Below are 115,997 nucleotides of genomic sequence, written 5' to 3'. Positions count from 1 at the left end.
ACAATGGCAGGGAATCAAATCCCGCAGTGCCAGACGTGTTCCGCTGCTGAAGCCAGTGCATGTCCAGGCCCGTCTGAAGTTTGCCAGAGAGCACATGGATGATACAGCAGAGGATTGGGAGAATGTCATGTGGTCAGATGAAACCAAAGTAGAACTTCTTGGTATAAACTCAACTCGTCGTGTTTGGAGGAAGAAGAATACTGAGTTGCATCCCAAGAACACCATACCTACTGTGAAGCATGGGGGTGGAAACATCATGCTATGGGGCTGTTTTTCTGCCAAGGGGACAGGACGACAGATCCGTGTTAAGGACAGAATGAATGGGGCCATGTATCGTGAGATTTTGAGCCAAAACCTCCTTCCATCAGTGAGAACTTTGAAGATGAAACGAGGCTGGGTCTTCCAACATGACAATGATCCAAAACACACCGCCCGGGCAACAAAGGAGTGGCTCTGTAAGAAGCATTTGAAAGTCCTGGAGTGGCCTAGCCAGTCTCCAAATTTTCAAAATTCAAATTTTATTTGTCACGTACACAGTCATACACAGTACGATATGTAGTGAAATGCTTGGACAACTGCTCGTGACCTAAAGAAAACAAAAAAAGGAAAAGGCTATGAATAAGATAGGAAATAAATATGAAAAATTAAAAAGGGTAAATTTAACTAGGAAGGAATAAAGTATAAATTAAGGTTAAAAATGAAATAACTGTACAACACAAATTAGAATGAAGGGTAAATTTAACTGGGAGAATAAGATAAAATATATAAATTAAAGTTGAAAATAAAATAACTGTACAACAAAATACACAATATAGAACTATATAAGAATGTATGAAGAAATATAAATAAATATATACACAATAACAGCAGCGTGATTTAAGTAATGAAGTGAAACAATGTCCAGAATGTCCAGTGTGTGTAAGAACTGTATGTGTGGGTCAGTACTGTGTGGTGGTGTGATTGAGAGACCGTATCGCCTGCGGGAAGAAGCTCCTCCTCAGTCTCTCTGTGTTGGTCTTCAGGGAGCGGAATCGCTTTCCTGACCTCAACAGAGAGAACAGTCTGTTGTTGGGATGGCTGAGGTCCTTCACGATCTTCCTAGCCTTGGTCCAGCACCGCCTGCTGTAGATTGAGTGCAGGTCAGGGAGCTCGGAGCGGATGGTGCGCTCAGCTGACCGCACAACCCTCTGTAGAGCTCGTCTGTCCTGCATGGTGCTGTTCCCGAACCAGGTTAAGATGTTTCCCGTCAGGATGCTCTCTATGGTGCAGGAGTAAAAGTTCCTGAGCACCTTGGAGGGCAGTTGGAAGTCTCTCAAGCGTCTGAGGTGGTAGAGACGCTGACGGGCCTTTTTCACCACGGTGTTGATGTGACAGGACCATGACAGGTCCTGTGTGATGTGAACTCCGAGGTATTTGAAGCTGTCCACTCTCTCCACTGGGCACTCGTTGATGACAGGGGTCTGGTAGTTCCTCTCCTGCTTAGTGCTGAAGTCCACTATCAGCTCCTTTGTCTTACTGACGTTTAGAAGGAGGTTGTTCCTCTGGCACCAGTTCTCCAGATTCCTAATCTCCTTCAGGTAGGCCGTCTCGTTGTTATCAGAGATCAGGCCCACCACGACGGTGTCGTCAGCAAACTTGATGATGGTGGTGGATCTGGTAGTGGCCACACAGTCATATGTGTACAAAGAGTACAGCAGGGGGCTCAGAACACACCCCTGGGGGGCTCCAGTGCTGAGAGTGGTGGAGGCTGAGACATGTCCGCCCATCCTTACTGCCTGTGGTCTGCCAGTTAGGAAGTTGGAGATCCACAGACACATAGATGAGCTGAGTTCCAGAAGCTCCAGCTTGGTGGTGAGTGTGGAGGGAATTATGGTGTTAAATGCAGAGCTGTAGTCTATGAAGAGCATTTTAACATAATTCCCCCTTCTAGTGTCCAAGTGAGTAAGTGATGTGTGGAGGAGATGAGAGATGGCATCGCCTGTGGAACGATTTGGACGGTAAGCGAACTGTAGTCGGTCCAGTGTGTCTGGTAGTGAAATGATGAAGTCTCTGACCAGGCGTTCAAAGCACTTCATCACTACTGAGGTGAGGGCTACAGGGCGATAGTCATTGAGAGAAGCAGGGTGGGGTTTCTTCGGGACAGGAACAATGATGGACTCTTTGAAGCATGTGGGGATCACCGACTGAGATAGAGAGATGTTGAATATCTCAGTGAACACAGGAGCTAGCTGGTATGCGCAGTCTCTTAGGATACGACCTGGGATGCCGTCTGGTCCTGCTGCTTTCCTGGTGTTCACTCTCTTGAAGGCTTTCCTTACTTCATGCTCGGAGATGACGAGCACGTTTCCGGTGCTGGCAGTATCTTCCTGTCTGCAGCCGTTAGCGCCGCTAACACTAGCATTGTTGGAGTCCTTAGCTGCAGCCTCGAAGCGAGCATAGAAAGTGTTCAGCTCATCTGCCAGAGTCACGGCCGCGTTCGTCATACCGGTTGTTGGTGCTTTATAGTCCGTTATTGTCCTTAGTCCCCGCCACAGGCTCCTAGAGTCACTCTGTTGGAGTTGTGACTCTAGTTTCCTCCCGTAGCGCTGCTTCGCCTCTTTCACCGCCCTCCGCACGTTATATGACGCGGCTTTGTACGGGTCCATGTCCCCCGTCGTGAGTCCCGTGTTGTAGGCAGCGGTGCGGGATCTCAGAGCGTCGCGGATGGTTTTATCCACCCACGGCTTCTGGTTGGGAAACGTTGTGATAGTCTTTGTCTCCGTGGTATCATCCGCTAGTTTCCCGATGAATCCCACAACCGCTTCCGTAAACACGTTGACATCATCATCGGAGCTGTTTCTGAACATGCCCCAGTCTGCGTCATCGAGTGCGTCCTGTAACGCGGCCACTGATTGATCCGTCCAGCGCGCGACCTTCCTCTGAACCGGAACTTCCTGTTTCAGCCTTTGTTTGTATTTTGGGATGAGGAAGATGGCGGCGTGATCAGATTTGCCAAAAGGAGGGCGGGATTGTGCCTTGTAGCCGTCCTTGACCGTAGTGTAGCAGTGGTCCAGTGTCCTTTCACCTCTGGTGGGGCAGGAGATGTGTTGATAAAAGTTCGGCGCTGCGCGTTTGAGGTTGGCGCTATTAAAGTCCCCCGTCACAATAAGCGCAGCGTCCCGGTGTTGTGTCTGGTGCTGTGTGAGTGCCTCATGCAGCTCGCATAAGGCTTGTGGTGGAATATAAACGGCACTTATAATGACCGATGTAAATTCCCGAGGTAGATAAAAAGGACGACACATGATGGACAGTAGTTCCAGATTTGGTGTGCAGGAGCGTGTGAGAGGAACAACGTTCGCACTGTTGCACCAGTTGTTGTTCACCATTAAACACACGCCGCCTCCCCTTGACTTCCCCGAGTCCCGTGTCCTGTCCATGCGGTGAACCGAGAAGAACTTGGCCGGCTGGATGGCGTGGTCCGGCACCGCTGGGTTCAGCCATGTCTCGGTGAAGCAGAGGAGATTGCAGTCCCGAATGTCTCTCTGGAACTTTATCCTGGCCCTGAGGTCGTCAAGCTTGTTCTCCAGTGACTGGACGTTGGCGAGCAGGATGCTAGGCAGAGGTGTGCACGAGCTCTCAGCCTGTTCCTGACGCCGGCTCGCTTCCCTCTAGGCCGCCGCCGCTTCCCTTTGTTCTCCCTCAAGATCTCACTCGGCCAGCTCGGATCCGGAGTTAAAAACTTCGAATTGTGAGTACATTGTAAACCAATAGAAACAAGAGTGTCACTGTCATACCTAATGTACCCAATGGTGGTGATTTTGCCGATTTAGAAACGCTGAAAACTAACTTAAAAAACAAAGACAAAGAAAAAGTGGTCGGAGCAGTCGTGACGGCAGCCGACCTCACCGGCGCCATCTTTAAATCCAGACCTCAACCCCATAGAAAATCTGTGGCGGGAGTTGAAAGTCCGTGTTGCTCGGCGACAGCCCCAAAACATCACTGCTCTCGAGAAGATCTGCATGGAGGAATGGGCCAAAATACCAGCTACTGTGTGTGCAAACCTGGTAAAGACCTATAGTAAACGTTTGACCTCTGTTATTGCCAACAAAGGTTATGTTACAAAGTATTGAGTTGTATTTTTGTTATTGACCAAATACTTATTTTCCACCCTGATTTACGAATAAATTCTTTACAAATCCTACCATGTGGATTCATGGATTTTTTTTTTTCACATTCTGTCTCTCACAGTTGAAGTGTACCTCTGGTGCAAATTACTGACCTCTGTCATCATTTTAGGTGGGGGAACTTGCACAATCGGTGGCTGACTAAATACTTTTTTGCCCCACTGTATGTGTACTTGCGGTTCAGTCACAGGTACTTTTACTGTGAAGAGTATTTATGTAAACAGAAATGTGCTGACGAAACATGAAGAAGCGAACTTTGTCCCCTGACTCTGTCCTGAAGGCAGAGTGTTTCACCTCTACTGTCCACAGTTTCTGTCACCCACTGACCTTGTTTTGTTATAAACACCTGAATAAAGTTTGAAACGGAGCCAGAGGAAGTGACAGGAAGGAAATGGTCACATGACTCAGAATCTCACCTGAGATCTCTGAGGCTGTGTCCCAATTCAGGGTCTGCACGCTTGAAGTACGCATTTTGAGTGCGATTACGTCACCGCCACCGTCCCAATTCGAAGTGTACTTCAAATGCATACTCCAAATGCGCCGGCGATTTCCCCAAATATCAAGCGTGGTCCAGTGCATGCCATATATCCCACAATTCATAGCGCAGCGGTGGGTGTGGATAATTTTGCCGCAAAATACGGCAGAAGGGAGGAAAGTTTAACATAACTAATTGTCTGTCCTGAATCATTCTTATTAGGTAATGTTCAAATAATTTTATCATCCCAGTGTTTTCAGTGTGGGAGAAAGTACTCAGGGCCTTCAAGTTACACACTATGAAAGGCAGCAACAAGTTTAATGTTCAGAAACCTAAAGTATGTATCAGGAGCAGAATGGAGCTAAAAATAAATGTTTGTTTCAGTTCTATGAAGCTTTGAGTATTTTGGATTAGTAGCACTGCTGTGTTTGTTGCATCATATTGCTGTGATTGTTTATATGCTTTATATATTCTGAGGTAAGTTGATCTACAGGGAGTGCAGAATTATTAGGCAAGTTGTATTTTTGAGGAATAATTTTATTATTGAACAACAACCATGTTCTCAATGAACCCAAAAAACTCATTAATATCAAAGCTGAATGTTTTTGGAAGTAGTTTTTAGTTTGTTTTTAGTTTTAGCTATTTTAGGGGGATATCTGTGTGTGCACGTGACTATTACTGTGGATAATTATTAGGCAACTTAACAAAAAACAAATATATACCCATTTCAATTATTTATTTTCACCTGTGAAACCAATGTAACATCTCCACATTCACAAATATACATTTCTGACATTCAAAAACAAAACAAAAACAAATCAGCGACCAATATAGCCACCTTTCTTTGCAAGGACACTCAAAAGCCTGCCATCCATGGATTCTGTCAGTGTTTTGATCTGTTCACCATCAACATTGCGTGCAGCAGCAACCACAGCCTCCCAGACACTGTTCAGAGAGGTGTACTGTTTTCCCTCCTCATAAATCTCACATTTGATGATCAACCACAGGTTCTCAATGGGGTTCAGATCATGTGAACAAGGTGGCCATGTCATTAGTTTTTCTTCTTTTATACCCTTTCTTGCCAGCCACGCTGTGGAGTACTTGGACGCGTGTGATGGAGCATTGTCCTGCATGAAAATCATGTTTTTCTTGAAGGATGCAGACTTCTTCCTTTCTTTTTTTTTTTTTTTTTTTTTTTGTGTCCCGTTTGGATCTTTAGCCATCAGAATTGTTGTCTTAAGGCCAAGAAAGATGCCAAGCGGATTTATTTTACCAAGTGGATCATCATGGCCTTGCCATATTGGTCCATTTGATTGATCTTTATTATAATTATGAATTTATTTTATTTTCAGTTCCTACAAACGGGACAGACATGACTGGGGGATAGGACAGGGAGAAAGAATGAAAGAAAGAGAGGGAGAGAAAGAAAACCAAAGGGGAGAAGAGACGGTGAGAAGGGGGGAAGAAAGAAAAAACAACAAAAAAAACAAAAAAAACACCTGGGTCACCTGTATGGAGAAAAAAAACAGAAGAGAAAGCAAACAACAAAGAGCAACATAATAAAAAAAAAAAACGGCACCATCACAATAAACTAGCTAGCAGTAAATATCAGTAGATACTAAGTAATAAACGATATTGTGCAGCACGCAAGATAGACAGCGCACAATGTGCTATGAGGCAGCAGCCAAGAAAGCTGTAGTCCGCGTCTGTGAATACCCGTGTGTACACCTGTGTGGATCAGCATGCTTGCATTCCAAAGGTTTCTCCATGTAACGATCTGCTAGGGAGTGTGGGGAGCCACAGCCCCGTCCTCCAGGGTATGAAGCAGGTATGGAGGAGATCAAAACTCCAGACATCCAGAGGCCCCCAGAACACAAGAGACCAAGGAAGACCAACAGAGGGGCAGCCGCGCCACTGTCCCAGAAAGAGCTGAGGAGAGTCCCAGCTGAGGGCTCACTCAGCAGCTGCGGAGCAGAAGCCAGGGGGAGTTGCAGTGACGCGCCCGTGAGCTCCGCCGGCAGCCAGCTGTGCCTGAGTGACCGAGCCCCAGGCCGAGAGGCCGGGGGCACCCCACCTCCGAAGTGGCCCGAGCGAGCCCCAGGCTCCAGGCCCTGATAAGCGGCCGCCAAGGAGTGAGCCGGTGTGTACCCGGACGCCCATCCCCAGACACAAATAACCACCAACGCACCGACACCTGAGGGAGTCCGCCACTGGCAGGGGAAGTGGTGGTGGGGGAGATAGGCCTCCAAACCTTGGAGGGCCTGAGATGTCCACAGAGTGGTGGCGTCTGATACCCAACCTGACATATAGACACAGACATACAGGCACACACAGACACAAACATCCATTCCCACCCTCATGCTCTCATATGCACTTACTCCACACTCAACCAACGTGGAGACAGACATAAAGAGACACTGTGCACACGATCACACTCCCCAAGCGTACTCTACGAACCGGGTCTAGGTACCCTTGCCCCTGGAGGGGGGAACTGCACCCAGACCCAGTTGGTGTTACCCTTTTCCCTGCGGTGGGGAGAGGCAGACCGCCCCAACTCCGCAGCAGCAGGGAGGCCCCACACTCCAGACCACAGTCGGACGGCCAACTCCTCCTAGCCCCCCCGCTCCAGCAGGCCGCAGAGAATGGGGGTGAGAGAAGACTCCAATGCAGACTTTTTCCTGTACCACTGCTTGAAGGTGTCTTCCAGAAACTGGCAGTAGGACTGGGAGTTGAGCTTGACTCCATTCTCAACCTGAAAAGGCCCCACAAGCTCATCTTTGATGATACCAGCCCAAACCAGTACTCCACCTCCACCTTGCTGGCGTCTGAGTCGGGCTGGAGCTCTCTGCCCTTTACCAATCCAGCCATGGGCCCATCCATCTGGCCCATCAAGACTCACTCTCATTTCATCAGTCCATAAAACCTTAGAAAAACCAGTCTTGAGATATTTCTTGGCCCAGTCTTGACGTTTCAGCTTGTGTGTCTTGTTCAGTGGTGGTCGTCTTTCAGCCTTTCTTACCTTGGCCATGTCTCTGAGTATTGCACACCTTGTGCTTTTGGGCACTCCAGTGATGTTGCAGCTCTGAAATGTGGCCAAACTGGTGGCAAGTGGCATCTTGGCAGCTGCACGCTTGACTTTTCTCAGTTCGTGGGCAGTTATTTTGCGCCTTGGTTTTTCCACACGCTTCTTGCGTCCCTGTTGACTATTTTGAATGAAACGCTTGATTGTTCGATGATCACGCTTCAGAAGCTTTGCAATTTTGAGACTGCTGCATCCCTCTGCAAGATATCTCACTATTTTTGACTTTTCTGAGCCCGTCAAGTCCTTCTTTTGACCCATTTTGCCAAACGAGAGGACGCTGCCTAATAATTATGCACACCTGATATAGGGTGTTGATGTCATTAGACCACACCCCTTCTCATTACAGAGATGCACATCACCTAATATGCTTAATTGGTAGTAGGCTTTCGAGCCTATACAGCTTGGAGTAAGACAACATGCATGAAGAGGATGATGTGGACAAAATACTCATTTGCCTAATAATTCTGCACTCCCTGTATAGTGTTACATCATATTCTGTAAGGATGCTATGTGTTTGTAGACTTTGTATATATATATATATATATTTACACACACATATATATATATATATATATATATATATATATATATATATATATATATATACACACACACACACACACACACATATATATATACACACACACACACACATATATATATATATATATATAGATATATACCGTCCCATTTCACAAGCCTCTCACTTCCGCACTTCTCGTACTTATAGTACGCACCGTACATAGTACGCGTAGTGTGCGTACTTCAAGCGTGCAGACCCTGAATTGGGACACAGCCTCAGTCACCTGTTAATGGGAAGGCTCCTGATCTGACCCCCGTATCACTGCATCTCTCTAATGCTTAATTCAGATGGATCCAGGTGTGTTAAGTAGCTGTGAGCACACTCAGGTGTGTTACCTGCCGTCACATGATGGATGTTGTTGCTTTGTCCTCGTCACTGATCCACAGCAGGAATGTCAGCTATGCTAACTCCCTGGCTCCTCTGTGGTATGCTGCTAGCTTACACACACACACACACACACACACACACACACACACACACACACACACACACACACACACCTGTGGTCACATGACTGTCCTGAGACACCTGATTCTCATCTGAACGTGCTCTCTCTGACTGTTCTGTTTTATTTTGAAAGATTTAATCAGTACGAGTTCGGGCTTTTATTTTGAAGTCTTTGCTTTGTAGGCTTTCATACCTCTGTAGTAGGGCTGGGTATCGTCACTGATTTCTAGAATCGATTCGATTCCGATTCCATTTGAATTGGGGTAATTTTACCTTACTCAGAAATATTATAATTCTGATCACGTATCAGTGCTAGAGATGGCACGATACCACTTTTTTTATGTCCGATACCGATATCATAAATTTGGATATCTGCCAATACCGATATGAATCCGATATAGTGTATTTTAATCAATAAAACTGTTTTTTTCAATATCTTGCTGCATTTTGTATAAGTTCATACTCAAGTTTAAAAAGACAAAAAAAAACAAAGCAAAAAACACTAAAGCTATTCTGTTATACCTGTATGCAAAAAACTACACTGCAGCCAAAATATTTCATAGTTCAGCAATAGTTTAATAGTTTAATAGTTTAATTATTTATATAGCACATTTAATTACAACAGGGGTGTTGACCAAAGTGCTGTACAAGAATACAACATACATAATAAAATAACTGTGCGAGAATACAACATACTCTAAGTTATTTTATTAGGTATTGATAGCAAACACCAAATATTAATTAACAAATAACTCTCATGCTGTATTAAAAGCCAGTAAATAAAAATGCGTTTTAAGATTAGATTTAAAAAGATTGACAGCAGGAGCCTGTCTGATGTGTAGGGGTAAATTATTACACAGCCTAGGCGCTACGACTGCAAATGCTCGATCGCCTCTATGAACCAGCCTCAACCTTGGTAGCTAAAAGCAAAAGATCACTTGATCTAAGAGGGGTATAAGTCTGCAAGAGGTCAGACAAATACCCGGGAGCCTGTCCATTCAGGGGTTTGTAAGTCAACAATAAAATTTTAAAATTAATTCTGAAGCGGACAGGGAGCCAATGAAGAGAGGCAATCACCGAGGAAATGTGTTCACATCTTTTAGTACGTGTCAGAAGACGAGCTGCAGCCTTGCCGGGCAGGTCTGGCTAACTCCAGCATATAAGGAGTTACAATAGTCCAGCTGGGATATAATAAAAGCATGAATCCCCTGTTCAACGTTTTTAAAAGATAAAAATGATCTCACCTTAGATAAAAGACAATACTGAGCTAATAAACTTAAACCTGCACCATCCTTCCTATTCTGGTATTTTAAAGGTCACTTAGCAGAAATATTAAACAACCTAACTAATAGGGTTGCCAACTCCCAGCAAAAATATTAGAGAACCACCCCCCACCCTTCGCCTCGTGATGCCTAATTAACGTAATCAACTTTAATTTAATGCAGGTGCAAAAAAAAAAATGCACAGAAATTAACAATTTTTCTACAATAATTAAATAGATTCAACTTCTTTCTCAACCCGTTCTCACTCCCAAAGCGTAACATTTTACGCTAGGTGACAAATCGTCACCATATTACGTTTTCGGCTACCCACCACGTTCCTAAATGACGACCTCGGAAAAAGAGGAAATATGAGAACCGTCTGGACTGAACCTACACATGTTCGCTCTTTTTCTTCAAATCGCTTAGAAACACGCTATTTAACATCATTAAAGTCCTGGTTAAGGTCAGGAATAAGGTTATGGTCAGGGCTAGGGATAAGGTTAGGTTTAGGGCTGAAATACAGGGCTGGAACGTCTACTACCGCGGGAGCGTCATTGCACTGGATTCCAGCAATAACCCGCCGCGTACCATAAGAACGCCGAAGGTCTCCTTTCGCGTTCCTCAGGAACGCCGCGGGACGTGACAAAACGTCGACATGTTACGCCTCGGGAGTGAGAACGCTCTGTCTTTCTTCAATAGAACTGCAGACTGCACAGATGGTACCTTCCCAAAGTAAAGTACTATAGCTTACTAAGGTATATATTAGAGTTAATAGTTAATATATACAGTAATGGACTTCTATACATTTTACATCAGAAACTTTGGATGTAAGAGTCAGATAATTATTTATTAAAAGCTAGACATTTTTAAATGAGAATAAGAAAGAAAAGTATGTCTTTGTGCCCCCCTTTCCCTGTTAATGCCCTACCTGCCCGCCTTTCCGAGACTTTATCAAAGGTGTGAGCATCACAGCAGAGGCCTTTGTGTCAAAGTAACTGAAGATAAAACACAGAAAAACATGAAGGTGACTTTCCTGGCCTGAATTTTAACAGATGACCTTAAAAATATTCTGCAGTAGATCAAAAACGAAAGAAAACCATGAATCAACACATGAACATTACCTGATGCTGCTGAAGTGAAGCAGAGCAAAGTTACAGAGGTTTTATTAGCGACACCGCGTTTCGCAATTTTGCATAATTTTAAAAAGTTTAAATTTGTTCAGTATTGAACAGCAGAAATGAGGTTCTCTTTTCGGAAGTAAGTAAAAGGAAAAAAAATAGCAGCCGACAAGCATAACAAGTAAGTGAATAATGCAGAAAACAGATTTTTAGACGGGAAACTGTTCTTGAAGTACAGAGAGAGAGAGAGCTGTGCAAGAAGTGTGATTTTATCGTGGTGGAAGCAAAACAGCAAAAGTCAGAGTGAATTCATGACAATGTCTATGTGAAGCGAGATGTGAAGCGTAGTTTGGATCTTCTTTTGCTGCTGGTTCAGTCAATATTGTTTGGAGAGAGATAAAAACCTGCAGCTTCTGAATCAGCGCAAAAAGGATGCAAACACAAAGCGAGGACCCGCCGAAACATCAGAATCAGCGAGCTGTCGGCTTTCAGCCCCGACCGTGTCCGTGCCGTCGGGTGAGAAAAGCGACATCTCACTGATTCTGATGCGTCGGCGGGTCCTCGCTTTGTGTTTGAGTCTTTGTGCAGAATCCGTGTTCCTGCTCTCATTTACTGTTTTAGGATTTTAATGAATCGATTTTACGTTATCCAAGCTAGAATTGATTTTAATTGATAAATCGATAATCAAAACCTACCCCTACTCTGTAGTGTCCACCAAACCATTGTTGGAGCTTTCTGTTAGAGCTAAACATCCCCAGACCTTTCATGTTCTTCTTGTATTTCTTATCCAGTGTGTAACATGTCATCTGTAAGTTTATTTATGTATTTATGTACCAACCACCAGCAGCCTAGCCTCCAAGCTGAGCCATCAGAGGCTCAGCCACTAGGCCAAGCCCAGACCTCCACCTCTAACTAGCTAGGCTAGGCATTGGGAACATAATGGGACCAAAGAATGGAAACACTTTCATGGAAGACAAACTGGAAGACATAAAGAGATAACTTAACTTGATTTTACAGGAAATCTCGACAGCCTCCAAGGACCAACGGAAAATAATACAGGGAGTGCAGAATTATTAGGCAAATGAGTATTTTGTCCACATCATCCTCTTCATGCATGTTGTCTTACTCCAAGCTGTATAGGCTCGAAAGCCTACTACCAATTAAGCATATTAGGTGATGTGCATCTCTGTAATGAGAAGGGGTGTGGTCTAATGACATCAACACCCTATATCAGGTGTGCATAATTATTAGGCAACGTCCTTTCCTTTGGCAAAATGGGTCAAAAGAAGGACTTGACAGGCTCAGAAAAGTCAAAAATAGTGAGATATCTTGCAGAGGGATGCAGCAGTCTCAAAATTGCAAAGCTTCTGAAGCGTGATCATCAAACAATCAAGCGTTTCATTCAAAATAGTCAACAGGGTCGCAAGAAGCGTGTGGAAAAACCAAGGCGCAAAATAACTGCCCACGAACTGAGAAAAGTCAAGCGTGCAGCTGCCAAGATGCCACTTGCCACCAGTTTGGCCACATTTCAGAGCTGCAACATCACTGGAGTGCCCAAAAGCACAAGGTGTGCAATACTCAGAGACATGGCCAAGGTAAGAAAGGCTGAAAGACGACCACCACTGAACAAGACACACAAGCTGAAACGTCAAGACTGGGCCAAGAAATATCTCAAGACTGGTTTTTCTAAGGTTTTATGGACTGATGAAATGAGAGTGAGTCTTGATGGGCCAGATGGATGGGCCCGTGGCTGGATTGGTAAAGGGCAGAGAGCTCCAGTCCGACTCAGACGCCAGCAAGGTGGAGGTGGAGTACTGGTTTGGGCTGGTATCATCAAAGATGAGCTTGTGGGGCCTTTTCGGGTTGAGGATGGAGTCAAGCTCAACTCCCAGTCCTACTGCCAGTTTCTGGAAGACACCTTCAAGCAGTGGTACAGGAAGAAGTCTGCATCCTTCAAGAAAAACATTATTTTCATGCAGGACAATGCTCCATCACACGCGTCCAAGTACTCCACAGCGTGGCTGACAAGAAAGGGTATAAAAGAAGAAAAACTAATGACATGGCCACCTTGTTCACCTGATCTGAACCCCATTGAGAACCTGTGGTCGATCATCAAATGTGAGATTTATGAGGAGGGAAAACAGTACACCTCTCTGAACAGTGTCTGGGAGGCTGTGGTTGCTGCTGCACGCAATGTTGATGGTGAACAGATCAAAACACTGACAGAATCCATGGATGGCAGGCTTTTGAGTGTCCTTGCAAAGAAAGGTGGCTATATTGGTCGCTGATTTGTTTTTGTTTTGTTTTTGAATGTCAGAAATGTATATTTGTGAATGTGGAGATGTTATATTGGTTTCACTGGTAAAAAGAAATAATTGAAATGGGTATATATTTGTTTTTTGTTAAGTTGCCTAATAATTATGCACAGTAATAGTCACCTGCACACACAGATATCCCCCTAAAGTAGCTAAAACTAAAAACAAACTAAAAACTACTTCCAAAAACATTCAGCTTTGATATTAATGAGTTTTTTGGGTTCATTGAGAACATGGTTGTTGTTCAATAATAAAATTATTCCTCAAAAATACAACTTGCCTAATAATTCTGCACTCCCTGTAGAATAGAACAGAATTCAACTTTATTGTCATTGCACATGCACAGGTACAAGGCAACGAAATGCAGTTTGCATCCATCCAGAAGTGCTTTAGTGATATAGATATATTACAATATATATTAGCAATAATATAGATATGTGAGTATATTACAGAAATGGGTCTATTATGTTATAATGTACACGGTATGAAGTATGTTGTGAATATTCTATAACTATAAGTATGTACAGGCTGTAGTGAGTACAAGCTATGTACAGGCTATGAACAGGATATAAATATGAAAAACTATACAGAATATGAAATAAATAACTTTACAGAATCTGAGATATACAGCTATACAGAAATGGGAACTATGCAAGTTGTAAACAGTTGTAGGATTAAAAATTATCAAATGTACAGAATGATTATTTACACAGAGCTATACAGTAGTTCAGTTAAGATAAGTGAGATATAATTCCTACAGAGGCTATATAAAGTGCTAGTGGTTGTGAGTGGTGGTTCAGTCCATGTTATTATTGTGTGTTTGAGGGTACAGTTGTCCATTGTGAGTGTGTGTATGTTCAGTCCATGTGTTAACGTGGGTCAGATGTCAGGAGGCAGAGTTCAGGAGTCTGACAGCTGTGGGGAAGAAGCTGTTCCGGTACCTGGTGGTCTGAGTCCGGAGGCTCCTGTAGCGCCTCCCAGAGGGCAGGAGGGTGAAGAGTCCATGTGATGGGTGACTGGGGTCTTTGATGATTTTCCCAGCCCTTTTCAGACACCGCTTCCTGTAGATGTCCTTTATGGCAGGAAGTGGTGCTCCGGCGATGCGCTGGGCAGTTTTCATGACCCTCTGCAACGCCTTCCGGTCCGAGGCAGAGCAGTTCCCGTACCAGACGGTTATACAGTTGGTCAGGATGCTCTCGATGGTGCAACGATAGAAGTTCACCAGGATGTCTGAGGACAGGTGGCCACTCGGGTAGCCAACATGGGACAATACTCCAGGATAAATGATGTAATAATTACTGGTTTGGACATCAACACATATGACAGAGCAGTGGCTTCAGTGGGGGAGCCCACAGAGTCGGAGTCAGACTCCACTGAAGGGATTATAGAGCTAAATAGGCCACCCTCTAACCCATGAAGAAAAACAAAGCCTGAGGGTTTTTGAACAGAAAGCAGAAAATGCTGTACTAAAGCAAGGGAGAAAACTGAACGAGACTAACATACTCATCAACGCCCATCTTACAAAAAAAAAAGCTGACATCACAAGAAAAACAAACAAGAACAGGATCCAAGCAGCATGAACATAAAACTGTAAGATATAGATCAAATAAATGGATACCAGAAGAAGATGAACATGAACTGGACAGGTCCCAGTAAAAGTACAACTCAATATGAATAATTTCATGTGCGTTCACTGACATACTTCAGGATTCAGCTCTAATTATCCTCTCTCATTAATAGTGAAGACATGAAAACAAATGCATTATGAGAACTGGAAATTTTTTGGACCCATTGTCAGTGACCACAAGATGTTCTGGGTGATATCTATCGAGACTTTTTCAATCATATCAACAACAGCTGTATTTATTACTAGGAAAAGCAGCTAAATGAAATTACAAATACAGATCAGATGCTGTCAAAAAGTAAAAGTCTTTATGCCAACTTTGATCATATTAAAGATTTTTAAGACCCTGTTTAGGATTATAGCCATCTCAGAAACCTGGATTAATGACATGAGACACATGAGATGTAAATCCAGAACAGTAATGAAAACAAAACATTGTGGTGGTGGTTGGGGGGGGGGGGGGGGGGGGGGGGGGGGGGCACTCTATGTTTAACAACTAAAATTATAATGGACAAAAGACAGAATATGATTCTGAGTTGCATTTATGGAGCACCTGGATATGAACATTTTCAAAGATTCAATTCAATTCAATTTTATTTATATAGCGCCAAATCACAACATAGGTTGCCTCAAGGCGCTTCATAGATACAGAGAAAAACCCAACAATCACATGACCCCCTATGAGCAAGCACTTTGGAGACAGTGGGAAGGAAAAACTCCCTTTTAACAGGAAGAAACCTCCGGCAGAACCAGGCTCAGGGAGGGGCGACCATCTGCTGTGATTGGTTGGGGTGAGAGAAGGAAGACAGGATAAAGACATGCTGTGAAAGAGAGACAGAGGTTAATAACAGATATGATTCAATGCAGAGAGGTCTGTTAATACATAGTGAGCGAGAAAGGTGACTGGAAAGGAAAAACTCAATGCATCATGGGAATCCCCCGGCAGCCTACATCTATTGCAGCATAACTAAGGGAGGATTCAGGGTCACCTGGTCCAGCCCTAACTATATGCTTTAGCAAAAAGGAAAGTTTTAAGCCTAATCTTGAAAGCAGAGATAGTGTCTGTCTCCTGAATCCAAACTGGAAGCTGGTTCCACAGAAGAGGGGCCTGAAAACTGAAGGCTCTGCCTCCCATTCTACTTTTAAATACTCTAGGAACAACAAGTAGGCCTGCAGAGCGAGAGCGAAGTGCTCTAATAGGGTGATATGGTACTACAAGGTTATTAAGATAAGATGGGGCCTGATTATTTAAGACCTTATATGTGAGGAGCAGGATTTTGAATTCAATTCTGGACTTAACAGGAAGCCAATGATGGGAAGACAAAACAGGAGAAATATGCTCTCTCTTTCTAGTCCCTGTCAGTACTCTTGCTGCAGCATTTTGGATTAACTGAAGGCTTTTCAGTGAGTTTTTTGGACATCCTGATAATAATGAATTACAGTCGTCCAGCCTGGAAGTAATAAATGCATGAACTAGTTTTTCTTTTTTTTTTTTTCTTTTTTTTTTTGGAAGTGACATCAGAAACAGCAGCATGTGACATCACGTGATGGCGGAGCTTCAGTTCATCCTTTGTCATCCTTTTTTTTTTTTTTTAATAGGACAGGGGGAAAGAATGAAAGAAAGAGGGGGAGAGGAAGAAAGAAAACCAAAGGGGAGAAGAGACGGTGAGAAGGGGGGGAAAAGAGAGAAAAAAAAAAAAAAAAAAAAAAACTCCTGGGTCACCTGTATGGAGAGAAAGAAAAACAAAAAAAACAGGGGAGACAGCAAACAACAAAGAGCAACATAATAATAATAAATTAAAAAAAAGCACCATCACAATAAACTAGCTAGTCATAGATATCAATAGTTACTAAGTAATAAACGATATTGTGCAGCACGCAAGATAGACAGCGCACAGTGTGCTTTGAGGCAGCAGCCAAGAAAGCTGTAGTCCGCATCTGTGAATACCCATGTGTACACCTGTGTGCATACCTGTGTGGATCAGCATGCTTGCATTCCAAAGGTTTCTCCATGTAATAATCTGCTAGAGAGTGTGGGGAGCCACAGCCCTGTCCTCTATGGTATCAAGCAGGTATGGAGGAGATCAAAACTCCAGACATCCAGAGGCCCCCAGAACACAAGAGACCAAGGAAGACCCACAGAGGGGCAGCCGCGCCACTGTCCCAGTAAGAGCTAAGGAGAGTCCCAGATGAGAGCTCATTCAGCAGCCGCGGAGCAGAAGCCAGGGGGAGTTGCAGTGACGCGCCCGTGAGCTCCGCCGGCAGCCAGCTGTGCCTGAGTGACCGAGCCCCAGGCCGAGAGGCCGGGGGCACCCCACCTCCAAAGTGGCCCGAGCGAGCCCCAATAAGCGGCCGCCAAGGAGTGAGCCGGTGTGTACCCGGACGCCCACCCCCAGATACAAAGAACCACCAACGCACCGATACCTGAGGGAGTCCGCCACCGGCAGGGGAAGTGGTGGTGGGTGGAGATAGGCCTCCAAACCGTGGAGGGCCCGAGATGTCCCCAGAGAGGTGGCGTCTGATACCCAACCTGACATATAGACACAGACATACAGACACACACAGACACAAACATCCATTCCCACCCTCATGCTCTCATATGTACTTCACACTCAACCGACGTGGAGACAGACATAAAGGGACGCTGTATACACGATCACACTCCCCAAGCGTACTCTACTAACCGGGTCTAGGTACCCTTGCCCCTGGAGGGGGGAACTGCACCCAGACCCAGGTGGTGTTACCCTTTTCCCTGCGGTGGGGAGAGGCAGACCGCCCCGACTCCGCAGCAGCAGGGAGGCCCCAGACCGCAGTCGGACGGCCCACTCCTCCTAGCCCCCCCGCTCCAGTAGGCCGCAGAGAATGGGGGTGAGAGAAGACTCCAAGCCTCCCTCCACCCGCTCATTGTAGTGTTGATGCATGTGTGTTCTAAGGTGCAATTAAAACCCAGGAGGGCATAGAGCTACCTGCCAGAGAGCAGCAGGTAAGCGCATAGTCCCTCCTGAACTAGTTTTTCAGCGTCACTCTGAGACAGGATATTTCTAATTTTAGAGATGTCGCGCAAATGGAAGAAAGCAGTCTTACATATTTGTTTAATATATGCGTTGAAGGACATGTCCTGGTCAAAAATGACTCCAAGGTTCCTCACAGCGTTACTGGAGGCCAAGGTAATGCCATCCAGAGTATGAATCTGGTTAGATACCATATTTCTAAGATTTTGAGGGCCGAGTACAATAACCTCAGTTTGATCTGAATTAAGAAGCAGAAAGTTAGCGGCCATCCAGGTCTTTATGTCTTTAAGACATTCCTGCAGTTTAACTCATTGGTGTGTGTTATCTGGCTTCATGGACAGATAGAGCTGGGTGTCATCTGCATAGCAGTGTAAATGTATGCTATGTCTTCTAATGATGCTGCCTAAGGGAAGCATGTATAATGTAAACAGAATTGGTCCTAGCACTGAACCCTGTGGAACTCCATAATTAACCTCAGTGTGTGAAGAGGACTCTCCATTTACATGCACAAATTGGAGTCTATTAGATAGATATGATACAAACCACTGCAGCGCAGTACCTGTAATACCTACAGCATGTTCTAATCGCTGTAATAGGATATTATGGTCAACAGTATCGAATGCTGCACTAAGGTCTAGCAGGACAAGCACAGAGATGAGTCCACTGTCAGAGGCCATAAGAAGATCATTTGTAACCTTCACTAAAGCTGTTTCTGTGCTGTGATGAGCTCTGAAACCCGACTGAAACTCTTCAAATAAACCATTCCTCTGCAGATGATCTGTTAGCTGTTTGACAACTACTCTTTCAAGGATTTTTGATATGAAAGGAAGGTTGGAGATTGGCCTATAATTAGCTAAGACTGCTGGGTCTAGAGATGGCTTTTTGATTAAAGGTTTAACTACAGCCAGCTTGAAGGCCTGTGGTACATAGCCGATCATTAGAGATAGGTTGATCATATTTAAGATTGAAGAATTAATTAATGGCAGGACTTCTTTGAACAGTTTTGTAGGAATGGGGTCTAAAAGACACGTTGATGGTTTGGAGGAAGTAAGTATTGACGTTAACTCAGAAAGATCAATTAGAGAAAAAGAGTCTAACTTAACATCAATGGTACTAAGAGTAGCTGTAGATAATATTACATCTGTGGGATGATTATTGGTAATTTTTTCTCTAATGATAAAAAATTTATTTGTGAAGAAGTTCATGAAGTCATTACTAGTTACTGCAACTCAACACCTCAAAGACTAAGGAACTGGTTGTGGACTTCGGGAGGTCTAGAGCAGGTCCACTGCCGGTTCAGATAGAGGGAGAGGAGGTGGAGGTGGTTAACAAGTACAAGTACCTCGGGCTGTGGGTGGACAATAAACTGGACTGGTCATGCAACACAGAGCACCTGTATAAAAAAGCCCAAAGCCGACTGTACTTCCTCAGGAGGCTGAGGTCTTTTAACATCTGCAGGAAGCTCCTGAGGATGTTTTACCAGTCGGTGGTTGCTGGAGTACTTTTCTATGCTGTGGTGTGCTGGGGGAGCAGCACAGCAAAGAAGGACTCATCCAGGCTGGAGAAACTGATCAGGAAGGCTGGCTCTGTGGTCGGCATGAAGCTGGACACTCTGGTGACAGTGGCAGAGAAAAGGACATTAAAGAAACTGATGGACATTATGGACAATGCCAGGCATCCTCTGCACACGGCCATTAACAACCAGAAGAGTCTGTTCAGTGACAGGTTGCTTCTCCCAAAGACAAGAACTAACAGACTTAAAAACTCCTTTGTCCCACACGCCATCAGACTGTTTAACTCCTCTCTGGAGGGGAGAGGGAGGGGAAACAGGAGGACAAAGAAGGGGGGAACAACTAAGCTGTAGTGCCTCTTCACCTCACTGTGCAATACCTTTTGTGCAATACTTTTGTAAATAGTCAACAGTGCAATAGACCTCAATACTTGAAATGTGCAATTCACTTGTATTTTTATTTTTTATTCCTATTTATTCTATTTATCCCCTTGGTATATTTTATTTATATTGTCTCTGTATTTATATATATATGTGTGTGTGTGTGTGTGTGAATATATATATATATATATATATATATATATATATATATATATATATAATATTCTGTAACTCTGTAACTTCTGTCGGTGCTGTGCTTTTTTGGAAATCGAATTTCCCAGAGGAACCCATCCGAGGGATTAATAAAGTTCTATCTAATTTAATCTAATCTAATCTAGTTAACGTTAAAGGGATGGTTGGCTCAAAAGAGCTCTGACTTTTTGTCAGCCTGGCTACAGTGCTGAAGAGAAACCTGGGGTTGTTCTTATTTACTTCAATCAGTGACGAATAGTAAGATGTTCTTGCTCTGCGGAGGGCTTTCTTATAAAGCAGCAAACTATTTCTCCAGGCTAAATGATGATCCTCTAGATTTGTGACACGCCATTTCCTCTCCAGATTACGAGTCATCTGCTTTAGGCTACGTGTTTGAGAATTATACCACGGAGTCAGGTACTTCTGATTTGAGGCCTTAGTTTTCACAGGAGCTACAGTATCCAGAGTCGTACGTAGTGAGGAGGTGAAATTATTAACAAGATAATCGACCTCTGTTGGAGCAGCGTTCAGATAGCTGCTCTGCTCTATGTTGGTACAGGGCATTGAAGATGATAACAGTGGGTGGATTATATTCTTAAACTTAGTTACAGCACTTTCAGAAAGACATCTACTTTGATAAAGTCTACTCTTCACCGCTGTGTAATCAATTATTGTAAAAGTAAATGTTATCAGGAAATGATCAGACAGGAGAGGGTTTTCAGGAAACACTGTTAAATGTTCAGTTTCTATGCCATATGTTAAAACAAGATCTAGAGTGTGATTAAAGTGGTGGGTGGGTTCTTTTACATTTTGAGAGAAACCAATTGAGTCTAATAACAGATTAAATGCCATGTTGAGGCTGTCATTTTTAGCATCTACATGGATGTTAAAATCACCCACAATAATTATTTTATCTGAGCTGAGAACTAAATCAGATATAAAGTCTGAGTTCTTATGTTTCAGGTACATGGGCCAGACGTGGCCGTCAAAAAGGCCAGGTGGGTCTGGTACCAGGGGAACACAAACCAACCCAAGGTTTTCAAACACGATCTTTAGTTTAATCTTATTTCCAAAAAACCCATGAGAATAATTTCATACTGTGCAACTTTAATAGACAACATCTTTACAAATGTCATTAGACACAGTTCAGTAGTGCTATACTAATAAATTATATTAATTGTTTCAGTGGAGGCGTAGGCATGAAACTAATGAGGCCAAAATGTATACAAGCTCTTTATAAACAAGCAGAAGGAACAATTACAGCATCATGAGACAATTTAATACTTTCAGACTAGGACGAGGTCTATAGAGAGACAGACGTGAATAGAGCCTACAATAAATTTATAGAGCTATTTAAATTATTACACAATAAAAATGACCTAGTTCAAATGATTAATACAAATAATAAATATAAAAATGGTCCATATTTAATCAAAGGGCTACAAGCTGTGTGAGAAAAGAAAAGCAATCTTTATGGAAATGTTATCAAATTAAAAAACTAAAATTCTACTAAAACAGTTGAACTGTCACGGCTGCAGATGTGTGGAGGGTGTGAGAGAGGACCCAGATGCTGGCACCCCAACCGGTCGCAGCAGATGGCCCCGCCCCTCCCTGAGCCTGGTTCTGCCGGAGGTTTCTTCACTGTTAAAAGGGAGCTTTTCCTTCCCACTGTCGCCAAAGTGCTTGCTCATAGGGGGTCATATAATTGTTGGATTTTTCTCTGTATCTATGAAGCGCCTTGAGGCGACTTTTGTTGTGATTTGGCACTATATAAATAAAATTGAATTGAATTGAATTGACACTGGCTTGGACGGGAGCTTTATTTGCACACCGGCGGCACAAACAGAAACACAGCGAGCAAAAACAAAACTTACAGGTGACCTAAACTGGGAATGACTAACAAAACGAACCTGAACAGGTGACTCTAGGAGAAAACACAGGGAAGAAACACAGATGGACTATAGCGACGAACATGAGTGAACACACACTATAAATACACAGAAGGGAACGAGGAAACTACACACAGGAGGGAGGCAAGGCTGATTGTGATCGACAAGACGAGACAGGGGAAACGCAAACTGAACACATAAGACACAGGCTTTCACAATAAAACAGGAAACTCAAAACACACGCGAAGACACAGACCCAGAGACGTGGGCTTTACACAGAGACATGACTACACTAGAGGGGATACACAGGCAGGGATGACACAGAACCGAGGGAGCGCAGAATTAACACTGGGAGGTCAAATAACAAAACTGAAATAGTAAAGGAGATTAAACTCTCCTTTACTAAAAAGACTGATACTTGACAATAAAATCAGACATGTGCAATACAAAGTGTCCAAAAGTATCTCAGTCATGAACAAAATTCACTCTATGCTCTTTATTGTTCTCTAAATCTTCCATATCTTGCACTGAAATAATTATAAAAATACACTAAATTCACTTTTCATACTACAAAAGGTGCAGTTCTCATTTTTACAGTTAAATTAAAACTTCATGACCTGGTTAATTACAGTAAAGCACAGATACTGTTTAGAGCTCAAAGTAATCTATTGCCAGTCTAAATCTTTTCATCCACAGAGATGGGGGCTACAGTATGAAGGGGACTGAAAATTTTAAAGTGCACGTGGTAAGGACTACTAGGAAAGGTTTGTGTGTGTCTACGTGTGGGGTTATATTGTTGAGTGGGTTAGGGGCTCAGCACAAGCATCGTCCAAATATCCACAAATTTAAATCAGTGTATAAGCTTGTGTTTTCATGCAGTACAGGGATGAGAGCAGTATTAAGCTACATTATTGTTCTTAAACAGTGTTTTAAATAGTCAGGAAGGAGCAGCACAACCACATGACTGAGCTTTAAACATATGAATGGGGTGGGACTACATGTCCCACTCCTTTTTGACCACCGTGCTCTGTTTTGTATATATGTACACAAATCCTCGAAATAAACCATCAATCAATCAGTCAGTATTTTTATTGTTATTACCTGTTTGATTTTCGTGTTTAGGTTCATTAATGTTTGTTCATTTTTATTCTCCCTTGTCTCCCCTGAAACACTCATGAAAATATGATCCGTTTGTGTGGTATGAAACTGTCCCACATTTACAGTCCGAATGTAGAATTGAATGAATTCCAACAGGAAGGGCGTTTCATGTGACACGTGTTGGAGACATTACCTGCTCTGTTTCTAACATAAATAGGTATTTTTCATACTTAGAAAATATTATTCTAACAGGTTTCCCGCGTCAATGTGGTTTGAGCACAGTCACCTGACCAGGTGAAGTTGTTGGAGCGTTTGAAGTCGTCCTGATCAGATAATCAACTGTGTGATCAGCTGGCTGTTAGTAAACAACACAGAGGATAGATGGAGGCGAGACGGCAACATGGGTACAACCAAACCTGCAAGACCTACAGACGAAGACAGAGAACGCAGTTAAAAACACAGAAAAGACATGAAAGACATACCAGGAAGGGATAGTGAAAGAAATCCTTCCTGTCTGTAATTCAGTTTCCTGATGTTGAACACGATGACGTAAAGATATCACAGGAAAAGAGAAGCGTGGTGCTGAGAAGGTCCAGCTGCTTTCACACACTCTGTTTCATTATGTGCGGCTGGATGTTGCTGACATCAGTCAGGTGTGAAGAGACTACAGCGCAGTCAACATAAGACTTTATTACCAGATCTTAAATCTCAGAAACAGTCCATTTCTGTCACTCATTCAGAAGAGCTCACTCACCCACACAGAGCTATCCCCCACAATATGAGAGCAGTTGGTTTATTTGGTTTCATACATGTTAATGAAGTCATGTTAACAGTGTTTCAGCTGTGCTTTTAACAAAAATATCAGAGTCCCCCAAAGCAGGAATTTAGGCCCTTTTTGAAGGTTTGTTTCTATGAACAGTCTCGTTTCCAATCTCGTTTCCTTTCAGAAAGCACGCTTCTTTTTTAATTCCTCTGCTAGAGGAATTAAAAAGGCAGAGGTGAAGGCCGGATCTTATTATGTCTGCAGATACTTCAGGGTCACTTCACTCAGGTAGGAACCTTCCCGAGAAAAAAGGACCACTCGACCACAACCTGTCCTCCATCCTTATGTCCTTTCTACCTGGTGTGTAGTTGGAGTTAATGAGGCGATGGAAACAGACAACAAGCAGAGAGTGTTTGATCCAAACAGGACGAACGTTCCCCAAGGTAACCTGAGACGCACCTGGATGCTCACCTGTCCTCACGCTGTTGGCTGTAAACACAGGAGGTGCGAAGGTGTCACTTTCTCCTGCAGTGTGACTGAGGAGGACGTCGTTAAACTCCCATGGTGCACAGCGGTCGGAAGATGCTGAACTATCTGCTCTTTCTGATGGGGGTCTGTTCCGTGGATCAATGCAAACACTGACTGCCAATAACAGGAAGTGATTAGCTGTTGATGTAGAAAATGCAGCCATGAATAAAGTCTGCGTTCACCTTCACGATGGACCATCTCATCCTGACCAAAGTCAGCCCAGCAGGAACCTTCACGCTGACGTTGTTGATCTGGAACCAACTGGAGGTTCATTTCTCTGCAGACTTCAGACTTTAGAGTTTTTGTAGGTTACCTTTTTTTATTTTCTAGCCTTTGATACGTTTTTCATTTCCTCATGTCTTCATCTGCATATGAATAACTTTGTTTTATCACTCTATTTTATTTTACAGTGATTCCTGAGATTAGAGACCAAACAGGTTTTAATTTTCTAAAATATATTTTTTGATTTTTCAAAAACATATTTACATATGATTGTTACACAAAGTTTTGGGTGTTTCACCATGTTTTGGTACAATCTCCCAGGTGTAACATTTTTAAAAATGTATGTTTTTGCTGGAGAAGTGCAAGGTTTTTGTCCACACCATCAGAGACAAACAAATGCAAAAATATATATTTTAAATTAAGTTGTTTCAGCTATTTTGACTGTGAGCACTGTTCTATTGTTTATGCACATATGTTTTCAAACTAATTATACTATGTTTAAAAGTAAGATTGTTTTGGCTTTTTATTATTAGCGTTACAGTCATACATATTTTCAGAAGCTCGTATTTAATCTCTAAAAGAAACAATCATATTTAGAAGCATGCAAATGACACATTTATTGAGAAAATTACAGATTTTTATTGGAAGATCATGAGAGGGGGAAAATATGTGGTTCTTCAAAAGAGAAAAATAAACAAGAAAATCCATATTATGGAGTTGAGAAGGTGCTGACGGTGGGGACCCAAGATATTATTACTGTCAAAATGACCATTAAAGTTTAACAACTATGTAATATCACAAGACGCTTCATAACAACTCTGTTTTTGCACATGTCAAGTTCTACATCTTAATAGTTCACCAGCAAGTAGCTACTACTCCTCGATTCCTCAGAATTAATGTCTAAATTACTCTGTGGTTGTGTGTTTATACCCCGCTGTACTTTCTCTCCTTTTTTCCTGCGATGTCTCGAGTCTCTCTGTGCTTGTTTCCAAAACCTTCGCTTCTGCCTTTTTTCTCTTTCTTTCAGATCACTGATGTTCTTTATTTTTCCCTCTTTCATTCTAGTTCTCCATCTTTCCCTTTCCTTTATGAGGAACTCTTTCTTCAACTCAGGCTGGCTGTTAATTTTTTTCTCCTTTTTTGATACTCCCTGTTCCTTTTCTTTCATTCCTCTACTGACAGCTTCCCCTTTGGCATTCTAGCCTGAAATGTACCATTATGTAATTACTATAATTTTTCTGAACCATTTATACAGATTAAGGATGAATATTCACAACACAATTGTATTAAGCAACAGAGATGCTATCCAGTCTTTAAGTCTGACGTCATTAACTGTTTCCAGGTCCAAACTCCGCTGCAGATCCCAAAGTCAAAGGAACTCTGCGGCATCACTGAGAGTTACAAACTGTCTAAATTCTTTCATCTTTAATAAAAGGATCAGTGTGGCTGAGTTAGAAGTTAGCTCGCTGGTTTCCTCCTACATTCCAACATAAATGGAGACAGAAAACTAAACAGCAGTGACTTTTGTCAGGTTACTGAAGTTGGGCTAGCTGGTATATAATGATGTGCTACGTGATCAGTAGCGACACAGCTATGTTAGCATAACATAAACACAGTGAAGCTGAAGGATGAACGCTAACTTTTTTTCCACTCGATAAAAGGTAATGCAAGGGTTTCTGATTATTGTGCCGACAGTGATCACTGACTGTTTTTAGGGGCTTGTTCAGATTAAATAGAACACAATAAAAAGCATTAAAACATTTTAACAACACAACAGGCTTAATAAACACAGAGTAGTTTGGGCCTGGAAGCAGGATTCATACATCAGCACTTAAAGACCAGCTCTCGGGGCAGAGATAGCAGTAGATGCCACATGATCGGAAGGTTGGGCGTTCAGATCCAACGAACAGAGGCTATCCTGGATTGGTAGCTGCCCACTGCATCACTGAGTGAATGGGTTAAATGCAGAGGACTAAGCAGTTTCCTACAGGATTAATAAAGTATACATAAACAATGAGATTCAAGATAAGACAAATTCGATAATATTCGACACATCTGTGGTAAAGTGGTAAAGGGGTCCTCAGAGTGTAAGCTACCCACAATAATTCCTGATTTTTTTGTACTTTTAAAAAAATCTGATGGTGTTCACAAAAACTCTGGACACGATTTTAATCACTTAAAAAATATGTAAAAATAAATTTTCAATTGCATATTTTGATACTATATAAGGTATTGACTTAAATACTTAGTGACGAGAGCCATGATGTTTAATTTTACATTACTTTAAAAAAAATTTCTGTATTTTAATATTATCACACCTGCTTCTGGACAATGGAGTTTTAAGGTACTGGTGATCTATTGTACCATTTAAAATAAATATATATGTATAAAAATGCAAAATCATACTTTTGTTGTATAAAAATTACCTTGGTTTGTCTTTTAGTCAGTTGGGTTAATACTTGTATGCATATTTTTAACCCCAAAATTGGGTTTTGTCTGGCAGACACGTTTTGTCCCTTATTTCAAGAATCACTGTTTAACACTGTGGTTTATTGGACTTGCTCTTCTGTTTCTCTTTCACATTTATTGATTTCATTGATTATTATGAAATGTTGTTAAATTGTCTGGGTTTTACTGCTTTACTGTATTAATGCAATAATTAGATTTTATGTATAACTTTATTCCTGCATATTATTTTATAATATATAGTTAATTTAGGCTTTAAAGTCCTTTTGTCCTGCTTATGAACAAATCAGCTACAATGGTGGTCAGCGTTTTGTAAGTGTGGTGTAACACAAAAATTTAGATTTCCACTGGGTATTTTTTGTTGTTGCAATTTTTAGACATATCTTTACATATACACCTTAATACTGCACTCTGTATATAATCACTGTGACAGTGTTTCAAAAACTTGCACTTTAAATTCTTTACACCCACATATAAGCTACAAGATCTACAAAGCACTGTTTTACTTACTATTACTTTCTTTTAGTTGTGTGAAGGGAACCTGCAAAGTAATAATTTCATTTCTCTGCATAACCATTTGTGTTTTGCAGTGTACATGACAATAAACTTCTTGAATCTTAATTATGTGCTTAACAGCTGTACTTACATGCATGTTCAACACAACACTTTGTCAAAGTACAGAAAGAAAAGGATATACTATAGGTTACAGTGTATATCTGCCTAGAGACATATGAGAATAATACTATTATTTATGTCTCATTTTCATTACAACTAAAACATATTTAAAAAATATCACAATACATAACCATAAATACCAAGCTGTATGAGGAAGTGATTGCACATCTTACACATTTTACATTTATAATAAATGTGGACTTTAAAGGCGTATGCATTTGTGTTTATTTTCACCGAAAAGGCAGAAGAAACGTAAAAAAAATTAAAAGTGAGTTATTAAAATCAGGTTTCAGTCTCAAATCTTCAGATTGTGTTAAGACCTCTGAAAATGTGTCTGCTCTCAAATATGAAAGAAAAGGAGAACCAGGAGAAGAAGAAGGAGGAGGAGATGAAAAGGTGAAGTGGAGGTAAGCAGGTGGCCTGTAAGCACTGAGACAAAACAAGAGGGCATTAGGAGGAGAGGGAGAGTAGTGAAGGAGCTGAGAGTGAAGATGAAAGCTGAGCTGAGAGAAAACAACAGGAGCTCAAGTACAGAGGAGGGAAAACCAGGAGGAGTGATGAACTGCAGATCTTTTGGTTCACAAGGACCAGAAACTCTGACGATAATTTGCAGCTCAAAACCTGAGCTGCAATGTGAGCAACAAGGCCAAAAAGCTGAGCATTAATGTGATCAAAAAGGCCAGAAACCTGAGCAACAATGCAGAAACAACATTTGTCCAGACACCTTGCTGTGCTTGTTCTTGGTCTTTCATACAGACAGTTTTGTTCATACTGTACTCTCTTTCATATCCAGATATAATAACATAATAATAAAACAGTTTCTTTACAGTTTTAACCTCAAAAATTTAACGAAATTCTACAAAGTTGATTCTGTAAATTTTCAGTGGGAGAAACATTTAGTTGTTCGTCCTTCAGTAGCTTGACCATGTATGGAGACATTTGGCGACCTTGTTAAATGTGACATTACTGTCCACAGATTTCTGACCCAAATGCTTATTTTGATATCGTTATTATTTGATATCATCTGCATAGTTGTGGCCCAGCCGATTTTAATTCTGTGTTCTCTAACTGGAGTGTTGTTTGGATTGATCCCAGGAGGATCTTTGCTCTTGTTGTTCTCTGTCCTGTGGATGTTTTACATCAGGTTTTTAATTCTTTTCTTATTTTTGATTCTTTAGTGTTTATGCTTACTGGGGGCGACTGTGGTTCAGGGGGTTGGGAAGCTCAACCGAAAGGTTGCTGGTTTGATCCCCAGCTCTGTCTGGTCGTTGTGTCCTTGGGCAAGACGCTTCACCCGACTGGTGATGGCGTGATATGGCAGCCTCGCTTCTGTCAGTCTGCCCCAGGGCAGCTGTAGCTTGCCTCCACCAGTGTGTGAATGAATAGTGGAATTGTAAAGCGCTTTGAGGGTCTCGAAAAGCGCTATATAAATGCAATCCATTATTATTATTGTCAAGCTTTAAACATATTTTTTAGACATTCTTTTCTTCTGTCACTGAACACAAACCTGAGCATTAAAATGTTTGTAAATAAAATAAAATTTAAAAAAATTAACAACAGCCAAATAAATAAATAAAGGTTCTTCAGATGAATTTTCCTGTTGAAAGAAACCCCCACCCCCTACCCTCCTACTTTGGTTGGAGATGAAAGGAGCAGAGTGATGGAGCTAAAGGGCCACGGACATCAGCTGGTTCTCCTGAGTTAAAATCCCTAAAATCCCTCAGGAGCTGAAACACACATCTTCATCCTCCTCTGCTATCCATTAAGCCCGTTCCCCAGCAGACTGGTTATGGAAGGTCCTGATGGGCCACTCTGTTTTTACTGTGAATGCACATAGCTCAGTGACACATTGTGTAAGTTCTTGCTCAGTGAGGAAATAAAATGACCATGTTTAACTTGAGCTGTGTTACATTCAGTCACCAGCGTGCCATACTCAGCGTTCAAAGCCATTATATTCATGTTTAGTTCATGGTATTAGATCAGATATAGCTGGAACAGCTACATTTGTAAAATGTGATGTCACTATCCCTGACCTTTGATCTTTGTCTGATTAGTGTTAGTGTTACTGTATTGAACTATTTATATCAACCCGATACTTCCTGTGTTATTTTCAAACTAAAAGTCTTTTGTTAGGCCTTCATTGTTAAATGGAAAAAAAGATTTATTTGAAGATCTGCAGTAAATATGATTATCTGTGATCACGATATTAACCCCATGTTCCACGACAGCAGAGAATGCCCAAGAAGCCATCCTACAGGTCAACAAGAGGAGGTCTACACATACAGGTGGAGACGTGGAGATGGTGCAGAGGACAGTGCAGATGGTCAAACGGGTGACGATGTGGCTGACTTTACAGTTTACTGGCTGCATCATTGTAACACTGAATCAGTAACTGGAAACCTGTGGGTACATAACTGAGCTGTTCACACCACGTCCTCTTTCCTGGGAAACCAAGCGAGTATTTAAACGTGTAGAAAGGAGTTAACATACAGACTAATGGAAACATCCATGCACCCATTCTCTGGAGCCTGTGCTTCTAGCTGCCAGAGGGCCAGAGGTGGATGGAACAGAGTTATGATTTGATGAGGAGGAACTGTGTTCCCGACAGGATTCACACTGACACATAGCAAATAGATGAAGTGTTTGTCCCTCAGTGTTTGTCTCCCCCTGATGGTCGCTGTCTGCAGGCGCATTCAAATCATCTAAGGCAGTGGTCCCCAAACCCTGGGCCATGGACCGGTTTATGTTTTCAGGGTTTTTACTCATTTTTATTGTTAATACTTAGTGTTTTTATCATTACCTCAGCTTCCCTGTGTCTTTTCCCGTGTGTTATATATATATATATATATATATATATATATATATATATATATATATATATATACATAAGGGGTGCAACGATACACAAAATTCACGGTTCAGTTCGATACTTTGGTGTCACGGTCCGATATTTTTTCGATACAAAAAAAAATGTTCATGCCTTTTTAATTTGTCATTTATTAAAATTGTAAATATATATTTTAACTCAAAAGTACAGTTTTTAAATTTAACCCTAACCCTAACCCTTGTGCATGTTTTTTATTTTAACAGCGAATGCGCACCTGCGGACCACTTATGTGCACCTTGGTTATATAGCTCATCATATTGCAGCCACAGAAATTCTTTTGTCCATGAAACCATAAAGCTGCACTTTCTTTTTGCCTTATAGTGTGATTTGTCATAACTTTTCCGTTTTGTGGTAAGCTTTTCTTTTCTTTTTTCTTTTTTTTTTGCCTGTCCCGTTTGGCTCTTTTGCCATCAGAATTGTTGTCTAAAGGCAAAGAAAGATGCCCAACGGATTTACTTTACCAAATTGACCATCCCAGCCTTGCCGTAATGGTCCATTTGATTGACCTTTTATTGTTTATTTTATTTTCACTTACTGAATACGGGACAGACTTGACTGGGGGAAAGAAGGGGAGAAAGAAAGAGGGAAAGAGAAACAGGGGAGGGACGGGGAGAAGGGCAAAAAACAAAAACCAACAGAACGGGCAGAAAATAAAAAATGCATCTATCAATCACCTGGGTCACCTGCTGAGAAAGAAAAAAGAAAACAAGCAGAAGAGAACAAGAGTAATAGAATAAACAACATCACAATGATATATGGGAATATGACAGTAAATACTAAATATTAAACATTATTGTGCAGCACATAAGATCAACAGAACACAGTGTGCTTTGAGGTAGGAGCCAAAAAGGGTGTAGTTTGTGGGTGTGATCACCCGTGTGTACACCTGTGAGCATGGACGCGCTTGTTTTTTGTTTTTTAAAAGGTTCCTTCATGTAATGATCTGTAGGGTGTGGGGGGGCCACAGCCCCGTCCTCCAGGGCATGAAGCAGGTATGGAGGAGATCAAAACTCCAGACATCCAGAGGCCCCCAGAACACAAGAGACCAAGGAAGACCAAAAGAGGGGCAACCGCGCCACTGTCCCAGAAAGAGCTGAGGAGAGTCCCAGATGAGGGCTCACTCAGCAGCCGCGGAGCAGAAGCCAGGGGGAGTTGCAGTGACGCGCCCGTGAGCTCCGCCGGCAGCCAGCCGTGCCTGAGTGACCGAGCCCCAGGCCGAGAGGCCGGGGGCACCCCACCTCCGAAGTGGCCCGAGCGAGCCCCAGGCTCCAGGCCCCGATAAGCGGCCGCCAAGGAGTGAGCCGGTGTGTACCTGGACACCCATCCCCGGACACAAAGAACCACCAACGCACCGATGTCTGAGGGAGTCCACCACTGGCAGGGGAAGTGGTGGTAGGGGGAGATAGGCCTCCAAACCTTGGAGGGCCTGAGATGTCCCCAGAGAGGTGGCGCCTGACACCCAACCTGACATATAGACACAGACATACAGGCATACACAGATACAAACATCCATTCCCACCCTCATGCTCTCATATGCACTTACTCCACACTCAACCAACGTGGAGACAGACATAAAGAGACACTGTACACACGATCACACTCCCCAAGCGTACTCTACTAACCGGGTCTAGGTACCCTTGCCCCTGGAGGGGGGAACTGCACCCAGACCCAGGTGGTGTTACCCTTTTCCCTGCGGTGGGGGGAGGCAGACCGCCCCGACTCCGCAGCAGCAGGGAGGCCCCACACTCCAGACCGCAGTCGGATGGCCAACTCCTCCTCCTAGCTCCCCCGCTCCAGCAGGCCGCAGAGAATGGGGGTGAGAGAAGACTCCAAACCTCCCTCCACCCGCTCATTGTAGTGTTGATGCATATGTTCCAAGTTCCAAGTTCAACTTTATTGTCACTTCAACCATATACAGTTTAAAAATACACAGTGAGGCGAAACAATGTTCCTCCAGGAACCAAGGTGCTACAAGACAAGTTAGTGCAAAAAAAATAATAATATATAATATATCTAGTAATAATATTGTGCAAAAGAGCATTTACAGGTTGGTGTGTGCGATGGTTTGGTGGTGTAGGTCAGTGTGTTTGCGCTTTGTGTTGGTTAGTCAGTCCAGTCTCAATGTTTTGAGGTATTTGAGTTAAGCTGAGTGATAATGTTAGTGTATGTGTGTGTGTGCGTGTTTATCAGTCAGTCCCTTTTTGCTGAGGAGACGGATGGCTTGTGGAAAAAAGCTGTTGCACAGTCTGGATGTGCGTGCCCGAATGCTTCGGTACCTTTTTCCAGATGGCAGGAGTGTAAAGAGTGTGTGAGAGGGGTGTGTCCGATCAGCCACAATGCTGGTGGCTTTGCGAATGCAGCGTGTGGTGTAGATGTCCTCAATAGAGGGTAGAGAGACCCCGATGATCTTCTAAGGTGCATTTAAAACCCAGGAGGGCATGGAGCTACCTGCCAGAGAGCAGCAGGTAAACGCATGGTCCCTCCTGCTAGCCCTCAATGTCTACGTGTATTTAAAATTGAGAGGTGGGCGACGACGCCAGGGGTGAGGTGTACACCCTGATGGTACTTTGGATTCCGTGTATCATGCCCACCCCCAAGATCCTATATGTATGTGTAATGAGAGTGTGAGTAATGTGAATGTCTAAGTTGTGGGATAAAATTGAGGCAGAGGCAGCCAGAAGGGGACGGGGGGGGGATGGGGGGGGTAGCCTCCTCTGCACCCTGGTGACATACCCCTACTCCAAGGTCCTGCATGTGTGGGTGGTTGTGGTGGAGCGGGAAGAGGGAGGCAGCTGGAGATGGGGAGGGAAGGAAGGGAGGGGCAAGTGACCCCTCCCTGGGGCCAGCTCCCCGCTGACCCCAGTAGCTTTTTGTAACGCGTTACTGCGTTACTTGTAACGCGTTACTGTAATCTGATTACTTTTTTCAAGTAACGAGTAAAGTAAGGGATCACTATTGCAAAAACGGTAATTAGATTACCGTTACTTTCCCGTAGGAACGCTGCGTTACCGCGTTACTAAAACCGTGATTTTTTTGCAAGAATGTCTCACGACAGTGACGTAAGCGAGTGTGCCATTAGTGACAACAGCTGTGTGCAGATGAACAATGGATCACATATCAATTGTGGGAGAGAGTATGAGCGTGCAGCGTTAAAAGCGTGGAAGTACTGACCTTCCTTTGAGTTTGATTCCATAAAAAGTGACAAAAACATTAGCGTCCATCGTGCGTGGGAAAAAAACTTCTTTTTAAAGCGAAAAAAACCCCCCAAAACTTCCAAGCAAGCACCGAGTGCGCAACGATGTAATGGGAAATTCACAGAGAAACTCGCGGATTCTTCAACTGACCGCGGCACACCTGCACCAGGGTAAACCTAGTTACTGATTACTTTTTTCAAGTAACTTGACCAACACTTCCCAGGACATCGGGCTAGCGATATTGCGAGCCCTGTATCTGATTGAGGAATCACTCATCTTTGGAAAAGAGAGTTTATTACAGAGAAATGTCTGTTTCCAAAATAAAAGCTATACTATCCGCTTCTTCTGGGCTATATTCTCAGCAGCATATTAAACATATCAGGTCCCCATGAGGAGAATCATGTGCTAACGGCCGTCTAAATGACTCGGGTAAAGTTTGTAGCATGCATGCTTGTCGTTTTTGTCTGCTTCCACTTATCTTTGCACTAGGATGATGTAAATGTGCAGTCATATTCGTTGTGTTCCCACTAGTGCTTTCAGGTTAATCTCGTTGAAATGACCTTAACGCCACAACACGGCAAATCTCCGTTAACGAGCTACCTCTGATCGCCCCGTGCATGGGGCTAGACGGCCAACACGTTAATGAAGTAACTGCGCTAACACACTAGTTCCCACCCATGTAATTAAGCATTGTGTGGCACATCCAACATACTGTTTTACTTTAGTCCATGACTCGCTTACCTTCAGGGTCATACGTCACATGAAAACCAAAATAATTCCAAACGCCAGATCTGAATGAGGGTGGGGGAGGTTCAATTTGCAGCCTAGGCGGAGTAGTCGAACGCAGATTCACTGAGCGCTCAACACAGACAGCATCATCAGAAGGAAAGTTGATAAAATAAATTTAAAATTTTGTATTGTTTGATAGATATGCGTACCGAACCGAAAGCACTGTATCGAACGGTTCAATATCGATACGAATATCGTTGCACCCCTAATATATAAACAACATCTTATGGCCTCTGACAGTGGACTCATCTCTGTGCTTGTCCTGCTAGACCTTAGTGCAGCATTCGATACTGTCGACCATAATATCCTATTAGAGCGATTAGAACATGCTGTAGGTATTACAGGTACTGCACTGCAGTGGTTTGTATCATATCTATCTAATAGACTCCAATTTGTTCATGTAAATGGAGAGTCCTCTTCACACACTGAGGTTAATTATGGAGTTCCACAAGGTTCAGTGCTAGGACCAATTCTGTTTACATTATACATGCTTCCCTTAGGCAGCATCATTAGAAGACATAGCATACATTTTCACTGCTATGCAGATGACACCCAGCTCTATCTGTCCATGAAGCCAGATAACACACACCAATGAGTTAAACTGCAGGAATGTCTTAAAGACATAAAGACCTGGATGGCCGCTAACTTTCTGCTTCTTAATTCAGATAAAACTGAGGTTATTGTACTCGGCCCTGAAAAGCCTAGAAATATGGTATCTAACCAGATTCTTACTCTGGATGGCATTACCTTTGCCTCCAGTAACGCTGTGAGGAACCTTGGAGTCATTTTTGACCAGGACATGTCCTTCAATGCACATATTAAACAAATATGTAAGACTGCGTTCTTCCATTTGCGCAACATCTCTAAAATTAGAAATATCCTGTCTCAGAGTGACGCTGAAAAACTAGTTCATGCATTTATTACTTCCAGGCTGGACTACTGTAATTCATTATTATCAGGATGTCCAAAAAACTCACTGAAAAGCCTTCAGTTAATCCAAAATGCTGCAGCAAGAGTACTGACAGGGACTAGAAAGAGAGAGCATATTTCTCCTGTTTTGGCTTCCCATCATTGGCTTCCTGTTAAATCCAGAATTGAATTCAAAATCCTGCTCCTCACATACAAGGTCTTAAATAATCAGGCCCCATCTTATCTTAATGACCTTGTAGTACCATATCACCCTATTAGAGCACTTCGCTCTCGCTCTGCAGGCCTACTTGTTGTTCCTAGAGTATTTAAAAGTAGAATGGGAGGGAGAGCCTTCAGTTTTCAGGCCCCTCTTCTGTGGAACCAGCTTCCAGTTTGGATTCAGGAGACAGACACTATCTCTACTTTTAAGATTAGGCTTAAAACTTTCCTTTTTGCTAAAGCATATAGTTAGGGCTGGACCAGGTGACCCTGAATCCTCCCTTAGTTATGCTGCAATAGACATAGGCTGCCGGGGGATTCCCATGATGCATTGAGTTTTTCCTTTCCAGTCACCTTTCTCACTCACTATGTATTAACAGACCTCTCTGCATTGAATCATATCTGTTATTAACCTCTGTCTCTCTTCCACAGCATGTCTTTTATCCTGTCTTCCTTCTCTCACCCCAACCGGTCGCAGCAGATGGCCACCCCTCCCTGAGCCTGGTTCTGCCGGAGGTTTCTTCCTGTTAAAAGGGAGTTTTTCCTTCCCACTGTTGCCAAAGTGCTTGCTCATAGGCAGTGTTGGGGAGTAACGGAATACATGTACCGCCGTTACGTATTTAGAATACAAAATATGAGTAACTGTATTCCGTTACAGTTACCGTTTAAAAAGGTGGTATTCAGAATACAGTTACTTTGTTGAAATAAATGGAATACACTGGGGTACTTTCCTGTTTCATTTTGTCGCGGGTCAGGACTGTTTGGGTTTTGTTTGACAGCTACGTTCTTTTGTTCCAGGCGGCAGCGTTACGGTTGCCATGGTTACAGGGCGACGCTCTCTCTCTCTGCGACTGTGTGTTTCCTGGGTGAGAGAGCGCCTTTTCGTTGTTGTTGTTGTTGTGCTAAGCTAACAGGCAGAATGCTACAAGCATAGCTCTAAAGAATGTAGCATCATGTTCAGTGTAGTCCGTGCTGCTGGGAGAATGGACTGCCATACACGTTATGTGTCTGTGAGCGCTAGGAGGGAGAAAAAGGGGAGTGGAAAGGAACGAGCAGTCATCGAGCAAAAACGGGAGCTGGAAGCATGTAAATATAATAATAACCACTGCAGCCAAGAAGAGTGCCTGACGAGCCCAGTTGTAAGTAAGCTATTAAGACTCGACTGTACACTGTGTTCGTGTTTTCCTCCGAAAACAACAAGTTCCGTTGGAGCAGCCTTTCAACGCCTCTCTCTGTCTGTCGCAAGAAAAGTTGACCCACACAACAAAGTAGAGCTATTTTTCGGCTACCAGCCGACAGGGACCCCGCCGTATTATGCTGGGCTTACACTGTGCGATTTTTTCAGTCGCGCGATTCAGCTCCTGCTCAAACTGTACGATTGACTCGCAGGGGTTAGAAGTTCATAGGTCACGATGCAGGGTCTCACACTATACGGCCTGATGCTCTGATGCGACCTGAGTGCTCACACTGTGCGTCCATAAAAATGAAGGTTATAACAGAAATTCTGTCGCTCGCTCTCCCTCTCCGTCTTTCACTCACACAGACACACCACCACCATCAACTTTGCTAAATTGCTAATGAAAAACATTGGTCAGGCAGCTGTGATTGAGCAGCAGTGTCGATCCAACTATTTTCACGGTTGTTGTGGTCGTGATAATTTTGTGAGGCCACATCGAAAGGGCTCGGATGGTTCTACAGGTTGTGCCTCCATCGCTTGTGTCCAGATCACACGCTGCACTGCCGTGCTACGCCGTCTTTTTCGCTGACATTTGTGTTTGCGCGTGCGCAGTGTGGCAAACTGCGGCGACACCCTCACGACCAAGCGATTGATGATCGGGAGCTGGTCGTGAGGTGTCAATCGCTTCTCGTTACCCCACGTATACTACACGATGCACGACGCACGATGAAGGCCAAAATCGGGCCGATCGCCAAAACGATCGCACGACTCAAAAATCGGCTCAAAATGGGCCAAAAATCGCACAGTGTGAGCCCAGCATTAGTCAGAGGTCCCTTTACTACAGTTTCTGAGTCGCGGACCTTCAGTAATAGTAATAAATCACACAGCAACAGTACATTCACGTTCACGGGCAGGGATAGCTCAGTAGGTAAAGTGGTCGCCCCATGATCGGAAGGTCGGCGGTTCGAATCCACTTAACGGCTACCCTGAGGTACCCCTGAGCAAGGTACCGTCCCTACACACTGCTCCCCGGGCGCCTGCTTAGTGGGCTGCCCACTGCTTCACTGAGTGAATGGGTCAAATGCAGAGAAAAACAAGTAATTTCCCCATGGGGATCAATAAAGTATCCATTATTATTATTATTATTATTGTAAAAAGCATGATAATATTGTAGCGGGTCAGGGCTGTTCGGGGTTCTGCTTGTACAGTTATGTTTTGTGTATGTTGCCATGGTGACGGGTGACGCCCTCTCGCTGCGACGGTGTGTCCTTCCGGGGTCAGAGGGCGCCCTATGTGTGTTGTGGTTGCCGCGCTGAGCAGTTAGCTAGTGGCAGTGTGTTCTTCTGCAAATGTAATAAACGGCTGTGCTCCCTGGCTAGCTCACGGGAAGCAAGACCAAACGATACCTCCGTCTCCTCCTTGTCTGAACTCGCCACAATATATTAAGTAATCCAAAGTATTCAGAATACGTTACTGTCATTGAGTAACGTAACGGAATAGGTTACAGAATACATTTTGGGGCATGTATTCTGTATTCTGTAATGGAATACATTTTAAAAGTAACCTTCCCAACACTGCTCATAGGGGGTCATATGATTGTTGGGTTTTTCTCTGTATCTATGAAGCGCCTTGAGGCAACTTATGTTGTGATTTGGCGCTATATAAATAAAATTGAATTGAATTGAATTGATGTTGATGTTAATGTGGTCTACTCTGTACTTGTGTTTGGTTCAGCCAGTCATTTCAGTTCAGCCAGTCATCCTATGTTCGGTTCAGCTGCTCGTGATAATAAACACCAGCCTTCACCTACCTGTGAGTCCAGCGTTTGGGTCCTCCTTTCCTCACCCACACAGTACCCACTGACAATTCATCCTCAAGCATCCAGGTAAGTAAATCTCCAAAGGTTGATTCTGCTTATCTGGATGTAGCGTTTTCAGTGGGAGAAACATTTTGTCACTCATCCAAGTGACCTCTTCAGTCTCAGCTGACTGCAAGCTTAACCAATCTTATAAACAGTACATTTGCATAATGACTGAAACCAGCCCAGTGAAGGAACAATGGGCTGGGAGGTCAGTTCCTTCATCAGAATTATGCAAATTCTCATGAGAGCAACAGGACCACTCTCAGCATCGACCAGGTGTGTTTGCTTTTGGAACTGTGTCTTCATTCCACCTACTTCACATACAAGGGTCAGTACTACAGGCAGAAACATGGGTGTGCCATGGGCTCCCTAGTTTCACCCATTGTGGCCAATTTGTACATGGAAGAAGTGGGAAAGAGGGCTTTGTTATCCTACCCTGAAACAACACCAAGCCATTGGTTCAGGCATGTGGATGACACCTGGGTGCATTTTTAAATACATATTTGGCCTTGTATGATAAACATTGTCCATTGGTATCATTTAAGTATAAGAAAAAGAATAAGAATATGAAACCTTGGATAACTAAGGGTCTTGCAAATGCATGTAAAAAGAAAAATAATTTATATAGGAATTATATAACACAGAGAACTAAGAATGCGGAAATGAAATATAAAGTTTATAAAAATAAGTTGGTATTAATATTGAGGAAAGCCAAGAAAGACTACTATAATAAACTTTTTCAGGAAAACAAGAATAATATTAAGGGCATTTGGAATATTTTTAAGGAGGTATTGGGTAACAAGAACACACCCTTAGATCGGCCTAATTATTTTATTAAGAATAATCAAGTTGTCGAAGACAAGACTGAAGTAGTAAACGAATTCAATTCCTTTTTTCTAAATGTTGGACCTAAAGGTCGTTCTACAAAGTATTGACTCAGGGGGCTGAATAATTACGCACACCCCACTTTGTAGTTATTTATTTATAAAAAATGTTTGGAATCATGTATGATTTTCATTCCACTTCTCACCTGTACACCACTTTGTATTGGTCTTTCACATTGAATTTCAATAAAATTGATTCATCTTTGTCGCTGTAATGTGACAAAATGTGGAAACGTTCAAGGTGGCCGAATACTTTTAACATCCATGTAGATGCTAAAAATGACACATTCCAGATCTTGTTTTAACATATGGCATAGAAAATGAACATTTAAGAATTTTTCTTGAAAACCCTCTCTTGTCTAGTAATTTCCAGATAACATTTAAATTGCCTTGGTAAATCATGCACTTGATGGTGACCTGTGTAATCGGCTTGAAGTTGTTCTGCATTGTTGTTAACAACATTACCACTGAATTCCTGATGAAAGCTCTTAGGGTCCTGTTGATGTTGTATAGTTCTACGCATTCCACTATCGATCTGCATGGTGTTGAGTTTTCCACTCTGGTGTTTCTGCTAATTTCTATCTCTGCCTTTATTGAGCCATATGCCTGTTCATCTTAGCCACTATGATGCCCGACAGGAGCTTCCATGTGGTACTGAAAATCTGAGGCAGGTTATTGGCTGGTAGTTGGATTGGACAGATCCCTTCTGAGGACCCTTGGGGATCAGGACTGCCCACTGTTCGATTAGCTTTTATGGTTGCGTTTAACCATTAGCAGCTACTCTGTGTTGGATGTCTACAACTGTGATGTTACTGGATCCTGTTCAGGGACCTTGCTGTAATCTTCTCCCAGCTCTGTTAGCCACAGGTTGCATCCTTCTCCCATTAGGTCTTCCAGTATTGTTCTGTCTCCAGCCTTGGTGGGGCTTTTCTCATATTGTTCATCTGACACTGAGAGTACACCTTGGATGGTTCAGTGGAGAACATCTTGTTTGTTATAATGGCTTCTATCTCTCTGGTTTACCATTTCAAGTGAATGAGTCTTTGCTTGGCAGTTTCTAAGGCCTCAGGTATTGGCAGCTTGCTGTACCTAGCATTCCTTTTTACATCACATCTTTGTGCAGCTCTGATAGTTGGCTAACTGCCCTCCATGCTACATTGATCTTGGCCTCTAGTTTCATTCTCCATTAAAAGTACTGCTTTTTATCTTGTAGCCAAGCATAGTAGTGATCCCTGCCAACAAGGTGTAGGGTGTAGTTGGTCATGGTAGGGATTTCCCATAATGGTGCATTCACATCTTCTTATAGACCTTACGACTGTAGTTCACTGAATCAAATGAAAGCCTTTATATAAATTTAAATAAAGACATCAAATGACTATCTAAGGGAAGGAAGACAAAATAAAATAATAAGTAATTCTAGGATGTTTGAATATGAACTCAGGGTGGTGATAGGCAGCTTAATGAAGGATGTCTCCTCCTCCATACTCCAGGTTCATGTAAACCTGCATGGATCAAAACAACAAATTACTTTTGGGTCAACTCAGAAATTATTCTAAATAAACATTTGACAAACGACTTTCTGTTGGTGGCTAGTTTTGAAATCTGTCCAAAATAGGCAAGTCTATTACTTTACTGACCTGACCAGAGTCTTTAATGAAGTGCCTTCAGAGACCAAAACATCAGCTTCAGTTCTTCATCAGTTTTCTTTAACTTGTTCAAACTCAGGTCAAGCACTCTTAGGGGACATTGGGTCGAGTTAAGAGCTAAGGACAGATAATCGCAGCCTTTATCTGTAATCTGACAGTCCTTTATCCTGTAGAAGGAAAGATTTTTATTTAACAGTGACTGCTGTTTTTTATAGTCTCCACATAGGGAAAATAGATATTATACCTTAGAGTCTTAAGTCTAAAGTTTTGAGTCGACAATCCAATCGACAGAAGCTTTACTCCTGAATCTTGTAGTTTGTTGTGACTCAGGTCTAGCTCTCTCAGATAGGTGGGATTCGACTTTAGAGCTGAAGCCAAAGAAGCACAGCCATTTTCCATAATCAGACAGTCCTTCAGCCTATGGAAATATAAAAAAAAAATACAATAAAGCGCAGTTCACCTTTCATGCCCTCACTCTTTCGCAGATTTTTTGTGCATTTTTGCATACTTTTTTTTTTAAACAGCGCATTGTGTTCTGCGACGTGATAGGCTATAGATCACTGTCAATCAATCTCATTCCGCGTCTCCTGTACAATACAGAATGCGTTATGCTTGTCAAAGTTACATAAATCTTTGATCGCTACTGAAGTACCGTACTATATATTTGTAGGTTTTCTCTCCAACAAACACAACAATGTCGACGAAACATTTTGCACCATCAAAGGCACCTGTGGTAGCACCCAAAAGGCAGAGGAAGATGATAACCATCGAACAAAAAGTAGGACTTCTGGAAATGTTAAGGGAAGGTAGAAGTTACCGTATTTTTCAGACTATAAGGCACACTGGAGTATAAGACGAAACAAAAACAGTCAGAGAAGTCAAACTTTACTCAATTCATTCTTCTTGCTTCCTCTACTTCCCTACCATTGATTCATTAATATTGAATTCTCTCTCAGCTACACTCTTCCCATGTTCTGGAAATGAAAACAGGGATTGAGCTTTTGTTTAATTCTATAATACTGGACCTATTCTTCTACGAAGGTTTGAACTTTGAGAATGTTTAAACAAGAGAGAAAAGTGTGAAAATGGTCATGCCTGTCTGAGAAATGTGTAGGGATTTTACAGCATTACAGCATCTATAATAATTGTAAGAAATAAAGCTGACTACTTTGCAGGCTATTTTTAGAATGTAACTCCCGGGATAAATGAGGGACCATTGTAATGGATTGCGCAGCAGTAAGTGATATATATATATATATATATATATATATATATATGTGTATGTATATATATATATATATATATATATATATATATGTATGTATATATATATATATATATATATATATATATATATATATATATATATGTATGTATATATATATATATATATATATATATATATATATATATATGTGTGTGTGTGTGTGTGTGTGTGTATATGTATATGTGTGTGTGTATGTATGTATATATATGTATATATATATGCAAAATAATTATTCCTGGGATTCAGACTCTGCAAAAGGAGAAATTTGATTTTTTACCTTAAAGTCGTCAGGCTACAATTTCGATTCTCCAGCCCAGCAGACAGAAGTTTTACTCCTGAGTCATGCAATTTGTTGTGGCTCAAGTCTAGCTCTGTCAGACAGGAAGAGACTGACTTCAGAACTGAGCCCAGAAATGTACAGCAGCTTCCTGGTAGTTCACAGTGAGTAAGTCTGAAATTACAGTACATTTATTTACAATTCAGTCACAAAATTTTGCTCGTCATGTAATGTTACTGGCAGTAGTCCTGACTTTTTTAATTGTCTGGTGAGTCTGAGAATAGACAAGTCACTGCAGAACAATTTGAAGAATTATTATTAATTCTTTACACTTAGAATTATTGAATAAAGGTTACTATAAAGGAGACCTTTATAGTAAACCTAGATTACTTTGGATGAGATTATAGATATGTGACACTGTCAAACACAGACCTCAAGGTTTCCAGTCTACATTTTGGACTTTCTAGTCCAGCTGAAAGCTGCTCCACTCCTGATTCCTGTAGCTCGTTTTGACTCAGGTCCAACTCTTTCAGATAGCACAAATTGTACTTCAGAGCTGAACCTAAATGAACACAGCTGATCTCTGACAAACTGCAGGACCTTAGTCTGAGTTTATAAAAGAAAAAAAAGGAAAAAATATCAAAAACACAACAAATTTTTCTAAGTAAATATTTTTCAAAAAGGTTCTTTTGACATGAAATCTCACCAGATATCGATAACAACGCATCCAATTCACACATGAAAAGATACCAAAACTGAAAATCTTAGAAATATGGTATCTAACTAGAGTCTTACTCTGGATGGCATTACCTGTGCCTCCAGTAATGCTATGAGGAACCTTGGATTCATTTTTGACCAGGATATGTCCTTCAACGCACATACTAAACAAATATTTAGGACTGCTTTCTTAACAGGCCCCTTATTTTATCTTAATGACCTTATATTACCATATCAACCTATTAGAGCACTCCGCTCTCACACTGCAGGCTTACTTGTTGTTCATAGAGTATTTAAAAGTAGAATGGGAGGCAGAGCCTTCAGTTTTCAGGCCCCTCTTCTGTGGAACCAGCTTCCAGTTTGGATTCAGGAGACAGACACTATCTCTACTTTTAAGATTAGGCTTCAAAATTTCCTTTGTTTTCCTTTTGCTAAAGCATATAGTTAGAGCTGGATCAGGTGACCCTGAATCCTCCATTAGTTATGCTGCAATAGGCGTAGGCTGTTGGAGGATTTCCATGCTGCACTGGGTGTTTCTTCTGGACTCACCCTTCTCTCTCCCAATATGTGTTAATAGACCTATCGGCATTGAATAATTAGTTTTTATAAATTTCTGTCTCTCTTCCACAGCATGTCTGTAAAGTCTTTCTTCCCTTTCCCCAACCAGTTGCAGAATATGATTCTTTTGCTGTTGAAAGGGACTTTTTCGTTTATACTGTCACCAACGTGTTTGTTTAGGGGGTTATATGATCGTTGGGGTTTTTTCCCCTCTGCATGTATTATTGTAGCTTCTAGCTTACAATATAAAACTCTTGTTTTGATTTGGTGCTGTGTAAATAAAAGTGCATTGAATTGAATTGCATGTGTTTATTATTATTTGTTTGTTTATTTATTTATGTTAAGGTTAAATCTTGCTTTTTTCCGCCTTTCTTCTTGTTTGATGCTTTTGGGCAATTTGAAGAAACTGTGAATAATACTTTACATTTTAAAGCCAGCCAGCTATTGTCAACTAATACATTCATATGATAGAGTCTTCCAAAAAGACACAAACTTTTGCCAACATGTGCATCAAATTCCAGGCTTTTGGTTTTGGGTATACAGTACCTCTTAGTTACCATTTTAGAAATCAAATAAAATTATTTCATGTATATCATTAAAAAAATATCTAAATATTGTTTCAGACCTCAAAGTCTCTAGTCTCCAGTCAGGACTCTGTAATCCAGCAGAAAGTCCTGCCACTGCTACATCATGCAGGTTGTTTCTGCTCAGGTCCAGTTCTCTCAGGTGGGAGGGGTTAGACTTCAGCGCTGAGACCAGAGAATCACAACTGATCTCTGTTAGTCCACAGTTAGCAAGTCTGTTGTTACAGAATAATACCAAGCAGAAAAGGTTAACATTATTATCATGTAAAATTACTCAAATATGCTTCACTGATCAGTAATAGAAGTTGATCTATATATTGTAACAAATGTACAACAAATAAATTGAGGACTTTTTTTGTATATTTGCCTGCACAATTTCAAGAAGAATACTACTCACAGCACAAAAAGTAATGTACTTTCAAACCAAAACTAGAAACTATTAAAAGTAATTTGAAGTGCATCCAGAAAATATTCACAGGGCTTTACTTTTTCCAGCAGTGCAGTCGGTTTTGGGGGAATTGCCAGGAGAGGATGGTAGACAGCTGGTAACCTTGGTTTAATCATGCCTGCCCTATTTAAGCAGTACGTCGGGACTCAAATGAGTGGAGAGTTGGAGGAGAGAACCAGCAGCAGCAATGACAGCAACAATGTGCTGGTGGTGGCAACATCACCTGGCAGCCACCCACACAGTGGTTGCTGCGGCTGTTGCCCTTGCCGGTGGGAGTGGGCCCAGGTAGCAGCTCTCAGCTTCCCTGTGACACCGAGGATATCCTTTGAGTAAGTGTACTGAGCAAGGATGATCAAGGGAGGTCAAGAGCTAGTAACCATTGTTCAATCATGCCTTCCCTGTTTAAGCAGCACGCCAAGACTCAGAAGTAGAGTGTGGGAGGAGACGAGCAGCAGCAGCAATGACAGCAACAACAACGTGCCGGTTGTGGAAACATCATGTTTTCGACATTTCTGTGGTTTTTCTGCAGCAATGGCTACATTGCTGCTGGATTATAATCAATTAACCTATCCCCACAAGCTGCATGTCTTTGGACGGTGGGAGGAAGCCGGAGTACCCGGAGAGAACCCACGCAAACACGGGGAGAACATGCAAACTCCACACAGAAAGACCCCGGCCTGATGGTGGAATTGAACTCAGGACCTTCTTGCTGTGCGGCAACAGTGCTAACCACCGTGCCACCGTGCTGCCCTGTATACAGTTTATTTATTTTATTTTATTTTATTTACACAATAAAAAATAAATAAACTGTATACAGTTTATTTATTTTTTATTGTGTAAATTAAATTTTTGTAAAACTAAGGTTCCATGTGTCACTGTTGAAGTGGGGCATTAATCAGTGTGATGCCACTTGTAAACATGTTGCATGTGTGGGGTTTCCCAGCCAGAGCTGCATGGACTCCACACTGGTGAGGCACACTTTCTGTAGCTCCTCTCCCTGTACTAAATTGTACATTTAAATTTGTTGTATTTTTCTTTGCTAAGTATTAGTTCTTATGGCTAAAAGCTCCCAAAGTGTTTTTGATTGCTTTGAACGAGACAAATAGTAATTGGAACTTCATTTTATCTGTTACACCATCCGTTTATGTGGTCCTTACTTGTGCTAAACAGGGATGAGGAGAGGCCTGCTGTTGCTGTGTGACACTGATTTTGCTGCTGCACTTTGTCTTGTATAGTAAATGTATAGGTTTTGTTTTATGTGTATAATGAGTTCATGACCTGAGGCTGCACACTGAATAGTATTTTCAGCCATGTTGAGAAAAGTTAAAGTTGTTTGAATATGTATTGTGTAATTGATTGATTGATTGATTGGTAATTTATTTCAACATGTGAACAATATACAAGTACATTTAGAAAAGAAATGAGAGTAATTGATCCATCTTAGTGGGGATTTAAATATTACAAGTTATTATTAATGGCTTCATATTTGTCTCTGTTTTACCCCACTATAACATTTGATTTTAAAGTGGCTGTTGGGAGAATCCACACCGTTGTTTTGATAGATTGTATTTTCTTTTATATATTGTAAGCAGAGCTGCATGGACTCCACACTGGGATGAGGAGAGGCCTGCTGTTGCTGAGTGACACTGATTTTGCTGCTGCACTTTGTCTTTTAGAAATAAATCCAGTTTCCAGCCAGTCTGTGTCTGTCGTCACAACGCAGTCAACCATTTGAAATCTGCTACACCAAGCTTGTAACATTATACCCAAGAGGGCCTGAGGCTGTAATTGCTGCCAAAGGTGCTTCAACAAAGTATATAGAATTTTGAGGTGAAAAAATGAATTTAATCACTTTTGGAATGTAAGATGACAAAATGTGCAAGTGAAGCACTGTGAATACTTTCTGGATACACTATGTTTTAAACTTGAAAGTCGTAAACACAGGTTTCCACACAGCCCCAAATCACCACTAAAAAGTTATTTGTGACTAAAAGTTGTGATTTATGAGGTTCAAAAGGCAAAAATTAAACTAACACCAGTGTTTTAAGTCGACAGTTTGGACTCTCCAGTCCAGTAGACAGCTGCTTCAGTCTTGAATCCTGCAGTTTACTTCCTGTCAGGTCAAGCTCCGTCAGGTGGGAGGGGTCAGACTTCAGGGCAGAGGCCACAACTTTGTAGTGAGTCTCTGACAGCCAACATTCAGAAAGTCTGAGATTGAAGAAACAATGGAAGTCAGGGATTTATCCTAAATACTAAGGACAGAAAACAAAAATGGCAATCACTGTAAATGGAAAGTTAAAAAAGTGCACTGTGGAGCACTCATAGCTGTTGAGTCATATTTATCTCATGGAAGACCAAAGTGAGTGGATGTCAACGGACACCTACCTACCCACTGTGGCCTCTCACGGTCATGTTTGTTAGTACATTAATAATAAAAAATACACATTATAAAGGATAAGTGGAAGAGAATGAATGGATGGAACATCATAAAGGTAATTGAGCTATAGAAGAATAAATACGTTATCCCACAATGAACAGCAATTAAAGGTACAGTGCCACAAGTGGCTGGTAAGGGCCTTATACTACAATAGAATAGAATAGAATAGAATAGAATAGAATAGAATAGAATAGCCAACTTATTATCATTTAGTGCATACACCGGTTACTGCAGGTTAGAACGAAATTTCAGTGCATTTATGTGCAATTAATAGCATGCACAGCAACTATGAAATCGTGATGAAAAACAAAGAAGAGTAAATAAGTTATGAAATAACGAAGTTTGTTAAAAATCAGTCAAAGGAAAGCAGACATTGTGAAGGATTTGTCTTGGGACACATGAGGCTGAGAGAATCTTTTTACTGTCATATGCTAAAAATACAATAAGTATTATATGCTGTCCCTTTCAGTGAAAATAAAGCAATCTAACTATTCACACAGACAGACACCATGTCCAGCTGGTTAGCCACAGGATCTCTGGTCGTCATTCTCAACCACCTTTGGGGATGTATCCCATTTTGAACTCAGAACTTGCCAAGCAAAGACTTCAAAGACCAAGTAAAGACTAAGGCCTCAGGTATGGGAAGCTTGCTATACTTCTTAGGCATCCCTGTCTTCATCACACCTTTCTGCAGCACTAGTAGTTGGCTAACTTCCCTTTGTGTTGCCTTTATCTTGGCCTCTAGTCTCTTACTCCATGGAGGGTACCGCTCGTTGTGGCTGTTGATCTTGTAGCCAAGCATCTCAGTGATCACTGCTGCCGTGGTGTAGATTAACTGGTTGGTTTTGGTGATGGTCGCTGTAGGATTTTTTAGTAGACCTTCAAAGGACACTTCCTACAGTCTTGGTAATCAGCCATGGAGGGCCCAGGTTTCCAGCTTAGTTATAATCCTGCTCTCACACTCAACACCTTCAATGCCCAGATGTTCTTGGGACTTGGTACCCAATCTCAGAGGGTGGGGATAATGACATCGCCCCGCTTACTTGACATCCTGGCTCCCCCTTGCCAGGTGTTAAAGATTCCATGGGTCCCACATACTCTTCATGTTATATCTTCCTATTCTCATTCCTTGACCCCTTTATGCTTACTTGTTCCAGTAGCCAGGACACCAGGACACCTGACATGTAACTTGTTAACCCAGACAATATCCAAGCCTGGCTTCAGTTATATATATCTCACACATATCCGAGATAGGCATGGGAATTAGAGGGGCCTAGCCTGGGGACCCTTACTGGATACATATGCTCTAGTCAAGAGTGCGACCCCCACTGCTTTATTTAATTATTTTTCTTAATCAGAATCAGAAAAAGAATACTTTATTTATCCCAAAGGATTTTAAAGGTTACAGCAGGCAGCTCGCTAATGGCGCATGCACACTTACAAAGGAACCTTCTGACCAAGCTTTACTCAAACATCACATTGGGAAGACATGTCAGAGAGGTAGGCTAATAGGAAAAAACAACAAAAATACATAACATGAGGTCAGAAGAGAAGAAAAAAAAAACTCCACTAAGACTGAGCTCCTAATGGGAGAACAGTTTGAGAACAGAAACGGTGCGTTGGTGGTTCTTTGTGTCTGGGGGTGGGCGTCCGGGTACACACCGGCTCACTCCTTGGCGGCCGCTTATCGGGGCCTGGAGCCTGGGGCTCGCTCGGGCCACTTCGGAGGTGGGGTGCCCCCGGCCTCTCGGCCTGGGGCTCGGTCACTCAGGCACAGCTGGCTGCCAGCGGAGCTCACGGGCCCGTCACTGCAACCCCCCCTGGCTTCTGCTCCGCGGCTGCTGAGTGACCCCTCATCTGGGACTCTCCTCAGCTCTTACTGGGACAGTGGCGCGGCTGCCCCTCTGTTGGTCTTCCTTGGTCTCTTGTGTTCTGGGGGCCTCTGGATGTCTGGAGTTTTGATCTCCTCCATACCTGCTTCATACCCTGGAGGACGGGGCTGTGGCTCCCCACACTCCCTAGCAGATCGTTACATGGAGAAACCTTTGGAATGCAAGCATGCTGATCCACACAGGTATGCACACAGGTGTACACACGGGTATTCACAGACACGGACTACAGCTTTCTTGGCTGCTGCCTCAAAGCACATTGTGCGCTGTCTATCTTGCGTGCTGCACAATATCGTTTATTATTTAGTATCTACTGATATCTACTGCTAGCTAGTTTATTGTGATGCTGCCATTTTTTTTTTAGTATGTTGCTCTTTGTTGTTTGCTTTCTCTTCTGTTTTTTTTCTCCATACAGGTGACCCAGGTGTTTTGTTTTCTTTGTTTGTTTGTTTTTTGTTTTGTTTTTTCTTTCTTCCCCCCTTCTCACCGTCTCTTCTCCCCTTTGGTTTTCTTTCTCTCCCTCTCTTTCTTTCATTCTTTCCCCCTGTCCTATCCCACAGTCATGTCTGTCCCGTTTGTAGCAACTGAAAATAAAATAAATTCATAATTATAATAAAGGTCAATCAAATGGACCAATATGGCAAGGCCATGATGATCCACTTGGTAAAATAAATCCGCTTGGCATCTTTCTTGGCCTTAAGACAACAATTCTGATGGCTAAAGATCCAAACGGGACACAAAAAAAAAAAAAAAAAAAAAAAGAGAACAGAAAAAAAACACCCCAGCACAAAAAGCACCTAACTGTCAATACACCATAGAAACACAAGACGGGCAACAGGGGTGGGTAAGGGTAAGAGACAGCCAGTGTAGACAGTGCATCCGGTCCTGCAGCATGTCTGCACTGGTCCAGTTGACCCGCCATCTGCCCCGGGAGGGAACCAAAGCATGGGAGGAGGCGTTAGATTCGGGGGAGTGGGGGTGATAGTGAGGGTGTATCAGTATCAGTGTACATGTTTTGTGCGTGTGCGTGTATCCCATGCTCAGCTGAGAGAAAGTGTCACCACGCCCGGTTAAGCGAAGGTCAACAGTCTCCAGTGGACCCAGGTGGCCTTGAAGGAGGTACAAAGAGTTCTGACAACAATCCTGTTATCATGGAGAATTTTGTTGTTCTAGTCAGCTTCGACCATGGCAAGCCTTCAGCTGGCGCCACTGGGATAGTTGCATGAGCGAAGATGGTGAATGTTTGGGTTTAGTGCGAACAACTGCATCCAATTTTTTACAGTTGGTCTAATGTCCATCACTGGTCCCCAATTCTCTCAATTCCCATTGTTCTTCTCCAAGATCTTATCCATATTGCATTCAAAACACAGTCTGAGTACTCACAGCCCTGCCAATCGTCTATCATGTTGGCCAGCCTTATGGGATTTTGAACAGCTGTAGCCGCTTCTTGTTCTTCAATAAGCCAGGTCCGAGCCAGCTCCAGTCAGCCAGAAATCTGTTATTGTGGTTCCGCATTGGTAGATGTCCTCCATCGAAAGTGTCACCAGACACACGACGCAACCGACCATTGAGTATCCGGCAGCAAACGTGTCTGCAGGACAATCGGACTCTCCCAAGCCCAGGAGAGTGTCAATTCTGTTACGGGACCAGTTGATCAAATCCATAATTATTTAGATTTTAGAGAACAACACTGAGAAACTCCTTCAGGGATATAGTTAGACTGGAACCCATCGCCAGATCGTCCTGTCTCAGGAAAACCAGGGCCATCACATATGTCCCCTTACATCCAGCCCATCACCTGTTTGACCCACTGGCCTTTGGTCAGCGCTTCCAGACTCACAAACAGCTTCTTCCCCTGGCCCATTCGGACTGTAAACAACACTACTAAAGAAAACTTCACAGAGCAAAGCACAACATTCAACTACTCGTTAGCCTCAAGACAAAAACAAAAAACATAACAAGTAATTTACAAAAACAAATTAATGGAAAGGCTGATCAATTCTAAAACAACATTCTTTGAACACATGAAAGTCAGATCAACCTCCAAGATAATGGATGGAAGAACAAAAGATGGAGCGGACACCTCTAAATGTCAAAAATGACACCACAACAGAACTGTCAGATAGAGCAGGGCGATATGGCCAAAAATATTTATCACGATATATATTTGACAATTTGCGATAATGATATAACTGACAATATAATTGATGCGAGACAAAATACAACTCCACAACTTTACTAGCGCAAAAAAAACCCCATCCATTTATTTTCACTTAAACAAGCAGCTGTTTTTTTTATGTGCATTAAAGCTATATAAAAATTTAACAGTGAAAATGCATATTCCTTGCTGAAAGTTTAACCAAAAGGCATTTCCAGTAGAAATGGGCTGACATATCCTGAGCATAACCATATATAATGTCCACTGAAGTTAAAAAGAGGTGCTTTGCTACATTAAACTGCAGTGTGCCAAATAAAAAAGGTCAAATATGTATTTTTCGGACCATAGGGTGCACGGGATTATAAGACACATTAAGCGAAACAAAGCAGTCAGATAAATCAAACTTTATTGAACTCATTCTTCTTGCTTCCTCCACTTCTGTACTATTGATTCATTAATGCTGTATTCTATCACAGCTGCTCTATTCCCATGTTGCAGTATATTAATGGCTAACTTCGTAATGTGGATGGATTATCTCAGTTGTTCTCCTGACTGAAGTTTGGTCCGTTTACAGCATCCTGCCGTGCAATTGCATTTGTCCCTAACCACCAGGAACCCTCACGTTAACTTTTATCGAGGGGAAAAGTGTTAGCGTTGATTCCTCCAGCTTCACTGTTTATGTTATGCTAACATAGCTGTGTCGCTAGCGATCACGTAGCACATCATTATATACCAGCTAGCCCAACTTCAGTAACCCTACAAACGTCACTGCTGTTTAGTTTCCTGTCTTCATGTATGTTGGAAGTGATAGCAGAGCAGTACGTTTGAATTTTTTCAGAAATCTCTCAGTCAGAACATGCTTTATCATGCTTAGGTAACTAGCGAAACTAGCGAGCTAACTTCCGCTAGCTTCCTGCTAACTTCTAACTTCGTTAAATGTAATAAATTCTTTTTTCATGGATGCCTGGATGTAGAGCTGGGCGATAGAACGATAACGATATGTATCGCGATATAACTTTTACTCGATAGAGAAATTAAGCTATCGCGATAGACCTCGCCGCGCTTGTCCTCTTAAAAAAAAAAAAGGTCAGCCAATCCAAATTAAGTAGCGCAGAGCCGAACCAATCACAGCCGCAGCGTCACGTCGCGTGACTTGTTACGTACAGCACAAGTGCCAAGCCGCACGTGTGTTTGTTTGGGAAGCAGCCAGCGGGTAATGGAGCCAGCGCGTAATGGAGGAAATGAGTGTGCCGACTAGAAAAATCAACCGAGCGTGACCTTAAGAGAAAACAGATGATGGTTCCAATGCCGGAGAGATTGTCGAACGGAAGAGCCATAGAAGCTCCGTAGTGTGAAGGTATTTTGGCTATTTCAAGTCTGACAAAAAATAGAGTAGCGTGCACTGTAAATTGTGCCGAAAACAAGTCTGGAAATACAATAAACTGGTGCATGCGTCACACTGTGCGCCACGTTATTGTTTCGGTGAAATGAATTTCTACAATACTGTTACTGTTAATTCTACTCTCTGCAGTGTTTTAAATGCTTACATATATACACAGTTACTGTCCCTCCACACATACGACTCGGTTCTGCTTCTATGCCCCAGCTTTGTTTACTTTTTCCCACCGAGGCTTCTAGACTTCTGATTGGCCAACATTTCTGCACGGTTAGGAATCTAGCGCCACCTGCTGCTTTGGCATGTTCATAGCAGCGTTTTCCTTCATTTCTGCCTTTATGTGTGGACGGGATTATTTTTTAAAACGAAAACGGAAAATCTCAGTTTTCAAAAATACCCGTGTACGTGTGGACGTAGCCTCAGTCTCTGACTGGAAGCGCTGATTCGTCATTCGGCTTTTGTCAGACTAAAGTAACTGTTAAAACTGTTTGAAAAGCTCAGCTATACAACAAGGAGAGATTGAGAATTTCCTTTTAGTTCTCAGTTTATTTGATATTGACAAAAGTTAGTCAGTTTTGTCTGTTCTTCTGTAAAACAAACTAAGATTTATTTTTAGAATTAATATTTTGTTTCTAAGTGGATTTGACAATTTAGTCTGTTTCGTTTGTTCTATTTTGAAACTTAAACGCTTTAGCAGCTGCCTTTTGTGTAGTTTGCAATATTTGCCTTTATTTATCTGAAAAAGTCTCATGTTCCTTAAGTACATCTACCCTGTTGAACTTATTATGAGAAATAAATATTTAAATCAAAACAAGCTGCTGATTATTTCACATTTTACTTGTGAGCAACGGCACATTTAAATCTTACAAATATAGTTATTTGGCTTATATCGTGATAGATATCGTTATCGACTGAAATGAAAAAAACATATCGTGATATGAAAAAATCTCATATCGCCCAGCTCTACCTGGATGTCAAACTTCATAGTTACACCTGGTAAAGCAGCAATGCTGATCGTTTTATTAAAGACGAAAGAATTTAGACAGTTTTTAGCTCTCTCAGCTCTCAGCGAAGGCGGTCGCACTTCTCCTCTCCTCCTCACCCTTATCTTCCCTGCTTGCCTCTATGTCCTCGTCTTGTCTTGCGTGCATTACTTTCCCTGGAACAGTCTCTCACTGTCGTTCTCTAAACCTAAAAGACAATTATGGATTTGATCAACTGGTCTCTGAGTGCTATTGACACCCTTTTCTCAACGAGAAGTCGGGGCTCGGGAGAGCCTGAGTGCCCTGGAGGGACTTTCCCTGCCGGTTACACGATGGACGGGTGGCAGAACTGGAGGACCGTGTGCCTGGCGGGACTGTCGATCGAGGACGCTGAAGATATCTACCTATTCGGAACCATGATAACAGGGTTCATGCTGATCGGCGTTGGCCTAGCCCTGCTTTATCAGAGAAATAAGAGAGCGGAACCGGCTGTTCAAACCCCCACATGGCTGCCCGCTGGATTCGAAGCGCCGGGACGAGGTGCGACCTCTCACAACGAACGTAATATGGTCAACACCTTGGAGACGCTTACTGCTGCTGTGAAGGCTCAAAACAACACCATTGAGCGTATGAGGGGAAACATCAGAGAGAGGCCTGCTCAAAATGACACCCTTGAGCGACAGTTGGAAAACATCACCGAACGGATCACTGCAGTTGTGAAGTCTCAGAATCAAAAGACTGACAACACCTTGGAACTGAAGTTTGATACCATCATGGGGAGGCTCGCGGCTCTCCAACGCGAAGTTGAGGGACCAGTCTCAGAGTGCTAAAATTCGAGCTGCTCACAAAACAGAAATCAACAATATTCAACATTCGGACACCACGGCGCCAGCTGCAGGCCCAAGGCTGGAGCCCACCAAAACAACTCCCTGATAACGACTGTGTGATGACTATTCTTCCCGTCCCATGAAGGCCACCTGGGTTGGCTGGCAGACTGTTTACTTAGCCTGATAGTGCGAAGGACACTGTCTCCGCTGAACTCTGGACACACACGCACACACACTTACACTGACAAGCACTCACTCATCCCCCTCCCTTTCCAACGCCTTCGATGCTTGTGCCCTACCGGGGAAGATAGCAGTCAACTGGACCAGCGCAGATGCTGCAGGACCGGATGCGCTGTCTACGCCGGCTCTCTCTTACCCTTTACCCGCCCCTGTTGCTTGTCTCGTGTTTCTATGGTGTATTGATAGTCATGTGCTTTTGTGCTGAGGTGTTTTTTCTGTTATCAAACTGTTCTCCCACCAGGAGCTCAGTCTGAGTGGAGTTTTTTTTTCTCCTCCTCTTACCTCATGTAGTGTATTTTCTTTGTTTTTTCCTATCAGCCTACCTTTCTGACATGTCTCCCCAATGTGATGTTTGTGTAAAGTTGGTCAGAAGGTTCCTTTGTGAGTGCGCATGCGCCATTAGCGTGCTGCCTGCTGTAACCCCTAATTTCCCTCGGGATGAATAAAGTATTCTGATTCTGATTCTGATTCTGATTTTAACTCTCAGTGATGCTGCAGTGTTCGTTTGACTTTGGAACCTGAAGGGAAAGGAGTTTAGGACCCAGATCACTCCCAGATTTACGAGCACCTTAGTCCGACAAATACGGCAATAACGACGGCCCGCTTGCGTGTTCTACAAAGAAAAATGTGCTTTGGTGGGTATCTGATGGACAAACACCAAATCACTTCCACATCACTGAAGTTTCACCATTTTTACAAACCAATTCTGGTTCATCCGTTTCACTCAATCGGCCATGTGCGTATGAAAACAAAGGCGCGTTTTACCCATATTCTATTGCGATATTTCATTTTCTTATCGTTGCCTAACATTGTATCGGTATTACCGTGAACGGTACAATATGGCCCAGCCCTACTGTCAGATGTACAGGAAGATATTACTCTCCCAGTCACTAACATGTACCAAAGCTTCACAAGACACATAGACAGTGATCTAAAATATTGTGTAAACTCAACAGACCCAGGAGGAATATAAAACCCGTTTATGTGAAGCCTATGCAGCTGCATGTCACGGCTGAAGAGCAAACCAAAGGCAGGAGGAAATCCATTCTATACTCCACAGGTTCAGATTTCAATTATTCCAAAGAGCTTTAACAAAATTCCTTATTTACCATTAAGAAAAGAAGATTTTGTATGAAAATGACCAAAAAAAACCTTTTCAACGTTTTTGTTGAAACTTCAAATTAAAGCTCAGAATCTGAAATTATCACACTATTTTCATTTTAAATAAATTTAGTGTGAAGAGAACAAACTATAAAGTTGTGTCACCATTCACATACTTCTAGACCTTAGAGTATATATCAGACAGCTGATGGCATCTTTACAGTTTTTAGGATGATATTAACATCTGGACTCACCGAGCCTTCCTGCAGTTTCTCACAGCCGGAATAAGCCTTAGTCTACCCTCCCATGATGTGTTGTATTCATCCAGGTCAAACTCATCCAGAACCTCCTCTGTCATCTGTAGCATGTAGGCCAGAGCTGAGCAGTGGATCTCAGAGAGTTTCTTCTCTGATCTGTTCTCTGACTTTAGGAAATCCAAGATTTCCTGATGTACTGAGAGGTCATTCATCTCCATCAGACAGTGGAAGATGTTGATGATTCTGTCAGGAGAAATAAACTTAGCTTTCATCTCCTTCAAGTTGTTAATGATTCTCTCAATAACTTCTGGACTGTTCTCTGTCTGACCCAGCAGACCACATAATATTATTTGGTTGGACTCCAGACATAGGCCATACAGGAAGCGGACAAACAGGTCCAGGTGGCCATTTTTACTCTGAAGAGATTTGTTTAGGCCCATGTGCAAAAAGTCAGCTACAGATGTGTAATACAAGTCTTCATCATAATCCTCATCATCATCTTCCTCCTCTTCATTCATTTCATCTTCCAGGAAGTCCTCCAGCACCTCCGTCTTCCTGTTAGTGAAACAGTGGAACATGTAGACAGCAGCTAGAAACTCCTGAATGCTCAGATGAACAAAGCAGTAGACTGGTTTCTGGAAGATCACACACTCTCTTTTGAAGATCTCTGTACAAACTCCTGAGTACACCGAGGCCTCTGTCACATCCAGACCACACTGCTCCAGGTCTTCTTGGTAGAACATGATGTTTCCTTTCTCCAGATGTTCAAACGCCAGCCTCCCCAGCTTCAGAAGAACTTCCCTGTCAGCCTCCGTCAGCTCCTGTGGACTCGTCTCATGTCCCTCGGGGTACTTGTTCTTCTTCCTCTTTGTCTGAACCAGCAGGAAGTGTGAGTACATGTCAGTCAGGGTCTTGGGCAGCTCTCCTCTCTGCTCTGTAGTCAACATGTGCTCCAGAACTGTAGCAGTGATCCAGCAGAAGACTGGGATTCTACACATGATGTGGAGGCTCCTGGATGTCTTCATGTGGGAGATGATTCTGCTGGACAGCTCTTCATCACTGAATCTCCTCCTGAAGTACTCCTCCTTCTGGGCGTCAGTGAAGCCTCGTACTTCTGTTAGCCTGTCAACACATGTAGGAGGGATCTGATTGGCTGCTGCAGGTCGGGAAGTTATCCAGACGAGAGCCGAGGGAAGCAGATTCCCCTGGATGAGGTTTGTCAGCAGCTGGCTGACTGATGACTTCTGTGTGACATCAGACAGCAGCTTCCTGTTGGTGAAATCCAATGAAAGTCTGCTTTCATCCAGGCCGTCAAAGATGAACAAAAGCTGAGAGACAGCCAGCTTCTCTGCTGTGACCTTCTGTAATGTTGGATGGAAAACATGGAGCAGCTCCAGAAGACTGTACTGCTCATCTCTGATCAGGTTCAGCTCCCTGAATGAAAGCAGAACCACCACACTGACATGTTGGTTCTCCAAGCCCTCTGCCCAGTCCAGAGTGAACTTCTGCACTGCAAAGGTTTTTCCAACACCAGCCACGCCGTTGGTCAGAACCACTCTGATGGGTCTCTGTTGGTCAGGTAAGGCTTTAAAGATGTCCTGGCACCTGATTGGAGCGTCATGGAGGGCGTCCATCTTGGAAGCTGTCTCCAGCTGCCTCACCTCATGTTGGGTATGAACCTCTTCAGTCTGTCCCTCTGTGATGTAAAGCTCAGTGTAGATCCTGTTGAGGAGGGTTCTACTTTCTGTTTCATCACTTCCTTCAGTCACACATTCACATCTCCTCCTCAGACTGATCTTATGTTTATCTAAAGCCTCCTGCAGATCAACATCTGCTGAAAGACATGATAATATTTAAGACCAAAAAGGAAGAAAACTTCAATGTTTGAAAAATCTATTAGTAGACAGATGTTCAATCTTACTATGTATACAGCTCCTCTGTCCAGTTGACTGCAGTCCATTGCTCGATCTTTCTCCATTATGGGGACAGGAGTCATCTTCTGTGTGTCCACAGCTAGTAGAAACGGGATGTTTCAGGACATCCTGACACAAAGCACACATAGGCAGCTGCTGACCCCCACCATCAGGACTCCTGTTATTGTCTCTGTGAAAATTCAGGAAAAATAAAAACTATGTCCAGATGAACAGAATCAAATTTTAGGGATTGGCTTACCTGGATGATGAGCATGCATCAGTATGTTTTATATAGTATTGCCAAATGTAATAATGCACTTTTATTTAATCTAAGATAGCACACATAAGCTCTGATGTATTTAAGTGATTCTCACAATAGTTACTATTCTTCAATCAGTCCAGGGCTGACTGGAAGCTCTTGGTGGCACTGTCACTTGGGGTTCGCTCTCTGCAGTAGAGTGTCACTTCCTGTTCCACCCACTGGGGTCAAACTCTTGTAATTGCCGATTCTGTTCTCAGACATGTGAAGCTAGAGACACCAGCAACCATAGACAATTGTCTTCCAGGGGCCAGAGCAGGCAACATTGAGGAAAATTTAAAACTGCTGGCTAAGGGTAAACGTAAATTCAGTAAAATTATGATTCACGGCGGCAGTAATGACACCTGGATGTGGGCTCCATAGATAATTGGCAAACCTTCTGGATGAAACCTGCTCTTGTTAGGAGAGACGGCATCCATCCCACTTTGGATGGAGCAGCTCTCATTTCTAGAAATATGGACAAATTTATTAAACCCACCATTTGATTGAACATGAAAAAAAAAAAATCACAAAGAAAGAACAATACAGTATCCACATCTGAACCAAAGAGTAAAACAGTGAAATGTGGATTATTAGATTAGATTAGATTACATTAGATTAGATTACATTAGATGAAACTTTATTAGTCCCTCGGGTGGGTTCCTCCGGGAAATTCAGTTTCCAGTAGCAAAGCACCGAAAGAAGTTGCATGTTACAGATACATTAAGGGGAATGAGAGTAAGGATATAAGTATAAATACACCATATATACACATATACACATATATAGATACAGAATATACAATATGGATAAATAGGATTGCTCATTTGAGTGAGTATATTGCACAGTGATTATTGGACAGTCAAATATAAGAAAAAAGACAAAACAAAAACAAAAAACAAATATTGCAAATATTGCACAGTGTAGAGAAGCACCTACAGCTCAGTTGTTCCCGCCCTCCCTTGTCCCCCTGTCTCCCCTCCCTCTCCCCTCCAGTGAGGAGTTAAACAGTCTGATGGCGTGTGGGACAAAGGAGTTTTTAAGTCTGTTGGTTTTTGACTTTGGGAGAAGCAGCCTGTCGCTGAATAGGCTCCTCTGATTGTTTACGACCGTGTGCAGAGGATGCCCGGCATTGTTCATAATGTCAAATCCTTCCCAAATCAAAAACCCTGGATTAACGGAGATGTTCGCGCGGCACTGGCGGCACGGAACACCGCCTTTGCCTCCGCGAACACATCGGACTACAAACACGCACATTACCAACTCCGGAAGACGATCAAAGCAGCCAAACGTGAGTACAGGGACAGGGTGGAGCAACAGTTTGACAACCCTCGGAGTATGTGGCAGGGACTAAACACGATCACAGACTTTAGAGGGAAAACCAGCACACCGCAGACCACGGCCTCTCTGTGTGAGGATCTAAACGTATTCTACGCTAGATTCGACACAGCGAACACCATGAGACCGGACAGTGTGCGCACCGCGGATGACGTCAGTGCGCACACTGTGTCTGAGGAGGATGTGCGGAAGTGCTTCAGGAAGGCGAACGCACGCAAAGCTACTGGTCCGGACGGGATTCCCGGCCGCGTCCTCAAGTCATGCGCGGCTCAGCTGGCTGGAGTGTTCACGCACATCTTCAACCTTTCCCTCTCTCTGTCTGTAGTCCCAGCCTGCTTCAAAATGGCCACCATCGTCCCTGTACCCAAATCCTCCACCATCTCCTCATTGAACGACTGGCGACCTGTAGCCCTGACCCCCATCGTTAGCAAATGCTTCGAGAAGCTGGTCAGGGACTTCATCTGCTCTGCACTACCCGACTCACTGGACCCTCTACAGTTCGCATACCGCCACAACAGGTCCACTGATGATGCCATAGCCCTGACACTACATACTGCCCTGTCACACCTGGAGAAGAGAGACACGTATGTGAGAATGCTGTTTGTAGATTACAGCTCAGCATTCAATACCATCGTTCCCTCGAAGCTGGACAGGAAACTGCAGGATCTAGGACTGAGCAGCTCCCTCTGCAGCTGGATCCTTAGCTTCCTGTCTGACAGACGCCAGGTGGTCAGACTGGGCAGCATCACCTCATCCCCCATCACACTGAACACTGGTGCTCCACAGGGGTGTGTACTGAGCCCTCTCCTGTACTCACTCTACACCTACGACTGCACAGCCACTAACAGCTCCAACATCATTGTGAAGTTTGCGGACGACACTACAGTGGTGGGTCTTATCACCAACGGTGATGAGACGGCTTACAGGGAGGAGGTCAGCGCCCTGACCCACTGGTGTCAAGACAACCATCTCACCCTCAACGTCGCAAAGACAAAGGAGTTGATAGTGGACTTCCGGAGGTGCAGAGAAGTACACACCCCCATCACCATCAACGGCGCTGCTGTGGAGAGAGTGAGCAGCTTCCGGTTCCTTGGTGTACATCTGGCTGAGGATCTTACGTGGTCAGTACACACAAACAAAACAGTGAAGAAGGCGCAGCAGCGCCTCTTCTTTCTCAGGAGACTGAAAAGATTCGGCATGAGCCCTCGCATCCTCAGGACCTTCTATCACTGTGCCATTGAGAGCATCCTCACTGGATGCATCACCACCTGGTATGGCAACAGCATCGCCTACAACCGCAAAGCTCTCCAGCGAGTAGTGCGGTGCTCTGAACGGATAATTGGAGGTGAGCTTCCCTCCCTCCAAGACATCTACAGGAAGCGCTGCCTGAGGAAAGCGGGGAGGATCATCAAGGACTCCAGTCACCCCAGCCATAAACTGTTCAGACTGCTTCCATCAGGAAGGAGGTTCTGCAGCATCCGGTCCCGTACCAGCAGACTGAGAGACAGCTTTTTCCATCAGGCCATCAGACTGCTGAACACGTCATAGACACCTCAGCTTCACTACTGGAACTTTAACATTATGCACTCCACACTGTATATAAATGCCACTTGTTTTGCACATATTCAACTCTGTATATTTTATATATTTTATTATTATTATTATTATTATTATTATTATTTATTTTAATTTTTTTTTACTATTTAATTTGTAAAAATGTGTATACACACACACACACACACACACACACACACACACACGTAGGAAAATATTTAGTATACACATCCAGAAATGCATACACTATTATATATTGTACATATATTTATTAGTTTCAGGTTGGCCATTCTTGTATTTTGCTCGTTTGTGTTGTTGTGTTTGCACATCTCTGTTGCTTGTGGGGCTCGCACACAAGAATTTCACTCGCATGTGCTGTGCCAGTGTGCCTGCACATGTGATGTGACAATAAAAGTGATTTGATTTGATTTGATTAATGTCCATCAGTTTCTTTAAGGTCCTCTTCTCTGCCACTGTCACCAGAGTGTCCAGCTTCATGCCGACCACAGAGCTAGCCTTCCTGATCAGTCTCTCCAGCCTGCATGAGTCCTTCTTTGCTGTGCTGCTCCCCCAGCACACCACAGCATAGAAAAGTACTCCAGCAACCACTGACTGGTAAAACATCCTCAGGAGCTTCCTGCAGATGTTGAAAGACCTCGGCCTCCTGAGGAAGTACAGTTTGCTTTGGCCTTTTTTATACAGGTGCTGCGTGTTGCATGACCAGTCCAGTTTGTTGTCCACCCACAGCCCGAGGTACTTGTATGTGTTGACCACCTCCACCTCCTCTCCCTCTATCTGAACTGGCAGTGGACCTAGGGCTGCTCGATTATGGCAAAAATGATAATCACGATTATTTTCACTGAAATTGAGATCACGATTATTTGACGATATTTATTTAACCCTTTAAGATCTACCATAGAACCAAGTCCGCCAGAGCTTATAATATTTTTTTTACATGCTGTAGTGCCATTTGTGGGAGCATTTCAAGTTGCTATACATCAATACAACTGTTATAGCCCATATTTTAAAAATGTGTATGTATTAAGTCCATAGTAACTACATTAATTGCAAAAAAGTGCAATAAACTACAAAAAAATTGAAAATCGTTTTTGTTTTTTTTACATATATTTCTACTTGGAGAAATTTAAGAGGCTTATCCCTCAAAACTTTAAATACAAAAAAGTTGCAAAAAATAGTTTACAACAACAGGAAATTTATTTTGAGTGTCTTCATAGTTTTATTTTTGGAGATACAGCAATTTTTATATACACTGCAGGAAAAACAAAAAAACAATCCTATGATGCAAATTTGCAAAGAATGTGCATGTGCATCAAAATAAACTATTTCCAGCAGTGCAATTCGAGTTCTAAGGCCTACAAGTAAAAAACTACATTTTCCGCGAAAATGACGTCACTTGCGATAGTTCGCGTTGACGTCTTTTTCAATGTGGGAAGTGTTAAGAACAGCTGATCGGATCGGCAAAGCGTGTTTCTGGAATATTATGTTTTTGTTCCTGCAAGCGCTTTTTATGCAATTTTTGCAAAGCTATATGTGGAAGGAAACCGTGACCTAGGATAAGCTGATGGCATAAGATGTAAGTACAACTCCTCTGGTTTCATATGGAAAAAAATTTATTGTGCTAGCTTAGCGATTCAGGTTCTACAGGGATTTAAAAATAGTTATACAAAACGAGCATGCTGCTCTGACCGGCTTTAAAGGGTTAACAATAACAATGTATTGAATAATTACTTTAAAAAATAATATAAAATAGTGTGCAAATACTGATAACAGTGCAAATGTTTGCAATAAAAGAAATAAATAAATAAATAAATATTGTACTATTCTTAGTTAGCGTATTGTCTGTCTTGTCTTAATGTTGGTTTAAAATGGAGCACTGTAACAAAAAATAATTTCCCCCAGGGATCAATAAAGTATTCTGATTCTGATTCTGATGATTCTGAAATGAAAAATGTAAACTTTGCAGTGTTGCTCTGTGGTGCAGCTACGACACCATAGCAAAGTTTACACACTGTGTCTACTTGATCCACGTCTGACTCCGCAAACCCATAATGTTTCCACACCACTGAAGTTTTTTTTTTTTTTACCTCTCTTTTCAACCAACGGCAGTCCACTCCTCTCCAAATAACTTCTGCTTAGCTTTCCGAGCTTCCCTCGGGTCCTCTTAATTGTTGTGACGCGTGTTCGAAATGCAGAGCAGTGCGCTTGATTTGCCACACGGAGCAGCGCGAGAGTAAAGCATGAGGGAGGGGCTAATAATCGGCTCAGTCATTTTTAATGATCGTTGAAAGCCCAGATCGTAATCGTGATTAAAATTCGATTAATTGAGCAGCCCTAAGTGGACCTGGTCTGGACCTCCCGAAATCCACAACCAGTTCCTTGGTCTTTGAAGTGTTGAGTTGCAGGTGGTTTGTGTGACTCCATGTGACAAAGTTCCTCACCAGGCTCCTGTACTCCTCTTCCTGGTCATCCCAGATGATGGGGTCCACCTGCATCCTGTTTAGTTTCTCCTGGAGCAGACAGGGCCGGAGGATTCTGCCTGGATGATATCAAGGAACCAGGCTCCACGGCGCCAAAACAGCAGAGACTAGCAATGTGGGAGAGGGCCGGCGCAGATCGCCGCAGACAGGGAGTGGACCAGCGGCGGATAAGAGAGAAGCTACGGAGCTTCCATCGGGCCCCACCGGGGAGCATCCGACTCTTGTGACTGAAATCAAGAGGGTCATTACGTCTCCACTGGAGCTTTAAAGTGAGGCATCCTGCTCTCATGCAGAGAGGAGGACTTCATATTACTCCTTAGTAAATCTACCAAGAATTTGAAAACTGTTTTGCTCAGGATTGTATAAGCTGAATTCTATATTTAAGAATTAAATATTTTATTGTTACTATTTCAACCAGTTCATCAAGCACTCCAATTATGAGCCTGCCTAAAGTGATTATTTTACTTTTATTTTTACCTGAGAAGGAATACACTTAGGCTTTTTACTTCTCAAATGACATGTGTTCCTCTGCTCTCCATGTATTCTGTGAAGAGTCTTTTTGCAATTACTCCCTGAGCTTGTTAAAGAAGGAACTTTATACCGGTTGGGTAACCCTGGCTTCAAAGAAGGATACTGGTGCTGGGTATTTTCCCTGACACTGATGAGAGGCCCTCGACTGGCACGAGGATTTCCTCTCAACTTGAGGTTTCACCTGAACTTCGGATTTGGAAGTCTTTGGTTTTGTTTTTTCGGTTTACTTGTTCATTGTTCTTGTTCATTTTCTGGTTAGCATGGGTGATGTTGCACAAAGGTACACAGACTGAAAAAGTTATATGCATCATCAGGAAAATAAAATAATGACGCTAAATGTAAAAGGGCTACATAATCCGATTAAAAGGAGTAAAATAATAGCTAAAATGAAACGTGAGAAGCTGCAGGTAATCTTTTGGCAGGAGACACATCTATCTTCTTTAGAACATGAAAAATTAAAAAATTTGGTTTCCAAACTACCTATTACTTGTCTCATAAATCAGGCCACAAAAGAGGAGTAGCCATACTGATCCCCAATGCTGTTAACTTTGAATTCTATTTAGAGGTAAAGGACAAAGAAGGGAGGTTCATTTTGGAAAAGGGTAAATTAGAAGAGGAGGAAGTAACATTATTCAATGTATATGCCCCGCCAGGAAGCTCCAAATCTTTTTATGAGAAGTTATTCGATTTAGTGGTCTTGAAAACACGAGGAGTTCTTATTTTTGGTGGCGACCTTAATGTTCAACTCCAACCAAAACTGGATGCATCCAACCACCGGCAAAAGAAAAGTTCGAATGCCATTAGGGTCCAACATGCTTACAGAACTGGGTTTGATTGATTTGTGGAGAGCCTCTCATCCAGGTGAAAAACAATTTACCGTAATTGTCGGGCTATAAGCCGCTACTTTTTGCACAAGCTTTGAACCCTGCGGCTTTTAGTCAGGTGCGGCTTTTCTATGGATTATCCATGATTTTTGTCATATCGTAAGACGATTTGTTTTGTTTGTTCCGCTGTTGTACGGCACTACGTTGCCTGGCGGAAGGGCATGTGATCAGACACACAGTATCGGGGTTCAAGAGTGGTATGTTGGTCACATGTCCATCCGCCAGGCAACATAGTGCCGTACAAGTAGCGTGAAAAACAAACTTCAAAGTAGCGCCACGCGTTCAGCGGGAGGCGTGGATGACGAGCGGCAATAAACTTGCGAAAAGCAAGTTATGCTCAACTCCACCGGTGGAATCTGACAGCGTGGAAAAGTGTGAAAACATTCATGATCACCAACGGATTTCGAAGGGCTGGACTGCTGCATGATGGAGAGGACACCGCCACGGCCCTTCTGAGGGTGTTCGACTCTGACACTGACAACGAGGATTTGTTTGGTTTTGAAAGTGACAACGAAGGAAAGAAGCTGAGAGTGGATGACGAAGCCATCCTGAGCCTGTTCGTATCCGACACTGGAGAAGAGGACTTTGGTGGTTTTAGTGCGCAGGAAGATGGTGGTGAATGACTGACTTTTCTTGAGCCTAAAAGGTAGTCCGAATCTATTTTTCCGGTGTGCTGTAGGTTATTGTTATGTACTACATTTGTTACTCATTTATGAAGCACAGTACATGTTTCGTACTTGTAATTACCACTACTTTTACATATACCTAAAAAGTTGTGCAAATATGTACCCATAACTTGTTTTTCAAAATATTAATAAAAGGGGTGTGTCTCCAAACAGCCATCTCTTTCCTGACAATTCCCTTTGTGCATATTCTCTTACATATGATAAGTCAACATTGAAACACCTGCGGCTTTTAGTCAGGTGCGGCTAATGTATGTACAAAACAGGATTTTCCCCTGATTTTAGCTTGTGCGGCTAATATTCAGGTGCGCTTTGTAGTCCGGGAAATACGGTACCTATTATTTTGCTCACTGTTTTGTATATACTCGAATTGACTACTTTTACCTCTCTGGGGACATCTCAGGCCCTCCAAGGTTTGGAGGCCTATCTCCCCCTACCACCACTTCCCCTGCCAGTGGCGGACTCCCTCAGACATCGGTGCGTTGGTGGTTCTTTGTGTCCGGGGATGGGCGTCCAGGTACACACCGGCTCACTCCTTGGCGGCCGCTTATCGGGGCCTGGAGCCTGGGGCTCGCTCGGGCCACTTCGGAGGTGGGGTGCCCCCGGCCTCTCGGCCTGGCGCTCGGTCACTCAGGCACGGCTGGCTGCCGGCGGAGCTCACGGGCCCGTCACTGCAACCCCCCCTGGCTTCTGCTCCGCGGCTGCTGAGTGACCCCTCATCTGGGACTCTCCTCAGCTCTTTCTGGGACAGTGGCACGGCTGCCCCTCTGTTGGTCTTCCTTGGTCTCTTGTGTTCTGGGGGCCTCTGGATGTCTGGAGTTTTGATCTCCTCCATACCTGCTTCATGCCCTGGAGGACGGGGCTGTGGCTCCCCACACCCTCTAGCAGATCATTACATGAAGGAACCAATCTAACAGCCCATGTCACCTCTAATTGCGGCCACATAATGATGTGAAGAAATTTTTTTTTTTTAATTATTATTCAAAAAATGATTTAATATGAAGGCAATAGCAGAGTGTTACAAGCATCGTCCTAAAGAATGTAGCCTGATGGGCAGTGTAGTCCGTGCTGCAGGGAGAATGGACTGCCATACCCGTTATGTGTCTGTGAGCGAGGGGGAGAAAAATCTTGTTTTTCCTCTGAAACAATAAGCTCTGTTGGAGCAGCCTTTCAACGCCTCTCTCTGTCTCTCGCTAGCAAAGTTGACCCAGACAACAAAGCAAAGCTAGTTTTCAGCTACGAGCCCGACAAGAACCCGACATATTAGCCAGAGGTCCCTTTACTATGGTTCGGAGCTGCGGACCTGTTTTATATACGCACGGAATAGTTTTCTATACTTTCTGTGAAGTGCAGCCTTACCTAATGTCCACCCTACTGTTACTCATTTATATTAAGATTTAAACATCTAGTTGGTATTGGTATGGCGACTAACCTTCAGTAATAGTAATAAATCACACAGCAATAGGACATTCATGTAGTTGTAAAAAGCATGATAATATATTAAATAATCCAAAGTATTCAGAATACGTTACAAAAGACATTTTGGGGCATGTAATCTGTAATCTGTAGTGGAATACATTTTTAAAGTAACCTTCCGAACACTGTGTACGCAGACAGAGAGAGAGAGAGGGTGAGAGTGTGTGTGTGTGTGTGTGTGTGTGTGTGTGTGTATCAAAAACACTTACTTTGGTTCAGCACTGAAGTATGGAGGTTCTTCTTTGGAACAATCACTCTTCACTGCAACATAGCTGCATCCTGGAAACTCTGCTGGTCCCTCCTCTTTCTTCACATCATTTATTTTCATCTTCCCTGAGTCAGCCTGAGAGGGAAACCGAATGTGAGTGCCAAACAGAAAGTCTCTGATGCTAACAGGTGGGGCTCTGTGATTGGTCCACTTGAAGTGACTGAACCAATGAATAAAGAGCAGGGTTTGTTTATCTTCACCCAACAGCTGCCTGTCTCCTGTCCAATCACTGATGCAGGATTCCTCAGCCCACTGAGATCTTTGTGAATACAGAAACTGTCATCTGTTTCACTAAACAAGTTTTAGCCCCTCCCCTTTTTTAGAAAGCTTTCTTCTAATTGGCTGATCTCACAGAGGGGTTAAACACAAAGTGCACTGACGATATACGTCTGTCGCCTCTGCGTGACACTAAACATATGAAAGACTGTGAGTCTGTAAAGCAGTCTGATCTTTGAGCTCACAGGCAATCCTGGGTTTTCTTACTGATTACGTATAACACTGAGCTCCTTATTAGAAGCTCTGGACATGTTTGATATGAACAGAAAACAGGAGAAGAACAGATCCACAGAGACTCACAGTCAAGTTTGATGTTGGTGCCAGGAGCTGACGACATCACTGATAAAAATCTGCTGTTAAACATGAGCGAAGGAGGGGTGTGATATCGACGGGGTGTGTGTGTGTGTGTGTGTGTGTGTGTGTGTGTGTGTGTGTGTGTGAGTGAAATAAAAAGAAAGCTGAGAAAACACTAACCTGCGTCCTCTAAGCTCATGTGGCAGCTCCCTTTATTTCCAGGAAGTGATTCAAACATGTGTTCAAACAGTTAGAGCATGGGGGAGGGGCCATCAACAGCAGGAGGAGGCGGAGGTAACCAGGCAGTGTTTGTATTAGTGGCACAGACACACTCGAGCATTCCTTCTGACGGTTATCAATAAAATGCAGACTTATTTTACTTACTTTTATTCACCCACTCGTATAACCAAACACCAACAAAGTACAAAACATGGGAATAAACACATTAAACCTCATCTTTATATTAATTAGTATAAACAATTTGTGATCATTTGCATAATGAATGCATATTTGTTTCATGAGTACCATCACCACAGGAGAAGAAGAATGGAAAGGCATTAAAGAAGAAAAAAAATAATAGAAAGTACACAAAAAAGATGTACACGCCCTGTACTACCATTGTTTTTGTCAATGGTGACCATTCATCCATAAATCTGTTTAGCAGTAATTTTTCCCATAATTCCCAATCTTCCCTCAACGTCTCCAACAAACAGCACCGAGCAGGGCAGAGATGATAGAGACACATAACAAAACGTACCTCAACGTTTATAAAATATATACACTTCACGCAACAAACACAGCAGTACTGTTCATCCAAAATACTTTACCTGTTCATCTGTTTAGAGGCAGTCACCCTCTACAAAGTAGGCAAAAGAAAGAACATATATGTCTTTGTATTTTCCATCTTTTCTACAGATATTAAAAAGTTTGTACAGAGTGTCTGTACCTTTGCCAACTCTGCTCTGATGAAATTTCAGATTAATTTTTCAGATGTGACAGTGGGATTGTGAAAAAACCTTGGATATCAATGAAGCTCCGCCTCCTACAGTTTCCTGTACTTCAGGTTAGTCGAACAGAGCGCCTGTTGCTTGTTGAGGAGTCATCAAGATCAGGTATGTAAAGAAGAGTTTTTTTCATTGTCATCAGAGAGTTTTATGCTAACAGTCACAGTTAACATTTGAAAAGACAAATGTTCATTTACATTGAACTTGTTTTCATAATCTAGCTGAATAGATGTTCATTTTCATGGTTCAACTGTAGAACATGTCCTTTAGTGTTGGTGAAAGATGTTTGGGATGAAGATTAGAGGACATAACATTAAACTGAAGCTATAAAATCCTAACATGTGAAAAAGTATATATCATGTGTGTAAGAACACTTATCGAGACATTATACTTTGTAAGTATTTCAAAATCTGCCATGAAACTGTTGGAAAAACCACAAAAGTGTATTAAAAAAAAGTATTTATATAGTCTTTTTTTTTTCTTGCCTGTTCCGTTTGGCTCTTTTGCATCAGAATTATTGTCTAAAGGCGAAGAAAGCTGCCCAACGGATTTACTTTACTAAATGGACCGTCCCAGCCTTGCTGTAATGGTCTATTTGATTCACCTTTTATTGTTTATTTTATTTTATTTTCACTTGTTAAATGCAGACTTGACTGGTGAAAAGAAAGGGAAGAAAGAAAGGGAAAGAAAAACAGCAGGTAAGAGGGACGGGGATAAAGTGCAAATAACAAAAAACAACAAAATAAGCAGACATAAAATACATATATCAATCACCTGGATCACCTGTTGAGAAAGAAAAAAGAGAAAGCAAGCAGAAGAAAAAAAAAAAGAGCAACATAATAAACAACATCACGATGATCTCTGGGAATGTAACAGTAAATATTAAATATTAAAGATTATTGTGCAGCACGTAAGATCGACAGCGCACAGTGTGCTTTGAGGTAGGAGCCAAAAAGGGTGTAGTTTGTGTGTGAGAGTCCCCGTGTGTACACCTGTGAGCATGGATGCGCTTGTATTTAAAAGGTTCCTTCATGTAATGATCTGCTAGGGGGTGTGGGGCACCACAGCCCCGTCCTCCAGGGCATGAAGCCGGTATGGAGGAGATCAAGACTCCAGACATCCAGAACACCTCAGACCCTCAGAACACAAGACACCAAGGAAGACCAACAGAGGGGCAGCCGCGCCACTATCCCAGAAAGAGCTGAGGAGAGTCCCAGATGAGGGCTCACTTGGAGGGCCTGAGATGTCCCTAGAGAGGTGGCGTCTGATACCCAACCTGACATATAGACACAGACATATAGGCACACACAGATACAAACATCCATTCCCACCCTCATGCTCTCATATGCAATTACTCAACACTCACCCAACATGGAGACAGACATAAAGAGACACTGTACACACAATCACACTCCGCAAGCGTACTCTAAGCCCCAGGTCTACGTACCCTTGCCCCCCGGGGGGGGGAACTGCACCTAGACCCAGGTGGTGTTACCCTTTTTCCTGGGGTGGAGAGAAGCAGACCCCGATCGGGCGGCCATCTCCTCCTCCTAGCCCCCCGCTCCAGCAGGCCGCAGAGAATGGGGGTGTGTGAAGACTCCAAACCTCCCTCAGCCCGCTCAAATGTAGTGTTGATGCATGTGTGTTCGTAAGGTGCATTTAAAACCTAGGAGGGCATGGAGCCACCTGCCAGAGAGCAGCAGGTAAGCGCATAGCCCCTCCTGATAGCCCTCGATGTCTACATGTATTTAAAATTGAGAGGTGGGCAATGACGCCAGGGGTCAGGTTGTAAACCCTGATGGTCTTTTGGATACCCTGCAGTGTGCCCACCCCCAAGATCCTATATGTATGTGTTATGAGAGTGTGAGTAATGTGAATGTCTAAGTTGTGAGATAAAATTGAGGCAGAGAAAGCCAAAAGGGGACAGAGGGGGGGATGCCTCTCCTGCACCCTGGTGACACACCTTTACCCCAAGGCCCTGCATGTGTGGGTGGTTGTGGTGGAGCGGGAAGAGGGAGGCAGCTGGAGATGGGGAGGGAAGGGAGGGGCACAGAGCCCGGGACAGCCCACCCGACCCCACCACAGAAAAAACTGCACCCACCCCATCATCCACTCATCTTCCAGACTACACAGGACAATAGATGCCCGGGCTGAGATCTTCCTCCACCTCTCCTATATCTCCCGAAGAGAGGAGACCTCCTGCAACATGTAACAGCCTCCCCCACCAGTTGAAGAGTCCCCCAGGTGGCTAGATGCACAGATGTGAGAAAAAAGTATATTCCTTACTGTTGGGGGGAAGGGAGCGCCATGCATCGCAAAGACCAAAGTCGCTCATATACTGTTTGATTATATTTGTGGACTGCCAATTACGCTGAGTTCCCGCTGTATTGAGCCTATCCATTTCTTCATTAGTCGAAGGTTGAGGTCGCCTCCAAGAACAAGTGTGCCATCTAAGTGTTCAGAGAGTGCACTGAAAGAAACGTGAAAGAATGAGGGACCATCAACATCTGGACCATATACACTTGCAATACATAGCTTTTTTATCAAGTATAGATAGTTTAATGATTAAGAATCTGCCCTCTGGATCTATAACTGTATCGAGTACCATGAAATTAATATTTTTATGTATTAAAATTGCTACTCCCCTTTGTCTAGAATTATAACAAGCTGAGAACACATTGGGAAACTCAGGTGTTTTAAGTTCATTCGAACCTCTAAGAGGTCTGTGGGTCTCTTGTAAAAGGACAACATCTGCCTGTAGTTTTTTGAGTTGGTTAAATATTTTTAACCTCTTTTCTCTGGAGCCAGCTCCATTTATATTCCACGTAATGAACCTCAGTGCACCCATAGATGTGTGTGTATAACTAGGGATGTACGCTTTGTGTGTCGCTTAGACAGGTGGAAAGAATACATCACTTGTTCATAAATAAAGAGAAGGAGAGAGAGAAAAAATGTGTGGCGAGATGCTCCCTGAGTCTGACTATGAGTCTGACTAGAGTGACGGTGTAAATTCTGCTATGATATCACACTTAAGATGCGATTTGATACTGGTAAGTTAAACAGATGTTAATGCAAGTTAGTGTGAGTGGATAGGGAAAGGGTGTAGCGGATTCTTATCTGGTGTGAGGTTAATACAGCCACGGAGTGATGTTGGGGTCTCGGTGGAGCTGTCCGTCCACGTACAGCCGGTCCACAGCGATGACAGCGCGGGAGCCCTTCTGGATGAAGCCGCGTCGGATTGGGAAGAGGACCCTGCGTCGCTCCAGGATCTCTTTTGGGAACTAGTTGTTTACGCTGAAGTCCGTTCCTTTTAATTCCCTGCCACGACTTTTCACCTGTTCCTTTTGTTTGAAGTGGCTGAATTTGGCCACAATAGGACGTGGTCTCCCGGTCGCAGCCCGCATGGGGCCGATGCGATGTACCCTATCGAAGGCGATGTTCTTCACCATGTCCTCCGGCAGCTTTAGGTGGGTTTTGATGAAGCTTTTCACCGTGGTCTCCGTGTCTTCTCCAGCGGCTTCTGGAATACCAGAAAATACAAGATTATCATGCATGCCACAAGCTGGTAGATCAATAGCTGTCTCTTTTATTTATTTATTTTTTCTGTTTAGCTGGGTAACATTGTCTGTGAGACATTTCACCGACTCCCTTAGCGTGGCATTTTCAGCAGCGAGGGTTTCCACCTGCTGCTGGCTGAACTCCAGGGATTCTCACAAGGATTTAAATTCCTGGTGAAGAATCTCCACCAAGGACAGGCTTGCATCAAAACTGGACAATCGCTTGTCGATTTACTCCAGTATGTTGGCAATATCTTTGTCTGCTGGCGATGTTGTGCCGGGGGAATCTGCCGGGCGACATTTTTTCGACGACGGCGTCTCAGATTTGGCCAGGGAAGATGCACTCTGAGCCTTCATTACGAGATCCTGGAAGCACTGATTGATGTCATCTTGGAGAGCCTCTAAACTCTCCCCGCTGTTCTCCAGGGTGTTGGAGATGATTTAGACAAGTATTGTAAGTTATAAGACAATTGATAAGTGTATTTGGTAATACTGAGGCTTAAAGGAATTTGTTCAATTCTAAACTACCATTCGCTTTAATTTTCCGCCAAAATCTCCGGCGTCTGACGTCAGTTACAACATGAGTCGCTTACCTTGTCCGTCACTTACCTCAGGATCTCACTCCCTTCCATTCCTAAATATGTGTGCGACTGAGAGTTTGGAAAAATGTGACTGAAATATGTGAATTGTTTTTCTGTATTTGTTTGTGACTGTATTGTGAAAAGATGGCGCCGGTGAGGTCGGCTGCCGTCACGACTGCTCCGACCACTTTTTCTTTGTCTTTGTTTTTCAAGTTAGTTTTCAGAGTTTTTAAATCGGCAAAATCATCACCATTGGGTACATTAGGTATGACAGTGACACTCTTGTTTCTATTGGTATACAATGTACTTACAATTCGAAGTTTTTAACTCTGGATCCGAGCTGGCCGAGTGAGATCTTGAGGGAGAACAAAGGACAAGACGCGAAGTGGCGGCCGCGAGGGAAACGAGCCGGCGTCAGGAACAGGCTGAGAACTCGTGCACACCTCTGCCTAGCATCCTGCTTGCCGCGTTACAGGACGCACTCGACGACGCAGACTGGGGCATGTTCAGGAACAGCTCCGATGATGACGTCAACGTGTTTACGGAAGCGGTTGTGGGATTCATCGGGAAACTAGCGGATGATACCGTGGAGACAAAGACTATCACAACGTTTCCCAACCAGAAGCCGTGGGTGGATAAAACCATCCGCGACGCTCTGAGAACCCGCACCGCTGCTTACAACACGGGACTCACGACGGGGGACATGGACCCGTACAAAACCGCATCATGGCCCCCCCACACCCTCTAGCAGATCATTACATGAAGGAACCTTTTAAAAAAAAAAACAAAAAAAAAAACAAGCGCGTCCATGCTCACAGGTGTACACACGGGTGATCACACCCACAAACTACACCCTTTTTGGCTCCTACCTCAAAGCACACTGTGTTCTGTTGATCTTATGTGCTGCACAATAATGTTTAATATTTAGTATTTACTGTCATATTCCCATATATCATTGTGATGTTGTTTATTCTATTACTCTTGTTCTCTTCTGCTTGTTTTCTTTTTTCTTTCTCAGCAGGTGATCCAGGTGATTGATAGATGCATTTTTTTTTCTGCCCGTTCTGATGGTTTTTGTCTTTTGCCCTTCTCCCCTGTCCCTCTTCTCAGCTGTTTCTCTTTCCCTCTTTCTTTCTCCCCTTCTTTCCCCCAGTCAAGTCTGTCCCGTATTCAGTAAGTGAAAATAAAATAAACAATAAAAGGTGAATCAAATGGACCATTACGGCAAGGCTGGGATGGTCAGTTTGGTAAAGTAAATCTGTTGGGCATCTTTCTTTGCCTTTAGACAACAATTCTGATGGCAAAAGAGCCAAACGGGACAGGCAAAAAAAACAAAAAAAAAAAAAAACAGCGTCATATGATGTGCGGAAGGCGGTGAAAGAGGCGAAGCAGCGCTACGGGAGGAAACTAGAGTCACAACTCCAACAGAGTGACTCTAGGAGCCTGTGGCGGGGACTAAGGACAATAACGGACTATAAAGCACCAACAACCGGTATGACGAACGCGGCCGTGACTCTGGCAGACGAGCTGAACACTTTCTATGCTCGCTTCGAGGCTGCAGCTAAGGACTCCAACGATGCTAGTGCTAGCGGCGCTAACGGCTGCAGACAGGAAGATACTGCCAACACCGGAAACGTGCTCGTCATCTCCGAGCATGAAGTAAGGAAAGCCTTCAAGAGAGTGGAGGAGTCCAAACCGTCATCAAACAGCTCTACAGACACAAAAACGTGAAAATATAAACAACCAGACTATCAGCAGTGATTTAAGTACTTTAAGACCTGTGTGAAAATCATTTACAGTATATATATCACAGAATTTAAGGCCTTTATAATCACAGAGCATACAGAGAAAAGTACTAAACTGAATCAATTTCAGCTTTTGTTTCTCATGATGTATATTGCATCAATAATTAAATTTCATTATCTGTATCTTTACCACACATGTGCCACACATCGGACTACAAACACGCACATTACCAACTCCGGAAGACGATCAAAGCAGCCAAACGTGAGTACAGGGACAGGGTGGAGCAACAGTTTGACAACCCTCGGAGTATGTGGCAGGGACTAAACACGATCGCAGACTTTAGAGGGAAAACCAGCACACCGCAGACCACGGCCTCTCTGTGTGAGGATCTAAACGTATTCTACGTTAGATTCGACACAGCGAACACCATGAGACCGGACAGTGTGCGCACCGCGGATGACGTCAGTGCGCACACTGTGTCTGAGGAGGATGTGCGGAAGTGCTTCAGGAAGGTGAACGCACGCAAAGCTACTGGTCCGGACGGGATTCCCGGCCACGTCCTCAAGTCCTCAGGCTCAGCTGGCTGGAGTGTTCACACACATCTTCAACCTTTCCCTCTCTCTGTCTGTAGTCCCAGCCTGCTTCAAAATGGCCACCGTCGTCCCTGTACCCAAATCCTCCACCATCTCCTCATTGAACGACTGGCGACCTGTAGCCCTGACCCCCATCGTAAGCAAATGCTTCGAGAAGCTGGTCAGGGACTTCATCTGCTCTGCACTACCCGACTCACTGGGCCCTCTACAGTTCGCATACCGCCACAACAGGTCCACTGATGATGCCATAGCCCTGACACTACATACTGCCCTGTCACACCTGGAGAAGAGAGACACGTATGTGAGAATGCTGTTTGTAGATTACAGCTCAGCATTCAATACCATCGTTCCCTCAAAGCTGGACAGGAAACTGCAGGATCTAGGACTGAGCAGCTCCCTCTGCAGCTGGATCCTTAGCTTCCTGTCTGACAGACGCCAGGTGGTCAGACTGGGCAGCATCACCTCATCCCCCATCACACTGAACACTGGTGCTCCACAGGGATGTGTACTGAGCCCTCTCCTGTACTCACTCTACACCTACGACTAGCCACTAACAACTCCAACATCATTGTGAAGTTTGCGGACGACACTACAGTGGTGGGTCTTATCACCAACGGTGATGAGACAGCTTACAGGGAGGAGGTCAGCGCCCTGACCCACTGGTGTCAAGACAACCATCTCACCCTCAACGTCGCAAAGACAAAGGAGTTGATAGTGGACTTCCGGAGGTGCAGAGAAGTACACACCCCCATCACCATCAACGGCGCTGCTGTGGAGAGAGTGAGCAGCTTCCGGTTCCTTGGTGTACATCTGGCTGAGGATCTTACGTGGTCAGTACACACAAACAAAACAGTGAAGAAGGCGCAGCAGCGCCTCTTCTTTCTCAGGAGACTGAAAAGATTCGGCATGAACCCCCGCATCCTCAGGACCTTCTATCACTGTGCCATTGAGAGCATCCTCACTGGATGCATCACCACCTGGTACGGCAACAGCACCGCCTACAACCGCAAAGCTCTCCAGCGAGTAGTGCGGTGCTCTGAACGGATAATTGGAGGTGAGCTTCCCTCCCTCCAAGACATCTACAGGAAGCGCTGCCTGAGGAAAGCGGGGAGGATCATCAAGGACTCCAGTCACCCCAGCCATAAACTGTTCAGACTGCTTCCATCAGGAAGGAGGTTCTGCAGCATCCGGTCCCGTACCAGCAGACTGAGAGACAGCTTCTTCCACCAGGCCATCAGACTGCTGAACACGTCATAGACACCTCAGCTTCACTACTGGAACTTCAACATTATGCACTCCATACTGTACAGTAATGCCACTGTTTTGCACATGTCTCACTCTGTATATTTTATTTTATTTTATTTATTGTTGACTCTAATTTGTAAAAATGTGTATACACACACACACACACACACACACACACACACACACGTAGAAAAACATTTAGTATACACATCCAGAAATTTTTTTTTGCATATACTATTATATATTGTACATATATTTATTAGTTTCAGATTTAGCCATTCGTATATTTTGCCTGTTAATGTTATTGTATTTTGCACAACTCTGTTGCTTGTGAAGCTCGCACACAAGAATTTCACTCGCATGTGCTGTACCAATGTACCTGCACATGTGATGTGACAATAAAAGTGATTTGAGATACTGTAAGTTCAGTGAATGCTTACATTTCACTGATTAGAATATACTGGACATTCAAAGCTAAGATTCAGCGCACTGTGTTTAGAGGCTGGGATTGGATGAACTCATCATATATACAACCTTTGATCATCATTTATGTCCAGTTGAGAATTAATCTGTGCACTCACATATTAAATGAACTGAAATCAGTAGTGTGATCTCCAGTCTTGATATATTGAATGAGAGAACTGACAGCTGTTATTTTAATCAGCCTGTCTCAGTTGTTTTAACTCTTAAGTATCACAAAATAATGTGGTAACATCTGGACTGACGAGTTTACTGTCAGCATTTTAATCCTAGTTTAAAGGCTGTAGGCTGCAGCCGTTGCTCTAACACTGTATGAATGTAACAGGGCTCAGTGCTGGTTCTAATAGTCTGACCTGCTTCCAGCTTTATTTGTGAAGAGCACAGCAGCTTACAAAACACGTAGCTAGCTCGTACAGCTGCGACGTAAAATTTTCATAAGCTAAGATGACCTTAAAATAACGGGGATGCGGTGATGCTAGCGTTAGCCATGTTAGCACGTTACCTTCACAGGTGGTCAGACTGCCTAAACAGGCACTCAGTCAGAGGTTGGGCTCTCTGTTTCGCTGCAGGGTCCCTTCATCCTTCACATATCCGTGTCGAGCCGAATGTAAATCCCGAGGCTGAACGGCCTTTGTACAAGCACACAGGCTTCTCAGCAGGGCAAAGCTATGAGCTAGAAAAATCCAGGCTGGCAGGCAGCCAACATCTGTCCAACCAATCAGAGAGTTCCTTACATCCCACAGTGTGGCTAATTTGAATAGCAGCAGGATTTTTAAAATGAAGTTGTTAATCCAACTGCTAATCCACATGTTAATCCCTGAGCGAACAGGGAAATGGATTTTGAAATGCAGTTTATTAAAGTGCAATTCGAAAAAGATTTTTGAAATGAAGTTTATCAAAGTGGAATTTGAAAATGTTTTTGAAATGAAGACTTAAAAAGCATTTTAAAAATCAGTTTATTAAATTGGAATTCAAAAATGAATTTACAAATGCAGATTTTGTTCTACAATTCATTATTTAAGCACAGAATTCTTTATTTCAATGCGCGCGGCTCTTGTGGTCCTCCATAGTAGAAATGTGAGATAACAAGAAACTAAAACAATCTTCTACTTTGTTTTTCTGAACTTGTAGAAATGTCACATGCATATGTGGTTATGCAGGTATAGATTTACTTAAATATAACCAGTCCATATATTGGTCAACTGTGACAGTTGAACTCTATCTCACTGAGTAAGGAGACTAGTTAGAACCTGAGCAGAGGGTTAACATATGATGTCAGTATTATCTAAAGGTCTTTGGAAGAGCTATAAAAGGGGTAAATGCAGTGCCAAGTTCTGCATAATCAATACAGTTAAAAGAAATATCCAGTTCAATAAATTCAGATGAGCAGAAATATGACAGGAAGTGTCAGTGAATGAGTCCTAAGCACAGGGATAAGAACCACTAGCTGATCGTATTCATCTGGATCTTGTTTGATGATGTAAGATCAGAACATGAGGACTGACTGGGCTGAGCCTGTTTCCTGGGGAAACTGGTCGGAGGGTTAATAGGTGCTGGACCATACTGTCCAGTCCACTTATCAGTGCTGGCAGTCATGTGTGAACCTCTTCAGGGATTCAAAGTTACTTCTCTTTAAGAAAAATTTTACTAGTCTACATACATCCATTTGGACACATGCTCAGTCATCTCAGTCACCTGCCCCTGTTCCAAGCCCACAGGTTGTTTAAGAACAACAAAAGCCCCGCCTCGCACAAATCACTGGGGTGGCTATAAGTCCATTCTGCAGCTCTAATGTAGTTTAAAAACTCCTGCTCCCTATTCAACACTTTAAGTAGTTAAAATGTATTGAAAAAGTTCTAAATCCATTTCTTATGTTGTTACAAGCTACCCTGCTCTCAGGTAGTTAAAAAGTGCACCGAGCCCGCCCTCCAGCACCTCCTTCACTGGTTTTAGCAGCGGGTTGTGGACAATGTGAAGTCCTTTATCCAGAGGATGGCAAGCAAGCTTCTCCAGCCGGGACAGCTGGTGCATCTCCTGAAAGTAACCATTGTGTTTATCACCAATAAAGTCATCACTATTATCATTATCATCACCAGTATCATCGAAGTCATCACCATGCTTCCAGCACCACTATCACCATTATTAGTAATATTATCACAGAATTGTGAAAGAGACTGAAGGTTATGGAGAGACAGATAGACATACATCTTATGCTTCATTATACCTAACCCTTTACATGGTGTTAGGGTCCAGGTTTAATATTGGAAAGAAATAGCTGCGCAGTGTTAGCAGTGCCATGAATACGTCCATTTAAAAATCTGCATCTTGCATTTATTCAGGTTACCTTTGTCTAATATTAACATTTGTTTAAATAAACACGTCAGTGTGTCCTTAAAAAGGTGGGGAAATAAAGAACGGAGCAAATACGTTTTTCATGGCATTGAACTTGAAATACATGTGAGAATTAAGCGTTAGCGTGAGAAATGCTGTTGTGTGAATGCGGATATGTATACAGACTAGAGATGGCATGATACCACTTTTTTATGTCCGATACCGATATCATAAATTTGGATATCTTCCGATACTGATATGAATCCAATATAGTGTTTTTTTTAATCAATAAAACTGTTTTTTTAATATCTTGCTGCATTTTGTATAAGTTCATACTTGTTAGGGGTTGCTGAGTGGATGTGGAGAGAAGGACTCAAATGCAGGAGTCACGGTGAAGATGCAGGGTGTTTATTGTGAGGGAGGAATGACGAAAACAGGGGCTGGCTGGCTGGCTGAACGGTTGACTGATCTGGACTTGGAAGGCAAACAAGGTGCATAGACAGCAGTGACAACATTAATGACACAACGCCGACCCGGAGAGAACTGAGGACTTAAATACACTGGCTGAACAATGACTGATAGGTGACAGGTGAGTGAGCAGCTGAACACAACTGAACTAACGATGCATGGAATAAGAACTAGAACATAATGCACACAGAGTAACGTAACACAAAACAGGAAGTGGAACGTACAGAGGATAAACAGTGGGCATGAACTGAAAATACTGGGTCAACGACCCAGAAACCCTGACAATACTCAAGTTTAAAAAACAAAACACTAAAGCCATTCTGTTATACCTGTATGCAAAAAATACACTGCACCCAAAATATTTCATAGTCCAGCAACACTGATCAACTCAATAAACTTAAACCTGCACCATCCTCCCTATTCTGGTATTTTAAAGAGTACTTAGCAGAAATATTAAACAACCTAACTAATAGGGTTGCAAACTCCTAGCAAAAAAATATAGGGAACTACCCCCCACCCTCAGCCTCGTGATGCTTAATTGATGTAATCAACTTTAATTTAATGCACGTGTAAAAAAAAAAATGCACAGAAATCAATTATTTTTCTACAATAATTAAATAGATTCAACATCTTTCTTCAACAGAATTGCAGACTGCACAGATGGTACCTTCCCAAAGGAAAAAGTACTATAGCTTAATAGGGTATATTAGACTTAACAGTTACTATATACAGTAATGGACTTCTATTCATTTTACATCAGATTAAAACTTTGGGTGTAAGAGTCAGATAATTATTTAATAAAAGCTAGACATTTTAAATGAGAATAAGAAAGGAAAGTATGTCTTTGTGCCCCCCTTTCCCTGTTAATGCCCTACCTATCCATCTGGCTAAACCTTGCTAGACCCGCCCCTGCACAGTTACCAGCTGTCATCTACGTAGAAAAAGATCCTGGTGGAGAAAGTAATATTAAATAAATTCTATCAACAGCTTATCAAGCTTAAACGTGCTGCTGTTGTTCAAATGCTGGTTTCCCCTTTCTGGTGCAAAGTGGGCCAAAAACAAAGAAGAGAGACGGACTCGACAGAAAAGCCGATCAGCTGATCATTGATCAGTTTCATGATTGAAGTAGCAGCAGGAGAGCGAGAGAGAATGAGAGGCAGTCGCTCCATATATCGGTTGATAAGCTTAAGGTGGGAATGCTTTACATGTTTGTTTACATGTTTGGTAGCGAGACTCCAAATACTCAACCAGACCACTGACAGGTCTCACACGCCACAGCTGCTCTATCACGTTACGCATACTGCTCCGACGTGCTATGGTTATGAGCTGAGTTACGGCATGTCGCAAGTTTTGTGAGGTGCTTTTTTGATATTTAATGGTTCAGATTACATTTTTTGTTTCTCTCCAATATCCGATCCAGTAATTTAGGTCAGTATCGGACCGATACCAATACGTAATATCGGACGGATACCGATGTAATATCGGATCGGCCCATCTCTAATAGAGACACGCTTGAAAGCTTTTGCTGTTGAAGTAGAGTGGACCAAAAACTTGACACAACATGCAGAGAGTCTTTTTCCTTTTTCTGAGAAAGACTGCCTGTGAGCTCACCTTTCACGTAGCCATGCTTCATACAGTTCTAGGGAAATGCGCACAGGGCAGGGTGAAATAAACTAGAGTTAGAATAAATTAATGGTGAAAGTGTTGAACTAATTTTCATTGATAATTTCTGTTAGCATCTGTTAGCAGGTTTAAAGACAGGCAGGGTGATCACAAAGCTTTAATGTGAAGCCTGGATTGGAGCCCTGTACTGGAGATGCCAGGGCACCAGTTGTCATCAATATCATAATCACCATCATCTCTGAAGATATCGATGACCATTACTATCAAAATGATTAGTGTCATCATCATCATCATCCTTCACCAGTGGAGCTGTTTACCTGTGGAACATCCTTGATGTCGTTAAAGTCGAGATTCAGTAACTCCAACCTGAAATCAAATCAAATACAAATGTGATACACACACGCCACTCCAGTGGGGCGGAGTTACGTGGATTTGGTTACCTGGTGAGGCAGCAGAGGGCCTTGGGCAATGAGTGGATGCTGTTTCCCTCCACAATGAGAATTCTGAGCTCCACCAGAGCCTGAATGTTCTCTGCCAGGTTCTCTAGACGGTTAAAGGCCAAGTGAAGGAACACCTGGGGATTTTAAACATATTAGCTAATCCTCTCTGAATCTTCTACAGGTAGTTGTACTGAATAACCAGACTACTTATTCCAGAGTTTAGCACACGTAAACATACACAGTATTTCGAATTTGTGATATTAGCCCCACATGAACATACCAGAGCCTTCATGTTGTAGACACAGCCCGGGATGTGAGTGATGAGGTTGTGACTGAGGTTGAGCTTCCTCAATTGGGTCAGATTAGAGAGAGAAGCCGGCAGCGATGACAGCTGGTTGTTGGCTAAACTCAGCACCTAGAACAGGTGGTTTAGATAACCACATATATTACTCCTGTTTTCCACTGCAAATCCAGTAAACCTCAGAATAAGTGGATCAAAAATACCGTTGTCTTATTTTTAGGTGTATCCAAAATCTTGTGTTGCACTGTTTAGCTCCAAACCAAAAGCAAAGCAAACTTTGTGCTATTTTAAGGGAAAAGACTTGCTGGAAAATATAGTGTATAGTGTATGATAGTTAAGGACCTTTAACTGACAATCATCTGTTCTGTTGTTTCCTAAAGGTCTCTTTATTCTTTTGTATTCAGTGGCATTGTTTCTGTTTATGCCATGGTTTCGGACATATTGGGTTTGTTTTGTTTTTAATTTCCTTTCTTCCTTATTAAGGACGAAACCATCTAGGTCAGGAGGAGTTCAGGACCAGCAGGATGGTAAGCATGCAGGAGCAGAGTGGCATGGACAAAATGAGAAAGAGCAAGAAGCTGAGATGATAGCTGGCACTTCAGCACATTCATTTCATGTGCCAAGCTGCATATGATGTGCTACCCAGTCCAGCAAATCTGCACATCTGTGACAAGAGTGAGCACCAACATGTCTTCTATGCCCAAAGGAGAATATCCTAAAAAGCCTTTTAGGAGGGCCACTGCCTCCGGCCAATGCCAGGACCAGTTGCTGAAGTGTGTGGTAAATGCATTTTCAGTGCAGATCTGCAGCCAAAGGAAAATCTCCTTTGTTAGGGCTGGAGAGAAGCCTCAGTTAAACTCTTGACCATAGGAGATGAACTCCAGTCCTCGAGAGCCAGTATCCTGAAACTTTTCCACGTGTCCCTGCTGCAACGCACCTCAATAAAATTGGTAGGTCATTAGCAAGACCCTAGCAAGACACTATAGACCTCTCTAAAGTACCAAGAACATGTAAATCAGTGCCAGTGGAGCAGCTTGAGAACAAACAAAGTGGTAGGCCATCACTTCTGCCACTGAAGCCGCAGAAAGAGCCTGCAGGTAGATTTGGATCAAAAGGATGGGTCCTCACTTCATGACCTCAGGAAACATCACTGATGATGTGTCCCCTGTGTATGCATCTACAAACCGCTTCTCCGTCATTTTGGATGTGTGACAATCCAGGATCAAGTGAATGAGACCCAAGTCACACAGACCTAGAAACTATTCTATGGCAATCATCTGTTGTGAGGGAAAATGAGTATTCCCCACATGTTTGGCAAAAATATCTGCATAATACCCACAATTTAAATGGAAATGAGAGACTTGTCCGCAAATACTGTCCAGGTATTCTTCAACCAATCGTGGAACAGACACAAAATGGAAAATAGGGTCCCCTTCTAAGTAAAAGTTACCCCTTTTTTAAATATAGTGGCTGCAGTTCTGACAAACAACTTTTATTTTGAAGGCAAACGTTCCCCATTTCTGGTTGAAAATTATGCACTACTGAGTATTTGCAGGCAACAAAGAAAACTACAGACAACTGTAGCAACCAGAGCAAAACATGAGGAGCTTTTTGTATCAGCCACACTATAAATGTGGCCAACCTTTCCTCCAGTTGCTGAACAGAAACCACACCCCACAAACACCATCTGAACCCAAACTATTTAGTGCATCTTAGTGCATAAAGTGCATCAAGTGACGAAACGTTTCTCCCACTGAAAACGCTTCGTCCAGATGAACAGAATCAACTTTTGGAGATTTATTTACCTGGATGAATGAGCATGCATGAAAACGTCAAGCATATTTACCTGCTAAAATAAAACCTGCACAACATTTTAAAGAGCTGTTTTCAGGAGCAGTGATCACAGTAGCAATGTCAGTAGCACTAAAGTGAGAAGCTGAAGAATTTTCAGCAGTACCTCCAGCTGTGTGCAGGCGCCCAGCTCTTCAGGAACCTCTTTAAGTCTGTTTCTGTAGGCAAATAAAACTCGGAGTTTCCTCAGCTGACCGATCTCTGGTGGCAAATTGCTCAGCTGCACACACACAACACACAAATAACACCAGGAACAAGCATCTTACCATAAATATAAGGAAACAGATATAAGAGAAGCCATTCCAGGAAATAAAGTGAAAGATGTTAGAATTAAACTCTTCACAAAGTGCCCTGAAATCCAGATTGAAATATAGAATAATTATAGACACAGGGTGTCACGGTTCTGGGTCAGTTTGACCCAGTATTTTGAGTTGTTATGTTTTGGTGTGTTTTTGCATTTTGGATTCTTTTCTTATTATGATGATAATGATGATTATGACTCTATGTTTCAGTTATTCTTGTTTAGGGATTAGTCCGTAGGTTTTGTGTTCTCATGCTTATTGCAGGTTTAGTTCAGTGTCTAGTCTGTCTCTCAGTGTCGTGTCTGCGTCTTTGTTTAGTGGTGTCTTGTTTCCTGTTTTACTCTGAAGGTTCATGTTCCTGTCTTATGTCAGTGTTTCTAGCTTTGTTCCCCCTGTCTCATTAGGTCTTATTCCTCCCAGCTGTGTTCCCCTTCTGTCTCTAATTCCTTGATGACTTCCTCAGTGTTTTTAAGCCCAGTGTGTCTTCGTGTCAGTGTCGTGTTGTCTGTTAACATTCCTGTCATTCTAGCTACACGTCATGAGTCATAGTTTTTCAGTCTCTGTTCTGGTCATGTTCATAGTAATCTGCTCCTGTCATGTTCTCATAGCCTTTCATGTACCAGTCCAGAAGACTGTCTTTTGCTTTTTCATGTCATGTGCGTACCTCTTAGTTACAGTCCAAGTCAGTCTTAGTTTTTCTTAGTCTTTAGTTGTTTCCCAGTTTAGGCCCTTTGTTTAGGTCATTGCCATAGTTTATGTTTGGTTCTTTTTGCTTTACTGTTTACCGGCCCTAATAAAGGCTCACTTTAAGTTCAGTAAACGTTTTGCCTCCTTCGTCTGTGTCCGCACCTGGGTCCTCCAAACACCCTCCTCACGGTCTGCCCTCGCAGACCGTGACACAGGGAAAATAAAACTCTGAATAAGAGACTTTATCAAGTGTTGAGGGCTGAAAATTTCCTGTTTACAAAACATTTCACAAACAGGTTTAGCTCACAGGTTAAGCAAGGCTAACAGCATATGACAGAAACAGCCTGCCATGCATGCTGGCACTACTCAGGGCTCATTATGCTGCTGAAGGTTGAAGGAGGGTGGAGGCAGAAACTGGATCCTGGTAGATTTCAGTGGGGATTAGAACTTTTATTTATCCAGGACACTGAGCAGCTGCACAGGAGGAGGAGGCAGAAGGAGGGATTGAAGGAGGTCAGTACCTCACTCATAGGTACATTACATGACTTTTACTTTAAATTAAACACATGAACATCAATATGCTCTCACTGGTGAGCTCGTGAAAACACCTGGATAACACCTCCTATTACTGAATAAAAGACTTGGATGTTTATCAGGCTTCAGCAAGAGACTCTCATGGTCCATCATGGGAAATGTAGGATCTAGTGTTTGTGGAATAGTATGTCTGTCCTCTCCCCTGCAACACCTGTTCTCTAATAAGATGATATAATTTCATGGAAGAGCTGTTTTTAAAATCACCGCATTAAACGGTTTAACAGGGTTCATGAGTGTTTCCTTAGTTTTTTTTGTACAATAAAGGGTTACTGTTGATCAACATGAGGGATAAATATCTATGTGTGTGTCGTGTTACATGAGTGTTTTCTTGTGTAACTTTGTATTTGCTTTCATTTCCATCCTCATATGTTCTACCATAAAATAAACATCTGGTTTATAAAAATTTTAGCATCAAACGTTTGAATTATTCTGTAACCATGTGGGAGTCAGTCTTTGAATGAATCCTGACAAACTCCTGCGATGTCATATGTTAAAACTAAAATGGTTCAGTGGAGGAGGAATGTCAGGTATCAGGTGTGTTTACCTGGTTACCCCACAGATTGAGGACCACCAGGTTAGACAGCAGAGCCAGCTGAGAAGGAAGAACAGTCAGGCTGTTGAGAGACAAATTCAGCTTGTCCAACTCCAACAACTCCCACAGTTCATCTGGAACCTCCTGTAGAGTGAAACAGAAAAGGAAGCTGCTGCTTTCCACTCAGAATTCACCACACAGCTGGAAAAGTTCTCACAGCACTGTTCTTTAGTGTACATATTTAATTTTTTTACATCACAAAAGACAGAAAATGCAGCTGACATGTGGAAAGCCTGATGTTTGAATGCTCCTAAATGTTGCTCGATAAAACAGCTTAATCATTTAAAATAATAATTAATATTTCAACCAGTTACCAATAATATGGCCTAAATGTGTCACGGCCAGGCGGATCAGCTGCACGCTGATCAGTCCTCTCTGTTTCTCTCCCTCTCTTCCTCTTCTCTCTCGCCGGGGCGGAACTCACTGTGGGTTCACGCCCTCGGGAGATGAGACACCTGGGTCTCATTAAGGGGAGCAGCATTTAAGCCAGGAGGTGACTGCTGTTCATCGCTGGATCGATGTCTACCACGCGTTAGTGAAGTCAAGCTACAGCAAGTTTAGTTAAGAGTGTTTCCCTCTGTGCGTCGTTCTTAACCCTGTCTCCCTGTCCACAGAGCTTCCTGGATTTTTCCCCCGTGTGATTCCCGTGTGGCAGTGTCGGAGTGTGAGCCTGTGATCGTGTGAGTGGATATTCTGAAGAACGCGTCCTTTCCCTTGGACTTCCCTGGAGACCCCTTCTCCCCCCACTCCGCTGTATATAACACCCCCCCCCCCCCCCGCACATTCTTGTATATACACCTGGTGACTTGTAAATAAACCCTTCTTGTGAGCATCAGAACCGGAGTCCTGCGCTTGAGTCCTCCTCCAAACCGTAACAATAACGATCCAGCCATCATGGACTCAGCGGACTCAAATCCCACCCAGCAACCCGTCCTCACCCCGGAGGCAATTCTGGAACGCCACGAGCACATGCTTCGGCACATAAATCAACAACTGGCCGCACTCACTCAAGCCCTCGCTCAACGTCTACCGTCGGTAAGCCCACCCTCACCCCCTCCGTCTGTTTCTCCTGAGCTATCGGCTCCAAATCCATCTGCAGCCGCTCCGCCTGTTTCCCCCACGCCGGCTTCCACAGAACCTCCAGAGAGATCGTTACCAGCGCCGGAGCCTTTCTCGGGTGAGTTCAATAAATGTGGTGGATTTTTGACTCAGATCACCCTACAATTCCGTCAGTTACGAAGAACATATGAGACAGATGGGGCCAAAATCGCCTTTATGGTTCAATTGTTACGTGGGCCGGCATTAAAATGGGCGCAAGCTGTTGTAAGAACAGCCCCAGACATTTCTTACGAGGACTTCCTCACCAAATTTAAAAGTGTTTTTGAAAGAGGCACCGGAGCGGAGGCGGCTGCCCACAGACTGTTAAATTTGAAGCAGGAGAGGCGGTGTATGGCGGATTTTTCGGTCGAATTCTGGACCTTGGCCGAAGAAACTGGCTGGGGGCAGTCGGCATTGATACAGTGGGGCAAAAAAGTATTTAGTCAGCCACCAATTGTGCAAGTTCCCCCACCTAAAATGATGACAGAGGTCAGTAATTTGCACCAGAGGTACACTTCAACTGTGAGAGACAGAATGTGAAAAAAAAATCCATGAATTCACATGGTAGGATTTGTAAAGAATTTATTCGTAAATCAGGGTGGAAAATAAGTATTTGGTCACCTCAAACATGGAAAATCTCTGGCTCTCACAGACCTGTAACGTCTTCTGTAAGAAGCTTTTCTGTCCCCCACTCGTTACCTGTGTTACACCCCGGCCTAGGCAACCGGGGTGCAACGTAGAAAAACAAAGATAAGGGAAATAAAACCACGAAGGCTCTCCACCAAAATCCCAAAACGAAAATATCCCATGACGAAAGTATTAACACCCATTCACAACTATTTACAACAGACTATTTATTTACAACAAAACACCAAACTATTTACAACACGGGGGAGATCGCGACCATGACACACTGAAACACAGGGTTTAAATACATAGAGGGAGCAATCAGGAAATGGACCACAGGAGGGAAACACAGCTGGGGCAAATTAGAACTGACGAGACAGGGAAAATGTAAACTGAACACACTAAGATAACACAGACTTTCAAAGTAAAACAGGAAATACATGACAGTCACGGAAAAACAAAACACTGACAACACCGAATCGTAACATTTCCCCCTACCCAAAAATCAAACATGTAACCCCAAGTGAAAAGTTTGATTCAGACAAACGAAGGCTGAAACGAAGGCAGACGAAGCTGATGGAGGCTGGAGCGGTCCCACTGACCCTCCAGCAGACGACGAAGGCTGGAGCGGTCCCTCGGACCCTCCAGCGAAGGCGGATGAAGGCTGGAGCGGTCCCACGGACCCTCCAGCGACGACAATGGCTGGGGCGGTCCCACGGACCCTCCCCCCAGCGAAGGCGGATGAAGGCAGACGAAGCTGATGGAGGCTGGAGCGGTCCCACGGACCCTCCAGCAGACGACGAAGGCTGGTGCGGTCCCCCGGACCCTCCAGCAGAGGCGGATGAAGGCTGGAGCGGTCCCTCGGACGCTCCAGCGAAGGCGGATGAGCAGCCCACCAGCTGCACACACGGACACGCAGCCCACCAGCTGCACACACGGACACGCAGCCCACCAGCTGCACACACGGACACGCAGCCCACCAGCTGCAGAAGGCTGGAGCGGTCCCTCGGAACCTCCAGCGAAGACAGACGAGCAGCTCACTAGCTGCACACACGGACACGCAGCCCACCAGCTGCACACACGGACACGCAGCCCACCAGCTGCAGAAGGCTGGAGCGGTCCCTCGGATCCTCCAGCGAAGGCGGATGAAGGCTGAAGCGGTCCTCGGACCCTCCAGCGAAGACAGAAGGCCGAAGCTGTCCCTCCTTCGGACCCTCCAGCGATCCCGGACGAGCCCCCATATGTTACACCCCGGCCTAGGCAACCGGGGTGCAACGTAGAAAAACAAAGATAAGGGAAATAAAACCACGAAGGCTCTCCACCAAAATCCCAAAACGAAAATATCCCATGACGAAAGTATTAACACCCATTCACAACTATTTACAACAGACTATTTATTTACAACAAAACACCAAACTATTTACAACACGGGGGAGATCGCGACCATGACACACTGAAACACAGGGTTTAAATACATAGAGGGAGCAATCAGGAAATGGACCACAGGAGGGAAACACAGCTGGGGCAAATTAGAACTGACGAGACAGGGAAAATGTAAACTGAACACACTAAGATAACACAGACTTTCAAAGTAAAACAGGAAATACATGACAGTCACCGAAAAACAAAACACTGACAACACCGAATCGTAACACCTGTATGAATGGCACCTGTTTGAACTCATCATCTGTATAAAAGACACCTGTCCACAGCCTCAAACAGTCAGACTCCAAACTCCGCCATGGCCAAGACCAAAGAGCTTTCGAAGGACACCAGGAAAAGTATTGTAGACCTGCACCAGACTGGGAAGAGTGAATCTACAATAGGCAAGCAGCTTGGTGTGAAAAAATCAACTGTGGGAGCAATCATCAGAAAATGGAAGACATACAAGACCACTGATAATCTCCCTCGATCTGGGGCTCCACGCAAGATCTCATCCCGTGGGGTCAAAATGATCATGAGAACGGTGAGCAAAGATCCCAGAACCACACGGGGGGACCTGGTGAATGACCTGCAGAGAGCTGGGACCAAAGTAACAAAGGTCACCATCAGTAACACACTACAACGGCAGGGAATCAAATCCCGCAGTGCCAGACGTGTTCCGCTGCTGAAGCCAGTGCATGTCCAGGCCCGTCTGAAGTTTGCCAGAGAGCACATGGATGATACAGCAGAGGATTGGGAGAATGTCATGTGGTCAGATGAAACCAAAGTAGAACTTTCTGGTATAAACTCAACTCGTCGTGTTTGGAGGAAGAAGAATACTGAGTTGCATCCCAAGAACACCATACCTACTGTGAAGCATGGGGGTGGAAACATCATGCTATGGGGCTGTTTTTCTGCCAAGGGGACAGGACGACTGATCCGTGTTAAGGACAGAATGAATGGGGCCATGTATCGTGAGATTTTGAGCCAAAACCTCCTTCCATCAGTGAGAACTTTGAAGATGAAACGAGGCTGGGTCTTCCAACATGACAATGATCCAAAACACACCGCCCGGGCAACAAAGGAGTGGCTCCGTAAGAAGCATTTGAAAGTCCTGGAGTGGCCTAGCCAGTCTCCAGACCTCAACCCCATAGAAAATCTGTGGCGGGAGTTGAAAGTCCGTGTTGCTCGGCGACAGCCCCAAAACATCACTGCTCTCGAGAAGATCTGCATGGAGGAATGGGCCAAAATACCAGCTACTGTGTGTGCAAACCTGGTAAAGACCTATAGTAAACGTTTGACCTCTGTTATTGCCAACAAAGGTTATGTTACAAAGTATTGAGTTGTATTTTTGTTATTGACCAAATACTTATTTTCCACCCTGATTTACGAATAAATTCTTTACAAATCCTACCATGTGAATTCATGGATTTTTTTTTTTCACATTCTGTTTCTCACAGTTGAAGTGTACCTCTGGTGCAAATTACTGACCTCTGTCATCATTTTAGGTGGGGGAACTTGCACAATCGGTGGCTGACTAAATACTTTTTTGCCCCACTGTAAGTACTCTCTTGAATAATATTTGTAATGAGTTAAAGAGAGAGTTGTTGATGAGAGATGTTCCTAAGACCCTGTCTGATGTGATTACACTATGTGTGAAGCTGGATGAGCACCTACGGGCGCGTCGGGGAACCGGAAACTACATTTCCCAGAGGCCCCCGGGGCGCATGGAGACGTCAGGTGGGGGCACGCCTAGCGGCAGTCACTCATCGGACAGCATGGAAGAAAGTGAACAGCCCATGCAACTGGGCCGCTCCAGACTGTCGTCCGAGGAGCGGTATCGTCGCTGGAGAGCTGGTGAGTGCTTTTATTGTGGCCGCAAGGGCCATATTGCCATGGATTGCCAGGCGCGGCCAAAAGACAGCGCCCGCCAGTAGCGAGGAGTGTACGGGTGGGCGAGGTCACCTGTTCTCAGTCTCCTCCTCGTCTCATGATTGCGGCTAAGCAAACGGTTCGTCTCAAGACTCATTCTCTCGACGCTCTGATCGATTCCTGGGCAGAACAGAATTTTATTGATTCCTCGCTGGCGCTAAAATTAGGTTTTAGCACGGAGCCTCTGTCTCATTCACTCAAAGTCACAGCCCTTAGTGGCCAGCGTCTTCCAGACATTACTCATGTCACAGAACCGATTTCCCTGTCTCTTTCTGGCAATCATGTTGAAACCATACAGTTGTACGTCTTTAAAGCCCCATTCACACCACTAGTCTTGGGCTATCCCTGGCTATGTCAACATAACCCTGTGATTGATTGGAGGAAAGAAAGTATTTCGGGGTGGGGGAAGGAGTGTCACATGTCCTGTTTAAAAGCCGCCACCCCCGCCATGAGCCTACCACCCAATAAAACTATTTCAAAACCGCCTGATCTGTCCTCCATACCGTCTGTTTATCACGACCTGGCGCAAGTGTTTGGTAAAGATAAGGCACGCTCCCTTCCCCCTCACCGGCCGTACGATTGTGGGATTGACTTCCTCCCAGGCGCGCCGCTCCCGACCAGTAGGTTGTATAGCCTGTCTCGACCGGAGCGGGAAAGCATGGAAAACTACATCAATGAGTCATTTGCCCCTGGTCTCATTCGCCCCTCGTCCTCACCTGTTGCCGCTGGTTTCTTTTTTGTCACCAAGAAAGATAAAAGTTTACGGCCCTCTATTGACTATCGCGGCCTCAACGCCATCACAGTTAAAAACAAGTATCCCCTCCCTCTGCTGAGTTCCGCGTTCGAGCTTCTCCAGGGTGCCACCATCTTCACAAAGTTGGACCTGCGCAACGCCTACCATCTGGTGAGGATTAGGGAGGGAGACGAGTGGAAGACTGCTTTCAATACTCACCTGGGCCATTTCGAATATCTTGTGATGCCTTTCGGTCTCACCAATGCTCCAGCTGTGTTTCAGGCTCTCGTGAATGATGTGCTCCGAGATTTCATCGACCATTTCGTTTTCATTTACTTGGATGACATCCTCATCTTCTCCCGATCTGCAGTGTTGGGGAGTAACGGAATACATGTACCGCCGTTACGTATTTAAAATACAAACTATGAGTAACTGTATTCCGTTACAGTTACCGTTTAAAAAGGTGGTATTCAGAATACAGTTACTTTGTTGAATTAAATGGATTACACTGCGGTACTTTCCTGTTTCATATTGTCGCGGGTCAGGACTGTTTGGGTTTTGTTTGACAGCTACGTTCTGTTGTTCCAGGCGGCAGCGTTACGGTTGCCATGGTTACAGGGCGACGCTCTCTCTCTCTCTCTGCGACTGTGTTTCCTGGGTGAGAGAGCGCCTTTTCGTTGTTGTTGTTGCTGTGCTAAGCTAACAGGCAGAATGCTACAAGCATAGCTCTAAAGAATTTTATGGATTTTATGGATTTTATGGGCAGTGTAGTCCGTGTTGCAGGGAGAATGGACTGCCATACACGTTATGGGTCTGTGAGCGCGAGGAGGGAGAAAAAGGGGAGTGGAAAAGTACGAGCTGTCACCGAGCAAAAACGGGAGCTGGAAGCATGTAAATATAATAATAACCACTGCAGCCAAGAAGAGTGCCTGACGAGCCCAGTTGTAAGTAAGCTATTAAGACTCGACTGTACACCGTGTTCGTGTTTTCCTCCGAAAACAATAAGTTCCGTTGGAGCAGCCTTTCAACGCCTCTCTCTGTCTCTCGCGAGAAAAGTTGACCCAGACAACAAAGTAAAGCTATTTTTCGGCTACGAGCCGACAGGGACCCCGCCGTATTAGTCAGAGGTCCCTTTACTACAGTTCGGAGCCGCGGACCTTCAGTAATAGTAATAAATCACACAGCAATAGGACATTCACGTTGTTGTAAAAAGCATGATAATATATTAAGTAATCCAAAGTATTCAGAATACGTTACTGTCATTGAGTAATGTAATGGAATACGTTACAGAATACATTTTGGGGCATGTATTCTGTATTCTGTAATGGAATACATTTTAAAAGTAACCTTCCCAACACTGCCGATCTGTCGCCGACCACAAACGCCATGTCAGGCAAGTCCTTCAGCGTCTCCTCGAAAATCGTCTCTTTGTTAAAGGGGAGAAGTGTGAGTTTCATGTCTCAACTGTTTCCTTCCTGGGCCATGTCATCGATCGGGGTAACCTCAAGACTGATCCCGCAAAGGTTCAAGCCGTTGTCGCCTGGCCAACCCCTTCCAACCGTAGACAGCTTCAAAGCTTTCTGGGGTTCGCGAACATGTATCGGCGCTTCGTTCGCAACTACAGTAAACTGGCCCTGCCTCTGACCCGTCTTACTTCTCCCAAGGTTCCCTTCTGCTGGGATGAGCTGGCTCAACGAGCATTTGCCCATCTGAAGGACCACTTTGCCTCGGCGCCCATTCTCGTCCAACCCGATCTCGACCGGCAGTTCATTGTGGAGGTGGACGCCTCGGACGCTGGAGTGGGGGCGGTGCTTTCCCAGCAGCAAGGAGGTAAGCTGCATCCCTGTGCCTACTTTTCACGCCGTCTCACCTCTGCAGAGAGCAACTATGATGTGGGAGATCGAGAGCTACTAGCCATCAAGCTAGCCCTGGAGGAGTGGCGCCATTGGCTAGAGGGCGCTGCCCAGCCATTTGTGGTCTGGACCGATCACAAGAACCTGGAGTACATTCGATCGGCAAAACGCCTCAACGCCACGCAAGCCAGGTGGGCCCTGTTTTTTACTAGATTCCAGTTTACAATCACTTACAGACCTGGTTCCCGTAATGTCAAGCCAGACGCCCTCTCACGCCAATTCGCCGCCTCCGAAGACGCAACTCGGGACTCTCCCATTCTACCGCCCACCTGTGTAATCGGGGCCCTGACCTGGGAGATCGAGTCGGCTATTCGAGAGGCTCAGCGGACAGAACCAGACCCTGGAACGGGACCTCCAGGGTTGCTCTTTGTCCCCTCCTCAGTAAGGTCACGAGTGTTACATTGGGCTCATACTGCCAGATTCACCTGCCACCCGGGGGTCCACCGCACTATTACCTTCCTCCAACATTTCGCCTGGTGGCCTTCCCTTGCCAAAGACGTCCGCGAGTACATTTCCGCATGCTCGACCTGCGCTCAAAACAAGAGCGTCCATCAACCACCCTCTGGCCTCCTTCACCCTCTGCTGACTCCGAGTCGCCCTTGGTCGCACATCGCTGTTGACTTTATCACTGGTCTGCCCGTCTCGTCAGGTAACTCTGTTATTCTCACCATTGTGGACCGCTTCTCCAAAGCTGCTCATTTTGTCGCCCTCCCTAAGCTCCCCACTGCTCTAGAGACCGCCCGGCTGCTAGCTGACCACGTGTTTCGCCTCCATGGAATCCCCACGGACATTGTGTCAGACAGAGGACCGCAGTTCACGTCACGTGTCTGGAAGGAGTTCTGCAGTGCCCTCGGAGCTCAGGTCAGTCTCTCCTCTGGTTTCCACCCACAGACAAATGGCCAAACGGAGCGTGCTAACCAGGCGCTCGAAGCAGCTCTCCGGTGCCTGGTCTCCACTAACCAGTCAACTTGGAGCGAGCAACTGTCATGGATTGAGTATGCTCATAACAGCCTTACCTCCTCTGCCACCAGTGTGTCCCCTTTCGAGGCGTCCTTGGGCTATCAACCGCCACTCTTCCCAGCCGTCGAGGGTGAGCACTTTGTTCCCTCTGTCCAACAGCATCTTCGGAGGTGTCGGCGCGCCTGGAGAGCGACTCGGGCCTCCCTTCTCCGCACGGTGGAACGCAATAAGCGCCTGGCGGATCGCCACCGGACCCCTGCTCCCACCTACACACCTGGACAAAAGGTTTGGCTGTCTACCAGATTCATCCCACTCAGGTCTGAATCCAAGAAACTGTCTCCCACTTTCATCGGTCCCTTTGAAGTCGACTCTGTGATTGACCCTGTCTCTGTCCGCCTTAAACTGCCCCGGAATATGAAGATCCATAACGCCTTCCACGTGTCGTAGGTGAAGCCGTGTCTCTCTAGTCCTCTGTGCCCTCCTTCCGGATCCCCTCCACCCGCCTGGGTCATTGATGGCCACCCGGCTTTCACCGTTTCGAGGATCATGGATGTCCGGCGCCGGGGGCGCGGTCTGCAGTATCTCGTGGATTGGGAGGGCTACGGGATGGAGGAGCGTTCTTGGATCCCGCGGGCGGCCCTCTTGGATCGGGGTATGGTGCGGGCGTTCCATGCGGCTCACCCTGACAAGCCTGGGGGTCGCCGGGAGGCTCCCGTCGGGGGGGTACTGTCACGGCCAGGCGAATCAGCTGCACGCTGATCAGCCCTCTCTGTTTCTCTCCCTCTCTTCCTCTTCTCTCTCGCCGGGGCGGAACTCACTGTGGGTTCACGCCCTCGGGAGATGAGACACCTGGGTCTCATTAAGGGGAGCAGCATTTAAGCCAGGAGGTGACTGCTGTTCGTCACTGGATCGATGTCTACCACGCGTTAGTGAAGTCAAGCTACAGCAAGTTTAGTTAAGAGTGTTTCCCTCTGTGCGTCGTTCTTAACCCTGTCTCCCTGTCCACAGAGCTTCCTGGATTTTTCCCCCGTGTGATTCCCGTGTGGCAGTGTCGGAGTGTGAGCCTGTGATCGTGTGAGTGGATATTCTGAAGAACGCGTCCTTTCCCTTGGACTTCCCTGGAGACCCCTTCTCCCCCCACTCCGCTGTATATAACAATATAACACCCCCCCCCCCGCACATTCTTGCATATACACCTGGTGACTTGTAAATAAACCCTTCCCGTGAGCATCAGAACCGGAGTCCTGCGCTTGAGTCCTCCTCCATACCGTAACAAAATGTCCTCTCCTGTTGAAGCCAGCTCATATTTTCATTGTTTTAAAGTCATCAGTATTTATTAACACGAGCCCAAAACATACTGTGCTGTACTGTGTGAGGAGAAAATGCCCATCGTTTCATCACATGGTGTGATTACTGTGTGAAAAGTCACTGATAAATGTCACGCTGGCACTGATCTAATGCTTGTTCACAAATGTGCCAGTGTTCATTCTGACAGATGAAGAAGTTAAAAAGAAGTTAAATATTTAAACTTGGGTCAGTGTCTTATGAAACAAATCTACAGTTAAAATATGTTTACACACTGCCAGTCAAAAGTTTTAGAACAGCCGAACTTTTGTCCAGTTCAAGTCATTCAATCCAATGAAAAGCTGAAATTGTACAAAGGTAAGTGGTGAACTCTCAGAGGTTAAACAAAGGTAAGATTACCCAAAACTGAAAAATAACGTGCATTTCAGAATTATCCAAAAAAAGGCCTTTTTCAGGGAACACAACATGGGTTAACAGTTTAAAGCTGTTCTGCAGTAATGGAGGTTGATCAGGCGATGAAAGCTGGTGCTACTAACTCCTACAGGTGGTTCTGGATTACTTACAGCCCCCTCTGTCTGCATAAAAGCAGTGTTGGACCACACTGTGGTACCATACCCTCATCTCTCTGCTGTTTGTGCTAATGGAAGCTCAAGGTGGAGGCGACCGTTGGTTGAAGACTGAATGGGGATGGCTATATATTGGGACCACCCTGACGCTTGCTACCTTTAATAAAATATTTGATTGTTGTAAAACCACAAACCCTTGGCAGCGTTGATCTTTCCTTGGGAGCAGGGAGTGGGGCCGTTATTCGTTTTGAGGTTTTTTTTTGGTTGCCTCTGGGTTCCCCCCAGGTGGGGGTGTAACAAGTTCATGATTTCTTTTTTAACTGCAACTGCTTGTTTGTACTATGCTTTAATTTCAGAGTGCAAAGAGATATTAAAATGTATAATTTCTAATAAAAAAAAACTTCTAAACCTTTTGACCTGAGTGTATATAACAGGGATCTCATCACGTGTTGCGCAGTATTCAAAACTATAGTTAGTGGGTGAGGTTTCAATTGGTTCTGTGTTACCAGTGGTATTCAATTCAATTCAGTTTTATTTATATAGTGCCAAATCACAGCAAAAGTTACCTCAAGGCGCTTCATATTTGAAACTAAAATCTCTGCAGTGATTCAAAGAAAACAATCCTAAGTGGATTTGCACTTGCTCATAGACAGCAAGAGTTGGAAAGCAAACAAAGGAGTTTAAATAAGTGAAGATTGATTAAGGCTGGCATGAGGAACCAGATGCTGTCATATCTGATCAGATCATATCTGAATAATTGACTGCGTTCCCAGAAGGATGAAAGAGGTGTTGATCACAGTGCAGGCTGATGATGGAGCTTCAACCTGCATCTGAGATAACACTTGGATCTTGGATCTCATAGGGCTAAACTCTGAATGTACAAGTGTAGACACCAGGATGTGTGCTTGTACATTATTAATTGAAACCACAGAGATGGCAGCAGTGGCCATTTGTACCTAAAAGCAGGTGTTGCTGTCATACCTTCAGACCTCGGCGAGCCAGGCTCAGAACATTGTATCCAAACTGTTTGACGGTGAATCTTCGTATTCTGTCTGCTGATGTCAAACTGTCTTCCCTCCCTTCGCTCCTCCTCTTCTCCTCCTTCATCTCTTCTGTACACACTATTCCTCCCATCTCCCACGTTCCTTGTTCACAGAGTTCAGAGAACACAGCTGATTAGTTTTCAAAAACTCAACCAGCTGTGTGGTGATGAAACCACATGTTTCTCTGCTGTGGGACAGATATTACATGTGATTGTGTTCAGAGGCCAGAACCTCTTGTCTAGGTGTTGTTCTAATGTTTCAAATTAATTTCTACAATACAGATGTTGTGATGTGATGTTCAGGTATCTTTTTTTCCTAACAGGCCTCAGATCAACAGATGTGATCAAGGTTGAAGACAGCTGTTTTTCCAGTGTCTGTCCAGATGTTTTTCTGCTGTTCAGAAGTTTCTTAAATGTCCACTCTCGTCTCTGGGACCAGTCAGTTGCATTTCTTGCCTCCTGTAGGTTAGAAACAGATTTAAAATCCACACACAGTGGGCAAGATCGCATTGCACGTGTCACCAATTTTCTAAGTAAATATATTTCTGAAGGTGCTGCTGACATGAAATTATCACCTGATGTTGGTAACAACCCATCCAATCCTCACATGCAAAGAAATCAAACCACAGATGTCCATAGATTATGTGTAATAATGAGAAATGACACAATACTTGAAGAAAAAACCCATTACAGACACTTTGATATCCTACCTCACATCTGGACATGTTTCAGCAACGCAGAGCAGAAGGATCAATGCCTATTGGCAAAATCATGGCATAAACAAGCGGCTGTTTATCTGGCACTGACAGAGAGACGGACATCAAGCTTGAGAAAAGGAAGGAAGTCTATTTAAGGAAGAATGCGCACACACACACACACAGCTGCTCCTGTCAGTCTGCTGCACACTCTCTGACACCAAACTCCATAATCAGGTCATTTCCAAAACAACCATGTGAAACTAAATGCAAAGAGTCTAGTTCCACCTACATGTAACAGCTGAATGTGATTGCATTCCTACAAATGAGTTAAATGTTAATTTATTGTTAACAAAAGTAAGAGAGTCCTCTACCTTGTCTCTACATCACCTCTGTCCTCCTGGCTGTGACCCACATATGAATCTTAATGTTCCACGAAGGATGATGTGTTAGGAGGACAGAGCAGAAAAGAGACAGCCAGAGAAAATCAAGAGCGTAATAATTCTAACTAGCACATATCAATAGTTGGATCCAGGCCTTAACTACACTGTAAAAGAAAATTGTAATATAAAAGTATTTAACTGTGTATTTTACAGTTTTGTACTGTTCTTCCAGAATATCATCAAATTCACATAAATAGACTGTGATTTTAAATTTCAAATGTAAATTAACGTAAAATCACTGTAAATGTAATAAAACATAACTTTCTTGTTTTTTAAATGTATTTGTCTGTACATATGCATATTATTTGTATGTTAAAATACATTCACAAATGCATCATAATTTCACAAATATTTGTCTGTTATTTGAAAGATTGAACTGTTAAATTCAAATGTAATGCTATGGAAAAATATATAAAATGATTCTTATAAATTTTTTTTAAATCAAATAATTATTATTATTATTGCTATTTAGGGTGATCGTGGCTCAAGAGTTCGCAGTTCGCCTTGTAATCAGAAGGTGGCCGGTTCGAGCCCCGGCTGGGACACTCTCGGTCGTTGTGTCCTTGGGCAAGACACTTCACCTAACACCTACTGGTGATGGCCAGAGGAGAATTATAAAGTGGAATTTTAAAGCGCTTTGAGGGTCTCATAAAGCGCTATATGAATGCAATCCATTTGTCATGGGCCTGGCTCTGTGACCCAGGGATCATGTGTTCTTTTTTGAGTATTTTTTTGAGAATATTATGAGTTTTATTTGTCTTTCTTAATCGTTTATGGTTGTGGTGTGATCTGCTCCTCGTTCCTCGTTTCCCTGTGTGTTGTTGTGTCAGTTTTGCTGCCCCACCAGGTCTGGAGAGTCCCTGCCTTGGAGCCAGCCACACCTGTGATAATAACTCACCTGTTGCTGATCTGCCTAATCAAGGGGCTCTACTTAAGAGAGCAGTGGAGCAGCAGTCGGCGTGGGATGGTTAAACTAGAAATACAGTTAGTGCGGAGCTCGTGTTTTCAATACTTTCTTGTTGGAATGGTTAACGTTAGTGATGGCCAAATGAAGCTTTCCGAAGCACTGAAGCTTGTATTGAAAAACGGTTCATTACTCGAAGCTTTTCAACACAGTCCTCTCCGGTGACATCTGGTGGTGAAAATTTTGAAGAGCAGCTTGAATCTGCAAAATGAAACGGACTGCTCAATCATCACTGCTCACTCAAGAGTGGAGTTCTCTCTGATATTGGGCCACCGTTCCGTTGCTTTGAACATGTAATTGGTTTTGTTTTCTCGATTGGGGGGCTGAAAAAAATGTAATGCGTATTTGCGTAATACATTTTGATCAATAAACTTTCCCTATTTAAACATGCACTATGGTGTGGCCTTTCTTTGCTCATAACTCCTTGATGTTGGTAAATACAATAAGTGAGCAATATATATAATATACATATGAGAATGCACAGCACATTATGGAGTATGCCCCTGCTGTGAAGTCCTGCCTCCATCTACTTGTCATTTAATCACTGGACAGCTGGACAGGTTCATACAAAATATTAGATGAGGCCAATTGTCCTATACATATTTTTGACCTAGGGGTGGGATTGATTGTGAACTGGAAAGGGAAAATGCTTAGGAAGCTGAGTACGGCTGCATTGTCACTGATTTGTAGAATCATTTTTGATTCGATACAGGATCCGATTCAATTTGATTGGAATCTGGAAAGTTTTGCCTCAGTCAGAAATATTACAATTCTGATCATTTAACAGTATATATCCATAATTTCGTATCTATTAAAAGAAAGCTGACACACGTGAGACTTAATTAGAGATGTAAACAGAGAGTTATGAAACCTGCAGCTGCAGAAGCCAGCGAAAAAAAAAGAGGCAAACACAGCGCGGACCCGACGACACACCAAAATCTGATTCTGACGCGTCGGGTCCGCGCTCTGTGTTTACGTTTGTATGCAGAATTCGTAAACCTGCTCCCAGTTACTGTTTTAGCTGCATGGTGTTTGACGACATGTTGTGAGGTTTAACCTGAGATGCTGGCGTTTCAGGCATAATAACGTTAATTTACAAATCGGCGCAGGATTTTAATGAATCAATATCACTTTATTCAATTTAGCATGGATTGTAATCAGAAAGGCGATAATCAAAACCCACCCCTAATCAAGAACTTGCAAAGTAAAAACATGATCTATGTCAGGTAGCCCTTTTGTTATTTACAGTTAAAAAGAGGATTAGTGTTACTGTGCGCTGGCTGAGTCTGTTTCTTTTCTTAGAAATAGTTTCTCCTGCCCTGGAGAAAATCCACTTGCATGGAACAGAAGAGGCTGTGGAGTGCAGGAACCACACTGCAAGCTGGTAGATATGCAGGTATTCCTGGGTCCTGCAGACTATCACCTAAAAACAATAAACAAAATGATTTTCTAAACTGTAGCAATGTAATGTACGTATAGTGTCAAATACATTGTTGTAGTCTTCATTAGCTTTAATTCACATGGAAGTGTTCCTAAAGTCATATGCTGTAATGATATTTACATTATGAAAACATGATTTTGGACATTTCAAGTTTTTCACTTCGGCAGATAAAATGAATTGAGCAAAATCAACTCAAAATATTCCCACACGCCAGAACGTCCTCTCTTCCTCACTGGCTCCATATCTGTCAGTGGAATGATCACCTCGTCGCTATCTGTCACCATCAACACACTCCACGAATCCCTTGGATAATTCACTTCCTTATATCCGTTTGAATCAGGTACCGAAGCAGTTACGTGCGTAATGAAGCTTCGGACGTCACTGGTCACGTGACTTTTGCCAAACAAAGCAAGCCTCGACACAGTGCTTCTGAACCAGTGTGTTGTTTTTTTCGACACACGCTCCGGAGCGTCAGCTTCAAGCGGGCCATCACTAGTTAACGTGTTTAGTCGGCCAGTGGATGGGGCAGTACTCATTGTGGCATCTCTTGTTTCCAGGGTGATTACGGAAACGTGTGGAGGGAGCAGTAAACAGTTGAACACTGGCACCAAGGAGGACGAAGCACAACCACGCATCACGGAAAGGAATCACGGTACAGGGGGAATTGGGAAAGCACACACTGTGGACTGTTGGCACTGTTCTGTTAAATAAACTCACTTTCTCCATTCTAAAAGTCTAGCATTTGGGTTCTCCTCAGCCAGCCCTGACACCATTATTATTTAAACCAACTGTTAACTGCATATTTCTGTACAAGTATTATTATTCATATTGCCGCATTCATTGACCTTGTTTATAGGTAATTTCATTGTTTAATCACATTAAAATGTTCCTAATTTAATGTTTAAAAGCACTTGAAAAAGGCAAAATCCCATGTAAAATTAGGGCAACAAACCGTATTTCTATGAGAAAGTTATTTTATGGTATTATTTTGGCGCCCCAGCTGCCGGAATATTACTGTTTTTTTAGGATTTCTTTTTTTACGGTCTACTCTGAATCTGTGATCTGTCTGCAACCACATTTAAAAAGTAACTTAAAATGCATTTAGTTCATTTCTAGAGTGTAAAAGTCATTTTAGCATCCCCTTTATTAAATATAAACATTATCTAAGAGATAGAATAGAATAGCCCTTTCTTGTCATTGTACGTGTACAACAAAATGTTGAGGTTTAAATTTATCATCCTAAATGTTTATATGCTGATTATATTGCTATATATAAGAAAGGCCTAACTCTGAGTACACTCTGTGCCAAAAAGTGCTGACAGGAAACTGCATGCTTTTGCAGAAGCGTGCTTTTGCAGCTAGAAAGTGAAACCAACTAGGCTTTGATCGAAACTTAAAGTGTGGTATGACGTAGAGAGCAAGTATATAAATAACTAGGCTTTCGTTTGTGCTTCAGTGCTGGGGTTGTGTGTTTTGTCTTAAGGTCTACATATCTGGATATGTAAAATAAAGATCATTTTTTAAAGTAAAAGGACCACTTTTGAGCCGTGTCTTTCTTGGCCCTAAAGAATCCAAAAGAACCTAATTTAATATGGGTGCTCCACTGTCCTGCTCTCCTTGTGTGTGTACGCTACACAATTCAGCAGTAGCCTAACTCCACTTGAAATAACACACGAAGTCAGGATGTAGCGTCCAACTCCTTTTAATTAGTAAGTATTTCACAGTAAGTTGTTAAGTTGTTGCACAGCAACAAGAATCACTGTAGTTGCCTTGGACAACTCGTCAGCTGTGAGAGGTTTACGGCACCAATGCCAACCATTACACCCGTTGGTTCCTTGGCTGCTTGCCTTAAAAGAACAAACCACATGGATGAGTGTTGCAACTCCTCTCCGTATAGACTTCCAGAAAGAGAATTTCGTGAATCTCTCACAACCCAGGGACTTGTCCTTTTGACTTGTAACACAGGTGGTAACTTGTGGTCGTATCTCAACATCTGCGTCTGGGTTGATAAGCTCAAAGGTCTCATGTTGCTCGCTGCTTGGCTGTGATTTGTATAGAAATGTTGGACCCGTGAACCAGTTGGTTGTGGTGAGCTGTGAGGCTTGAATGGACCTAGAAGCATGGTCAGCTGGGTTATGCTCCGTAGGTACATACTGTGATATTATTCTGTTATCATATGTTACCTTATATATGTAATCAAAGTAGTTGAAGTATGATACTGCTGTAGATCATATTATACCCTTTAACATAGAGTGTGTGATCTGTATGTAGTTTAGTTCTCATTATACTTTTGAGTTAACAGAACATATTCACATATTAGTTCATTAGATAAAGGTGCATCACTCTGTATCCTTGATCTGCTGGGAATGTGTTACACTGTTTTCTTGACATGTTCTATTGTTGAATCATGAAGAGAAGGAGACTCTGTGTCTAAGACAGGGGAGATAGACAGACCACATTCCATACCCCCACCTTACAGAAAGCAGAGAAACAACTGCCGAGGTCATAACTTAGGCGCTGTAACAGAGAAAGAATGTGATGTTTTGGCTTTTACGACTAGATGGGGGCCGCTAGGAGCTATAAAAGGCTGTGTAACCCGTCACCATTTTGAGACTTGCAGTGACCCTCTTCAGGCATGTCTCCCCATCATGATGGTCCTTATGCTCTTAAGTGTTGAATTGTATGGAAATAAATGATTGTTGATTGAGCATTGATACACCGAGTATTGTCCTTCCTCCAGCCCAAAGATTCAAAGAATTGGGAGATTTCAACAACTTGGTGCAGTGTGACCCGGATACTTGGTGTGCTGAGGAGGTGTAGATTTGGCCTTTGGTGAGATCGTGGGGCAAGGTGAACAGAAGGCCGGCCTAAAACAGAAAGGTAAGCACAGCCTGTTGTATTATAAATACCAAATGTGCATATTGGGCTTTCCAAATTAATCTGTTCACTGAGTTACACGTATTTTCACAGTAAATTTGTCGGTGTCTGGTTTTTGGCGCAAGATACTAACAACATAAGTTGAGGCTGAATTCCAGTGTGTTAAATAAACTTCTTCTACCGAGATACTAATAACATACTACGTTGGACTAGTTGCAGTAAACTGCTTCTACCGAGATACTAATAACATACTACGTTGGACTAGTTGCAGTAAACTGCTTCTACCGAGATACTAATAACATACTACGTTGGACTAGTTGCAGCCACTTTACCTTCCACATTTAATTTTGTCTAATACTGGCTTCTGTAGCAATAATACATTAGAATTTCTTCTGAAGACGCGGCCATTAGTTCAGTACATTGAAGTCGAGGTTTGAAGTTTGTTTATGGTGTCGGTTACGTCCTGGCTCTTGCCGGCTATGAAATAGAAGTTGATTTAAGGAAAAGCAGATGCTGGCTCACGGTGCAGTTGAACGCTGGCAACGCGAGAGCGAAACACGTCCGTAGGTTTGGTTTATGATACGGCCGTGTTCCGGTGGTGCGGCCGTGAAGTGCAGTAGTGGTTGGTGCTAGTTTTAGTACATTGGATAGAGGTTTGACGGTGGTTTGTGGCGTCAGTCGAGTTTTAAGGGCTGCGGTCATAAAACAAAGTAAAATTTTACTTGCCAAGAAGTACATAGAGCAAAACCTGGTTTATGATGTCAGGTATAACTTCGGGGATGCAAGCATCACTTTTATGATGCGACTTTGCCCCGTTGTGGTGGTCATAAGTGCAGAGAAAGGGGTATTTTGGTCTATGGTGCAGTGTGCTTTAAGAAGATCTAACAGTTGAGCTCAGAGGTTTCTGTGTAAAATTCCCGCTGAGGAAAAGTGTTGTGTGTGTGTGTGTGTGAAGGCGCGCTCTTAGTGAGTGCGTGCGAAGCTGCGAAGCTGCGAAGCGCGCTCTGGGTGCTGTCTTGTGTGTAAAGCGCGCTCTAGGTGTTGTTTTGAGTGTGAGTGAGGCGCGCTCTGAGTGTGTTTTTTGTGAGTGTGAAGCGTGAACACAGTGACAGTGACGGTTGATGTGTTTGAATAGGAGGACATTAGAGCAAAGACACATTTTAGGATCAAAGGTTGATGCCTAGTGTGCCTGTGGAAACTAATTTTGTTCATGGTTTGGCAACCCCCCTGTCTGTAGACGTGCAGGCAGGTTAAGTGCCGAGGTGGCGACTTGGGAACTGAGGACTCCCGCTTAGCTACGGAAAAACACTGGAACGACCGTGTAACCACGGGTTCACATTTATTCCGGACTAGAACAAGACACATTTTGCGAACAAAGGTTGAGTCTAGATTAGTAAAGAAATATAAAAAAAGGTTGAATTCCTCGTTTCAGTGGTTTGAAATTTTTGTGTGCCTGTCCCCTGACGAGTGTGAAATTAAATAAAGAGGGAATTTGGAGCCACATAGAGATAGACGGGCATGCTCTTAAGTGTTGAATTGTATGGAAATAAATGATTGTTGATTGAGCATAAATACACCGAGTATTGTCCTTCCTCCAGCCCAAAGATTCAAAGAATTGGGAGATTTCAACAATACCTACACTGATTCGGTTGTGTGGACTGGTGGATTCTCTGAACCCTGTTGTGGACGTACACATAGAAACATTTGGACTGATTATGAATGTAGCCCAGCACCACTTTACTGTCACAGCAGAAGGTGATCGCATCAATTTGGATATCGATCTCTTGAACGATAAACTCAGCAATTTCTATGGCTAGCACTGTCGCACACAGCTCCAGTCTTGGTATGGTAATAATAATGGATTGGATATATATAGCGCTTTTCAAGTCATCCAAAGTGCTTTACAATGGCACTGTTCATTCACTCTCGCATTCACACACTGGTGGAGGAAAGCTACGGTTGTAGCCACACCTGGGGCAGATTGACAGACACGAGGCTGCCATATTGCACCATCAGCCCCTCTGGCCAACACCAGTAGGGTTGTCCAAGAACACAACGACCAGGACAGAGAGCCTGGGGATCGAACCAGCGACCTTCCGGTTACAGATGCACTTCCCAACCCCCTGAGCCACGGTCGCCCAGGTTCAAACCCACATGAACCTGGTCATTTGCATCTGTTGTCTTGAGGTACGCCACCGCACCAATCACTTTGGTTGAAGCGTCTGAAAAGATGCATATCTCTCTACGACTGGCATTGGTTCCATCTAAGCTCAACTCTCTCAGCAACGACTTGCCTTGAACAGCCACAGGAGTGACGAAGCCGAGAGGGTCAAAAAGACTGTTTATGGTGGAGAGAATCCCACGTCATGTGAATGGCTTGTCACTGACTGACACTTGGAAGGTGAATGTGTCCCTTTTAACATCTCAACTCAATCCAAGGCTTCGCTGTGTGGGTACTGCGCTTCCATCCAAGTAAAGATCTTTAATGCCCTTAGCATGATCTCCTGCAGGGAAGGCTTTCAAGACGTCAACGCTGTTGGACGTGATCTTGTGCAGTCTCAGGTTTGACTCAGAGAGAGATGCTTGGGTTCTCTGTAGCAGAGAAATTGCCTCCTCCTCTGTGGATGTGGGAACAAGACCATCGTCTACATAGAACTCGCATTCCACAAAATGTCTGGTGTCTGACCCGTACTGCTGTTCTCCTTCCTTTGCAGCTCTTCTGAGACAGTATATTGCCACAGCTGGAGAAGGTATGTTGCCGAATACATGAACCCTCATCCTGTATTCAACAATGTCTTTGCTGGGATCATTATCTCTATACCACAGAAAGCGTAAGTAGTCTTGGTGGTCTTCTCTCACGACAAAACAATGAAACATCTGTTCGATGTCAGCCATGATTGCTACTCACTCTCTCCTGAAACGAATAAGGACTTCCATTAGACTGTTATTCAAGTCTGGTCCGTTGAGTAGCACGTTGTTCAGCGAGATGCCATTGCATTGTGCGCTTGAGTCGTGCTTGCTCACGATTGTTGGGCAAAGGTGGTCTGGGGGGCCTGAAGGGAAGAGGAGCCACCCAACTATTTGACTCGTCCTGAAAAACCTCATCACCCATTATCTGCAGAAACTGTTCGTCCTCTATGGAGAAGGCCCGCTTGTCATCATCCGCTGTTCTTGCAAAGACTGTGTTGCCGAGTGAGTCATCGTCCATTGCAGTGCTACGGCAACTGTGTGAGAGTCCCTTGACTTGACTGGAGTTGACCATTTGCTTGAGATGGATGTGGCTCGTACAAGGTCTGAACAATGATGGTCTTCCGTCTTCCAGTATGTTCATTTTATAACAGTGGACAATGGGCTTATGAACCTTTCCCAAACACACATCACCTACTAAGACCCATCCAAGGTCAAGCCTTTGAGCGAAGGGTGCATCACCAGGACCGTTGATCTGCTGCCTCACCTTGTGAACCTGGAGAATTTCTCTCCCAAGCAAAAGCAGGATCTTGGCATCATTATCAAGAGGCAGGATTTTGCTAGCAAGGTTCTTGAGGTGCAGGTGATGGAGGGCAGCTTCAGGTGTCGGTATTGCATCACGATTCACTGGTAAGTCGTCACATTCGATCAGTGTTGGTAGCGCAAGGCTAACTTCACCATTTACTCCTTCGATCAAGGGTGATCGTGGCTCAAGAGTTGGGAGTTCGCCTTGTAATTGGAAGGTTGCCGGTTCGAGCCCCGGCTTGGACAGTCTCAGTCGTTGTGTCCTTGGGCAAGACACTTCACCCATTGCCTACTGGTGGTGGTCAGAGGGCCTGGTGGCGCCAGTGTCCGGCAGCCTCACCTCTGTCAGTGCACCCCAGGGTGGCTGTGGCTACAATGTAGCTTGCCATCACCAGTGTGTGAATGGGTGGATGACTGGATATGTAAAGCGCTTTGGGGTCCTTAGGAACTAGTAAAGCGCTATATAAATACAGGCCATTTACCATTTTACTGCTTCGATTTGATAGCCATTTGCTCTCCTGCCGGAGGTTGCGGCTAAGCCAGCACAAGTTTTCAGGATGTAGGGGTATGAGCCAACTTCGATTCCGAATAAGTTGAAGAACTCTGACCTGGCTAGAGACTTGTTGCTCTGGTCATCGAGCATACATTTTGATGGCTTGTTGTGGGAACTCTTCAGGGTAAACCTTAACAAGACATATCTTGGAACAACATTTTGACCTGGCGAAATCGCCACAAACTTCAGTGCACAGAGGGCTTGCAACTGGTTCTGGGATGGTGTCCTCTTTTTCCGGCTCCCCGCCGTCACCTGTTGGGGGACTTGAGGCCTTGGTGGACAGTTGTGGTGGACCAGGATGAAGAGCTGTGATGTGCTTGTCACTGTTGCACGATGGGTTTGATGCCACGGGCGGTATCCAGGTAAGCTAAGCCGGGCAAGTAGCCATCCTCTTTTGCTGAAAGTAATTCCATCAATAGATCTCCAGGATCCCTTAACCTGTAATTGTCCTTGTTTGTTATTTTAGGAAAGCTGTCCAACTTCCTAAAGAGAGCACTTTCGATGACTTCTGGAGCACCGTAGCATTCATCGAGCCTGTCCCAGACCATTTTGAGTTGTCAATATGAACTGCTGTTAGGCGCTTGACATATGCAGAAGATTCCTTCCCAAGCCACTTTGAAAGTAAATCCAGCTGTTCACTTGCAGTAAGGTCCAAACCCTTAAGCTGTTTTCATCTTTCTGGGCTCTTTAATCATCTTGAAATTACAATGTCAGAAAAAGAAAAAGTGTTCTAAAAAATCTGGTTGGATTAAAATACATAAAAATCATGTTTAAACAACGAAACATTTTGATGGGTATAATTTCTGTGGAAACTGAATCCAGAAATGACTGTGTTGAGTCTGTTCCTTCCCATTCCCTACAAGGCCACCTGGGTTGGCTGGAAGACTGTTTCAGCTGAACTATGGACACGCAGTATACATATACTGATACTGATAAGCACTCACCGACACATCACCCTCCCTATCCAACGCCACCTCCAACGCTTACCTCCCCCATGATGTGGACATCGGGTCAGCTGGAGGCGCAGTCGAAGATTACAGCAGTCCCAGATCAGATGTACACACTGGAACCCTTTCCCATGTTGCTTGTCTGTGTTTATTGTGTTATGGTGTGTTGATACCTGTGCATTCCTGTATTATCCTTTTGTGTTGCACATTTCGATGCTTTTTTCCTCGTTACCTGGCCTGACCTGTCTCCCCAATGTGATGTTTGTATTGTATTTACGGTCGGCAAGGTCTGTCATCTCGGTTTTGGGCAAAAGACCTGCAACTGACAAATAAAGGCTATCTCATCTCATATCTTAATGGTATTGGAGAAGGCAGATATCCATGCTCTGTATGACTCTGGATGATCGTCAAAGTGGGTTAAGCCAGTGCACACGAGCTCTTTTCGTGCCAGGTACTTCGCCATGTCCATCATCACTGAAGAGTCTGGAGGGTGTGTATGAGAAGTGTTGGGATACTAAGGAAAAGTTAGCTCTGGTTTAGGGTAGGGCCTATTGCTCTTTTTTTCTTGCAGGAGTTCCACACTGTTAACTTGGAGGTGACCATTTATGTCTGGCTGAGCTGATTGGGTAGAGGTGTGAGCAGTTTGGTATGCATGCGTTAGAATAGAATAGAATAGAATAGAATAGAATAGAATTCAACTTTATTGTCATTGCACATGTCACAGGTACAGGGCAACGAACTGCAGTTTGTATCCTTCCAGAATTGCTTTAGCCATGATATAGATATATTACAATATATATTAGCAATAATATAGATATGTAAGTATATTACAGAAATGGGTTTATTATGGTATGTAATATGTACACGGTATGAAGTATGTTATGAATATGCTATAACTATAAGTATGTACAGGCTGTAGTGAGTACAAGCTATGTACAGACTATGAACAGGATATAAATATGAAAAAAAACTATACAGAATATGAAATAAAGAACTATACAGAAATATGAGATACACAGCTATACAGAAATGGGAACTATGCAAGTTGTACAACAACCTTGGAACTTGGTTGTGGCTGGAAAGATGTGGGCCATGAGTCTTTCACGATATACTCATCTTTAATGATGTACTTAGCCGATGGTGGAGGGCTCTTCTCGATAGGATGCTCTGATATTGAGAGATTGACTGGTTCATTACGTTGGTTAAGCTGCATAGTTTGGTCTCTCATATAGTCGCTTACACGTTCATGTGTAGGCCTACTCTGCACCATAACTGGGAGACTTTTCCAACTAGGATGTGCTTCAACCTCTATCTCTGCTGCTGCTTCCAAAACTTCTGCTTGTGCAATTGTGGCTGCAGCTCCCTTTTCCAGATTTAAGGCTTTGAGATTAGCTTCTAATCTTGCTTTGTTGACTTTAATGCTGATCTCTCTCTGTGCGAAGGCAACATGTGCACGAGCAGCTTCTTCCTTGGCTCTCGCGTGTGCTGCTGCTGCACTGACATTTGATCTACTTGAATATCTGGAAACTGAACCAGTGCTTTTAACTGATGCTCCGTCTTGAGGAGGCTTTGGTTTGTTTTGTTTTTTTGTTTTGTTTTGTTTTTGTTTTTTTTTGTTTTTTTATTCATTAGCATTCAAATATCTCAGTAAAAACAGAACAAAGATCTACCACAAAGCAAGAAAGCATGAGACAAGGCTAATCAAAAGGTATTGGCTGAAGCATTTGCTTATTACGCCAACCCTTTTCACAAAATATCTTTTTGCATGCAGCTCGAAGCAAATAATAAAACAAAGCAAAAACCAAACAAACAAACAAGAAAAACAAAAAAAACTTTCCACCTTAGATAAGTAACTACATCAAAGCAAAAGAATCAAGAGGGTTTTTTTTGTTTTGGTTTTTTTTGCTCTTTTCATTCTTGATTTATATATTTTTCTAATACTCTATTTTTAAACATATTTTTAAACAAGGAAAATGAACTACACCTTTTTAAATCACTGTCATAACTATTCCACAGGTTAACTCCTCTAACAGAAACACATCTCTGCTTTATATTTGTCCTCATCTTGTTTTTTTTTAAAGAAATCTGTTCCCCTTAAGTCATATTGACTCCCTCTGACTTTGAACAGCTTCTGAGTACTGGGGCAAAGCAAGTTATTTTGTGCTTTATACATTATCTGTGCCATTTTATATTCAACTAAATCATAAAATTTCAGGGTATTCAGATTAATAAACAAAATGTTAGTTGGTTCTATATAGTTTGATTGGTTTATAATTCTTATAGCTCTTTTTTTGTAACTTGAAAATAGGAAGAGTGTTCGTTTTATATGCATTACCCCATATCTCCAGACAGTAAGTCATATATGGAAGCAACAGAGAACAATAAAGTCTGTATAATGATTTTTTGTTCAGTACATGCTTTGTTTTATAGAGAATAGCAATGGTTTTTGACATTTTTGTTTTCACATGGTTTATATGAGACTTCCAACTCAGCTTATCATCAATTATCACTCCAAGAAATTTATTTTCGTACACTCTTTCAATTTCAATTCCATTAACCCTGATTTTAGATACATTTTTCATTTGTCTAGTGCCAAAAATAATCAATTTTGTTTTCTTTATATTTAATGATAACTTATTTACATCAAACCAGTTTTTTAATATATTTAACTCTTTTTCCGCTGTAGTCAGAAGCTGTCACGGTTCTGGGTCCGTTGGACCCAGTATTTTGAGTTTATTATGTTTTGGTTTATTTCTGCTTCATGGATTGTTTTCTTCTCGTAGTGATGATGATGATTATTATTTCTTGTTTCTGTTTATCCGTGCTTAAGGATTTGTTCTCAGTTATATCTCACGTTTAGTTTAGTTCAGATTCCATGTGTCATTCTGTCTGTCTCTCAGTGTAAAGTCTGCATGCTTGTTTAGTAATTCATGTTTCCTGTTTTATTGTGAAAGTCTTTGTCTTATGTTAGTGTGTGCAGCTTAGCTCCCCCGTCTCGTTAGCCCTGATCTCTCCCAGCTGTGTCTCCCTCCTGTTGCCGATTCCCCCGTTACTACCCTGTGTATATAAGCCCTGTGTTTTCCCATGCTCAGTGTCGCGTCGTACCCTCAGAATTATGCCTGTGTGTCCTTGGTCTCAGTGTTCCATCCTCACTCCATGTTTGTTTTTCTGCCAGCAATAAAGCTGAGGTTTTTTGAGTTTCAATTCTGTGTTCGAGTCCTGCATTTGGATCCTCATCTCTGCCTGCCCGCACACAGAGCCCTGACAGAAGCTGTTCTAGGTTTTTACCTGAGCAGTACAGAGTGGTATCATCAGCAAACAATACACATTTTAACAGTTTGGAAACATTACATATGTCATTTATATATAATATAAATAATTTAGGGCCCAGCACAGAGCCCTGAGGAACACCACAAGTTACCTTCAACTGCTTAGATTTTACATTATTGAATTCGACATATTGATATCTTTCATCCAGGTAACTTTTCATCCACTTGTATGCTATCCCTCTTATGCCATATCTCTCGAGTTTATTCATTAATATAGAATGATCAATTGTATCAAACGCCTTTTTTAAGTCTATAAAAACACCAACAGTATATTCCTTATTATCTATTGCATTAGATATCCCTTCAACAAGTTCCATCACTGCCATCAAAGTGGACCTTTTCACTCTAAAGCCATATTGGTTATCACTTAGGAGATTATGCTTCTCAATATATTTATCAAGTCTATTAACAAATAACTTTTCTAAAATTTTTGAGAACTGTGGGAGTAGTGACATTGGCCTATAATTGGTAAACTGACATCTCTCTCCGTTTTTATGGATTGGAATAACTTTTGCTATTTTCATTTGTGAGGGAAACACACCAGTTTGAAAGGACAGATTACAAATGTATGCGAAAGGTTGCACTATATATTCTATAATACTTTTAACTAATATCATGTCAATACCAAAACAGTCAGTGGACTTTTTATTTTTAAATGTCTTCACAATGTTAATTATTTCTCTATGAGTTGCAGCACCAATAATCATGGAGAACACATTCTGAGTAATATGTTTATTTAGGTCGTTATTATTTCTTGACTCTGGAATTTCTTTTGCTAAATTAAAGCCAACATTTACAAAGAAATCATTAAATTCATTTGCAATGTCTTTAGTTTTATCAAGCACAATATCTTTATCTTTTTTAAAATAATCTGGATAATTCTTATTTTTTGAGCCCTTTTTGATTATACTATTTAATATCCTCCATGTTTCTTGTGTGTTACTTCTACTTTGCTCCAATAATTTGTGGTAATATTCTTTCTTACTTGTTCTTATAATATTTATTAATCTATTTTTATATAACTTGTACTTTATTTCAGCATCTTTTGTCCTCTGTTTTATGAATCTCTTATATAGATTATTTTTCTTTTTACATGCATCTTCTACAGTGGGGCAAAAAAGTATTTAGTCAGCCACCGATTATGGAAGTTCCCCCACTTAAAATGATGACAGAGGTCAGTAATTTGCACCAGAGGTACACTTCAACTGTGAGAGACAGAATGTGAAAAAAAAATCCATGAATTCACATGGTAGGATTTGTAAAGAATTTATTTGTAAATTAGGGTGGAAAATAAGTATTTGGTCACCTCAAACAAGGAAAATCTCTGGCTCTCACAGACTTGTAACGTCTTCTGTAAGAAGCTTTTCTGTCCCCCACTCGTTACCTGTATGAATGGCACCTGTTTGAACTCATCATCTGTATAAAAGACACCTGTCCACAGCCTCAAACAGTCAGACTCCAAACGCCGCCATGGCCAAGACCAAAGAGCTTTCGAAGGACACCAGGAAAAGTATTGTAGACCTGCACCAGACTGGGAAGAGTGAATCTACAATAGGCAAGCAGCTTGGTGTGAAAAAAATCAACTGTGGGAGCAATCATCAGAAAATGGAAGACATACAAGACCACTGATAATCTCCCTCGATCTGGGGCTCCACGCAAGATCTCATCCCGTGGGGTCAAAATGATCATGAGAACGGTGAGCAAAGATCCCAGAACCACACGGGGGGACCTGGTGAATGACCTGCAGAGAGCTGGGACCAAAGTAACAAAGGTCACCATCAGTAACACACTACAACGGCAGGGAATCAAATCCCGCACTGTCAGACGTGTTCCGCTGCTGAAGCCAGTGCATGTCCAGGCCCGTCTGAAGTTTGCCAGAGAGCACATGGATGATACAGCAGAGGATTGGGAGAATGTCATGTGGTCAGATGAAACCAAAGTAGAACTTTCTGGTATAAACTCAACTCGTCGTGTTTGGAGGAAGAAGAATACTGAGTTGCATCCCAAGAACACCATACCTACTGTGAAGCATGGGGGTGGAAACATCATGCTATGGGGCTGTTTTTCTGCCAAGGGGACAGGACGACTGATCCGTGTTAAGGACAGAATGAATGGGGCCATGTATCGTGAGATTTTGAGCCACAAAACCTCCTTCCATCAGTGAGAACTTTGAAGATGAAACGAGGCTGGGTCTTCCAACATGACAATGATCCAAAACACACCGCCCGGGCAACAAAGGAGTGACTCCGTAAGAAGCATTTGAAAGTCCTGGAGTGGCCTAGCCAGTCTCCAGACCTCAACCCCATAGAAAATCTGTGGTGGGAGTTGAAAGTCCGTGTTGCTCGGCGACAGCCCCAAAACATCACTGCTCTCGAGAAGATCTGCATGGAGGAATGGGCCAAAATACCAGCTACTGTGTGTGCAAACCTGGTAAAGACCTATAGTAAACGTTTGACCTCTGTTATTGCCAACAAAGGTTATGTTACAAAGTATTGAGTTGTATTTTTGCTATTGACCAAATACTTATTTTCCACCCTAATTTACAAATAAATTCTTTACAAATCCTACCATGTGGATTCATGGATTTTTTTTTCACATTCTGTCTCTCACAGTTGAAGTGTACCTCTGGTGCAAATTACTGACCTCTGTCATCATTTTAAGTGGGGGAACTTGCACAATCGGTGGCTGGCTAAATACTTTTTTGCCCCATGTATCCCCTTTGTGATCCATGGCTTATTTGA

At 43.3% G+C, this 115,997-nt stretch overlaps 2 protein-coding genes across 5 annotated transcripts; both read right to left on the bottom strand.

Annotated features, from left to right (window-relative positions):
- Positions 1 to 39,792: 39,792 nt before the first annotated feature.
- LOC105940442 (protein NLRC3) lies at positions 39,793 to 78,388 on the bottom strand. Of its 4 annotated transcripts, none has more exons than XM_024803720.2 (12): positions 78,231 to 78,387; positions 68,703 to 73,046; positions 67,894 to 68,027; positions 58,431 to 58,612; positions 56,507 to 58,343; positions 47,256 to 47,429; positions 44,815 to 44,988; positions 43,347 to 43,520; positions 42,915 to 43,088; positions 41,615 to 41,788; positions 41,362 to 41,537; positions 39,793 to 41,226 (listed from the first exon to the last, which is right to left on the bottom strand). In XM_024803720.2, exons 3-11 carry the CDS (start codon positions 68,010 to 68,012, stop codon positions 41,375 to 41,377), a joined length of 3,171 nt encoding a protein of 1,056 aa, XP_024659488.1. In that variant the 5' UTR covers positions 68,013 to 68,027; positions 68,703 to 73,046; positions 78,231 to 78,387; the 3' UTR covers positions 39,793 to 41,226; positions 41,362 to 41,374. The 4 variants fall into 4 exon arrangements, 3 of the variants coding, with proteins under 3 accessions (XP_024659488.1, XP_024659489.1, XP_076744733.1); XM_024803721.2 differs by having other exon boundaries at positions 56,507 to 58,340; XM_076888618.1 differs by lacking the exons at positions 67,894 to 68,027; positions 68,703 to 73,046; positions 78,231 to 78,387 and adding an exon at positions 58,797 to 59,870.
- Positions 78,389 to 79,357: 969 nt separating this feature from the next.
- On the bottom strand, positions 79,358 to 99,328 carry LOC101475527 (uncharacterized). The gene is made up of 8 exons (XM_004570736.5): positions 99,226 to 99,328; positions 98,455 to 98,974; positions 86,870 to 87,001; positions 84,849 to 84,962; positions 82,871 to 83,005; positions 82,591 to 82,724; positions 82,468 to 82,516; positions 79,358 to 79,762 (listed from the first exon to the last, which is right to left on the bottom strand). Exons 2-8 carry the CDS (start codon positions 98,605 to 98,607, stop codon positions 79,613 to 79,615), a joined length of 867 nt encoding a protein of 288 aa, XP_004570793.1. The 5' UTR covers positions 98,608 to 98,974; positions 99,226 to 99,328; the 3' UTR covers positions 79,358 to 79,612.
- Positions 99,329 to 115,997: the final 16,669 nt, after the last annotated feature.

Source organism: Maylandia zebra, linkage group LG9 (assembly GCF_041146795.1).
Source record: "Maylandia zebra isolate NMK-2024a linkage group LG9, Mzebra_GT3a, whole genome shotgun sequence".
Taxonomy (NCBI): domain Eukaryota; kingdom Metazoa; phylum Chordata; class Actinopteri; order Cichliformes; family Cichlidae; genus Maylandia; species Maylandia zebra.
Note: the sequence above shows the minus strand (reverse complement) of the source record. Positions and strands in the feature narration are given on the sequence as shown.

Excerpts from the sequence above, each read along its gene's own strand:
- LOC101475527 (XM_004570736.5), bottom strand. The coding sequence starts at position 98,607 with ATGGGAGGAATAGTGTGTACAGAAGAGATGAAGGAGGAGAAGAGGAGG. Across the intron at positions 82,517-82,590 it reads GCCCTCTGCTGCCTCACCAG|GTTGGAGTTACTGAATCTCG; the intron begins GTAACCAAATCC and ends ATTTGATTTCAG. Across the intron at positions 79,763-82,467 it reads ACATCAAGGATGTTCCACAG|GAGATGCACCAGCTGTCCCG; the intron begins GTAAACAGCTCC and ends GGTTACTTTCAG.
- LOC105940442 (XM_024803720.2), bottom strand. The coding sequence starts at position 68,012 with ATGAAAATAAATGATGTGAAGAAAGAGGAGGGACCAGCAGAGTTTCCA. Across the intron at positions 58,613-67,893 it reads TACTTCAGTGCTGAACCAAA|AGACAATAACAGGAGTCCTG; the intron begins GTAAGTGTTTTT and ends GAATTTTCACAG. Across the intron at positions 58,344-58,430 it reads ACAGAGGAGCTGTATACATA|CAGATGTTGATCTGCAGGAG; the intron begins GTAAGATTGAAC and ends CATGTCTTTCAG.